The sequence below is a fragment of the Tasmannia lanceolata genome, unplaced genomic scaffold (genome assembly GCF_043159265.1).
Source record: "Tasmannia lanceolata isolate RefF3 unplaced genomic scaffold, GAP_Taslan_0.1 ptg000002l, whole genome shotgun sequence".
In the NCBI taxonomy this organism is placed as follows: domain Eukaryota; kingdom Viridiplantae; phylum Streptophyta; class Magnoliopsida; order Canellales; family Winteraceae; genus Tasmannia; species Tasmannia lanceolata.
The window spans coordinates 29,473,021-29,588,407 of NW_027518679.1; the positions used below are offsets into that span (position 1 = coordinate 29,473,021).

General features: G+C 38.6%; 5 protein-coding genes across 10 annotated transcripts; 1 reads left to right on the top strand and 4 right to left on the bottom strand.

Moving 5' to 3' along the window:
- Positions 1-13,572: 13,572 nt before the first annotated feature.
- On the bottom strand, positions 13,573-28,815 carry LOC143883780 (Putative methyltransferase family protein). 2 transcript variants are annotated; one of them, XM_077387094.1, is made up of 9 exons: positions 28,674-28,815; positions 28,431-28,562; positions 27,227-27,289; positions 26,976-27,042; positions 26,761-26,861; positions 15,723-15,767; positions 15,320-15,619; positions 15,120-15,222; positions 13,573-13,983 (listed from the first exon to the last, which is right to left on the bottom strand). In XM_077387094.1, exons 1-9 carry the CDS (start codon positions 28,692-28,694, stop codon positions 13,898-13,900), a joined length of 918 nt encoding a protein of 305 aa, XP_077243209.1. In that variant the 5' UTR covers positions 28,695-28,815; the 3' UTR covers positions 13,573-13,897. The 2 variants fall into 2 exon arrangements, with proteins under 2 accessions (XP_077243209.1, XP_077243213.1); XM_077387098.1 differs by lacking the exon at positions 28,431-28,562 and having other exon boundaries at positions 28,674-28,754.
- Positions 28,816-31,479: 2,664 nt separating this feature from the next.
- LOC143890413 (large ribosomal subunit protein uL13c-like) lies at positions 31,480-39,687 on the bottom strand. The gene is made up of 4 exons (XM_077395078.1): positions 39,445-39,687; positions 38,605-38,790; positions 34,990-35,151; positions 31,480-31,784 (listed from the first exon to the last, which is right to left on the bottom strand). The coding sequence occupies exons 1-4, from the start codon at positions 39,673-39,675 to the stop codon at positions 31,668-31,670; spliced, it is 696 nt and encodes a 231-aa protein (XP_077251193.1). The 5' UTR covers positions 39,676-39,687; the 3' UTR covers positions 31,480-31,667.
- A 7,460-nt stretch (positions 39,688-47,147) lies between these two features.
- Positions 47,148-68,069, bottom strand: LD (Homeodomain-like superfamily protein). 2 transcript variants are annotated; one of them, XM_077368617.1, is made up of 13 exons: positions 67,595-68,069; positions 64,144-64,171; positions 61,640-61,770; positions 61,100-61,476; positions 60,915-61,008; positions 60,700-60,793; positions 53,257-53,386; positions 53,120-53,171; positions 52,986-53,029; positions 52,526-52,614; positions 51,510-52,016; positions 48,645-49,306; positions 47,148-48,558 (listed from the first exon to the last, which is right to left on the bottom strand). In XM_077368617.1, exons 1-13 carry the CDS (start codon positions 67,778-67,780, stop codon positions 47,572-47,574), a joined length of 3,381 nt encoding a protein of 1,126 aa, XP_077224732.1. In that variant the 5' UTR covers positions 67,781-68,069; the 3' UTR covers positions 47,148-47,571. The 2 variants fall into 2 exon arrangements, with proteins under 2 accessions (XP_077224732.1, XP_077224665.1); XM_077368550.1 differs by having other exon boundaries at positions 61,640-61,773.
- Positions 68,070-69,416: 1,347 nt separating this feature from the next.
- Positions 69,417-73,768, top strand: LOC143858086 (uncharacterized). 3 transcript variants are annotated; one of them, XM_077368732.1, is made up of 5 exons: positions 69,417-69,575; positions 72,336-72,398; positions 72,855-72,959; positions 73,057-73,181; positions 73,286-73,768. In XM_077368732.1, exons 3-5 carry the CDS (start codon positions 72,881-72,883, stop codon positions 73,511-73,513), a joined length of 432 nt encoding a protein of 143 aa, XP_077224847.1. In that variant the 5' UTR covers positions 69,417-69,575; positions 72,336-72,398; positions 72,855-72,880; the 3' UTR covers positions 73,514-73,768. The 3 variants fall into 3 exon arrangements, with proteins under 3 accessions (XP_077224847.1, XP_077224985.1, XP_077224920.1); XM_077368805.1 differs by having other exon boundaries at positions 69,425-69,575; positions 72,329-72,398; XM_077368870.1 differs by lacking the exon at positions 72,336-72,398 and having other exon boundaries at positions 69,419-69,575.
- A 2,862-nt stretch (positions 73,769-76,630) lies between these two features.
- LOC143858261 (mitochondrial thiamine diphosphate carrier 2-like) lies at positions 76,631-94,072 on the bottom strand. Of its 2 annotated transcripts, none has more exons than XM_077368992.1 (8): positions 93,898-94,072; positions 93,454-93,602; positions 89,982-90,098; positions 88,728-88,839; positions 86,455-86,582; positions 84,726-84,878; positions 79,889-80,038; positions 76,631-77,119 (listed from the first exon to the last, which is right to left on the bottom strand). In XM_077368992.1, exons 2-8 carry the CDS (start codon positions 93,574-93,576, stop codon positions 76,901-76,903), a joined length of 1,002 nt encoding a protein of 333 aa, XP_077225107.1. In that variant the 5' UTR covers positions 93,577-93,602; positions 93,898-94,072; the 3' UTR covers positions 76,631-76,900. The 2 variants fall into 2 exon arrangements, with proteins under 2 accessions (XP_077225107.1, XP_077225057.1); XM_077368942.1 differs by having other exon boundaries at positions 93,454-93,605; positions 93,898-94,071.
- Between the last annotated feature and the right edge of the window lie 21,315 nt (positions 94,073-115,387).

Genomic DNA, 115,387 nt, shown 5'->3' on the forward strand with positions numbered 1-115,387 from the left:
TTTTTTATATATATACAATGGCTCGCCCTCAAATTAGGAGTTTTATTCTATATATTTTCTCCAAGGAGAATTTAACAGGAAAGATGGAATAAGGATATCTAACTTTTGTCCCACTTGTAAGAGTCAAAAGTGACACCATGTGCATCATTTAAAATCAAGCCCCCCTTAAAACTATCCATTCTTTCTTGAGTAAGTATAGAAAGGTAGCCACCTTTTGATTGATCATTGTGCATAGTAAGTAGTTAATTATTTGGCTTCTCCTTAGAATTTTTTTTATTGTGAGAGCCGTTCTAATTGGATATTGGGATAGAACCCTTGTGATCGGGCCCACCCACTTAAGATTAGCTACTGTGATTTGGACTGTTTATTTGGTTTGATTGACTATATAACCCAATAACACCATCTTAGCCCTTTGATTAGAAAAGAGACCGACGGTCAGGATTCAATGCTAATGATGACATGAATGTTTGGATGAGAGGAATTGCTAGGGTCCATCACAAAAGGCATTTCGCGGCTGGTCCGTCGAATGTCAGACCAACCACCTCGTGAATGGAGACAAACAACGGACCCTAGCAAATCCCTTGAATGAGACCCATGATCATGAGGCAACCAACTCATGCAAAGATCCGAGATTTAGCGGAACCCCAACGAGGCATGAAGGATTCAACTGCTAGGATCATCCCACCGAGGTGGGGTCAACAAGTATGGGTGGATTTGTGGTCAGTTGTTGAATTCCAAGATAAGAAATTTTCATCGCTTTCAAGGGAAATTGCAAACCATCTAGATCCTAGAATTTTATATCATACGGAATATATTTTTTTTCAAGAAACTCTGTTTTAATTCTTTCTTTTTCTTTTGATAAAAACACTTCAAATATTTTAACTCAACCCAAAACATTTTGAAAATTTCCAACAGGATTTATGAACAAAAGTATGAGGAATTATGGAAATCATTAAAGTCTGCTTGGCCAAAACCCACATATAATCCCGGCTTACTTCCAACCCCATCAACCCCTCCACTTAAAGCTCTTCCTGCTCCTACTGCAAAACAATTACCAGTTCGCACTCGGGTACTCACAAAAGAGGAAATGAAAAAGGCATTTGCTATTTTTGTGAGGAAAAATACTCTCCAGGCCATGATTGCCGGCTGCGATTATATCATTTAGCGTCTATGGGCGATGACCCAGATGTCCCGACGGACGATTGCCCTCTTGATCCTGAACCACCACCGTCCATTGACCAATCTTCAGAACCACCAGCCGAAATAAGTTTTCATGCCATGGTTGGTCAGCAAAATCCTAGTACAATTAGGTTAACAGGGATCAGTTCCAACACCTCCATTCATGTCCTGATTGACAGTGGATCAACTCATAATTTTGTAAAAGAAAAAGTTGTTTCATCCCTTCAGTGGCCTATTTCTCCTACCCAACCCTTTAAAGTCCTTATCGGCAATGGTGACTACCTTTTGTGCAATAAGAAATGTCTCTCTGTTCCTCTAACATTACAATCTCAGCCCTTTTTCATTGATTTATTCCTTCTTCCAATTAAGGGTACTGATGTTGTATTGGGGGTTCAATGGTTGGCGGAATTGGGACCCATTCTAACGGATTACAAGTTATCTACAATGGAGTTCAACTGGCAAGGTAAACCTATTAAGCTAATGGGGGAAGCTGATCTGAATCCTTGTCCCTTAAAACCAGCACAATTAAAATGCCTAACCAAATCAATTCCATTGCTACCTGTTTTCAGTTGATATGTCTTGATGAGTTGATGCAAATTCTCCTGTTCTACCTCAAGAAGAACCTGGCCAGCTATCATTTCCGACTGGATTGCCACTGGAAATCTCTGCCCTCCTGCACCAATTTAAACAGGTTTTCCTATCCCCTACTGGCCTCCCTCGCCCTCGACCAATGGATCATCAAATTCATTTAATACTGGGGTCACAACCTGTGAACGTTAGACCATACAGATACCCTCATTTCCAGAAATCTGAAATCGAACGATTGATTAAGGAGATGTTACATGAAGGACTTATTATCCCCAGTCACAGCCCCTACTCATCCCCTGTCCTTCTTGTGAATAAAAAAGGCCAAACCTGGCGCTTCTGTGTGGATTATAGAGCTTTGAATGCCATTACGATCAAGGATCGATTTCCAATCCCCACTATAGATGAACTGATGGATGAATTACATGGGGCAGTGCTCTTCTCCAAACTGGACCTCCGTTCCGGTTATCACCAAATTAGAATGAAAACAGAGGATTGTGCCAAGACAGCATTTCGCACCCATGAAGGACACTACGAATTTTAGTCATGCCGTTTGGATTATCAAACGCACCCTCCACCTTCCAGAGCACCATGAACCGGGTCTTTAAACCATTTTTACGAAGGTTTGTCATCGTTTTCTTCGATGATATTTTGGTTTATAGTCAAACTCTACAGGATCATATTCAACATCTAACATCTGTTTTGGAATGTTTATTATCTGATCATCTTTTTGCTAAGCCAAGCAAATGTCAATTCTGCAAATCTACAATTGATTACCTGGGCCACATTGTTTCAAACAAAGGGGTGCAACCAGATCCGGAGAAAATCAAAGTAATGCATCAATGGCCAACACCTACGACACTGAGGCAGCTGAGAGGTTTCTTGGGTCTTACAGGGTATTACAGACGCTTTATCCAACATTATGCCACCATTGCCTCTCCCCTTACCAACTTATTAAAAAAGGATGCATTCCTGTGGTCGAACGAGGCAGATCAATCTTTTCAACAACTCAAGAAATTGATGACTCAGCTTCCTGTTCTTGCACTTCCGGATTTTTCACAACCATTCACACTGGAGACCGAAGCCTCCAGCATTGCCATCGGAGCAGTGCTTATGCAGAATAAACGTCCAATCGCTTATTTTAGCAAGAAGATGGCCCCCACTATGGCACTGGCATCAGCTTATGTTAAGGAACTGTTTGCAATAACAGAGGCAGTGAAGAAATGGCATCAATACTTACTTGGGCGAGAATTCACCATTCATACTGATCATCGAAGCTTGAAAAACTTAATGGCCCAAGTAATCCAAACACCTCAGCAGCAACAATATCTTTGTAAATTGTTAGGATACAATTACACCATTGTTTATAAGGCAGGCAAGGACAACCAGGCTGCTGATGCATTGTTGCGACTCGATGATACAACTTTGGTCCCAAACAGTTTCCACATGGCAGTTTCTGATCCCATATTCAATATCTCCAGTGACATCAAATGGGAAAACACTACAAACCCTGAATTGATAGCCTTGCACTAGCAATTACACCAAGGTATTGCTGCTCCTGAATTCACAACCCGGAATGGCCTTCTATTCCACAAGAATCGACTTTTCCTCAGTTCAGATTCACCATTGAGAAACATTGTGCTCCATGAATTTCACAGCACGCCACAAGCAGGTCATCCTCGTATTCTTCGTACCATTAAAAAGCTCTCTGGTAGTTTCTATTGGCCTAAGATGCGCGATGATGTTCATCAATTTGTTCGCAACTGCCTAGTTTGTCAACAATCAAAATATTCTACTTCACCACCTCTGGGTTTGTTACATCCACTGCCAGTACCTGATCGCATTTGGGACGATATTACCATTGATTTCATTACAGGGCTTCCACTCTCAAATGGATTCACAACGATAATGGTAGTAATTGATCGATTATCAAAATATGCACACCTGGGCGCACTACCAACAAGCTTCAATGCTACTAAAGTTGCCAAATTATTCACTGAGATTGTCGTCAAACTCCATGGTTTACCCAAGTCAATCGTCTCAGACAGAGACCCTATTTTTACCAGTAGATTCTGGTCTGAACTGTTCAAAATGAGTGGAACCTCGTTGAACCTTTCTTCAGCTTATCATCCTCAATCCGATGGCCAATCTGAAGTTCTCAACCGTTGTATCGAGCAATACTTACGAGCATTCTCCCAAGACAATCCGAAGATTTGGCATTCCTTACTTGTTTGGGCAGAATATTCCTATACTACATCTTTTCAAAGTGCCATACAAATGACACCCTTTGAAGCCGTCTATGGTAGACATCCACCCTCACTACCGGCATACATTCCAGGTTCTTCATCAATTGAAGCAGTAGATACCGAGTTAAGCTAAAGAGACGCTATTCTAGCTCGCCTCAAATCCCATTTGACTAGCAAAATCGCGGATGAAATCCATGGCCGATCAAAAGCGTGCAGATAAACAGTTCGACATGGGGACATGGGTGTTACTCAAACTTCAACCCTATAGGCAGCAATCGATCGGTCACCGCACCTCTCAGAAACTCAGTAAGCGTTTTTATGGTCCTTACCAAATATTAGCAAGAGTGGGTCAAGTTGCATACAAGTTGAAATTGCCAGCAGAAAGCAAAATTCATCCCGTCTTCCATATCTCTCAGCTTAAACCATTCCATGGAACTATTCCAGAATCGGTTTGTGTCCTACCAACTCATAGTGTCAATAATCAACCGCTCATTTCACCACTAGCAATATTCGGCCAACGAACAGTAATTCAACAAGGCAAACCTGTCACTCAGGTCTTGGTTCAATGGCAGGGTCTGTTGCCAGAAGACACTTCATGGGAAGATCTACTTCGTATAAAGTCAGACTTTCCCCACTTATGCCTTGAGGACAAGGCAAGTTTTCCAGGGGTGGGCAATGATAGCAACCAGGTAATTCAGGTACCACTATCAGAACAGAGTGAGGACATGGAATAGATGCACGGATCACGCGATGAAACAGAGGAGGGCAACAATAGGCAAAGGCAGAGGAACAAACCACGTTGGTTCGAGGATTACATATCAAAATAGTGCCAAACAGGGAATAACACTTAGATTGGATGGGTCGTAGCGACCAACCACAGTTTGTCAGGGTCTTCGAATCATGTGAAGGTTTTAGTTTAGTTCTTGGGTTTTTAGGTGCACTCTCGGCTTGTAGGCTAATTGTATGCTTGGGCTATAGTGGGATACTTGCATTGTAAAATATTGTTGTTTAGATTGGATGCATCTGATCTCATTGTCTCTATTTTCATTATTTTCCCATAGACAACTGGCTGCGGCTACCCAGCCCATAAATCTTGCAAACCGGCAGGCATATCTTGTGCCGCCTTTATTTTTTGGTCGCGCCGATATCAGCTACATAAACTAGATCTGATTGCTCCAGCTATAAGAGTAGCAATCCAAATTCTCCATTACATAATACTTCTAAAAGGCAAAGTGTTGAACTCCAAACCTTCTATTTTGATTTCTTTGCAATTAGACCTTTTTCTAAACTTCTAGTCCTAAAAAATAACTTATCAATCCCCGGAAACTATATTATTGATTTTAGAAAGAGGTTCTAAAATGGAATCATACAAAATTAGCAACTTGTGAGCTAGGGATCACGCCCCGCCGCGCCCCCCCCCTGCGACACCCACCACACACGCTCGCCTGATGGTATCGATGAGAGGAACACAATAACCTTCAGAAATGACTGAAGGTTATTGGGCGTATGTAGTACCAAAGATTTATTTTAACAGCTAGACCTGATTACTTGTATAAAAGTTAGGGAATAGTCTTCTTAACAATTAAAACCTTTGGATTGGTATTGAAAGGTGGGAGAGACATCTCTCATATTCAGTTGAAGGGACACTTCAATGATGGATTAGCATGTTTTGTTTTAAACAATGTGTTCCATACAAAACAGCATTCGCAATGGTCATATGTTAGCTACATTGCTCTTCTGGGTCCGTTAGAGTATTTTTTAAAGGTTTTATTACATGTTAAATTCATGCAGGGGTTTCCTGAGATTTTACAGGGGATTTCCTTGAACCCATACACAACAAAGTACAAGCCGCCATTCGATGAGTTTGAAGTTGACTATTGCTGTCTCCCCTCAGGAGCATCCATGGTGTTCTCTGCAATCCCAGGGCCATCTATTTTCATTGTTATATCTGGAGAAGGTTCTATTTTAACAGGCACAATGGAAGACGAAAAGATTATGGAGGGTAATGTTTTTTTCGTCCCTGCCAAGACCGAGATTAGCCTTACTGCTTCCTCTAGAGGTGATAAGAGTTCTGCTACTGCTGGAGCAGTGCTACTCTACAGAGCTGGGGTAAACAGTAAGTACTTTGAGTAAGTATTAAATGGAGAGATGCCATCTTAGCATTTTTCATATCTAAATCTTGGGATTTGCTAGGGACCATAATCGAAGTAGGTATTTTATGGACCGGGTGTTGCACTAGAGAGCAGCCACATAGACTCACTTACATGAACTATGAACTATGACGAAGAGTTGCAAGTCCACAGAAGTTAGGAAGTCACCTTTGATGATCATTGATAGAAGGAAATCATATATTTCCCTGGCGCCCCCCCCCCCCCCCCCCCCCCCTTGTCGTGTAAACAGAATGATCAGAAATACACTAAAAGGGGGTGGCAAAGGAAGAAAAATGGGTCTTAGTCTCAAGAATGGACTGAGAAAATTTAACTGTTTATTGTTTTTTAGGCAAAACCCTAATTTGTATGGACTTAGGATCATCCAAGTAAGGTGTTCTCAACATTATTCCGCTGCATTATTGTTTATTTAACCCGAAAATTGTAGAAGCCGGATCTGACATGGTAAGAAAATCTATGCCTAATCAAAACATCAAAGTTGCACCAAGATCCATGCAAAGGCAACAATTCTAGAGGAGGGGCAACGATCGCCACTTGCTTGAGAAGCCTTTGGTGTGCCATCCTCACAAGCCAAAATGTAGAAGAGAACATAGAAAGAGCCTTTAGTGTTAGGGGTCCAGACACGATTTTCGTTTTTGTTCAACAATAATAGGAGCCGAAGAGACTTAGGAGTTGGGAAAGGTTAACGATTTCGCATCTTCGAGGTTTCTCCTAAGTTTTATAGACCAAACCACGCCCATCCCCGCCTCTATCCATATAGTCACAGACTCTAACTGGCAATTGGTCGCTAGACAGAATGGGACTTGGAATGCATGCACACCGCTCCCTTCCCACCTTAAATCTAATTAATGGTTCATATAAGGGTTCTAGAGGCACATATAGACTTCCATGCACTCAAACCTTTTGCATATAACTCGGTTGCTACTCTCCCAATCCTCCCATCCTCGCCCACAACTATCATAATGTTGATTGCTATAATTGTTATCTATATAGTTATCAAACTCGTTTGACTTGTACGAGTCCACTCACTAGTTGAGTCGAGTTGGATGTTTTTCGAGTCGACTCGGAAGTGTGACTCGTTGGTGTTGGAACCTATTGTTTTCTAGCAATTTCTGATTTTTTTTTCATATTAACTATTAAAAAAAATTTCCCACGTCGGAGCAGAACGAAAAGTTTCAAATGAAATCCAACCGAAATGAGGTGTCTGCTCTCTCATGCAACATATTGTGTCTTATTCATGATGTGTCTGCTCTCTCATGCAACAGATTTTGTCTAATTCATGATGGTCCATAGTAAATCCCTTTTATAAACTACGAGTTTAAGCTTGTAAAATCCAGAATTTTACAAAAGAAAATGATATCAGTACAACAGGGGCATCCCAGTGCACGAGGCTCTCGCCACTGCGAGGTCTGGGGAGGGCTAAATGATATTAGCACAACCATGGATCAATAATTGCACAGACCCAGCTTCTCTTTTCTGTTTTAATTATCTCACGAGAACTTTGTAGTAACTTTTTGATACCTCTTTAAAAGCTAAAAGACAAGCTGTCTCAGTGAAAATCCATCCAATTAATGTTAAAACTAGTTTCCTTAGTTGAGAATTAGAAAATGAAATTTATATAGAACAACCTAAGGATTGTAGTCTCAAGTCAAGAAGATAAAGTTGAATTTATTCACTTGTATTGTTTTCTACTATTTATATTCTTATTTATTGAATTTAAATGTAATTGAAACTCCTCACCAAGAAGCAGTGAAAGCCCTATAATCTTTGCAATAGCAAAACTTCCTTCCATGTGGTAACTTGTGCTTAGATTTGAAGTCCCATTTAAGTTCCTTCCTTAACATCCAAGGAGAAATTGTTGAATTTTGAATTCTCTTTCAACCCAAGGATGATCACCTCCTTGATGACCAACCTATGATTTGAGGCAAAACTCCTATTCACCACTTGTGATGCAATCCTCATCTTATCCCTTTCGACACCTCCAAAAAAACCTAACCAAGCTCCAATTTCCTCCCTCCCTTCCCATCTCAACTTCTACTCCATCATCCAAAAAAATTTCACCCATAGCTTTTCCTTCGTAGTCGAGCACCACTAAGAGATGAAATCCGCTCTTCCTCACTGCTTCTGTCGTCATCGCTTCTTCTTGCATTGGAAGAATAATCCCTCCTTGAACATGCACATTTATGGTATCTGCTGGTGCAATGAGAGTTGCAATGAGAGTTACATATTTCCCTGAAGATACATTGATCGACTCTGAGTAATTGTAGAGATTGAACCAATTCCCTGCTGGAAAATATGCTCACACTGAAACTGCTCCTTGCGTCAAGACTGGTGATACTATTACCCCTTTTCCAATCAAAAATTGAGTGTCGATTCCATATGTCCCGATATCTTTGGGAAATGAGAAGAACAAGGTCTTGCAATAGGGGTTCCATTGATGTGCGCCTCATACATTAAGGTGTAGAAATAGGGGAGCAAGCGGTAACGGAGACCAAGCGTCTTTCTTGCCGTAGTGGCAACAGAATCCCATTGATAGAGCTCTTGTCGAACAGTGCCCGTGTCGGAGTGATCCCGAGCAAATGGATAAAATGCACCTAACTGCATAGCAACAAGCTCGAGTTTTAGTTTTGTTCATAATATCGATAATTGGATTGTTCAGCATGGGGCTAGAAATCCTTGCAGATGCTGTTCATGGGAGTTTTAATACGTTTATCTTGAAATTAGCTTGTCCATTATTCACCAATTAATTTTGTTCTTGAAATATTTTATCCAAGACTAAACTTCGATGTGAATAGAGGATAGTAATGTAACCTTCTTTTTTGAAGGTAGACAACTCTTCTCTTCAAGAAATTAAATAACCCTCTTTTTTGAATCGTTTCTTTTGATCGTTTTACAATCTTTGTGTTTAGAATAACAATATGAAGGTTAACATTACAATATTTTAATAGTCGCTTGGGCAGTTTAGGCCATTAGGGAAAAAAGGGAGAGAGTAGGAGAAGAGGGTTTAGCGTATTATTCTCTCTCCCGCCGGAACTTTCTGGCGACTCTCTCCCGGGTCCAAGCCCTTCTCATTCCGTCAAAGGTTAGGGCCCAAGCCCTTCTCGTTCCTTCTCATTTAGGGGGATCCATGGCGGAGAGAGATACCCGGCGAAAGGATTGAGGTTGTTTGAGATGCCACTACCAGAACTTTAAATGGAGAAAAATTTGTAGGATTTGCTTTAGTGGCAGAAATGGTAGGCCAGCAGTGATCCCTCTCCCTCAACCCCAGCGACAGCCAAATGAAGAAGTGAAGATCTGGCAGGATTCCGGCACTACCCATATCATCAAGTCGAATGAAATACCAACTATCCTAATCTCTGGACACGAGATTGACAAAAGACAGCAAATCTTAAAATCCTGCCTTATCGGTCGTCTCAAAAACCCTGGAGTTGGGGCTGGATGAATTATGGGCACGGGCGAAAGAGTCCTGGAATCTTCCTAGGTTACCAAAACCCTCTGCTCTCGCACCTCAAGAGCTTCTTTTCATGTTTCAAGAGGAGCATATGGTAGCCACCCTACGCAGCAAGGGGGACAGGGCGCTAGGTGAATATCTATCTACTCTCACGGAATGGCACCTAAGCTACGAACAAGGCGCCGAAGCCACGTGGGTTAGATTCACATGCATCCCCTTACATGTCTGGGCCACCCCAACAGTACAAGCCTTGGGCTCGCTGTTTGGATCGGTCCTGGAGATAAATATGAAGGGATACCATGAAGACTGTATGAGATTCGCATCAGCAAGAATCATCGTTCCAGCCTGGAAAATACAGAAATCATTGGTAGTCCTTCGGATAAATGGTATATCTTTCCAAATAGGGGTTGACATGGTTACAAAAGATAAGGTTGAAGCTGGGAGAGAAGGGGAAACAATTTCAATTGCAAGGCTTGCGAAGAGAAATCGAACTGTGGAAAATGGAAGGGGGGTGAAATTTCAATGCAAGCAGCCACCGGAATAATTTAGGAGCGGGCCTCAGCGTCAATCTCGAATTGCACCGGCAACCGGATTGACAACAAAGGGAAGGCCGTTGTAATGGATTCCACGTGGCAGCAATTGGGTCCCACGTGCCACCCATAACCATGCGCTGGACGTCTCTAGTGAACCCTCAGAAGTATAGAGATCGATTTCAAAATTCAAATTCCACCTACCCCTGACAGAACATGCTGGAAAAGTGACTAGATCGGGCCTCATGGAAGCGACGCACCCTGGTCCTAGAAAGCAAAAGACTTATCTGCCCTCGGTTAACCCAAGATTAGCACAAAAAGTTAATCGGGCTTTGGGTATCTTGAGGCAAGCCCTCAAACTTAAGAAAAGGAATAGATATACACCAAAACGATGGGCTGAAAAAGGACGAAAAAAGTGATTGGGTTGTGCACAAGCAGAGACCAAATCTCAATTCCAATTTCACTTTCGAAACCGCCTCTCAAGATGTGCTGGAAGACTCGAGAAATCTGCTGTGCCGTGGAGAAAAGGATCCCGTGTGGGTCCTAGGCTAGCGAGGGATCTCTTCTTAAAGAAGCTTGAAGCCTTGGGAGCACGTCCCTGCTCTCAATGAAAATAGGCTTCTGGGATATAAGGGGACTTCGAGAAGATAGAAAATTCAGGGCAGCAAAGGCCTTTATTATTCAAAATCATTAGACTTGGTAGCACTAATTGAATCAAAACTAATGGGGGCTACTGATGTTACAATAAATAGATCTTGGGGTAGAAATCAACGAGAATTCACAGAAAACAGAAGAACGGATTATGCAGTTGTAAACAGAGTCAAGGAACCACCACAATTATAGCGTAGAAACTAGAAAGAAGGTACGAGAGTGTACCCACACTACTCATGCAAGAAAGTCTCTTCTAATAGTTGTTTTACGGAACTTAAAAGGAAATTTCTTGATGTTTAAAAGCGATTTTAGCTTAGTATCTTCATAGATTTATGATCACTGGATGCTTTCCCAGAGCTTCACCTAACCCTAAAAATCAAGATGTAAGGAAAGGAACGAGATGAGAGAGGATAATGGGGGAATAATGCTGCTCATTTTATATTGATTTGGGCTGATCACCACAGCAGATATTCTAAAGAATGGTCATTGGTCTTCTCTTAGCCTTGGACAAGGCAGATGGAAGGGGGGATAAAGCTAAGAGGTGTACATATCACGTGATTAAGGGAGTAAATGTTGTTAATCAGGGGCGGAACTACGTATAGCATGAGGGGGGCCACGCCCCCCTCCCCAAAGATTTGCAAACCATTAATTAATTGCTATAAAATAGGGATTTTATTAAAGGGAAGTGATATTCCCTTTAAAATAGGGATAAAATCTCCCTTAACGTTTCTGTGAGAATGGTCAACTGCTCGAGGATATATTCACCCCCTTTAACGTATTTTTTTGCCTTTAAAACTTAACAAATAATTTTAAAGGCAATTTTATCCGTGATATTCCCTTTAAAATAGGGATAGAATCCCCCCTAACGTTTCTGTTAGAATGGTTAACTGCTTGAGGATAAATTCCCCCGTTTAACCTTTTTTGTGCCTTTAAAAATGAACTAATAATGTTAAAGGCGATTTTATCCGTCAGATGGGGGGAAATATCATAGCCCTTTATTAATTCTTTTGCTAATTGAATTTTTGTTTTTAGGGTTTCTCGGTATAATTTTTTTTGGGAAATCTTCACCACCCCTTTTCCTTGAGAGTTGAAGAAGGGTTTCTTCTTCGAAAAATTGCTTAAGCTGCTTCAATCTCCGTCACGGAAGAAGGAGGATTCTTTTTGTACTTTTTATTTCATTTTTTTCTATGGTTTATTAGTTTATGCTTCTGTTTTATCTAGAGTTCTTTCCTCTTCTGATTTTTTTTAAAGAGAGAGTAGAGATTTGAGACTTGAGAGAGCCAATTGAGATGAGGGTCGAAGATATGGTGATTGAAGTTAGAGGGGTCTGGACTCTGGACCATTAACACCATATTTGGCAGCATGAAATTTTTTCCATGGGAAAATAGTTTATAATGTAGTGAGAAAGGGCCAGAGGGGTAAGGAGGGTGAGAGAAGGAGAGACTTGAGGGGAATGTGCCATGTGGGCAAATTGCCTTTTTTTCCTGGGGCGATGATATATTCGAATCCCGGATAATTCGCACCCTTTTCGACGTAAATTGAAGCGACTTTAATGCCTTTTAACGTCAGTTCACATTAAAGGAGTGCGAAAAATCCTATAGGGGGTGCGAATTTATCATTGCCCTTTTCCTAAACCAAATAACTGGTTGTACGTCACTTGTGATATGGCGGCAACGTCACTTGTGATATGGTGGCAACAACCAATTTGTTTACACAATTACACTAACCCACCTTGTCTTTTCCATTAACTTTCTTTGAATTGTTAATACACATACATGAATGTTTATAATTATTCCAATATCTATATTTCCATTTCTACGAGTTTTTGCCATTTGGGTGTGAACTGAAATTAAAGGCAATTGGGTTATCATTATTAAGTTTCCATGGAATCTGGCTTTTTGGCATTGATGACTAAAAATATACTCCCTCCAAGAACTCTGGTCATACATATACTCTCCATAGTAGCACTCATCAAAAGAGAACCAATACTATTACTATAGTGAAGCTTGCTTAGTTCTTGGAGGAAGTAGAACTCTAGTCTTTATCCCTTTCATATTTGATTACTTGAAAATTTAATTTTGGGTTTGTTTTGAACTGCGAAAATTCTACTTTTTTAAGTAATGCATTTGCTATTTTTGAAAGGAAATATCATGCATTTTTTTTACAACTAGTCCGGCCCCTCCAGGTGTAAATTCCTGGTTCCGCCCCTGTTGTTAATGTTGTTCTTGTGTTCATTGCAAAATTTTCTAAGAATATTTGCATAAAGTTTGGGCAATGAGACTGAGACCTTTGATAAGTGGAAGATGACACGATATTTATAGGTGATAGAGGGATTTAGGGGGTTAATATTCAAAGAAATGAGGTGGTATCACTTGATTAGCCAAATATAATGGTACTTAGGTATTTAACTTGGGTGAATTCTAGCCCTTAGATCAAGTTCTAAGAGGAAGGCTGGGATTTATGCTCCCTCTGACATGATTGGGCTCGGTTAGGTTTAGGGTTAGGATGACAAGTGATGTGAGGTAGATGGGAGAGAGTGATGATGATGAGAGGCGCATCACTAATTATAACATGTTAACCTCACTACATTCTAATTATTTGTGGGGGCCATTGATTGCTTGGAATGTGTCCACTGCTTTCGACATGACTGCAAATATATATTACTCATACATTATAAGCATATAGCAAAAAAGCAATGTTACGGTGGCATAAAATAATGCCTATGAATTCAAAATAAACATCTTGGTGGCTGACCTAAAATAAGTATAAATAGTGGCTGTAGACTTCGAAAGAAAAAAATAAGTATTTGAAGTTTTATGAATAACCCAATCAGTTACAACAGGCAATGTCATTTGCTGCACTGAACCTAAAATTAAAAATATAATGGCTGTAGACTTCGAAACAAAAACAGTTCTCTGTGCAACAGGAGACAAACAGTATAAATACTAAGAATTCTACCCAAAGTTAGACGGGTCTATATTTGGTGTAAATCTACGAGTTACTAGCCATTGTGTTTACCCTATTACGCTCAAACCATTGTGTCCATGTTATTTGCTGTTAGCCTGGAACACTTCATTGAATCAATGTTTACTTCTTGAATGAGAACTTGCATACCTCCCGGACATTCGATGAACCATCTGCAACTTCGGTAATCACGCAAGCCTCCATAACACCTGAACACAAATGGGCCAAATAATTAATACCTCTATATAAATATCACATAAACTGTAGCAGGACAGAAAAGTGGAAGAAACCAGTGTGCTCTATTCCTGCAGGCATTTATGCATAAATATATGTAAAATATGAATTTTAGATATAATACTTCTCTGTACATGAATATGCATGTATGAGTATTGGGTATCTGTATGTGTACCACGCATTCATGCACACAAAGAATAGAATGAATATATATTGCATCGATACGTTAATGTCAGATATACTAATATATGTTTTGCATGCACTGTACAATTGTAGATACAGATGGACGGGCACACACAGAGAATTGAAATTTTCACCTCCATTTGGTTGTATTTCCACTTTCATATTTATACTATATAATATGTTCTCTTTATTTGGAGGTAGGGGTACAATTAGGTCGGGTCGGGTTGGGCTTTTGCTGAAAAATGTATTGAAATCAACTCAGACCCGACCTGGTTTTATGGTAAAAGCTCAACCCGAATTCCCAAAAATCGACCTAAGTTGCACCCCTATTTGGAGGAATATAGTATAGTACAAGTGTTTGTGTATGTATTTCTTAGTCACATATAAAGATGCATGTGCATCAGAGTTATCAATGCATAGATGCTTTATGTGCATCTAACATTATGTATGCACTTATTATGTTTGCTTACATCCCATTGTTCAAAAACCCATACCCTTGTCTTCTCACCTAGAAGCCTGGGTGAGTCGACCTTGCCAAGGTTTTGAAGACTTTCACTGAGCGTATAAGTCATGGCAACAGCTTAAAAGACTGACAAAACTTGGACCCACCCTTTCACCGATGGACGGATCGATGAAAAGCTTGCCAAATATTCTTTGCTCAGAAAGGTTGATGATCATCAATCAATGAGATTTTGACAGCTCAGCATGTAGATACTTGTGGGTGATTCGTTTTGTACAGGACTTGCCAAGTTCGAAGCAGACTCGGTGAGATTCAAGCACTGGTGTGTGTAGTGTGTACAACATATGCATGCATGTAATGTGCACCCACATGTACCATGCATGCATTTCTATACTCATGTCGGATATACTTATGTATGGATGCAACGTAAACATGAGTATGCATACAAGATAGTGGAACACAACTCACCATCTTCTTCTACAACAGATTGGAACTGTCTCGTCCCGCCTCCTACTCCAAAATAATGTTTCTTTGCTGCCAAATAAACAACTCCATCGGGGTGGCGCAGGCACTGTAAATAAATTATATAGAGCTTTAAGACTCAAAACATCCATGAATTTGTAAAAAATGATAAAATCAAGCAACTGCTGACAAAAATAATGCTTTACCTTTTTTATTAACCCATACAGATTCTGAAGAGAAGAGGGTGAATAGACGGTTTCTGCCATTAAAATGACATCATAGCCATCGGAATGATCTTGCATTGAGCTAGAACCTGAAGGTTGTTGGTACACAGGAAAGATCATACGATGAATTTCACTCCAATCACCAGCAAAGAAGCGAACTTCTGCTGGCACACTCTTTTCTGTCTCATCTGAGCTTTTTGAGAGGTTTGCTTTTACATTTGGTATGGTAAGACATTTAAGGACTTCAGCATTGAAGTCCTGGAAATGAACCACAGCTGCACCCTGATTGAACAAATTATGGGAGATATCACAGTCAACAACGTAAAGAACTTTCATATTTAAATATTTGGCAGATGGAAAAGCCAACATGTATAAGATGTCTCACCTCTATGCAAGTAAAGATCCCAGGAAGACCATGACCACATCCAAGCTGCACGAAGTGAGAGAAAGTCAGTGGCAGACACATAAAAAAAGGCTAGCACGTGGCAAACATCTGCTTTGGTTTGATTTCACAGTATTGGAAAATTGAATTTAGAAACTACTGCCAGAAACCTCATAAAATAATTTTTTTATGACGAAAACATAAAGAAATTACTAGCATCATTCTCTCTCTCGAAAAAAGAAAAGAGGGCAGATATAAGCATCATTGATAAAATTTATGGAATCTCATCATAGAGCATCAGTTGCCAATTGGTTCTTCAAAAGGGTTTGGCCTAATTAACTGCATAACCTAGACATGGACAAGGATCTGACTGAATAGAAGCCTAAATACTAGAGGAATACCTTTGTATCATCACAAAAGTAGACAACATATCGAGTATCTTCTGTTCAGAAGCCACCATTCATGCAAGTCCACTTGCAAACTGCTTAACTGGAGGTCCCCAATGACTATAAAAAAATTACAGATGCCCCATAAGAAGAGCAAATATAAAATCCCGAACGATGTTTCCAACTATCCGAGAATGAAAGGGAATCAATTTGTATACCAAAGCACTAGGCCCATCCATGAATTTCTAGGGTGGGTAGTAGCCAGTAATATAGGCACATGCACCATAGAAGCGCAACTCTATAGCCAGAGACGGAGCCGGGGGATGGGGATTGCCCCCATCTGACTTTTTTAGGTAGGATTTTTGCTTACTATATGAAATTCCAAAAATGCCGATTGCCCCTCTTCAATTTTAATATTTATCTGGCAGAGGGGCAATGCATTTATCTCAAACCCTATGCCTTTTCAAAAAACCTTAATCCCTAGTTTTTAGCCCAGAATATTTTTTTAGTGAAAACCGCTCTGGGCCCTTGTTTCTCCCCGGTCTCCTCTATCCCATCGATTTCCCTTCCAGCTAGAGTTCTATGTATGTGCTGAAATGTGGGAAAATCACTCACTCTCTCTCTCTCTCTAAATCTGTATAAATCACTATCTTTCTCATCTCATTCTCTCTCTAACTCATACCAAAGATTTTATATGGTGGATGGCAAATAATTGTGGGTGATTTATTTGGAGGAACCCAATATCTCATTGATAATACAATCCTTCTGATAAGTGAACTTTTCCCATTAAAAAACTGCTTCTCATATTCTATTTTGGCCATCCAATTTCGGGTCACCAATCAAATGGCCAACATGATCCAGTCAGTGGGACATTAAGGATGTGACCAATTCATAGTGGGATTGGACAATTACGCCTTAAATTGATGTTTGCCTAATTGCAGACTCAGCTTGAACTTTGATAGCTCTTTAAATTGTAAATGATAAGATTATATAGTTTGTGAAATTATATAATAGTTCTTGAAAATGGCAACATTTCCACCCACTCTTATTTCCTTTTCATTGAAAATAAAGTTATTTTTAGGAAATGACAAACAAAGAGGGGTGGAAATAGCATTTCCCTTAATCATCAATTGATAGCAAATTTAAATTTGCAGAATCAACCCATTAAAAGCAATTTGAATGTAAGTAATTTTTTAATTAAAAACAATTTGAATTGAAATTTGTATCATTTTTTGAATTTTGGGCTTTGTAATAATTTATTGCTTACTATATCAACTATTCTCTGCCCCCCCCCCCCCCCCCCCCGAGGCCAATGCCTGGACGGAACTGGTTCCGTCCCTATTTGTACCAATCCCACTCAAGCATTTCACAACGGTATGATCGCATAAGAATATTATTTTATTTCATTACATTTATTTTGTTGAAACACTAGGTACGAAACTACTTATACTAAGAACACTAGGAAACTAGTACTACTGCAAAAAAAAAAAAACAGAGAAAGGAAAACAAATTTAGGTGTTGTTCGTCGTGAGGCCTTATTAGTTGGTTTTTCTTCAGTCCACCACTTCCCAGTAAGAGGACTGAGGCTCCCCATTTTCATCATGGCGCTGGCAAAATCCGAGAAGAAAGTCGAAGAGCAGGTATTGTAGCTGCTCACCTGAGAATCAGTAACACCTCTATTATAAAGATGTTGACCGGTATGCAGAAGCCCCTTATTACCGACCAAATTCTTATAGTAATTGTTGTCGAACACCGTTGACATCAAGGTATCAAGAGGAAAAAAGGTTGTCGCCCTCAGTGCTCAAGAGTTGGACTTCAACGAGGTAGCTAAAGACGAATCGATGTTGGCCTTATTGTAGATTTGAGCTCGGAATAATATGCATCCTACCTGGCCTATGGTATGTGTTAGAAATGAGGCGAGGGTTAGAGAGAGGAAGAAGAAGAGGAATGGAGATGATGGAGAGTCTCTCACTAAGGAGCTCCTCATGTAAATGACGTATATATAGGCCTCAAATAGGACATCCAATGAGGCAAAGGTTTCCCCATCACTGGTCGGCTCTTTTACAGGAGACTGTTTTATTTTTCCCCGTTGACCTCTATTTCCGGGCGATGCTTTCCCCATTGTTGGTCGGCTCTTTTACAGGCGACAATTTCATTTTTTCTGTCAACCTCTCTTTCTGGGCGATGGTTTCCCCAACATTAGTCGGCTCTTTTACCGGTGGCGGTTTCCCCGTCGACCTTCTTTCCGGGCGATGGTTTCCCCATCGTTGGTCGGCTCTATTACAGGCGACGATTTTCCCGTTGACCTCTCTTTCTGAGCGATGGTATCCCCATCGTTGGTTAGCTCTCTTCAGGCGACGATGTTCATGTTGTCGACCTTGTCTTCTCCCTACTTTTCTTCCTATCTTTTGGCGACGATGTTCATTCCGTCGACCTTGTCACCAAACGATGGTTTCCCTATCGGGTGTTAGTTATCTTCTCATTTTCTTATCTCCAGGCGATGGTTTCCCTATTGACCTTGTCTCCAAGGGTTTCTCCTTCGATTGCTATTCTTCTATTAGCGTGGTGCTGTTTAGCAGGTGTTTCCGCTTGTGGTGCTTCGTCGTTGCTCATGTGCGCACCTTTGGTGTGTCCCTCTTTGCTCGATGGATCGTTGCTATTTCTCTACCGAGGTGCCTTCGTTCGATCCTTCGTGGTTTACAGACTTATTTGTTGGGCTCTCATTCAGGGGAGGCCTGTTTTGATCGCTCTCACCTAGTGCTCCTTCCAGGGGAGCTATTCCTTTTTTGGTGGCCGCTAATCTCGATGAGTGTACTCTCATGATGGCCGTTATCTTTTACTATGCTTTCATTATGTAGTCACCACACCAGCTTGAGGAGGAGTGTTATATCAAGCTAGATGTGTGTATGGGATTATGTACTTTTTGTTATTTGTAGTTGTTGTAATTTTCTTTGTACTAAGCTGGAGTTCCATAGCATATACGCTCCAGCTTGAGGGGGAGTGTTAAATAACGTGTATTTAGGGTAGTTTAGTCATTGCTTGTAGATTAGGGGTATTGCAGTCATTATACATTGGATGCCCTATTTGGGGCCTATATATACATCATTTACATGAGGAGCTCCCTAGTGGAGACTCCATCCTCTCCATTCCTCTTCTTCTTCTTCCTCTCTCTAACCATAATCTCATTTCTAACACATACCATAGGCCAAGCAAGATACACATTATTCCAAGCTCAAATCTACAATAAGACTAACATCGATCCGTCTTTCGCTACCTCGTTGAAGTCCAACTGTCCGAGCACGGGCGGCGACAACAATCTTTCTCCTCTTGATACCTTGACATCAATGGTGTTCGACAACAATTACTATAAGAATTTGGTCGGTAATAAGAGGCTTCTGCATTCAGATCAACAACTTTACAACGGAGGTTCTACTGATTCTCAGATGAGCAGCTACAGCACAAGCTCTTCGACTTTCTTCTTAGATTTTGCCACCCTCGTGGTGAAGATGGAGAGCATCAGTCTTCTTACTGGAAGTAGTGGAGAGATAAGGACCAACGGCAGGAAAACCAACTCATTAGGCCTCACGACAGGCAACACCTAAACGTGTTTTCCTTTCTCTATTTTTTTTGCAGGGGTAGTAGTTTCCTAGTGTTTGTTGTATAAGCAGTTTCCTACCTAGTGTTTCAACAAAATAAATATAAAGAAATAAAGTAATATTCTTGTGCGATCATACTGCTGTGAAATGCTTGAATGAGAGTGGTACAAACAGGGACGGAGCCAAGAATTGGGTCCAAGAGGATAGAGAATAATTGATATAATGAGCAATAAATTATTATACTCAACTCAATTCAACTAAGCCTTTGTCCCAAAGTAGTTGGGGTCGGCTAATGAATCCTTTAGAAAATTTTCATGAAAGGATCATTTTCTTCAATTCTATAATATCCAAGGTCATGTTCTCTGTTATGTTCCGAGCCCTCAAGTCTTTCCTCACTGTTTCGACCCAAGTTGTTTTCGGTCTACCCCTACCTCTTTTTACTCCATCAACTTGGCACGAGTCACTTCTTCTCACTAGAGCATCCAAAGGCCTACATTGTATATGCCCAAACCATCTTAAGTGGTGCTTTCTCATCTTCTCCTCAATTGGTGCCACCCCACCTTTTTACGGATGTCTTCATTTTTTAATTCGATCTAACCTTGTGTGGCCGCACATCCATCAAAGCATTCGCAACTACGCTACACTCATCTTATGCACATGCTGCTTCTTGGTGGCCCAACATTCAGAGCCGTACAGCATGGCTGGCCTAACAGTTGTCTTATAAAACTTTCCCTTCAACTTGGTAGGTATTTTACGGTCGCACAGAACTCTTGAATCATGCTTCCATTATGTCGTTAACATCCTCTTCAATCTCTCCTTCCTTATGTAGGATTGAACCAAGCTAGCAAAAGATATCCCTCTTAGGTACCTCTTGTCCAGTCATATTTACTACATCCTCACCCCGCCTCCTTACATTACTAAAGTTGCACTCCATATACTCTGTCTTAGTCCTACTCAGTCTAAAACCTTTGGATTCCAAAATAGTTCTCCATAACTCTAACTTAGCATTAACTTCTGCATTGGTTTCATCAATTAATACTATGTCATCTGTAAATAACATACACCACGGCACCTCGTCCTGGATACCCTCCGTAAGTTCATCCATAACTAGTGCAAAATGATAAGGGCTTATAACCGATCCTTGGTGCAGTCCTATTGCAATTGGAAACTCACTAGACGTGCCATCCGTAGTTATGACACTAGTTACTGCTCCATCGTACATATCCTTAATCATATCAACATATTTAGTAGGCACTTTTTTCCTTTCATGGACCCACCACATAACACTCCTGGGAACCCTATCATACACTTTCTCCAAATCAATGAAAACCATATGAAGTTCCTTTTTATTTTCTCTAAATCTCTCCATTAACCTCCTAATCAAGAAGGTAACTTCCATAGTCGATAGTCCGGTCATGAAGCCAAACTGATTCTCTGAGACCTTAGTCTCTTTTCTTAGTATATGCTCAAGCAATAAATTATTATAAAGTCCAAAAATTCAAATAATGATACAAATTTCAATTCAAATTGTTTTTAATTAATAAATCACTTACATTCAAATTGCTTTCTATGGGTTGATTCTGCAATTTAAATTGGCTATCAATCCGTGATTAAGAGAAATGTTATTTCCACCCCTTTTTGTTTGTCATTTCCTAAAAATAACTTTATTTTCAATAAAAATGAAATAAGAGGGTGGAATGTTGTCATTGTCAAAAAGGTTACTGATGATAATTTCACAAACTATATAATCTTATCTTTTACAATTTAAAGAGTTGTCACAGTTCAAGCTGAGTCTGAGTCTATGCAATTAGGCAAACATCAATTTAACCTCCAAATCAATGAAAACCATATGAAGTTCCTTTTTATTTTCTCTAAATCTCTCCATTAACCTCTTAATCAAGAAGATAACTTCCATAGTCGATAGTCCGATCATGAAGCCAAACTGATTCTCTGAGACCTTAGTCTCTTTTCTTAGTATATGCTCAAGCAATAAATTATTATAAAGTCCAAAAATTCAAATAATGATACAAATTTCAATTCAAATTGTTTTTAATTAATAAATCACTTACATTCAAATTGCTTTCTATGGGTTGATTCTGCAAATTTAAATTGGCTATCAATCCGTGATTAAGAGAAATGTTATTTCCACCCCTCTTTGTTTGTCATTTCCTAAAAATAACTTTATTTTCAATAAAAAGGAAATAAGAGGGTGGAAATGTTGTCATTTTCAAGAAGGTTACTGATGATAATTTCACAAACTATATAATTTTATCTTTTACAATTTAAAGAGTTGTCACAGTTCAAGCTGAGTCTGAGTCTATGCAATTAGGCAAACATCAATTTAAGGCGTAATTGTCCAGTCCCACTATGAATTGGTCACATCCTTAATGTCCCACTAATTGGATCAGTCTGGCCATTTGATTGGTGACCTGAAATTGGATGGCCAAAATAGAATATGAGAAGTAGTTTTTGAATAGGAAAAGTTCACTTATCAAAAGGCTAGGATTGTATGATCAATGGGATATTGGGTTCCTCCAAATAAATCAACCATAACTATTTGTCGTCCACCATATAAAATATCTGATATGAGGTACTAAAAGAATGAGATGAGAAAGATTAGTGATTTATAAAAAAATTTAGAGAGATAGTGATTTTAGCACATTTTCCCATATTTTAGCACATACATAGAACTCTAGCTAGAAGGGAAATTGATGGGATACAGGACAGAGCCAGGAATTGGCTCCAAGGGGGTAGAGAATAACTGATATATAGTAAGCAATAAATTATTATAAAGTCAGAAAATTCAAAAAATGATACAAATTTCAATTTAAATTGCTTTTTAATTAAAAAAACACTTACATTCAAATTGCTTTCTATGGGTTGATTATGCAAATTTAAATTGGTTCTCAATTGATGATTAAGGGCAATGCTATTTCCAGCCCTCTTTGTTTGTCATTTCCTAAAAATAACTTTATTTTCAATAAAAGTAAAACAAGAGAGGGTGGAAATGTTGCCATTTTTAGGAAGGCTACTGATAATAATTTCACAAACTATATGATCTTATCTTTTACAATTTAAACATCTGTCAAAGTTCAAGCTAAGTTTGTGCAATTATGCAAACATCAGTAGCCTTTCGGGAATTTAAGCGTAATTGTCCGGTCCCGCTATGAATTGGTCACATCCTTAATGTCCCTCTGATCGGATCATGCTGGCCATTTGATTGGTGACCCGAAATTGGAAGGCCAAAATAGAATATGAGAAGCAGTTTTTGAATAGGAAACATTCATTGATAAGAAGGCTAGGATTGTATGATCAATGGGATATTGGGATCCTCCAAATAAATCATCCAAAACTATATTCCGTCCACGATATAAAATCTCTTATATGAGATAGTGAGAGAATAAGATGAGAAAAGTTATATATATATATATATATATATATATATATATATATATATATATAGAGAGAGAGAGAGAGAGAGAGAGATTTTAACATATTTTTCTAGATTTTAGCATATACATGGAACTCTAGCTGGAAGGGAAATCGATGAGATAGAGGAGACCGGAGAGAAACAAGGGCCAAGAGCGGTTTTCACGAAAAAAATATTCTAGGCTGAAAACTAGGGATTAAGGTTTTTTTGAAATGGCATAGGGTTTGAGATAAAGGCATAGCCCCTCTACAAGATAAATAGTAAAATTGAAGAGGGGCAAAGGGCATTTTTTGAATTTAATATAGTAAGGAAAAATCCTACCTAAAAAAATCAGAGGGGGCAATTGCCCCTCCCCCACCCCGGGGGGGGGGGGGGGGGGGGGGGGGGGGGGCTGCTCTTTCTCTGTCATAACAATCCACAACAACCATACATAACAAATAATGCATGTTACCTATGCATATTTAGGAACTGTTCGTTTAAGATTACGCCAACCGATTGTGAGTTCAAAACAAATTATTGGACTCAAATTACGTTTAATTTTGAGTCCAATAATTGGTTTTGAACTCAAAAATCGGTTGGCGTAATCTTAAACGAACAAGGCCTTATTTGTGAATGTGCACTTCTCAATGTAACTTGAACATGTAGGGTATGCTAGATGGTTCCTGCTGACCCATGATAATGCAGAACCCACTGTCAAACCCTCTAGAGGTTATCCAAAGCACCAAAGGAGGACTTGTCAAGTCGCCGAAGGCGGTTCTGGTGTGCAAAGGTCAGATCTATTACTTTGGAGGGAGAGCACTTACTATGTTCAAAGGAGTGTAGGTAGATCCTCATCCGCCATGGCAGCTTATTGGACAAACAGAATGGATAAAATACTGACTCAAATCACTTACATGGGAAGCAGAGGTTCCCATCTACGTGTATCATGTGGAATCAGTGCATAAGATTTTCATACACTCAACAGCGGCAAGGAGATGGGGAACAATTTCTCAAATCCCTGTTCACACCAAGGAGGTTGAAGTACTTCAGGATGGCGCATCAGATGGGCATTATGTAGAGCATTTGAAAAAAAAAATCAATGGAATCTTAGGAGATGTTTGGAGATCTGGCTACGAAAGAAGAAAGATCAAGGATTTCATTGACCAATGGGGCTTAGTGAGAGGAGTTCTGAAGAATCAGAACAAAAGATTTTTTAAGAGATTAGATGGTGGTGGCAAGTAATGAAGAGACTCAGAAAAAACGATAAATGAGCTATTTTGAGAATTGCGAAAAGCATTTTCCCATCCTTGTTGGACAACCTTATTGCATCGGGCGAGACTCTCTCATGGACATGAGACTTGGAGAATATCCTTAATAATTGACAAGATTCAATATACGGCCGCAACTCAAGATGCTTTTTTCCGTGTGCTTAGAAGGCAAAAATATTGATAATGCCCTAGCCACAGATGGGATTTTGAAAATACTGACTTGTATGTGGATCACTACCTCTTACTTGATGTGAATCCATTCATACGTCTCTTTTCCTTTGTTAATAAAGTTTGTGGAAAAGAAAAGAAAGAGATCCATTAGGTTGTCCGTTTAATGCATATTTAATGTTATTTTCATGAGCTCATTGATGCCTAGATTTATTTCCTCACAACATTTATTGGAAACCTTAGATATATGAATGTTGGGATATATGAATGTTGGGCAGAATCAAATTATTATAATCCAAGAAAGTATTCGTGTAAATACATGGAATAGTCAATGTTGGAGCAGCAATAGTGTGCTGGCATGCCAAGTTGGCATATCAGTGATCTTGGCCAATGAATCAAGGTTATAGAGTATCCTAACCAATGGAGTTTCGAAATAACCAACCCAAAACATAAACGGACCTTATGACCTCAAAAATAAGGAGCAAATCATAAACAAGCCACCACAACATGCTAAAATGCTACTGCGCAATCGGGTAACCAGATCTTCCTACGTTAAAGGGAAATAGTTACTTGTAGATTGCTGGTGAGTGTTCAAAACAGGGAAGATATTTTGCATTGAATCAATGGATAAAGATTGCCATTGGCCGTAGCATTTAATGTACGTAAAATTTATGGGAAGTGCCTAATTTGTTGAATAATTCCTAGAGTTTCAGATATAAGTTCACAGATTTTCCAGGTTTAGGAACCAATAAACCAAATGTATCCACGTAAATAAAATGGAATACAGTACACATAGAAGCACAACAAAAATAAGATGATGTCAATAAATAGTATGAAAGAACGTGATATAGAACCGGGAAGAGAAATAGAAGAAAGGGGATGAAGAGTAGAAGAAGAGAAGAAGAAGAATAGGAGAAGAAGTGAAGAATTAGAAGTAGAAGAGAAGAGATAGGGGAGAAGTAGAAGAGGAAGAATCGAGGAGAAAGAGGAAGAAGAAGAAAACCTATAGAGGGGAGAAGCCAATCAATTTTTATTAATCATCCAAAACTTGAAATCTCTAATACATGAGGCCTATTTATAGGCAATTGAAATAAAATTCCATGGAAAATAAAAGTCCTAAACTAGAAACATGGAAATAAAATCCTAGAAACTAAAAACATGGAAATAAATCCTAATGGGAAAATATGCCACTTATTTGGCCTACTATCTGCATCAGAACGGTAACAAAAATATTTGAATGGATGATTCTCCACGAACCACAATGGCTCTTATTGGAACAGGTGCAAGAGAAGTAGCCTCAATTGTAAAAAGCATGTTTCGAAAAACCAAAGCCTCCATGTGCATGGAAAGGGAAACTATGATTACAAAGTACTCAAGTCTCTTGAACTACAAAACAGTCTAGCTGGGTTTCTGGAGATGTAAAATTTAAAAGGATGAATAGCAATAAGAAATAGAGAAACAACAAAACAAAAATTGAGAAGGACGGGCGAGTTGGAAAAGGGAGAACAAGAAGTCTACAAGAGTCTCCTACCCAATTTGGAAGATCTGATTCTATGGTTGATTGAGAAATTTTCCAGCAACACACACACACACACACACACACACACACACACACACACACACACACACACACACACACACACACACACACACACACTCCCCTCGATCCCAAAGAGAAGGAAGAGATCTTCGTAAAGGGGGTTCTTACGATCTGATAAAGAAACAAACTTATTCAAACGTTCTTACTATTCTATATCCCGGGGGCTTGTTTAAGAATAAGCAAGAGGAATCTCATGGAAATACCATGGAATAAGGTTTGATCCAATTCAATATTCATGGGGATTTCGTAAATATCCCATTCCAAAAATCAAAAGTTCTTTGAACCGTGAACTGCTAAGTACATTTATTCTTCCAAGAAAACCCGAAAACCTTCACTTAGAACCCAACTAACAAGTCAACATACTTGCTTATTTTATAACATTCAAAATAGAAATAAAAAATACACTCACCTCACTTATTTTGTGCTGCTAAACATAAAGACAACCTCAAAAACAAGGGGTCACAGAAGTATCTGTCATGACTAAATGACAGCACAAGACGAAGAGGGTGTGAACATTAGATATTAAAGGGAATCATATGCAATTAAGGAGTTGGCATATTAGAAGGTCACAGATCATGAGAAAGTAAACTATCACCTGAGTACAAGCAGCGCACCTCTAATACTCGCTTTCCTTCAAGAGATAATTTTCCATCTTGAATTTCAGAATAAAGTGTCTTAACCAGATCAAGTGAACCTTCCCATAGCTTCAGCCCCCCTAATTCCACAAACAACAATTTTCTTTTCAGAAGTGCTCATGTTCATACTGTCGAGTTCCTTGAAAATAAAAGAGTTTCAGCAATATCTATCGAAAAATAGATAGAATATGCACCTTCATATTTCCCAGGGACCAAATCTGAGTTGGATACACCAAAAACATCGTAAGTACTCACACGGCCCTAAAAGAAATTTAGTATTGCATTCTTTCATCATTATCTAACTCAATCATTTCATCAAGTAAATAGCTTACCTTAAGCAAAGTAAGCTTTCAATTCAAATTAACACGGTGTAGTATTGGATCCATTCATAATTATCTAACTCAGTCTCAGGCATCACTTCCATTTCGTCAAGTAAATACCTTACCTTAAGCAAAGTAAGCTTTCCATTCAAATTAACACAATCCATAGTAGACTTCACAGAAGAAACCTGTTCCTCAGACACATAAAAAAAATATTATTTCACAAGTTGCAGGGAAACTTGGTAAGGTATAAATGATTAAATAACACCAACTCTAACAGCTTAAGCTTTTGGAGCAATTGGTTCTTTCACATGGTATGAGAGCTATTGTCTCACAGCAGGTCTTGGGTTCAAAACCCAACAACCTCTTGATAAATATCCATGCGTACGGCCAACCCAGAAAAAGAGGGGCCAAACGTGAGGGGAAGTGTTGAATTATAAATGATTAAATAAAACCAACTCTAACAGCTTAAGCTTTTGCAGTAATTAGTTGTTTCACAACAATAGTTATGCATTAACATTACCAAAACCTATGCTACATGGATTCTTATGAATGGGCGAAGAATCTGTGTGGGACACGTCTCGGATTCCAATACTTTAAGATTCACAGAGACACTTCTAGGTCTCTTTTAATTGTTCTTTTTTTTTGGTTTGAATAAAGCTACCACAACATTACAATTACTGCATGTTTTAAGTTTTATCCATCCTAATAGTAAGTTTTTATACTTTTATATGAAAATAAAACATTATACACTCAACCTACTAATATTTAGTACAATTACTCAACTCAACTCAACTAAGCCTTTGTCCCAAACTAGTTGGGGTCGGCTAATGAATCCTTTAGAAAATTTTCACGAAGAAGTAATATTTGGTATAATTAAAATTACATAATTAATTTTTAAAAAATGGCGAAATCCACAAATCTTACACTCGTACCCCACTGATGCAACATAGACTAAAACAGAAAACAGATGAAATGGTATTAGCAATGATACATTGCCTCAAACATGAGGTGATTAAAGCACAATCACACTACGTTTCAATGTTGAGTAGAATCTAAAATTCAATTCCTTTTCTTTTGGTAATGTATGTTAATGGTCGGAATCGTTCCCGATCCAAACCCTAACAGACGATTTGAATACAAGGGAATTATAATCGAGGATTGTAGAGTAAAATCCTGGATTTTACAAACTAAAACCTGGATTTTACAAGCTAAATCCTGAATTTTATAAACTAAAACCTTGATTGTACATTTTCAGGATTGTAAAATCTTGGTTTTAGCTTATCAAATCCAGGATTTAGCTTGTAAAATCCTGGAAATGAGAATTACCTCTGAGAAAGGGATCTCAATGCAAGGAGGAGGAGGTGGTGGAGTAGAATTCTTCGAAGAACCGAAAAACCCTAAATCCATCTGGTTTTGATTTGAGAGAGAGAAGAAAGGGAACATTTGCTGATCTGATTTCTACAGATTTTTTTTTTTTCCAAAGATATTAGAAAGGAGTAATCTTTCAGTATAAGAACAAGAAGATCAAAAGATTTCAAGAGAAGAAAAAGGAAAATGATTTGCGATTACCTTGTTAGGGTTTTCTGCCATTGCTGCTGCTTCTTTTTTTCTTCCGTTGCTTAGCCTGAGCAGACTCTGCTATTTTAAGTTTTAAGTTTTTAACCCAAGTAATCTTTCAAGAAACAAACATTTGATTTACCTAGAATTTTGGGCGATGATAAATTCGCACCTCCTTTAGGATAATTCGCTCTGCTCTAACGTGAATTGACGTCAAAAAAGCTGCCACATAACCTCTTTTAATGGGGTGCGAATTTATCATAGAATAGTGATAAGTACTAGTAGTGTCTGGTAGTCTTCAAGGATTTGGATGCTATATTGGCAACCAAACAAGAGATTTTGCTGACATGGCACCCAAATACAAAGCAAAACCCCTAAACTATCTTAGCTTTAGTGCAACCAAGGACAAAAAACATACGAGCTTCCAAAAGCTAAATCTAATGTGTTGTCTACGTACTCAAACTCTTCTAAGTAGTCAAGAGGGAGTTGACAAGCCAAGTAGTCTCCTCGTACTAACCTCGTTGAGTAGTGGCAAGTAGTGTTTGGTTATCAACCTGGTAAAGTAGTGGTAAGTAGTAGTGTTTGGTTTTCAACCTCGTAGCGTAAGGATAGGGGCGTCATTACTAATGTATCGAGAGAAGCGAGAAAGAGAATGCATGGATCCCAAGATTGGACTAGCAAAAAAAAAAAATTACCTCTTAAGTGGGTTTTTACTTGGATATTGCTAGTATTTTGTTGGTATGCCAAGTTGGCATACCAACATATGGAGGAGACAAGGAGATAAACTAAGTAGTCTTCTGGTAGACTACCATTTAATTCATTTCACACAATTACATCATTATTTTCTCACCCTCCATAGTGGCCACAAATTGTTGGGTTAGAATCGTCCAATGGTACTGAATTTTTCTCCATGCACCATCTATAGCAAGACCAAGTAAGGGTGTCAATTTTGGCTCGGGCTCGGAAGCTTGCTCGAGCTCGGCTCGAATCCTTAACGAGCCGACGAGCCGAGCCCAAGATAGGCCAGGCTCGGCTCGGCTCGTTAAGCATTTAATATATTTAAATATATATGTTATATATTAATATATACACTAAAAGAGTTGTCCAGAGAGTGAAAGGGAAAGGCAAAATATGTCACTTCTTTTTTGGAATCCCATTTGTTACTTGGACCACCCCCCGTAGTGTAAAGAGAGTAGTCGGATTACACTAGATAGGGCTGTCCAGGGAAGATGAGGGGTGTGAACTTAATATAACAAAAGCTCGTTAAGGCTCGCGAACCTGGCCGAGCCGAGCCGAGCTTGGCTAGGCTCGCTCGTTTACACCCTAAGACCAAGGACATATAGGAGCTGTTTGGATATAGGGACAGTTTTTAATAGAAAATTTTTCAGGAAAAATGAATTTTCCAACAATTGGGTAAAGTCATTTTTCGTAGAATTTTTTTTTTCCGAAAAATTCCCCCCCCGGCCGTGGAATTTCATTTTATTGTGAATATTTATTTTCAATGAAAAGTTTTATTTTTTCTGTGAATCCATGATATAAGAGTCACCCGAATATATTCCAAATGAACCGTTAATGAAGAAACATAGATAAAAGAAGAAAAGTCAAAATCTAGATTAAATTTGGGAACCTTTTGTTGTCGTGTGTGTGTGTGTGTGTGTGTGAGAGAGAGAGAGAGAGAGAGAGAGAGAGGAAAACATTTTCCAGGAAGTGATTTTTCAAGAGCTTGGCTAACTTGTTTTCCACCAAAATCTGTTTTCCAGAATCCAAAAATTTCCTTGCTTTCTGGGAAAATTTCATTCTAGATGAACCCAGAAATTTGTATTTCCATGGAATATTTATTTTTAATGGAAAGAAAATTTTCAAAAATAAAAATAAAATTAAAAAAAAATTCAATCTGCCCATTAACTTCTTTGCACTATCCCATGGCCCCTTGATTTTTTTTCATACATCAAACCATTATCTTCTGGTCGTTCGTCATTATATATTAAAAGATGGGCTGCGTTATTGCCTCAATGGAGTCGGTAACAAAGGTGGCAATGAAGGATTAGTAAGGGGTTTGGTTACTTGCCCAAAATTCAAATTTTCAGGCCTCTGCGTCGGAGCCTGTTGTTGTGACAGAGAGCTGTTGATTGTAACGTTTAGAAAGGAGGGCTAGTTACTGAAAAATGCTTCACTTGATGGTTCTGCTCTTGACCGTAATGCTATGTAAATGCAAGTTGGGACCCCTGGTCCCAATGTAATTTTCATAGTATAAATATACTTAGTCAACTTTAGAAGAAAAAAAAAAAGTTACTGAAAAATGCTTTGTGGGGAAGTTGGGTTCTGTAACTGAAATTGGTTTTGATGACGAGAAAGAGGCCGGAAGTTGATGGGGAGGTGGATAATTGGGTTGGATTTGAATATGGGGAGTTACCATTTTTTGAGCAATATTTTCTTAACTGTGTTAAGAAAATACAACATCTTATACAACATCTTAAACCTGTGTTAACTTACCAACTTCTCCAATAGCTTAAGCTGTTGGAGAAAGGCATAATTTATCTTTTATACTTTAACACCTCCCCCGCACGTGTGGCCCACTTGGCAAACACGTGGCACATGTGGTCCCACTTTGGGCCGACCATTGCATGTGGGTTTTTGCTATCGGGAGGTTTGAACTCGAGACCTTTGGCTCTGATACCATGTTAACTTACCAACTTCTCCAATAGCTTAAGCTGTTGGAGAAAGGCGTTATTTATCTTTTATACTTTAACAACCTGCACTGATTAATCAAACCAAAGTGGCGACACAAAGCCAAAAAAAAATAAAAATTGAATAAATTTCCATGCACAATTGAACTCCATGCCCAGCATAACTAAAAGAGAATTTGAAGAACAAGATGGGATGCCAATCTTAATCTGGGAACACAAAAAGAATCAAGAAAAGAAATCCCCGCAGAGTCCATACAACAACAAAATATGGAAGCACGAAGAAGGGGCATTGCATGATACCTGAAAATCAGCCTCTCATCTATTTCTCTACTTGTATTCTCTTATCCCTTTTAGGCAGGTCAATGGGCTGTTGGGCCTCGTGTGGGTGGTTTGGCCCTCTGTATACCTTGAGGTGTGTGAAAAGCGCCCTACCCAGCTGCACAATGCAATACAAATGTAAAACTTCTTTGGTAGGGAAGCACATCATTTTTCTTTGTTGCTCAATACTAATCATAAAAAAGCAATAACATATGCAGAGACCCTCAAACTTTGGATACATCAGAGGTTTCAATGCTCCCATATATAAATTCGTTAACACACACACGCGCTCACATCAATTACAATCTTGCCAATTCAATCATTGACTCGCCTGAGTCAACCCGATTTTGGCGGTAATGAGGCCATCAAAACTCATTTGACTCGCCAAGTCATTTTCCTATTTTTCCTTGGGCGAATTCGTAACTGATTGCATGTTTGACATATGATAGATAATATTAATAACATGTGATACAGAAAATTGTATCAGATAATACACAATGTTCTATGTAATCAAATGCTACTACTACTAGCCCCTATGAAAGTATGAAACTTGAATCCTTCAAAATGGGTAGAGTACTCGACTAAAGGAGATATAGTAAGGATATGGGTGTGCGATACGTGACAGATATAAATGATCCATATCCTCATTTTTGGATTTTCTTCAGTGTTGCCTCAATTGGTAGGTGACTAGTCTTTCATATGACCTTTTAAGCACAATTCTTCTTGGTCCTGTTTACATTTGTCAATCATAAAAAAACAAGAATCCTACAAATCTTGTTGTAAATTTATCTTTATTTTTTATGTTAAAGTATAAAAGATAAATAACGCCTTTCTCCAACAGCTAAAGCTTTTGGAGAAGTTGGTAAGTTAACATGGTATCAGAGCCAAAGGTCTCGAGTTCAAATCTCCCGGATAGCAAAGATCCACATGCGATGGTCGGCCCAAAGTGGGACCACATGTGCCACGTGCTTGCCAAGTGGGCCACACATGTGGAGGAGTGTTAAAGTATAAAAGATAAATAACGCCTTTCTCCAACAGCTTAAGCTTTTGGAGAAGTTGGTAAGTTAACATTTTATATTTCTCATCATAAAGCAAATGAGAATCCTATGCTAAAGAGGTTGGTCTCTGAGAAAGAATGTGTTGATATGTACTGTTGTACAAGAGAGATGTGTACTTTTCAAAATTTAAACCATGTCTGGTTTAAACTATTTAAACACTTTCTTAAAGGATCCTTACCCATATTCGACACTCACATAACAAATCAAGGGTTTTAAATTTTGGTTTCGGTTTCGGTTTCGATCATCAGCGAAACATAAACATTTAGGTTTGGGTATGAAATTTCGGCCGAGATCTTGTAAAATCACAGAAAATTTTCGGTAAAAAATCACGGCTGAAATTCAGGTAAGATTCTCCACAACTAGTGTCAGGGTTAGACTTAGTCAATTTGAGCCGGGTAAATTCTTTCACCAAAGGATTCATTAGCCGACCCCAACTAGTTTGGGACAAAGGCTTAGTTGAGTTGAGTTGAGTATTCTCCACAACTGGTTTTTCTTTTTATTTTTTGTCGTTTCTTAGAAATAACTTAAAGGAATCTCGTTGTTCTTCTCTTTTCTGTGGGTGGAGTTGATTTTTGTTAGGGTTTCTATTGAAATGTTGACTTTTTAACAGAAATCTTGCTTTTTTATCTGAAACAATTACATGTTTCGGACAAAATTTCAGACGAAATCTTTTATTTTTCCAAAACGAAGTGGATTTCGTTTCGGTAGCAACCGGAATCGAAATATTTCGGCCGAAACGCCAAAACTTAAAACCATGAACAGATCCTTGTGGTATTTGTATCTAAAGATTTTGGAATTTGGAGGATCCTTGTCCCATATCCTCACATTATCAAGCACTTGCCACAATATCCAGATAATATAGACTAGCGCAAACAATAGGAAAAACACTAGCATGGAAATTGGTCCGTGACTCCATGCATTCCTCACCAACCCAGGTAAGATATTAAACCTTGTCACATCACTGATTACATTACCATTTGTTTCAGATGAAGGTCACCTCATCATTGATTACCCTAGAAGTGAATGTGCATGGAAAGGGAAATGCATCCCCACCCAGACCCTTCTACAAGCATGTTGCCTTGACTCTTGTCATTGTTCATCATGAACCCAAGTATAGATCATTTTTTCGTTCAAACCAATCGATCATCGAAATCCTCCTAGGAAAGAGGACCACAATAGAGCGAAACTCAAAACGTAACTACACAAAGCAAGAGCAAAAGCACAAAGGACTCCAGTCCAAAAAAGTTCCTCATGGGCAGGCATAAGAAAGAAGGATCTAATCTATTATGATTTATGACCTTTTAGAGGGAGCTTATCTTGATTCAAAAAAAGTATCCAGAATGCTAAGAGTAGGATCCCACTAGCTGTTTGACCGTCTCAACCAGAAGTCAGAAGTGCCTGAACCTGAATTTGATTGGATTTCGGCTGCAATCAGTTAGTTTACTTATCTTGACCCTTGGGTCTGTTTGGTTGCCACATGACTGGCATCCTCAAGGATGTCCCAAGTAGAAAAATGCTGTTTTGGTAACTTTTATGGTGTTTGGTAGCCAATTTAGCACCATAATCCCTAGAGACTACTAGACAAGATTCAAAGCTAATTATTGCTTGTCTGGTGACGTGGCACACATGTTCCCTACTTATACTTTGCATGTTATCCTCCTCAAAAAAGGAAGAATTTGTCTGAGTAGAATTTTGCTTTTTCTCTTTTTCTCTCCTCTGTCTATATATTGGTAATGACACCCCTCCCATTACTGTTACAAGATTAACAACCAAACACTACTTATCACTATTCTACCAGGAAAATCCTACGTAGATCAAACATTAGAAATGTTTGTCTCCTCCCTATTGACTACTTACACCAATAATCTAAAAGGTAACTATTTGCATCCAAACTGGCCCTCAAGGTAACAAATCTTTTTTTTCTACCAGATTAATCACCTATGACATGGCAGATAGCATGTCAACATTTTATATAAAATATCCAGGAAGTATTGATACTTATATTTTGTAAAATTAAGGATTTACTCGGCCAACAGCCCTATTTTCCATTCATTACTTTGTCAAAAGTAGTAGGAGTATAATGGTGTTATATAAACATGTATATCTCCTAGCTTATGAGATTTTTCCAGTTAAATAGAAATTGTAATTCAACATCATAGTTTGGTAGCAATGCCGCAGCTTCATCTTCATGCCATTTTAATGAATTTATCAACATATAAAAGAAAATAAATGAACAATAAAAAATGATAAGAGCTTTGGCCTTACCCTTCCTTTACAAAGCATGCCACGAACAGCATGTTCAATTATTTGCTCTGGAATTCTCTGCTGTAACTGATCAAATGTTTCGACCTTCATGTCACCAGGTCTTCCTGAATGCCTCCTATAGAGCTTTTGGGTCCTCTTTTTACCTGATACTACAACTTTTTTCTGCATTCACCTTTTTTTTAGGAATGCACACCAAGGACATGGTAAAAAGGAGTCAACTTGGACGGTTCAATGACTGACAGGTTCAATTGTTCATTAAATCAGGAGAGCCAATGGAGTTTTTGATTGATTTGATAGTGAAAAACTAGGAATCGGAAAGGAACTCAGCCAAGGCAAGTAGGAGGGTGAGTTGCTGATTGATATGGATTTTTTTTTAAAAGTAGTCCTACCACCTTGATATGTAGAGATTCCTAATGTAGCAGATCCCATGAAGTTATATACAACTTGATTGTTTCCTTCACTCCAGTTGCAAATGAAATTCATTTCTAAGGATCCCATGGTTTATAAACCACATTCGAACCATAGACCCTAAAAGGATAGTCGCATGTGTCCCTGCATGTGCCTCCTCTATTTTATCTTTTAATGAGACCCTTAATCGGGCAGTAAGCCTATAAAATAAACTGATCATTTTTTTTGGAAAGGTATAAAATAAGCTGATCATGACATTACAAACCGAGAGTGTGTACTGACCACCTTCAAGGAAAAGGTGACACAAAGAGGAGGATCTTTCTTTATTCTCACGACGTAAATAGGGGTCTGACATCCACATTAACATGTTTTGATAATGGGGCAAACTCAACTTGTTTTACATTCTTTAACCAGCAGTCAAAGGCTATTACAATTCCCCAAAAGCTCTAAGCATCCAATCATAGAGGTGTAAAATAAACTGACTCATCCCATTATAAAACATAGGTGTGCGGATATCAGTCGCCTCTAAAAATTGCCTTGTTTATTCGATGAAAAAAAAAATGTGCCTCTTCCATTTCTAAATATGAAAATACTACTCTACCAATTTATCTTTAAGCAAGGCAAAGTAAGAAAGTCCCTTGTGATTCTTCAAGTGCATTAAGGTGAGTGTAGTGAAGTGATTCTAGGCTTAAAAAGCTGCCAGCGAGAATCTATCTATTCCATGTTATTGTGCCCTACCTGAAAAAGCCAGCCGACCCAAGGAAAGGGAGAGACAACAATGCTACTAGTCTATTTGCACCTCCTTACGTAATAGGGCTCCCTAACACCACTAGGGGAATCAACAAAACGTTGAACTCGAGCTCCTAACTCGGCATTCTATGTTGCCTGACCTTAATCAACTTACGAGCAGGATCCACTTTTTTGGGGAATGTATCAAAGCAATAACAAGAATACTTCTAGTGGAACATCTTTTTACAATCTTTGGAAAGAGAATTCACTAAGACAGAGGGACAAGTAATTCGACTCATTCACATACAAACATAAATGTTTGGAATCCATATTATGCAACATGACATTGTTTTTACTAAATCTATCAAATCAATCTATTTTAAGCGTAAGATACATAGTTAAGAAATTCGTCATAGTTAGAAGCTATGTATCAATGTCATGATCAATATCTTCAGTAGCATCAATATGATGACCTTTAGGCTTGCATTCAGGAACTTGTTCAAAACTATGCCACCTTATCTTACTAGCTTCTGCCCCTTCTTGAGTGGGACAAATAGTAGAACCACAAGAAGACATTCCTCTCTCTTTGGGAGGAGATACTAGAGGAGATCAGAATCATTATAAACATAGGATATGGGAAAAGACACAAGAAGCCATATCTGAAAATATGACCTTTATAGTGATCCGAGGATTGATAGGGAGGATGAAGACTTCTTAAAAGAATTCAGAGAGGGAGGGCGGGGGTAAAAGAATTAGCGCAAGAGTTTGGGGAATTGAATTGGGAAAGGGCGGGAAGGATGGATGTTGCAACCGCTTTCCCATCATCTCTCCCAAGAGAACCGTATTGGTTCTACTCGAGTAATGACATAACCCATTAAGTTCTTTTGTGGTTGGGTAGAGCCTGTGTAGTTGCCCTACAGCAGGGGATCCTCGTTCCCTCCAAAACCCTTCCCAGCACCCATTTGAATGTGCTGCCAAGGTGATGCAAGGTATCTTAGCATCTTTCCTCTAGATTTCATGATGGTGAGCCTGCCTAGATGAATAAAGGTGGTTTTCTGAGCTTGATCTACCAGCTTCTCTCTGTTTTCATCAAGATATTCCTTGTTTGCAAGGAACTGACCAGTTGTACTCGAGCCTTGCATCTCTATGCTTGGCTTTCAAGATCTCCATCAAGAAACTCTAGGTAAAGCGCTGACTGTATTTTCTTAAGTTTTTTTCATGGAAGTAGAACATGCCTCTGTGTGTATGTAAGCAATTATGATCCTGGTGCTGAATTCTCATGGATCTCAAAAACTGGTTTACATTTTAAGAAACATTGAAGATTTTGGTGGAACAGCCATGGCAAGGGCAAATTAAGAAAGAAGCAATCTGTCCTCTATTGACAGAACCGAATCTTGTGATAGCTATAATCAAGGTCTGGAGTTGTGATTTGGAGCAATAGATCTGAGCCTAGACGTTTTTAAGGTTGAGTTCTAATTTCATTTTCAAAATCTGATCACCAATTGCATGATCCGGATGCATTTTTGTCTAATTGAATAGAGCTACACACAAATTGAACTGAGGCAACGAAAACCGTCCAAGGAAGGCAATTTAGTGCTTGAATCAATGAATGTTGGGCATTGGATCTAAGCAATTGAGTTTTAATTTTGAGAAATGCTCAAATCTGGTGCCTAAGTGAGTGATTCTGCCATTTTAGAAAGAAATTGAGATGTCTGGCTTTGCTTTCATTTTAAATGGTTTTATTAGCATAGGATGGGCATCCTTCTCTCTCGATCATGCGTTGGAATTGGATCTTTTCATTGCTGATGGTTTTCTAAGGAGCAACAGTGGGAGTTAATCCATGTTAGACCAAAGCTCACAGTAACTATGCTCTTCCTTATGCCTATTTGTTGCTTGTGTAAATGGTTTTTGAATCAGTCACATGAGAATGCCTTAACCTAGAGTTTTAACTTTACTTGAAAAAGAGTTAAGGATCTACATCATAAATAGTATAATCCATTGGTTTCATACGAGTTGCATTTAGCTAGGTACATGCTAATGTGGAAAGTATAAGCTTGAGTGGGATTTACTTTTTACAGCAAAGGTCAATACTTGCAACAGAGAAGGCAACTGATAGTAAGTTCAGGAATTGTGAACTTTGTGAGCTAAGTGGCAAGCTTCTTGGTCCGTTCAGTTACTTCATTGGCTGAGACTTCACCTCCATCCTCTCTTCTCTAACGTCTGCTAATACCACTGCATCACAAGGCTCTTAAAAAGAGTCTGGTATTCAAGTTTTTGCTTCTTGTGAGGACCGATACTAAGTTTGGCCGGGGAAGCCTTTTTCGGGTTAGTACGCATCAACTACGTGTTATGAAAGAATACAAAACAATTCATTCTCTTGAAACCCATCAACAACATTCATTCGTATGTAATTTTTCTATAGGCTATCTGTAAGTATGAACATCAGATGATGAAGAGAAAGGGGTGCATAATACATACCACGATAACATATGCTCCCATGTTCACACTAGGCGTATATGTTGCTAGATTCTTTCCACAGATATGTATTGAAATTGTTGATGCTAGTCTTTCCAAAATTTTGTCAGTTGCATCAACTATATACCATGTTTTCTCTGTGTTGACATGGTCTGAAGCCTTAGGATACCAAGTTGTATTCCAGATATCCTGAAAGAAAGCACATAGATTGTTCAAAGAGACCCCTAAGAACCAAGACAAAAGGCAAAACAGTAGCAAAAGAAATTTCAAAGATAAACTGAAACCCCGAAACAATAAATAAAAAATGGGTATGCTGGGGGGTTTGAAAATTTTGACGATTACAATATGATGAGTTGTAACATCCATGGTTTCATTGCAAAAAAGAAAAGAAAAGAAAAAGGATCCCTACTTCAATTTTTTGAGTTATTTTGAACTGTGAGAAATTAAAGAATGCCCAATAAAAACCCATGAACATTTTAGCAGTATTGCAGTCTAATTGATGAAAGATTAGAACGAATGTAACAATATATCTACAAATGTCTCCTATGAACTCGCTTTTATATATTGATTACAACTGTAAATCTGTTGTCAAAACCCTAAATGTCTCCTCAAAACCCATGACCATTTTGGCAGTATTTCAGTCTAATTGATGAAAGATTTGAATCAATGTACCAACACATTTTCAAATGTCTCCTAGCTTATAAATTAATTACAAATGTAAAAAATTTGTTTTCAAAACCCTTAATGCACTCAAATTCCATTGAATAATCATACCCATGTCCGAATTCATATCATTTTCCACAATCATTCAGAGATATTCACATTTAATCACAGATATATTACGGGTCCATTGATCTCAGAATCTTCGAACATCCAACGATGTTCTAGAGGGACAGTGGGTACTTCTTGGCAACATATTTGAAGCTTCATCGTAACAAGACCTAAAAGAGAAGGTTTCTTTGCAACAGGGAAATTTGAAAATCCCAACAACGAAGATCTCAAACTGGTTTTCTTAGAAAAGGGTTTTGAGGAGGGAGTTGAGAGAATGGTTGAACACCCACACGACATAGCCATTTCAGATTTCCCTCCCAAAAGGTTTCTGCACTTGAACGTTATAAGAGACTTTAGATGAGGTGTTCAGGTAAAGGGTATTTTTGTCGTTAGAGAAAGGTTGAGTGTGTAATTTTTTTAATAAAAAAACTCCCCCCAAAATACAAAAATTTGAAATAACTTTCAAATTTTGTTTACCAATTCTTCCCTCAGATAAAGTTTACCTATGGGTAGAAGATTAAGGCTAGAATAGGATTGGGCTTGTAGCTCAATGGTCGAGGCTTGGATTAGGTCACAACCTATGCACCAAAAAAAGAACAATAAGGCTAGGAATAGAGAAAGGGTTCTAAAATCTCTCCCCCATACGCGGATTTTAGAATCTTGGGTTTCCTCAAGATCTTGGATGAGAGACTAGAGAAGAACGAGACCGTCTTTCGTTTTCTGATTTCTCACCCTTGTTTCCGTCAAGCAAGAGGGTAGGAGATCGTCCCGTATTTCCAGGTTTTGGAAATCTTAAGATGGGGGAGAGATTTGTGAAACCTAGTCTGCAGCCTACTTCCAATGCTTTCAAACTAAAAACCTGGATTCTCCGTATCCAAACAGCCCCTATTAGAAACACTAAGCTGATTGAGTCCTCGTGCATTTAAAGATGGTGGGCCCCATCCCATAAAGAGTGTAAAATGGTGAGCGCCTCTCATGCAAGAGGTGCAAAAAAATTCCATGGAAAAAGTATCGAAGGTAAAGTTGGTTTAAAATTTTATTTCGAATGGGAATTTTTTTTTTTTCTTGCAAAATAATTTCTATGTATAAAATTTCCAATAAAATGTTTTAGGGAAAGAAAGCCAATGACAATGGAAAAAACACATCTAGTAAGGGATTTGCTAGGCAATTTTGTGGAAAGCCAAAAGTGAGCCTTGAAGTTGCCTAGCAAATCCCTTATCCGAAATATAACATGGTAGACATTGAGGAAGAAAGACTCGAATAGTCAAATATAACTTTCACAATCTAATATTTGTCTTATTAGATCCATCTCCTGAAATTGATTCGGTAAGATTGGATTAAACTGATATGGTAAGCTGGAATTAAGCCTTGACAATTGAGTTAGAGTCTCAAGAGATAAACTTGAAAGGACTGCAGTAAGGCCCCGTTTGGATTGCAAGAGGAAATTTTTTTCTTTCCACAATTTAGAGGAAAATGATATGATTATGGTTAATTTAGAGGGATATTATCATAAATTTAAGTTACCTCTAAGTTAAAATTGAATAGGTTGGTTCAAGTTATCTTTATTCCTGTGTAAAAAAGTAAGAAATTTTAGAAATATTTTTTCTTTCCAAAATTTTCTCAAAAATTCTTGGAATCCAAACAAGCCCTTAACATAATGTTAAATTTTATTAAGAGAAATGTCTGTGACAGGAAAGAGTCTTCTCGCATTACACGTGATGGATTCTGTTGGGAAAATTGCCTTATTTCCCACCCACCGAGTGTTGCTTGGGTGGGAAGGTAATAAGGCAAAAATAGAAATAATGTTTAGGTTTTTTTGGGAGAAAAAACTAATACCAAAAGAGAGTGGGTTTTCTCTAGGTGAAGGAAAGCAAGAGAGGACGAGCGAGAGGCTTGGGGTGTGACGGCAACACTAAGGGAGAGAAAAGAATAAGGAAGAAAATGGTTTTTTCCTGGGTTTCTTCTCGGGTTCCTCTTGGGTTTTCTTTCAGGTTTTATCAGGTTCCTCGTGTACAATCTTGAGTTTAAGAAGTAAAGAAAGGGTTGCGGGTTTGAAGGTTTGTTATTAATCCGTTGTAATCTTTGTATTTTGTTTTTCTCATAGTGAAAGATCGTGTTTCTTGTCCGAGGAGTAGGCTTGGCCGAACCACGTAAGATCTTGGTGTTCATCTTGTGGCTTGATTTATTACTTTCACTTTTCCATTTTATTTGTGCACGATCGGATTGATTAGCCTGGCAAATTTTCTCAACAGATTCAATAAGTATTTTATTCGAAATAACGAGACAGTTACTTTTTATCTAAAAATTTATTTTCAAGTCTAAATATTAGCATGGTCATTAGCCAAATTCCGCATTAAATTAACAAGAGATCAGTCATTCGGGAACACAGAGCTCTTCCCCTTTTTCTCCCTTTTTCTGCCCAACTCTTTGGTCTTAAGAATGTTGGTTTTAAGAATGAGTGATTGTTTCTGCCACCCTGACTGCCCAACAAGAGAGAAGACAACTAATGCGTTCTACTTATTAAAAAGGATCTATGGTCAGTCCCTCACCTTGATCGTTACAGACAGACTATACCACTTCTAAGATTGAAATTGCTATAAGCCATAAATCCAACCGATACCTCCACCACTTCCATCTACAAATACAACTCTGGGATAAATTTAATAAAATTGAAGTAAAGCTCTTGAATTTACTAGTAGTGGTGATGATTAAATATGGATTTCGTTAATGGACAGCATAAGAGAGTAAAGTATCATCCATTATCTACATTCCCTTTTTTGCACCAAAACACATTCCATTTCAAGATCAATCTATTGTTCATATACATTCAGCTAACAACATGGTTTTTCAGTACCCAACCATGCCATGAAAGACCAAATATCAACTTTCATCATACTCTACCCAGCCTATCTGTTGATGAAAGGTTAAAAGCCTAATAAAGCTAAGAAGTAGAGGTAGAGATTGACAAAATTGCTACGACATTTTGGGTAGAAAGATCCACCTACGTCTTTACCTCCTTACGACTGCCTTCTGCTTTTGGCGATAGGCGGATTCAGAGATGGGCTAATAGGGGCGCGCGATGCCCAATGAATAAAGGTTTTGAAGCAAGCCTTACTAATATCCATGTGAATAACTTAATAAGGGCGTTTATGGCGCTAGCTATCTCCATCTCTCGAGCGACTTCCAACACTTTCGTCTCTTGGGTGATTTGCTATCATAAGGAGGTCGACATCGTCCTTCTTCAGTTCTTCTAGTTTACGTGGATGACATTGCTTTCTCTAGTAATGACTAACGTTCGACAAATGTGCTTAAGAGAACATTAAGAACCCAGTTTGATATGATCACCTCGTGATCTTCATTGCAAAATTGATTTTGATATACTCTTTTCCTCTGTCCAATCTAATGGTCTTGATCTTTAGGTATATGCAATTCTGCACCAGAGCTTTAAGAGCCTCATCCCTATTTCTCATAGGCCCGGAGGCTCTGGGTGGAGATGGGATCTCTCCTACTGGACGTTGGGTATCTGGCCCAAGCATTCATAGATATCCAGATCTTCATTAGCGGCCTCTCGATAAATGGAGACCACTCAGAATTTCCAATTTTGGTGCTATCAGCCTGACAAAGTCACTGTAGAAGGAAAAGAAAATTAGAGAAAACATAAGACAATTCCTTCAAAAAAGAACTTGGAAAAGCCAGGTATCAATTTATAATCACGCACACTTTACCCACCTAGGATTAACACTTTAGATATTGGATTATGGAAAATGATATCAGCACAACCATGTTTTGATATTTTCACCAACGCATCTTGTCTTTTAGTATTTGAAGATCTATCAAAAGGTGATTACAGTTCCTAAAAAGAAAACACATGCTGGGTCTGTGTAGTTATTAAAACATCGTTGTGCTGATATCATTTCCCAAGATTATAATGAAAACTTCCACAAACAGGAGTCTAGACTATACCCTCTCCCAATAAATTTGATATTCTAGTCTATAGATCAAAAGTTTATGAGATGAAAGGATGCTCAAAAGCAAAACAACATAATCACAGCCCACAATCTGCCTTTTATAATGCATCATAAAGAAAAGAACCATTCTTTTGAAACCCCAAGCATGGTTTGCTTCAGTCAAGAAGTAAAGCAGCTTAAGAATAGCTACTCTAGAAGATAAAAAACTATGCTCTTGTTAAACAACCAGTTACTCCAAAAGCTCTGGTTGTTTAACATGGTATCAGAGCCAAAGGTCTCAAGTTCAAACCTCCCGGATAGCAAAAATCCACATGGAAGGTCGGCCCACTTTTCTCTTCTGGACCTGGCAGGGCAAGCCTTGCACTGCATGCAATGTCTCTTAGCCATTCCAGGTCAAGGCTTCCATGTTCTCTTTCCAGACAGTTGAGGAAATCCTGCAAACAATTATTCCACAACAATAAGGTGTTTTGATATTTCAAAAAAAAAAATAAAGAAGAAAAAGGGAAAAGTTGTTCTAAATTTCTAATGATCATCATTTGCTTCTAGCGATGATATGCTGTTTGAACTTGGAAGGAACTAGGTGAGGTTACAAATTAAGTTAGATTTTTTCACCGGGTGAGGCTACGAAACTAGAAATCATTGACAGTGCCCATTTCAGACTAGAGGAGTTAGTTCAGAAGACTGACCGTGTAGTTTAGCGGACGGGTGCTGAACTCTATGTTATCCTACAATAGACATATGCCGATCCAGATACAAGATTTGTGCAAGAATATCTACAGCATATAAACATGGAAATCTAAACAAGCAAACATGAATGAGATTCACAATGTCAAGGTCAAGTGTTCTAATCCATTTTAGCTAATATTGCAAAAGAAAAATATGTACAGGGTTTCTTTTAGTACCTGGTACAAGATGCATGCAGCAATGAATGATTGCTCGTCCACGAAAAACTCGCCTTTCTTCTTCCCAATATTTTTCTTTGGTAGCATCCATTCCTTTTGTATCCTCACTGTCTTCCTTCCAAATCAGAAGCTTTCATACCCTGTTTGTTTCTGGATCCAGGTCCACTTTGGGTCGAGGGTGCCGTTTCTTAGTAGGATCAAATGGACCCTCATAAATACCCATGTTGCCATCTCCTCTATAAGGAGCTATAGTGTTCTGTGTTTGAGCCGTGATAAATTTGCTACTTTCGCTCCTGTTTAAAAATTCCCACGGCTGAACAATTTCATCTACAGGACCTGAGCATGTTGTAATTGCTTGTGATTGGAAGGCTGCATCCAATATTTGTTTAAAACTGACTGTTAGTAAACGAATTGGCTGGAAGATTGTGTTCCCTTCTCACTTGGTATTTTTTGAACAAAGATGTGGCAAGTCCTATAGATTTCTGGCCAAGAGGAGTATCTGTTGATTTTGCCAAAGATTGGTGATAGGCATATACAGCTCTCTCATGTTCTTGTAAGCACACTTGATTTGCACTGGAGCAGGACACGGAAATCTCCTCTAAATTTAATTTGTTTTTCTTTTTAATAAAATAGTTCAAATGCGTAGGCTAAGATAAAGGTAAGGGTATTGTGTTTAGAAGAGGGAAATTAAAGGGTTCCAAGAAAGTATGGTGTAAGGCTATCATGTGTCTAGAGTATGGACAAGGAAAAAGGAGGGGTTGCCTAAAATATAGGGAATTCAATGTGGATTCGGTTAACTAATGGATGGGTAGACAGACAATGAAACGCAAGGAAGCTGCTGTTTGTTAGGAAAAATAAGGAGGGCAAGCTATTTTTATGGAAACTCTTGTGCACCTTTTTTTATAGGAGCTTGAGGTGTTTTGGAGTGAAACAGAAAACAGGAAAGTGGGCTTGGGGTAGCTATTCTTAGGTTGGATGGGTAAAAGGTTTCAAGGAGTGTAATTAAGGGAATTGGGTTCTATCAAATATGGGTGGCTGAGAGGAGGTTTTGTAAAACAATGGATTAAAGTGGGCGGAACACAGAGAGTAGAGGGTTGCTTGGTTGAAGGGTGGCTGCTGAATGGAGATAGTGAAGGACTGATCTGCAACAGCGTAGCCCGCGGTAAACTTTCAGGGGACTTCGGCGGCAAAGTGGCAAGCAACAGATGGCTTGCACGGAAGGCAACAACAAGCAGTGACGATTCCGGCGGCGGGACAAATCTGAGGGACTAAGAAAACTGAATTTTTTATTGCTTAAAAGCTTCTTTAAAAAATGTATTACAAGGTTCTATTTGTAGACTCTGCTTAGACTTTTACTAATCCTACTAAAATTGAAATTCCCATCTGCTTTGGACGTACAACTCAAAAACAATTCCTATAATTTCTCTATATTTTCCCATAAAAGCTAGAACCATCAAAGTTTAGCTTGAAGTATCCAAACAACGGAGGTTCACAATCTTGAATTATTACTCCCAAGCACAGTTACGACAAATCTCCTTCCATCCAAACCAAAGATCGTAAGCTGATACAAATCTAAAGCAAGCAACCTTCCTCACCCAAGATATTGTGGAGGCAATAACCTTATTATAAAGAAATAACGGACTTTTGGAATATCCATTAAAAACCCCAGCATTGCGTGACCCCTTTCGACGTAAAAATGGACGTACAATTTGTTTTATGTTGTAAAATGAACATAAAAAAATTTATATTCATTTTTTACGTCGAAAGAAATGGAGCTATTGTAAAATCATCAGAAAGATTGAGAAAGAAAATAATTTTTTTCTAGCAAAACACAAAGAAAATTACTAAAATTAGGAAGAGGAAACTGTTGGTGAGCTTAACCAAACTTATGGTGAGCTAGCTTGCCCAATCACATGGGGCCCCACTTTGTTAGGATGATCCAAACCATTCATTTGAAAGTCCCTTACATAGATGGGGAGTGTACCAAAAATCAACTCCATAGGATCATCCTACCCCTCCATTTGTGGAGGACAAAAATGGACAGACTGCCCCATTTTGTCCTCCACAAATATGGAGGGGTTAGGATGATCCTATGGAGCTGATTTTTGGTACACCCCCCATCTATGTAAGGGACTTTCAAATGAATAGTTTGGATCATCCTAACAAAGTGGGCCCCATGTGATTGGGCAAGCTAGCTCACCATAAGTTTGGTGAGCTTAAGTTTCCTCAATTAGGAATATGGCAACATGTCAAGGAACACATCATGTACTTTATTTCACAAGCAATGCGCACATAAGGTATACTCACAATCTATTTCATTTCACAGGTGTTTTTAAATGAATACACACAATTACATCATCATTTTCTCTCTCCATTTAGTGGCCATTGAGGGTTAGAAACTTAGAATCATCCAATGGCAGTGAATTTTGCTCCATAGACCATCCATAGCAAGGCCAAGGAAATGTAGGAGCTGTTTGGATTATATTTTTTTTTTCCTTTTAAAATGAATTATCCAATATTTGGGTAAAGTCTTCATAGAATTTTGTTTCCAAAAAAAATCCACTCTTTCAATGAAAATTGCAACTCCCTTGCAACCCGGTGGGATTTTAATTTCCATGGAATACTTATTTTCAATGAAAAACTTTTGTCTTCATTCACGAGGTGGCTGGTCTGACATGCAACAGACTAGCGAAGAAATGCCTTCTGCAATGGACCCCAGCAAAAAACCTTTATTCAATATGGGAATCTTTTGTTGATAGAGAGAGTTTGGCTAACTCGTTTTCCACTTTTACCATAATCCAAAAATATCCTTTTTTTCTTGGAAAAATTCATTTTTGATGAACATTGGAATGTGTCTTTCCATGGAATATTTATTTTTAATGGAAAGAAGAATTTCAGGAGATTTTTTCTATATCGAAATTGCCCTTGATAACTTCTTTATATTATCGGATTATTCAATGGGCCTCAGTATGGGTGGGCCATACCCCAACAATAAACAGGCCTCTGCACAACAAAGTGAACCGTTGATTATTTTCTCATAGATCCACCTACGGTCGCCTCTTGTGTGTCCAAGCCCATAGGGTTCATTCATCATTACTTGTTAAAAGATGTACGAATGTGAAATTAAGATTAGGAAATGATATCTTCAAACTCCCTTGCTTTTGGTAATGGCACTCCTCACTCTACCAAAAAAACTTTGGCCATATCTGCTTCTATTAAGGTGCTCTAACTGCCACCCAAAATAAGGGACCCTATTCACATCTCTTTTAAACGGATTGTAACCATATTCATGACCTACACAGGCAATTCTCACCGGCCGGAAAATAGACTCAATACCTCCGGTCCCGGCTCCGGTCACGGTCGCGCCATCTTCTATTATCTTGCCTATGGTCACGACGGCCGCCGGAAGTCCGATGCCTTGGCCATTCCGGTCTACTACTTCGGCCAAAGTCCCTTCTTGGCTCAGGGAAGTTCCGGTTAGGCCGAAACTCAGGAGACCTTGTAGGACTCCTTTCCGGGCTCCACGATTCGAGCTCCGGCTCGCCTGTGAACTGGGTTCGTCCTCCAAACAATCCAATGGGACCTCCGGCGAGAGAATTATAATTATTTTGGTTTGTCATTTGGCCTACTGAGAAACGAGTTGTGGACGAATTTTGGGGCCATTGAAAAGACTGTGGCTGTGCTTGTTGCTGTTGCCTCAATGGGATTGGTAACAAAGGTGCCAACGAAGGATGAGTAAGGGGTCTTTCCTTTGAAGGATTTGAAAGAATTGGTGTGGGTGAGGGCCTTTGGTTGGTTATTTGTCCAAAATTCAAACCTTCCGGCCCCTGGGCCTGAGCCTGTTGTGATAGAGAACTGTTGATTGTAATGCTTAGAAGGGGAGGGCTAGTTAATGGGAAATTCTTTGTGCGTAAGTTGGGTTCTGTAACTGAAATAGGTATTGATGAAGAGAAAGTGGCCTGAAGTTGATGTTGGGATGGATAATTAGGTTGGAATCGACTTTCTGGTGGCGTTGGGGTTAGATTTTGGGATGGAAAGCTGTTGGACATTGGAATGGGATTTAGATGTGACAGTGTTGGATTGAGGGGGGCAAGCTTTTCCAGCGAAGGATTGATTACTGGAGTCCGTTGCAATGGATCAATGGTAATTGGTAATTGCAACATTGATGAGGAGCTACTACTCGGAGTCTGAAGCTTTTCCGGCAATGGTATTGCCGAAGAAACACCACCCTCTCTGTTACTTGCCAAAAGAAACTGTGCGATTGTTGGTTTCCCATGGATTTCCGGCATTGATACTGGTGGTTCCAGCTTCCACCTCTGCAAATTAAAAAGCCTTTGTTAGAACGAAACAGGAAAAAAAAACTAAGGCATATCCCAACAAACTGTCCAAATCAGAGGCGCACCATAACAGGATCAGAGGGAGGAGTTGGGGATGGAAGAGACATCGGTTCTGGCTTGTCTGAGGGAAATCCTGGCTTTTCTGCCGACCCAGTTAAAATTCCTGACAAGCCAACACCACCTGGCCTTTCGGTTGCATTTCCCGCCAGCCCATTTAAAATTCCAGTTAAACCCCCAACACCACCTGACTTTTCTGTGGGATTTCCCGCCAACCCAACACCACCAGACTTAAGCATATCCAGCAGAGCCACCGTCTCTGCACTCGAAAAGCTATTGCCTTGGCCAGAAGTCAGAGCCAGGACCAGTTCTGGGTTCTTGAGTAGCACCGCAAGCAATTCAAAATCGGGCTCTGAATTTCCATCACTGAATGGAATTGGTGTAGTTGTAGATGTCCCTGGGGTGCTATCTCTGTCAATACGAGGAGAAGATTCGGAAACATGAACATCCGATGAAACTTCAACATCTGGTGGCTGCTCAGTCGGTATTTCAGGCGTTAAACTGTCATCAAAATCCATCTCCACATCCCATGGTTCCTTTGGATCAGATGGGATGTCTTGGGTTTTCCAGTAGATAATTTCCCTCTCCCTTTGGATTCTCTTGGTCTGAATTTCAACTTCTTTGCTATTGTCTCCGGCAGCGAATCTCCATGAAGGGTTGATCATCAGCTCTGCAAATAAGAATTCGTGGAGAAATGGAGAAATTCCTCAGACGACGAAACTTGAAAAGTTGGCTATGCTTCACAAGATTAAAATTTTCTTGTAACAGAGAAATTTGCCCGAGAGAAGAAAAAAATCCATCTCCATTGTTTTGTGGAAGCAAGAAAAATAAAAATAAAACAAAGAAAATACTCTTTCTGGGAAATTATTGTATATTTGACATTGCTCTTAACCAGAAGTAATTTTTCCTATTTTAGTTCAAATAATGGAGGTTTACTGAATGTTACCAGGGATTTTCTTAATCAGTAAAACTCCAATCATACTGCTGTAATTAGGACACAACCAAACTAAATTTCTAACCGAGCATGAATTGGGCTCTTCTGAAGCAGCCCCATCCCCACCATTCCTTGATTTCATTTCATTTTTTTTTCTTTTCGCGGATAAAAGGTTAAAGGCACCAAAACCTTCACAATGCATCTGGTCAGTGACTAGATTCCGGGACGGAATCACTTAGAAAAAAAAGCCACCATCAAACAAGCATAAAATCCACATAGATGCGAAAAAATTGAACTTTTTAGCTTGAAGAACAGTTACAGATTGCACAGGTCAGCACTTGTGGGGTCGCTGTCTACGCCACATGGAATGTGGCCATGTTTGACAGCCATTCCTTTTCCCTTCCCCAACTTGCCCAGAGAAAAGCAAAAAGGAGAGAGAAACCAAGTATGTTTGCCACCTTAGAAAGCCCAACTAATAATTTACCACTCTTTACAGGGAAGATATTAGGGAAGATATTTTGAATCTAATTTCATGGTTAATGAGTTTATGATCTGTCTCATCATTTTCAAAAGGTGCAGTTTTGCATATTTCCTGATTAAGTGAAAATGTTGCAGTGGTCTAAAGTTCACCCCTCTTTAAAAGTGCTTAGGTGCCCTTGAACAGCCATCCTACCACAAGCATTGCACAAGCAAGAAACCAATTGCAGGGTCAAACTGTTGATGGGCAATTGCCCAAAAACTTCACCAACCAGACGACTCCATGCGTCAGATCAGTGGCTTGCAAATAAAAACTCAAGGAAAAATTGGCAATCGTCCAAATTCAACAGGTAAAAACCCAATTATCTGAGGATTAGGATATCTGATCTGTGCAATATTTGGAACAATCCATTCTGAAAGCAATAATCTGAATGGTACTTAATATTTTGCATTGCAGGCTGGGACTCCTGGTCCCGAATGCTTTCTGAATATTAATGAAATATGTCAACTTTCAAAAAAAAAATCTGAATGGTAATGATCAACCGGCACGTCCCCACATGTACAGTTGGCTTCTCGTGAGCACCCTACGGTTGGTGCACTCGAGAACACTACACTACATTCCCATTAAATGAGTTAATCAAAATTACAATTTTGTCATATTATTGTCCGCTGAAATGTATATCTTGCATTTCAATTGACCTTCGAAATTTCTTACGCAGAAGCAACAAGGGATCAGACCCAGCTTCCCACGGCAAAAGGCGAAGTGAACAACAAAAGCTTTGAAAAAAGTCTATCGGCCTATGGTGTCGGGATCACCAATACTGAATGCTTAAATAGCATAAAGTATTGGCATTTTTTTTTATTTTTTTTGAAAATTTATGTAGTATTGGCATATGAAACAACAATAACTGAAAACGCCATAGAGGATAAAATATGATTATTATTATTTTGAAAGGTACAGCAATACAGTATATATCCATTGAATCTGTGAAACAACCAATTACTCCAAAAGCTTAAGCTGTTGGAGATGGCGTTATGTAATCTTTTATACTTAACTCCCCCTCACGTGTGGCCCCTCTTTAAGGTTGGCCTACACGTGGCACAGTTGGCCTCTTTTTCGGATTGGCTGTTACATGTGGATTTTTAATATCAAGGAGTTTTGAACCCAGTTTTTTTGCTCTTGTACCATGTGAAAACGACCAATTACTCCAGAAGCTTAAGCTGTTTGAGATGACACTATTCAATCTTTTATACCTTAACAGATTCAATGCTCCACAGATACACTACACGTATCACCCCGATGTTAGTTAAGCAAGTGATGTTTATGGCAAGTTCATAAAGTGAATTATTTTTCTTAAAAGATCGTTAATTCTGCAGCGAAAAATAATTTGAAATGGAAAAAGGGACAGATGAAAAAAGAAAAAGAAAAAGAAAAATAAAAACAATAACAAAACAAATGTACCTGGTGGCATCTGCCATGGAATTGCATGCCTCTTCAACTTCTCCCACAAAGGTTCCTGAAGGACTGACTTCGACTTTGAATCAATGGAAGTTTCCAGCAGGTTTTGCAAAGTTGTCAAGCCGAACTCTAAAGGTTCTTTATCTACCTCTTTTACCGGTTCAAATGTTTTAGAAACCGGCAGTGCACTGCTTGTTTCAGAAGCATTAGATATACCTTCCTCTTTTTTCGGTTGTAATGATTTAGACACCAGCTGTGCATCACTGGTCTGAGAAGTAGACGATAATTTAAAACCTTCAGTTCTTTGTGGGCGACCTCCATCGGAAGATTTAGTGACTTTCCCATACTTGCTCTGCATGAAAATTGCACGCATTTTTGCCTTCTGGATATCATCAGATGACATTGGACGGCCTTGATTTGCAGCTGCTGTTCTAGCAACCGGCACAGTTCTGCCTGCAGTTTTACGGCCACTCTGTTCCACCAATAAAACTTTTCTGCGTTCTTTGGTTTCTGTACCTCATTAAGGAATGAAACTCAATGCAGCCAAAAAAAAAAAAAAAAAAAACTTCCTAAACAACAAGAAAACCTTTAGGCCATGTCGGGCAGCCAGGATTTTTTTTTTTTTTTTTCATTATAAATTAGTGCCTGTAAGTGGTGAGAGAGGGGTAGGGGAGGTGGGAGAAGGAAAGAGACTTGAGAGGGCACGTATGAGTTGGGCCTTGAGGGTGAGAAGTGGATAAGGAAAAAGTCGATCGTATTTTGAGCAAAGTTTTTGGTATCCTGGTTTTTCAGGCTTTTCTTGCCCTCTCCTCATTCAGTCCCTCTGGTATCTATGCCTCTCCCACCATCCCTCACCATTGGGTATATTCCAAGAAAAAGAATTCACAATAGCCAAATGTGCCCTTAGAGTTTGCAAAGTAATGGGAACATTTCATGAAGACAAATCAACGGCGTCAAATTCCATCCTGTGCCTAATGGTATTACAACTCAAGTCTGAACACGTCGCGGCAGAAGGATACGTGGGGAAGAAATAATTCGAACTTGCTTCTTATTTGAATCATCAGAGGGTGCTAGACGCAGCTTTATTGCCTGTGCGGACTCCAATTTCCTGAACAAAATGAATTGTTGTTGTCTTTCACTAGAATGGAAAAGAGAATATCTTTAAGACTTAAATTGTAATGATTAGTTTCAACCGGTGCTAACCATAGTTAGCAAAACGTGATTCGGCAATAAAACGGGACGGCAAAAATTCGAGTTTAATACGGTTTTGGTTCAAAAAAACGTAGTAAAAAAATACAGAAACGCAAAATAATGCATTTAAAATTTTGTAATTTAAAAGGTGCTTTAAATGTGTTTAAAATGTTCTCCTTTTTTTACTGTAAAAATTTAAAACAGAGTTTTCAACTGCAAACCATTAAAATGAGTTTAAAATGAAAAAACAGTGTTTTTGCTAACTGTGGTGCTAACTCAATAGAATACCTGGAGCTTTCGGAAGTATCGGTACTAATAGCAAGGATATCCTCCTGTAAAGCAAGAAAGAAGTTCACAAAATCGAAAGGTTAGCACGGGACCCATTGGTTACATTTAGAAATTAATAAACAAAAGGAATTTACAGGAAAATCAATTTTTGATTGCCATGACTCGTCACTGAGAATTTCATTGATCCTGTACATGAAAAAAAAAACCTTATTAGAAATGGATCCGAAAAATGAAGAAAATTTTAAGGAAAAGCAGTGAAGATTTCACATGCCTCTTCTTCCGTATTATCTCTTTCTGAAGATCAACAGGGGAATTTGAAAAAGATGGTTTCTTCAGAGGCTGGCTTCTATCAAACAGTTTGCTCCATCTTGATAACAGAACTTTTGCCCTGTTTGATATGTCTGATCTTCAAATCAGATAAATGAGTTTTCGAAAGGCTACAGTGAGAGTTGCAAGAGAATTAAAAGTAAAACATAAATGAACTTTGTTTGCATATACAAGGCCATTTCAAGAGTACATATCCAACTGGAAACCTCAAATTTGATCAATGGTAAGACTAAATGTCATTTTAGAGACATAATTAAAAGACTTTCAAGTAATTTCAACATCACAATAGAACAAACTAGTCAATGTTCCTCCATAAATTCCTATAACAGTGTAAGTCGAAGTTGTTTTTTTTCCTCAGGTAAACATGTTGGTGGCCTGTTATGTACTTTGTGTGGCTACGGAATTGCTTTGCATGCTCTGTTTAACTAAAGTCAAAGAGGTCAAGAAAAAGTTCAAACCAAGGAACTACATTCCCAAAACTAACTGTATTGATTTTCTATTGGTAAATACTGTATGACATGTCAGTTTTTAAGGTGTCGACTACATATAAGGTTTCAGATTCTTAAAACGTTAGGCTCAGATACTGAAGATGGGTTGTGTCAAAGTGAAGTTGACCATTTGGTGTTTGTTCGACATACTAAAGATGGTCATAATGTCATATAATCCTTATTGTTTGTGTGGATGAAATCGTGGTCACAGGGAGTGCCAAAGTTAGAATTTACAGGTAGCTGTAATAAAGCTGTATACCATTTTCATAGGGAGTGACACATTTAGAATTGAGAGGTTGAAGGATTTCAAACAGTAAAGCTCCTTTATCAAGGATTTGAGACACCTTCGCTATTTTCTTAACATTGAAGTTGCATAGTCTACAGCTGCAATAAATTTGTCTCAAAGGAAGTGTGCCCGAGATCTTCTATCTGAGAAGGACCTATTGTTCACCAACCCAGTTGACTTACCAATAAATCCCAACAAGAAAATAGATGAACAAGGCAAAGTTTTAACCCATAAAGGTCAGACCACTAGTTGGTAAACTCATATACCTCGCCATTACGAGGCCCGACATTTTCCATACCATTGGTGTTGTCAGTCAATTCATACAAACTCCTCGAGTCCCACATATGAAAGTTGTACCTGTATCCTGAAGTATGTAACAGGCCCCAAGGAAGAGGTATCTTGTATAAAGCAAATGGTCATCTCAGTGACGAAGCTTATTCCAACGCGGATTGAGCAAGGTGTTCCCTAGATAGAAACTCTATGGGGGAATATTGTACCTATGTTGGGGGAAACATTGTCACCTGGAAGAGTAAGGAGCAAAGAGTTGTTGTCAGATCAGCTGTTGAAGCTGAATACTAGAAAACGACCCTTACCACAAGTGAATTAATGTGGCTTCAGAACCTAATGGGTAAATTAGGATCTCGTGTTAAAGAACTGAAGCAGTTATTTTGTGCTAACCAAGCCACAACACACATTACCAACAACCCAGTTGTTCATGAAATAGCTAAACATATTGAAATAGTTGTCATTTCATTATAGAGAAGGTTGCTTCCAAGATCACATCTCTCATCTCTACTCCGTTCATAAGATCCTCCAGTCAATTAGCTAATATGTTCACCAGGGCCCCAATAGAGTTCAACTCAAGAAGATTTAGTCCATGTTAAGCATGCCGGATATACACAACTTGCGGGAGAGTGTAGAAGATATGTTGAATAGTATTTGTGCTTGAGAATGGCCAACATCTTTGTTGGTTTAATTTATGTTTTATGTCTTTTGTCATTAAAAACTCCGCATGTGTTTTTCAAAGCCTATCCCAAGCCAAGATAAAGGAGGGTTGGCGTCAGGTTGGCAGCCGGCCGTAAACTTGGCGTAAGGGTCTTCTCTTTCTTTGTTTCAATATTTCTCACAGGTAGTTTGGGTATTATAAAATGTATAAAAGTTATTTTAAGTGGATTTTGTAAACCCTATCCATGTAACATAGAATTAGTGTTGTGCGGCAAAACCTTGAAATTTACGCCACCTTTTAAAGCCTTTTTTTTTTTTTGTGAAAAGTTTTATAGTGATGGACTTTTCTTGGTTTTAGCTCTTGTTATTAAAATCTTACGATTTACGATTTGAATCTTACGATTCAAATCGATACGTGGATTGAACGATTCAAATCGAACGAAGAATCTTTTTTTCGTAAAAATCTTACGATTCAAGTACGATTTGATTTTGAATCATGCGATTTTTACGAATTTTACGATTCTTTTTATGAATTTTACGATTCTATCTATTTTGGATTTTGAGAACTGATAGTGATTCCAAAATGAAAATCATTTCAAAATGCTTTGTTTATTGCTGACATTTCTTTGCAAGATGATTATTATAGATTTGAGTATGTGCTTGTGCTTTGTTTAGTAATTTTTAGTGTGATGAATATGGTTTGTGATTCGGATTACTAATCATGGAATTTTATATTTAATTTAATAGTTTCAAATGGAAAATAGATAATTACTCATTTTATTCTTATTTTTTACCTTTTTATATTTTTTCTCATTTTTATATATAAACCTTACCGTTGCGAGCCTTGGTGCAACGGTAAGGTTGCTCCATTGTGACCTGGTGGACACAGGTTCGAGTCACGGAAACAGCCTCTCTTCAAAAAAGGGGTAATGCTGCATACATCTAGCCCTCCCCGGACCCAGCAATGGCGGGAGCCTCATGCACTTGGATGCCCTTTTTTTTATATATATAAATCTGAAAAAATCTTATGATTTAGGATCTGATTTACGAATAGATACGATTCAAACCCTATTACGATTTATGATTCGATTCTGGTTTTCATAACCTCTTTTTTTTTCCATAATCTTGGCTTTAGCGTTTTACAAGGTTGGGAAGTTATGTAAGTTCCTTTTGCTGTAAATTTTTTATAGCTTTTAATATCAGAATAAATTTTGTTTTCGCTTTGAGTGTGAAGCCAGATATTCGTGTAGAAAAATTCTACAACGATCATGATGTGTAATGCTACACTATTGATAGTCCGATGCTACCAAATCAACGAGTTATCCTTGATTTAGGTGTGATGCTTTTGGAATAGGTAGAATGGCGATCTGATTAAAAAAAATTATTATTAAAAATATTAAGATCATTCTAGTTTCAATCTGATTATTATTTCTTGCTAGAAAAGCTTTCCTGCAACAATTTGGGTAGTCAAGTTATGTTATTTGTTGAAATTTTTGTGACTTTCATTTGAATTTTCTGCCAAATTTTTCTAGGGTGCTAGAGTGGTAAAAAATTGGGAGAAAAAGAAAAGGTTGATTGTGGGTTAAAGATATAATGATCAAAACTAAATTTTCTAGCATTAGTTAGTTTCGAAACAAATATAAAGGAGGAAAGAGATAGTACAAAGCACAGAGACGAAGATTCCTTCTAGAACCATGGGTTATTGCTTTTACAATAGGTTTAAGTAAAGAGATTTGAAACCCCAACAAAATATAAACAATGGCAAGTGCTAGTTTGGCTTGCGACATGGCCTGCCATCAACATAAGCATTATATAAGTTGGGCTGTGTTGCATCGATTCTTTGCCCCTTTATGCCGAATTCATGTCAACAAGTATTTCGGACATGGATTTGCATGGGACACAGCTGGATTCTTCTTGAAGCAGTGTCCCGCACAAATCCAGACTTTCGAACGAATCCGACAAATCATTGTCTCTTTTAAAATGCAAATATTGTATATTGTCCCTTTAAACACGTTTTCTTCCTCTTAGCTCTTCGTCGATTATTTCTCGTATTTCGTGGCGAAGGCTGTGGTGAGAGATAGGGGGTCGCCTCTCTGGGTAAACCTGGTCGTTTTGTTGCTGGGAGCCAAGTGATTGCGGGTTCCGTTTTTCTTCTTAACTCTTTTTTTAATAAGAGCAGAGTCCATCCATCCCTAGAGATTTGATGCCATGGTGGACGAGATTTAGGAGCAGGTTGCAGACTTCAAAGTTCAGTTTCAACCTATGATTTGTGGACACAGACACGAGTGTCGCGTGTAGACACGGACACGAAGCGTAGGACACGGCAAACTCCCAAAATTTAGAAATGGGGACACGGCCAAAATAGAAAATACATATGACCATAATTTGTGGACACGGATTCATGTGCTAAGTTTTGACACGGATACAAGGTATCTAACATGGCAACCCCTAAGAATCTAGAAATAGTGTCACACTCGTACACATACAAACATACAAACATACAAAGTTACTCACACTTAAAGCAATACATTCCAAAGAGTCTAAAGGAGTGTCGACACGCGTGGACACGGGTGTCGTGTCGGACACGACACTTCCGAAACGACACGGGTGTTGGCAATAAATTCAAAGAGTTGGCCAAATCATAGGTTTCAACACATCAAGAGATCGGTGAATAACAATGTGAATGGACCTGCCAGATCGGGAGTTAGTAGAGCGGTCTTAGAGAACTTTGACTTCCCCCTTCTTCCTTCTTCTTCAACTCTCTTAATAAAAACCCTAATGCCTCGACCCTCCGGCCTCAAATTTTTCATGATATATACATTTTTAATTTAATTTTATAAAAAATCGCCGAACCGATCCCACTTTTTGGAGTTTGCCGAATCTGACATCTTGAATCCATGTTGGGTCCTGACACGTGAATCTGAATCCATGCAACACAGATGTGGGGCACTGGGGTGACCACGAGCATGGATGGTGAACCATCATGTGGATTTGGACATAGTCCAAGGATGCAGAATCGAACAATCCTAATAACACGATCAGTGCAAAGTCTCCCCATTGAGGCCCTGTTCGTTTGAGATTATATGAACCGATTGTGAGCCCAGACCTAAGGCAGGAATCGAGGAAAATGCATCATGAAGTGTTGAGCTCTTTCGGTTAAAAAAGGCAGGAAGCGAATGGTCAGGCAAAGGTTATTAAAGCCTTTGCATGATTCGATCCCACAATTTGGAGTGCCGAATCTAACATATCGAATCCATGTCAGATCCTGACATGTAAATTTGAATCCATGCAACACAGATGTGGGGTACTGGGGTGACCACGAGCATGGATGGTGAACCATTATGTGGATTTGGCCATAGTCCAAGGATACAGAATTGAACAATCCTAATAACACAATCAGTGCAAAGTCTTCCCATCGAGGCCTTGTTCATTTGACATTATGACAACCGATTGTGAGCCCCAAAGCTATTATTGGGCTCAAATTACGTTTAAATTTGAGTCCAATAATAGGTTTAGGACTGACAATCGGTCGTCATAATCTGAAACGAACAGGGCCTGAGTGTATATGGTTGGCCATTCTAGTATTAGCAGCCCATATCTAGGCTACTGTTTTGAAGGCCGGGTTCATCCAAATGTTGTATTTTTGGTCTATGCTCGATCCACGATGTGGCGCATCAGATCGACAGTCTCGACCATCCTTCTCAGCACACTTGTCTATGCATAGAGTGCAGATATTGGAATTGCAAAAGACAATGGTGAAACCATGCTGCAAACCCAATAATTACACAATTATCAAAACATGATAAAATTCTCTATTTCTGTTAAATATATGAAGACGATAAGAAAAAATTGAAAAAAATAAAAGTAAAGTTGCGCGACTTTAAGTCCTGTTTGGATTGCAAGAAAAACATTTCTAATGGAAAAATCCTTCTTGGAATTTCTTTTCTTTTCACGATTTAGAGAATTGATTAATTTAGAGGGATATTATCATAAATCGAAGGTCCCTCTAAAAAGAGAATAGTTTTGGTTCAAGTCATCCTTTTATGTGTAAAAAAAAGTAAGAAATTTATAAATATTTTTCCTTCCAAACAATTTCTGCAATCCAAACAGGGCTTTAGGGATGGAATCATATTAACCGTTGCCCCAGTCCCACTGGGAACCTCAGAACTGTCACTTCCTCACGGTTCCAGCTACCCCTTCCCTTCGTGCAACAAACTGTTTGGCTGGGTATCTCAACATAGGTCTTTCAGATAGTTCCACACCAAACCTGAACGAGCAACTCAGCATAGATATTCATTGTATTTTGGATTTTTTGGGCACAAGCTGCACTAGATATATTCCTCACTACCAAATATTGTAAATTTAGATTGGCCAATATCAATTCCAAATTATTGAGATTATTGGCGTCCCAGTTAATGGTCATGACATTTCCCTCTTTTTTGACAGTAAAGGAAAAAAAAAGGCCGGCCCAGTGCAGAAGGCTCCCTCCATTGCGGGGTCTGGGGAGGGCTAGATGTACGCAGCCTTGCCCCTGCTTTGCAGAGAGGCTGTTTCCATGACCACCAAATCACAAGGGAGCAATCTTACCGTTGCGCCAAGTAAAGAAAACATTACTGAAAAATAAGCAGTGAAAAATGATAGAAAGCTGGAATGGTCCTGACATTCCAAACTGCCAGGCCTTATCCATATTACGAAGTCATTGCCAGATATAAATGGAGGTGACAGTCCTTCGGTAGCTGGGAGGAAAGCACTTTTCATGACCCAAACTTACGCAGTCCAGTGGAGTGGGACTAATACAATACTGTTTTCTCTATATTTCTACTTTTTTTTATGAAGATAACAATTTTATTTAATACTTATGGATTACATGTGCACTTCAAGGGGTAAGGATTGCCCCATATAAAATGATTCGCTAGAAGCTCCTAATTTGGCTAAGCCATCAGCCAAATCCTTGGCATATACAGTACTGTTTTCTCTATATTTGTACTCATGTTTACATTTCCATTATTTATAGGGACATTTTATACCGAGCGAACTTCAAGTTTGTTGAATAGATTGGATGGGAACCACTCTTAGTTAACTTTAAGCAATTGATATTTGTTATTAATAATGATGTAGCCAGAGCTTTCAAATCAATTAAATATGCATCAAAAGAGTAAAAATATCCTTCAAGCTTCACTAATGTTTTTTTTTTTTTGAATGATTCCTGCTTCACTCCTGTAAGCAACTCAAGAGAACCTTTTTTAAGGCTGAGAAATGGAAATGGGATTACGGACAAATAATAATAAAATGGGCTGATCCTAGACTAATAATATGCACCAAAATATTTTAGTTAGGGATTTGCACGGCAATTTTGCACAAAGCCATGTCGCAGATCACTTTTGCAGGAGAAAATCGCCACACGGTCGCACATTTGAGCAGATTTTGTTTTATTCATTTAATTCCCCTGGGGTGGTTGTTCTCTCTTGCAGAAGTGGGCCGCGAAATGGGTTTCCGCAAAATTGCCTTGCAAAACCCTAATATTGACTTCGATAACAAAACAAATGCATTAAACAGTTACCAAGAGAACTTCAAACAACAACAAAAATAGATGATAATCGTTTAAAAGGGAAAAACAAAAATAAAAGAAAACCAAAAACCCCAAGATAAAGATATTAAAAAACCACACCTGATGACCGGTAAAATCGCAACCTGTTAACAGTTTGCAGTATAGCTGACATCTGTACTGGCAATGCTTTACGCAATGGTAGGTGAGAAAGGACCTGTGTAATCATTACAACCTAGTGTAAGTTTTATATTAGATGAAGCATATGATGAACCAACCATGCAATAAAAAAAATTTGAATATTTTTTTTTAATATTAACCATTCAATAAAAATACACCTTAAAAATGACCAGTAGGACTGTTGTTTGTTCTTCAAGAGCTGCTTGGCTCAACCATGTCGCCAAAATCATTATACCACCTTTAGTTAAAAACCTGGAAAATATTGGAGGGTGTCTGTCATCAAGTTATAGAAGCGACATTTTAACATTATCAGCCCAAACTCAGAAATGAGGCATTGAAGTACCAATATAGGACTGCAGAATTGTGTGTTTGCAGAATCCACTCCATCAGCTTCACCTGCCCTGTGAATGTCTCCTCTTTCCTCATTAAAATGAAAATGTTTTCATGAAAATTTTTATCAGCGGAGTCAAGGCCGGGGATAATTTCTTCCTGTGATGAGCATTTCGGGGCTTCTTCAACATTCTTAGGGTCCACAGAGTTCACATTCTTAGGGTCCACAGAGTTCACAGGGACCTGATCACTAACAGGCACGGCATGAGTGAACTCAATGGAGCAACCATCAGGAGAAGCTTTAGATGCATTAAATCTAATTGCTTTCTCCCGTGACAAGCGGACAAGCCGCCTCACTCTTGAACGCTGACCTGCAAAGAACTCCCTAACCTGCATAGCAATGACAGACCAGTCAAGTTATTTGCTTATCTAGAAAGATATGGCCAACGCAATTCCAGGAAAAAAAATTAAAAAGTCGACATTTACTTTTCAAGCTAGACATCAAACACAAACTTAGGCTGTAGATAACTGAATATATTGGAAAAGTAACAACCTGTGTAACTGTAACACCACAAAGAGCACTGATCTCACGGGTTTCTTTCTTGCTAATTGTGTCTTTAATAGCGAAGACAGACTGCATATATTTTACAGCCTTAGGGTTAAGCAAATCCCTGGGTCTTTTTCCTGCTAAAAGAAACATAGTATTTGCTAGTTGTCAGATTAGCTTAAAACCCAGATCAGTAGTAGTGTTTGTGAGCCAAATAATATCATGCTAATAATGCAAGAGGCAAATGGAAGAGTAGATAAAATAACAGACTAAAAGAGGACGGGTGATAGAAGGTAAATACAATGAAACAAGAAGAGAATGCATCAGAAATAAACTAGATCTATGCTCCAAATGAAAAAAGAGTTTAAATAACTTCATCGAAACCGAGCAGATGCATTTTGCAAAATGATTTAGCAATGATTACAACGGCAGAAGGTCCTTTTGGAAAACACACTCAATTATTATTTAAATTACTAAAAAAAACTTTTTCATATGAAGACTGAGAAGGTGAAAATAAAGTATATATTACTATTCAGAAAGCGAAAAATAAAATGCCTGAAAAATTGCAAACTGCTAAAGAACAAGTTCTATGCTGAACAGAAACATATCCAAACTCCAAAGCATAACTAACAAAGACCACCCATAAACAGAAACATATCCACATCACAAGGACTTTAACTAAAATAATTTTCATTGTTTAAAGGCCAGGCTGAGGTAGGAATTTGAAATTTTGAACCAAGAACATTTGATTTCTGTGATTTCTGGTAATTTATAAATAAAAAATGGAGGCAATTACAGTATTTAAAAGAAATCAGTGAAAAGTTAACAGGGTGTCAGCAATTCAAAAACTAGAAGTAAAAAATAATCCAGGAAGAAATGGTACAGGGTTTATACATGATGGTAGGGCGCTTAACATGCCAGATGTGATAGGGGCTGCCCATTAGCCCTATTAGTAAGTGATGCTTGCTGCTTGCTGGGTTTTGTTGTTAAAGGGAATGTGCCTGCTGCAGTTTATTTATTCCAAAAAAGGCAATGACTCGGTGGCTCCAAAGGGTGGGATGGGAGCTGATGCCATTCGATGGCTTGAAATATAAGCCAATATGTATCATTTTTCAAGGGGTCCGATAAGAGGTGGACCACCAGGCATCGGTATCTACTGAAATCAGACCCATAGCAGGTGTATAGCAGACATATCAGTCTCAAAACCAGTGAGTTCTCAGATACATACAAAAGCAACCCTAAGTCTTTTTTTTCATTTATTGTATTACTTTTTACTATTAGCTTATTTTCTCTGTAGATAAGGTTGTACAAACATTCTCTATTAACCTTTACACAAATATCATTAACACAAATCAAAGTGGGATCAACAAATAGTAAATTTGGGGATTTTCTCCACAGAGGTAAATATTTTCTCCGCTTCCTTTTTAAGATTAGTTGTAAATCATGGAAAAAGTCCATGATATGATGATACATTGAATATGCATTGTTTTGGAGTGATCTAGAGAGATTTTGTGTCGTTTATCAATATTTTCTATTTTCTGCTTTTGATTTTTTTTTATTTTTCCTATTTATCAATCTTCAACATATGTTTTGTTTTTGTTTTTTAAAGGTAACATATGTTTTGTTTTTTCTTCATTGTTTGATGCTTCTAGGTGTTTTTTAGGCTAGATCCATGAATTTATGCATCTATGTGTTTCTTTTTTTAAAATGTTTCTATATTTTTCATTTTTGTTTTCATAATGATTTTTCTTTTCTTTTTTTTTGCATTCTTAATTAATTTGTTAAGGCTTAACTTCCATTGAGCTAGATGTACATATCTTCGACCTAAATCCATATATCTACAAGTCCAAGTTCCCATTTTTCATCGGTATTTTTTTCAATTCATTCCCATTTTTGAAAAAAAAAATCTCAAGTTTTATATACGACATTCTTTGGCCTAGATCTATGTGTGATTTTTCTTTTCTTTTCTTTATTTGTGTTCTCATTGTTCTTTATCATATTTTTCTTACTGTTCCCACTTGCTTTCATGCATTTGTTATTTCCTCAATTGGAAATATATTTCATCCTCTTCCGTCAATTTTTATTTTGTCAATTCTTTTAGTAGTTCACTTGGTTTGACTTATTAGTTCAATAGTAGACAGAAAATTAGTAGACAAGTAGAAATGACAGGGATTGCCAACACACTAGAAACAATATAAATTACATAAAAATATGCAAAAATATTAAACATGAAAGTAGTTTGTAGTGGAAACCATATTTATCAATCTATTTTTGCACCATTTGATAGAAAATAACAAAATTTAGGCATATCAATCGATCTATGTATCAGATTGTTTTGGCAACTGATACATCTACCGAAACCAATAATTCGAACCTTGTTCTAATTGCAATAAAGAGGCCTTCCAATTTTTTTTTATTTTTTTTTTTTTGAAAATTAAAAGGCTTCCAAATTAAACCGTTCAAATTGCACAAAGCTAAGCAATGCCATTCAAATATGCCTTATGACTCACCAATTTTTATTGATAATGCCCCCGCTGCCTGCAATTAACAACAATTATCAATTCAATGAGTTTCCAACATTAAAAACTCAAAATTTGATCATATAAGAAATTAAGAATTGCATTTAACTGAAAGATTATTTGTATAGTTTGAGTAAAGAAAAGGAACATGCTATATAATGTTTGTGTTGATTCATTATTTCCACAACAAGAACTGCAATAACATGAAATTGAAAAAAGAAAGCTGCTAGAAACAGACGCTCGTCTCACTGATGTCCCTGACACCCCTCCCCATTGTGCCACGTTTCCAAGTATGCATTATTAATAGCTTTTATGACAAAATTACACTTATATTTTTTTTATAAAATTATAAATGAAATTCTTTGAAAAGAAAAGTAAAATATTGAAAAAGGGACAGGCAATTCATGAATATATTAGGCTACGCACGTACTTTAAAATATATATACTAATAACAAGAAAATCAATTATGATTCTTTAACAGACTATGAGATTAAGAACTACAAAAACACACACCGAGATTAAAAACTACAATGATGCAACCCACAAGGCCTCATTAGCATTTAGAATGGAAATGGGCTGAATACTAAATGAAAGTCAAAATTAAGACCGTTTGATCTTCTCAATGAGGCCCCACCATGGAAACCAGTGGAAAACTGTAGTTCTAGGTTCAAATGAAGCATGGTTCAAAAACTGATGCATCAACTCACGCTTGATGACCTAGTCTCTTGAGTTGACGCGGCATGCCCTTATTAATTAATCAGGAGGCTGAAAAAGTATATATGGAAGAAAATTTTCAAAATATAACTCAATTCAAATCATGAAGTAATACGTGACAAGTGAAACGACAAAATGGGATATTGGTCTAACACGAGCGAACATGAGATAATGTTCATGTACCTTACCACACACAACGGTGAGGGATATTGGTCTAACACATGACATTGATATTAGTCTAACACCTAACTGAACTAACAAACCGACTGCACATGCATGCACAGGCAGTGTTTGAAAATTCGAATCAAACCGTAAATTGGGTCGGATCATAATTGTTTCGTAAACCATAAGATCCACACACACACACACACACACACACACACACACACATATATATATATATATATATAAAAGAAAAGGGTTAATGCGCTCGAGCACAGAAACAGGGGTGGGCCACATTTGGGGGGCGGGGCGGGGGTGGTGGGGGAGTGGGTGGGATCCAAAGCATTCATTTGATGGGCCCTTTCATGGATAGGGTGTCCACCAAAGATCAGCTCCATTGGATCACCATAGGGTGTCCATTTGTGGGGTGGAAATGGGCAGATTTGTGGACAAACAGTATCTGTCCATTTTCTCCCCCACAAATGGACACCCTAAGATGGTCCAATGGAACTGATTTTTGGTACACCCCCCATCCATGATGGGGCCTGTCAAATGAATGCTTAGGATCAACCACCCCCCCCCCCCCCCACACACACACACACACAATGTGGCCCCACCCCTGTTTCCAGCACTCGAGCGCAGATGAGCTATCTGCGCTCGAGCGCAGGAACCCTTTTCTCATATATATATATATATATCATAAAAAATATCTATTACAGTAGAAACAAATCTTAGACAAGAATAAATAACAAACTATCCATTTCTCATCTAAATCCATACGATTTGATTTGAATCGTAAATCATATGATTTTCAAAACAATGTGCACTGGTGCACCTAAGCAGACCAGAAACAGCCAAATAAACATTGATAAGATGAATTATGAAAATAAGATCATAAACCAAGCCATCCAACATATTAATGTGACATAGACAAAATATATACATATTAATGTAACATATTATCGTGTAGGAACACCTCTCTCTCTCTCTCTCTCTCTCTCTCTCTCTCTCTATATATATATATATATATATATATAAGAGAAGAGAAAAGAAGAGAATTTTTTGAATTTTTGGAAAATTCTATGAGAATTACACATCACTTTTTTTGACTTTTTTTAACAAATGCACCCATTCAACTCATATATTTTCAATCCTACCCCCTCCTTTATGCTTTTTAACAAATGCACACATTAAAGCCACATAATTTCAATCTTACCCCCTCCTTTATGGTTTTTTAATAAAAAATCTACAGGGTGATCTTAATCGTCTGATTTAAGAGGAATTATGGAAACCTCTATAGATTGGACGGCTAGGATCAGCCTATGGAAATGATTTTTGGGGCACAACCTATTTATGTTGTGTTCCATCACATGGACGGTTTGGATCAACCTATGACATGGTCCGTACAGTTCTTTGTCGGCCCGTGCATCGTTTTTACTAGTGTATATATATATATATATATATATAAAGAGAGAGAGAGAGAGAGAGAGAACTCATTTTTTTGGTGCGCTTAAGTTGTTATAACGCCTCCCATTCGTTTAAATGTTTGGGTCCCGCTAAAGCGCACCAATGGGAGGCGTTATAACAACTTAAGCGCACCATAAAAAATGGTGCGCCAACACTTTTCTCATATATATATATATATAATCGGCAATACTGTGGGATATGACAAGTAAAAAGAAGGTATACATACAGCCTAGCAATATCATAATGACCGGGGTCATGGTCTGCAAGGTAAATTGAGCCAACACAAGTACACATAAACAACCAATGACATCATTGCAATCATGCCACCATCAAAACTTAACTCAATGTTATCACAGGTAACCGACATTACCACAAGCATCGCTGTCACCATAATGTTTAAGTACAATAAACCCATACCATCATTGCAATCAAGCCACAATCACAATTCACAAGGCATCACATACAAGAGATTTGCTAGGCAATTTCACAAAAACCCATTTCATGGCTCACTTTTTCAAGAGAACAGCCAACTGGCAGCAGATTTTGTCTTATTCATTTACAGTGGCTGTTCTCACTTGAAAAGTGAGCCATGAATATTTTTTAATTTTCCAAAATTGCCTAGCAAATCCCCACAAACAAATATGTCAAACTCACAAACCAAAAACTTGCCAAAATGCCATATACATACAAAGTACAAACGCAGCTGAGGGTTTAAATTAAATCACCAGGAATGTGTCCGAACTAAACACCTCCTAAAGTAACATATTTGTTCACAAGGGCGCCATAAACAGTTTATTTATTAATCTAAACTCAAATCTGCAAAACTATTTGCAATTAAAAACAATGAAATCCACAAAAGCACAGGAGAATTAGCCCTAGTTTTTCTTGGTGAAAGACCCTTCTAGGTTACACAGACACACAGATGATCAAACCTAATCCAATATTCAAATCATTTTGATAATTGTTCATTCCAAACCCTAGTCTAACATTCCAAGGACAAAACCTACCTCACCATCTAAGAAAGGATCCAATCTCCCAATTTTTAATTCAAAACCCTAAAACTACAAAAAAGAGAGTCCTCGCCAAGAAAACAACGTACCATTTCCTGAGAGAGAGGATTCACGCCCGTGAGCTTGCATTGTGTAATGACGATCTTTTGAAGCTGATCGATTTGGCTGTGAAATACCTCCTTTTGCGAATCCAAAAATCGTTGAAAAGACTCAGAAGAGGTACCGATATCGAGTTCCATAAAAGAACTCGTCAAATTCAACTTCGTAATATCCATTCTCAGTGAAAAAGATGAGATCTTTGTAGTCTGGTGTCTCGGATCGTGAAGAAGGAGATGAGAATCCAAGCATTAGGACTCGCGGATGGGAAGAGAAAACCCTAGATCGGAGATATAAACCCTAGTTCGGGAAAAGATGATGAGAATTAGGGTTAGGGCAAGGTAGAGGGTTAGGGTTAGGGTTTCTAAGAATTAGGGTTAGGGTCTCTATCCTTCTCGAGAGAAAAGACGAAGAGAGAGAGAGAGAGAGAGAGAGAGCAAAAGCCTCCAATGAACGGTAACAGCAGCCGCGAACTACAGAAATCTGTGAATTTATTAGGTACGGAATTTTAGGGAGATGATATTTTCACCCCCGTGCGGTACGCATGTGCCCCCTGATATCGTGATTTGACGTGAACAGTGGGCAACTATAACGCTTTTTGACGTGAAATAAAGGGGAGCGCATGCATAATGCAGAGGGGGTGAAAATATCATCGCTCGAATACTATCGTTCAGCCTTGGTTGGCTTTTAGTAAATTGTTGATTGGCATTATTTGCCGCTGTGTGGAGTGGGAGATTGTAAAGTTCGTTGCTTCTTCGCAAATCTGCAAATTGTTGAAAACCCTAATAGAACCCTAATCAAATCATCTTCTTTGATTTTTCTTTTTTTGGGTTGTGAAAACCATATAGTTCGGATTATTAGGGTTCCAACCATCTTCTATGATTTTTTTCTTTTTTGGGTTGTGAAAACCATATGGTTCAGATTATTAGGGTTCCATATGATTTTTTGGGTGCCACTCCCATTTTAGAATCTTGTGATTACCATGTGCTTCAGGTTATCAAATACCTTATTTTTGACTTTGTGTTGCCGTTCCCACTCTCACTTCCCACTGCTTCAGGTAGCTAGGAGCTGAAAACTAGTAAACCAAGTATTACACCATTCACACAGCAACTAGATCCAGCTCATTATGTAAGTCATCAAAGAACTCTTTGGTTGTAGTATTTATGATGATATTGATGCAAGTAAAAAAGATGCAGTTCAATGGTTCAAGTCAGCCAAGTAAGCTGGTACAATGCATGGACTAAACTGTTTCCATGCACTGAAAGGCACTCCTTCGTTATATATATATATATATAACGAACATAATCCTAGCTTTACGGCTCGACTTTATGAACCGAGCCTAAAATGTTCACGAGCTTGTCCAAGCCGAACTATACAAAGCTCGAAATCGACTTGTTTATTAGATGAGCCTAATTTTCGGGCTCGGGTTCGGCTCGCTTTGTAAACGAACGAGCCCGAGCCGAGCTTTTAAAGAGCCGAACCCAAACATGTTCGTGATCCAACTTGGTTTATTTGCAGCCCTAACCATAACCCGACCCCGACTTTTCTTCGGGTTGAACCCTACCTGAGTTGCACCCATACTCGTGCAATGGTCCCCTACAAATAGGGGTGCAACTCAGCCTATCCAAACTCGACCCGAGGAACCCTTTTTTCCCAACCTCAACCCATCCCAACCCAAGTTTTTAAGCTTACTAAAAAAATGATAAAAAATGTCGGGTTTCACTACGGTCAGGTTGCCCAATCCCTCAACCTGAACCCGAACTCAACCCAACCCGAGTTGCACCCATACCTGGAAATCCCTATTAAGAATAATCACGGGGCTAGTATTACACCTGTACACGCGGGCCAGTGGTTTTTGTTTCAGTGTAAAATCAAGTGTCCCTTTGTGCTGTGTTCTGTTGTTTTCTTTCCCATTGGGTTTCCGGCCGATCTCGCCTCATCTCTGACCTCGGGTCATCTCCAACCTCGCTCACGGTACATCCTCTCACTCTCTCTTCTTTGTTTCTTGTTTCTCTTCCCCATTCTTTCATTTTATTTTTTTTGAAACCCTTGTGCTCATCTTCTCCAATCTGAAATAGGGTTTCTATAAACCTGATTTAGTAAATCTGAAATAGGGTTTCTATAAATAGCTCTGTAAAATTGATTTGAGAAATCCTATTACGTGTTTTTGAGAAACCCTATTTGAGAATATTTACTGAAACGCTATTTCGGATTAGAGAAGACGAGAAGTTCTCGTCTCGGCCCGTGGACGAGAAAAGGAATCTCAATCTCAGTTGAATAGATTTTAGGTTTCAAACTCGAAGGTATCCTTTAACCATTGCTATTTCTTGATTCATGCAAATTTTGAATACAAGCTTTGTATGATCTATTATTTTAGGGAATACACCATCAATCTTCAGAAATGCCTGCATGTGTGGCACTGTTCCTTTTTTAAAGTTTTTATTGAATATGTTTTCTTTATAACTTTTGAACCATTTCCATAGTGTTCGAATTTACTTTTCAGTTCATTTGTTTTTTCTGTTTGTGGCTTAATGTGGATTTCTATTTAGAAGAAAATATTGACTGGGTTTTGATCTGAAAAAAAAAAAAAAAACCTGAACCCTAGACCCTAATATTTTTGGCTTTAGGGGTCTGTTAGGTTATTAATGATGCAGAATTTGCCTTATGGATGTTGAAATTTAAAGGGTGATGAAGTGGAATTTATGGGTAGCATAATACCGTGAAATTTAAGGTTAGTACATTGAGATTTCGAGACTCCTTCCATTCTAATGTTTAGATGTCTTGGATCAATGTTTTGGATTAGTTGACCATGAGGTTCACCTTCATGGTTTGTTGGGTCAAGAAAGAAAAGATTTGGGAGAAACAAAGATTAGGTAGAGAAGTTTTTCTTTCTTTCTTTCTTTCAGGAAAGGGGACTCAGATTTCTGATTTATTCGTCAAATCTTTCGACTCTAGGGTTTCAATAGTAAATAGATTATCGGAATAATCTTTCTGTCTTGGTCATCATCTTTTTCTTCGTTTTTGGTTGGAATTTAGTTTTTTAAGAATTCTTAGTGGAAAGGATCATGAGTTCCTTTTTATGTGTTTTTTGTTTATGGATTTTATCATTTCAATCATAGTTTCAAAAATCCTTTACGTCACCGTTAACTCGCCCGAGTAAATTCCCTTTTACCTTGCACGTTTTCTTGTCCGTGTTCACGTGTTGCCTACAAAATCAGTCAATACTCCTTTGAATCTCCCAAGGTAAGATCATTCCAACTGATTGCTTAGCTGTGCCAAGCGAGCAACCGGCCATGCAATGCCGATTCAGTGAGGATTTTTGGCTTCATCCGTCCTTTGAAACATTGATTTCAATGGTCTCCTGACAGGATAATGATTCATTTTAGTTTCTGGGTATATTGGAAAAAAGGTAAAAAAAATGCTTCACTCGATATTGTTGATATTCCATTTTTCTTTTCCAATACGATCGGTTGGGTTCTGTCTAACCATGTTGTTCTTGATTTCTATGAATAATGAGGTTTTTGTCTGAGACTCGCGAGTGTTGGTACCCTTTCCTTCTTCTTCTTCTCTCCTTTTTTTAAGTTCCTCCTCATTATTTTGTCCTCCCTTCGGCTCCATTTGGTTGCACAAACGCCAGGGGCATGTAGGGGTTTTGCTGGGTTTTCAAATGTCACCTCAACAAAAGCCATCATTTGGTTGCCTATAGAGTTTTGAAATCCAGGAAGACTCCCTGGGATATCTCCTTCCTGTCACCTTATCTGGCGATGTGACATGCTTGTCTCATCTTAGCGAAATCCAAGCAAAAAGATGTTTTTCTCTCTCTTCTCCCTCTAATCTGTCTCTACATTGGTAATGACACCCACCACCACTACTCTGTGAGGTTGAAAACCAAACACTACTTACCACCACTTTATGAGGGAACTGCGAGGTTTTAATTCACCACTTTCACCACTACTCTCTGAGGCAGCTACATGCAACCAAACAGACTCATGAAAAGTTTCAGCCTTGTCTTTGAAAAACAATTAGAAGATAGACTAGCATCTGTTAGTCACTATTGATGTACACTACAAGCTTATTTGGGTAGAAATGTGATTATCTACTGATTTGGTCAATATTCCGACATGCGACACTAACCCCTTACTATTAGTGGTCTTACTGGTTACCATTAGAGGTTCTACTGGGACAATCATGATTATCCATATGGTTTTATCACCAATCAACACTATATACTATGCTATACGGTTGGATGATTAGACAGTCAATCTGGTGGGACCTGCCATGGATGCTCCATTATACAAAGTCATAATAATCAGTCGATCGTAGCCATCAAGAATGGAGGTTGGTTCATTGAATATGGACAATTTCATATAGAGGTCATCTATATATCAGCTAGGATTGTCCAATGGGCACGACTTTGTCCATAGGGGTTCTCCATATGGGCGGCCTGGGTTATCCGACCTTACCAATCACATGTATATCAATGGATTATATTAAGAGAATGCATGAAAAACACTTCCATCACTATGTCCTGGAGTGCCTTTCAGTGCATGGAAACAGTTTAGTCCATGCATTGCACCAGCTTACTTGGCTGACTTGAACTATTGAACTGCATCTTTTTTACTTGCATCAATATCATCATAAATACTACAACCAAAGAGTTCTTTGATGACTTACATAATGAGCTGGATCTAGCTGCTGTGTGAATGGTGTAATACTTGGTTTACTAGTTTTCAGCTCCTAGCTACCTGAAGCAGTGGGAAGTGAGAGTGGGAACGGCAACACAAAGTCAAAAATAAGGTATTTGATAACCTGAAGCACATGGTAATCACAAGATTCTGAAATGGGAGTGGCACCCAAAAGCAAATATTTGTGCTAACTGTAGTTCATATTGAGGTGTATCTGTGATAAAAAGGCCGATTGCGCAAGGCAGCTTCTTCCATTGCACTTTGGAGGAGAGCTGTCTTATTACCATTTTCCCAAGTGGGAGAGTGGACGTCATAATTTGTGTTACAGAGGGTACGCGTACGTGCACCCCTCGCTTATACTATGTACTTAAATTGATTTATTAAAAGGGGTTGAGGCTCTAGCTCAATTGGTAGAGGCTATGTTCTTCGACCCTAAGGTCAGAGGTTCAATCCCAGATTACCTACCCCCAAAAAAAAAGGTGTAAATATTTTTGTATCAAGAAAGGCAATGTCTGTTTTTGTATCATTTTCCTAACTTGCTCCAATGTTCTATGTGAAATGGTACCAGGTGTGCCTTCCTCCAGAACGAATACAATGAATCTGGCAACACTATGCAGGCGAGTGAATCTCAAGGAGCTAGTTACGAATGTTCCGATATACGGTGCTCTTAGTGGTAAACCCATTAATTCTATTTGAAATTGTATTATGGGATTTCTTTATGGTGTTGGGCGCAGTTGGCCTAATGACCACTTATGCCTACTGAATTTCAGATGCATCCGAAGGAGGACTGAGCTTGATGTTTAGGCGTTGGGCTACTAAAAAGTCAGCCGGGTCCACAAAGAACGGCCGAGACTCCAAACCAAAGAACTTAGGTGTAAAGAAATTTGGTGGTGAGGTGAGTTTGCCCCCTAAATCAAAGCAAATAAATATCATCTCTCTCGATTAATGAGTGTTGAGATTAACGATTTTCTTTTGTGAATTGATTGTTTGTTGTTGCAGAGAGTGATACCTGGGAACATAATTGTTCGCCAGCGAGGAACTCGTTTCCATCCCGGGGATTATGTTGGGATTGGGAAGGATCATACCCTATATGCGTTGAAAGAAGGGTGTGTGAGATTCGAACGCCACAAGCTGAGTGGCCGCAAGTGGGTGCATGTTGACCCCAAGGAAGGCCATGTTCTTCATCCCATCTACACAAACAAAACTCTTGAAGCCCACAACAGTTAGCTAAGGATTTGACATGCAACTGAGTAAATATGTTTCTTTCTTCTCTCGCAATCATAGCTTATGTTTAAACTTAAATTACTTGATTTGGATTCACTTAAAGAACAACTAAGCTCCTGTGATGGCAATGGTTGGGCGCTAACTTCTATGCCTTCTTTTAAAGAAAACAACTTACTGCAGGTGATATGGGTATTTAAAGGGGGGCCATTAGAGCTCATTATCTATCAATGCAAGGGCTTTATCAGTTGATTTGTGACTTGTTTGGCCTACTAAAACCTTCTGTGCCACGAAAACAAAGTGGTGTGCTAACTGCTAAGTCATGGCACTATATGACGACAATAGATGTTGCAGAAACAATGTTTCAGCATGATCTGTTAGTATCCTTTCATTGGTCTGATTAGGGCAATTATACCAAATACATTTAAGGATATCCCAAATACATGTCTTGCAGGTGAACATGCAAGTACAGTTATTGCAGTGGGTCTACACATGCGATCCTTGTTTTTACAGCATATTATATAGATGCCATGAGAACCCTTTTGTTCTGCTCTCATTGGTATCACACCTAGAACCTCATTATTATCAAGACCCTTTATTTTTACCTACATGATAAAACTTCCATCGGAAACAAACTTTTTTCCATCCATTGATAACATGATAGGTTTTATCTGCATGTACAGATTGTGTAGTATGTTGAAATGTCGCCGAATTACAAGTGTAGTATAGTCTGAGAAGCTGGATCCCCTGATTAGTAAGTCTGAGCTATAGGAGAGGGACTGTCTGATTTGGAAGTCGCTCTTGACATGGTGCTAAAAGGATTGGGTACAAAAATATAAAGAAATTCTATAGTCGACTACAGATTAAGAAGTGCTATAGGCATGGTGCTAGATGGAAATGGACATGGTGCGAAAAGGATTGGCAAACAGTATTACTGTTTGCCATTGGGGCATAGATGAATCTAGTGTTTCAATGTATTTATAGGGTCTAAAAGTTCTATGGTACAAGTGTACAACTACAGATTAAGGGCCATTCCGGTCTAAAATTCAACTTGATCAAAGTGCCATTTGGGCATAGATGAATCTAGTGTTTCACATGTATTAAAAGGGTCTAAAAGTTCTATAGTACAAGTGTACAACTACAGATTAAGGGCCATTCCGGTCTAAAATTCAACTTGATCAAAGTGCATTTTGCATGCATGTTTCAGAACCCCATCATTCTAGAATTGGGTACTGTTAACTTACCAACTTCTCCAAAAGCTTAAGCTATTGGAGAAAGGCGTTATTTATCTTTTATACTTTAACACTCCCTTGCACGTGTGGCCCACTTGGCAAACACGTGGCACATGTGGTCCCACTTTAAGCTGATCATTGCATGTGGATTTTCGCTATCCGGGAGGTTTGAACTCGAGATCTTTGGCTCTGATAGCATGTTAACTTACCAACTTCTCCAAAAGCTTAAGCTGTTGTAGAAAGGCATTATTTATCTTTTATACTTTAACAGGTACAAAAAGTATAAAGTAGCCATTTTAGTCTACTTTACAATCAGACTTAATGTAGGTGGACTTGTCTTATGTTTGGCTAGTACAAAGGATATTATGCCCAACTGACTACATTGAACGTCTTAAGTATCTCAATAATGCATCTTAAACACAATCATCAGATGGTTCAAGAGAAGCACATTAAAGCTCTCAAATTGAGTAGTTTGGCATTGAAAAAACACAATAAACACAGTAATGAAACACGGACATCAAAACAGACATGGACCTAAGACCGAGATCACAAGAGTTGATATATGGAACTGAAGGTTTTTAAAAGCTCAGCGTGTGATTCTGTCTTTTTCTCTTTTCTTCATCTTGTTGCAAGCAAGAACTAGTGGCCATTAATCCCATTGAATTGCTGGAATTGTAGTAGTCATCCCTTTGCTACACAGCCTTCTTGGCTGAGGATGCGAAGAGACCAGATGAGGGTGTGCCTAGTGTGCTTTTTTTCAGCCTTCCTGTTAGGGGATGTTCTTGATTATTTTTTTGAAAGATGACATATTTTATTGATACTATAATAATTACAAAGGGGACCAGAGGTCCCACTTACATTACATAGTATCGGAAAAGGCTGACAAGGTTATTATACCCTTATACCCTGAATCAGACCAGAGAAGATTTACCCCTCAATCGAACAGTTACTTTTCGCCGACCTCCACAAACAAAAAGCCTTGTAGTAAATTACTTCAACCCTCATTTTCCATCACCAGGAAAATTCAGAAAACCAAATTCCTGATTTCTGAAGAAATCCCAAGTTCATTGGGGATGTTCTTGATTATGTCGTCATGGAACACTAGAAATTGAATACCCCCTTAGTTTACCCAGTACATTGAAACAAGGAAAATTAAATCAAGGGTAAACCAATACAGGGTATGTAGATTACTATGAAATGGATTGCTCCCTCATATTTATCCTCACTGGAAGAGACCCGAAATGACTTTTTTTCATCTGTTTTTTAGCGTTGTAATTGAGAAGGTCACATTCTTGATGTTTATTACGTGAGTTACATTTGGTCCCACATACACATCTGTGTGCAATTTGGACCATTGATCTGTTGGATCATCATGAAGCGGAACCGTAGCCAAGGCCCTCCGATTTTGAGTCCGAAACTGATTTTTGGACTCAAAGTCTGTTCTCAAAATCCAAAACGAACGGAACCTTAATGTAAATTTGAGTCCAATAATCAGTTTTTTGGCTCACAATCAATTCTCAAAATCCAAAACAAACCAGGCCCAAATAAACATCCCATTCTTAAGAGGAAGGCGTACAAGAATCAAGGGACTAGGACCATCTCATCAAAACGGGCTAAAGGCAATGGACAATACCATCTCATCAAAATGGGCTAAAGGCAATGGGCCATGGTCGATTGAACGGGCCTGATCAAGTTCATGTTGCCCTTGGGACCCAGAAAAATGATTATTTTGAGGGAGAAGATATGTTCGCCTCCTTTTCTTCCCAGAGTAGACATGGATACACTTGAGCAGGTAGCCAAGAATAGGGGGCAAATGTAACACTCAACTTATTTTCGCCACCCATTTTAGCATTTTTCCTGTTTCACTCATTTCAATTCTGCTAAATAGATATCATAGATACATCACACTTTTTTTAAGGGAGCAGAAGTTTGAGAAATGTCATTGAGATAATTTTATAATCGTCACAAATGCCCAAAAAAGGGCGTATCAGCACTTACAAAGAATGATTAAACCTTTAGATTGCCTCTGATCAAGTCACTCAAAGCCAGAGTTCGATTTGAATGGAATGGAAAATGAAATTATTCTCTTTGTTTTTATGGGCTTGGATTGCAATAGAAAAGAATGGAGTTGCAGTAAGAAAGAATGAGGATGTATGTTTCTTCAAGTCAATGCAGACTCTAACCAGTCTGAAGTGTATTCGTAAGCCACAAATGTGACGGCGCCTGCTGGGGCAGCTTTGATTATGGAGGGTACAATGCCCTTGTAAAGGCCATGCCAGCCCTCCATCTGTAAGATCCTACGGAGTGCGTCATGCATGTTTTTGTAGGCCAGGTGCTCTACTCGTGCCCCGTACTTTGGGTGCCTTTGTAGTCCTTCAATCTGCAATTGTGTTGAAAAAAAATCAGATCCATGTATTTAAAGAAGCGCGTTGGTTTAAGACAAATGGATAGTCAAAAATAAATGCCGATTTCATATATGATCAAATTATCATTGATGGTATATGAGATTCGAAGAGAAAGTACGACACCCAATGAGCGAGAACAATGAAATGGTTAAAAAATGGGTACATATTAGTCATCCAAAAGCAAAACAGAAAGTAACTGCAGGTATCTTGATCATTTCAGATTCAAACAGATAATAACCATAGGGTGCACAACTTGGTTCAATTTTTGGGAATTTGGGTTGAGCTTTTACCATAAAATCAGGCCGGGTCCTGGTTTATTCCAATTCATTTTTTAGCAAAAGCTCGACCCAACCTGACCCAAGTTGCATACACCAAGATAGCATGGATCAAGTACTTGGATAATGAGCAGTTAAAGCAACTCAACAGTACATCTATTCAATTTGAAGGTGATATAGAACTGCCACTCCCACCATTTAAGAGTAGTGTATCTAATCAGCTACATATACTATGGTTGCTCATAAGAGCATTATGATAAGGAGCTGACAACTGCACGACCTTGTATTGAGATGGACACCACTCTCTTTATTCTTACACTTTTCCTCATTGGCTGGTATGATTCTCAACAAACAATCAACATCTAATCAGAGAAATTTAAAATGATGAGAATAGTGCCAATATCAAAACAATGTACCACAGATATCATCTCCCTTATGATGAATGAAAGCCAGATTTTTGAAAATTTTCAGGGGACTAGTAATATTTACATCAATCCTTGTTAAGAAAGAATGTGGATTGTTTACTAGATGGCAGAATCTGGGTTAGTTGAGGACCATCAGTCCTTTCAGCAGATAATTGGAGCTGGCCAATCTACTTATTATTAGGCAAGTAATGAGCATGTGAAGAAAAACCCTATATTTGGGATACAATTCAAAAGACCAGAATGAAAAGGCAGCCAAGGTCTCAGATGGTCTGGCTCCAGGTTCTGCTACATGTGCCTGTCATCAGAAAAGTAGTTGTTTTTGGAGAATGGAGATAACCCAGAATTCTTGCAAATGGGTTGGGTGAAAGTGGAGATGATCCAGAATCAACACTTGCGATCGACTCCAAAAAAGAAAGATCCATTTGGCCAGTAGATGTGTCTTGTGCTTGGAAGCTGAAGAGACATCAAATTACTTAATGTTGCATTGCCCTTTCTCCTCACAATTATGGATCAAGGCTATGCGAGCATTTGGAATGTCCTGGGTTTGCCCACGTACTATCATAAATGTATTACTACATTGGAGCAATGGCTCCTTTGGGGATGTTGGCAGATTGGTATTGTCTGGAACATTTGGAAAGAAAGGAATAGGCGCATTTTTGAGGAGCAAAATAGGAGTTTGAGTCGGGTGGCATCGGACATCAAAGTGGAAATTATCTCCTGGGCAAAATCAAAAAAGAAAATCCCTTTTGCCATTGGCGACATCCTGCAAAATTGGTGGACAATAATATGGGATAGAGCGATCAGGGCTAAGCCCCAGCCTAAATGGAAACCACCACCTCCGGGTTGGTATAAATTAAATTTCGATGGGAGCTTGATAGGCAATCCAGGAAGGGCTGGGATTGGGGGGCTCATCAGGGATGATAAAGGAAAAACAATCTTGTCCTGCTCCGGACCGGCAGGGGAATGTGATGCAAATGAGGCCAAAGTTGAAGCTCTCATCTTTGGCCTTCGATGGGCCCATGAGCACGTTATGAGTGAGGTGATAGTGGAAGGTGATTCAACCAATGCAGTAAGCTGGGCATCAAGCAAATCCAAGGATCCTTGGAGGATCCCAGGTTTGATTGTGGAAATATTAGACCTTATGACTATTGAAGCCGAAGATAGAGCATCGAAGGAGATCTGCAAATGAGGCGGCATACTCTTTGGCTACGGAGTGGGTTCTGCGGGAATCTACACTGATTGTATTATTATCTATTCCCCCTATTTAAAAGTATCTTGTAAGAGTATGTAATGTAAGTCATGGGACAACTTATCCTAGACTAATCCTATTGAAATTAATGAAATGTCAATTTTCAAAAAAAAAGAAGTGGAGATGACCCAGGATTCTTGCAAATGAGTTTGGTTGTGTTTGGATGTACGTGTAAATAGAAAATTAAGGTTCACTTTTAAACCCACATTTGATAGGAAAGGGTTTCTGATTAGCACATGCAGATGCCATGGATCAACCAACCACAATGGTGGTCATATATCAAGCAGTTGTAGTTACTACATCTGGAAAAATTCTCAGTCCCCTAGTTTGCAGCTTTTTTCTATCTGAGGAATTCCTTCTTTACATATTATGGTAGTAGATTGCTAAGAGCAAGATATTTGTCTTGGAAAAATGGGAAATGAAGGGAACAAAAGAACTGGGTAGACACTGGATATGGAAGCGATATTTTCAGGCTCTGAAAAACTACTAGATAACAGCAGAAGAAAGGTAAGTATTTCATATGAAAATGATGACAGAATGTAATTTCTATGTACGACTACACTTTAAATAATAAAACAACCAGTTCATGGCATTTAAGCAACTCATTAACAATCAGAACCGCTTGGAAAACCAACAAAAACATATGCTTGACCGGGCACGGAAATTGCAAAATCTGGATTATGTAAAATAATCGAGCATTTTTCATATTTCCCAATATGATGGTTTCAGATAAGCTGCATTACTAACATCCAGCACCAGATTTTTCACTTTTTAGATGATGGGAAGGAAATTTACCTGGAACCTCTTCTTGACCACGTCAAGAGGATGACAGACAGCTTTGGCACATGTTCCAGCTGCTAAACCACAGAGAAAAAGCTGGAAGCTCGAGAGGCTGTCAACTGGCTGTGTTGAACTTAGACTAGAAGATCTGTATCTGTTCCATCCCTACAAGTGATCAAAATGTTTGTATCAGGATGATAGTAGAAACCCAAATAGCCGCTTTATTTGAGTACAAAATTGAAACATCCACGGAATAATAATATTTGCAAGTCACCACCAATTGCATTTAGTCAAGATTAAACCATTAAAGCCCTAATCATTTTCATATTGTTTCCTCCAATTCCAATGCTAAAAATTAGGCATGATGATAATAGACGCCATGTAAGGCATAAGTCACAAATATCGTTCTCGGGAATTTCTCGGAAAGGGAAAATCTCGGGATATACGGGATATATTATTTTTTTGCTTTATTTTTTGGGGTTTATATAAATTGAGAAAAAAAATATAAATATAAAATTTCGTTAAAATACCGTAAAAATATCGTGATATTATCACGATATTATCTTGGCAAATGAAAATATCGCTATATTTTTAAAATTCTCAGTATTATTTCGTGATTTTGTCATTTTAAAAAAATGTTGTGATAAAAGCACTATATTTTGAAAATAGCGGAGATATTTGAGACATAGTGTAAGGCCCAAATGACGTGACTTAACAAGCAGATTAGCAATACTCATCTTGGACAAGTGGAGAAGGCATCACAAGACTGATGATAAGAGATGATTCTTTTTTTTAAAATCAATGACAAGAGATGATTATTTCACTATTATACTTCCTTTGCAAAGCTATAAGTCTGTTGTTGCTGTTAATGTTCTTCCTTTTATACACCCTCAAGTTGTAAGTTGGGTTCATCTTTGTTTAAGGTTATACATGTATATTATCAGAGCTACCAAACAGGTGTTCTTTCTATATTATTAAGAAAAAGAAAAAAAAGAAAGAACCAACCAAGTTCCCTGACTGCAAATTGCTTGGCAATTGGGCTGCCCTGAACATCAAACTTTGATCACCTTCAAAGCTGACGTTGTATGCCTGTCCATACATCGACCTACCATTAAGCATTTCTTGGCTGTGAAGCTGATCTTAAGATATGTTGACGGCAATCCTTCTTTGAACAATAAAAAATGAAAAAAAAAGAAAAAAAAAGAAGGGAAAAGTTGGGAGTACAAGTAACGGCCCATGGAAGCTCATCTTGGACCTCTAATAATTGAAGAAGATTCAGCCAACGTAATATCTTGGGCAACCAACAAGAAGAAAGGCCCATGGAAGCTAGCTACCATCATTGTCGAAATTAGAGATCTTATTCAGATGGTTAATCCTCAAATTCATCACATGAGGAGATCGGCAAATGAAAGAGCGGATAAGTTGCCAAAAGAGGGGGTGGACAAGTTGTGAGTACAAGTACTGGTAAATGGAATGGAAGACGGAGAGATCATCATGAATCTTGGGATTTGGTTTTTCTTATTAGCTCCAGTTGAGTGCTGTCCAGTAAGCACAAGTCAGAATTAAAGCATTCTTGGTGTTCCCTTCCGAGGTCGTAATTCAGAATCTTCTTTTTGTTTTGTTACATTTGGCTGATGTTTGAGCAGCGAGGTTTGGAGGTCACGCAGCATGAGTGCACGTGTAAGAGATTGGCAAGGGTCTTGTAAATTCATGGTGGGATGACTCGTCCCCATGGATGTAATTCCGAAGTTGTTTCTTAATTAAAATTTGTTTTTTTTAATGGTCTTAATTAAAATTTGTTATCTTTAAAAAAAGGAAAGGAAAAAATTACAAAAGGGGAAGAGAAAGCACCCCTCTCAAAAGAGCTTTACACCCTCTCTAGCCAAGGAATCAGCCACCTCATTAGCCTCTCTAAAATAGAGGCAAAAGAGATATCAGCGTATACATGTCTAAATTCTCATCCACAATGTCAACAAGTCTCCATGTGAAAGCCCGGGCAGTTGCATTGGAGGAGTCACCTTGAAGCTTGAACACAACTTTCTCGTAAATCACAAAGCGAGATGCAAAGAACACAAGAAGAGCTGATGGTGTGGTGTGGCATCATTAGAATCTTTCATGCCTAACAGAACAAAAAAGGCTTTCAATATCTCTCTTTGGTCATTTCTAGAACACTACCCACCCTTGCGAGACCTGGGTTACCGAAAAAACTACCTCTAAAGTTTCAGTTCTGTTTCCCTTTAATCTTTTGAAAGAGAAAGAACATAAAGATTATTAAAAGGAAAGACAAATACGGGGCAGATATTGCGCCAGGACAAAAACATTTCTACATATACCCTCTTTAGCCAAGGAGTTCACTTTCACTACATCATTGGTCTCTCTAAAAAAATGAACTAAAGGAGATATCATTTCCTCTATACACGTCAAGAATATTTTCCACTACATGGGCTATTTGCCAAGGCCCTATGCTACAACAATATACCCAAGAAATGACATTGGACCTATGTTGCATAGATTCTTTGCCCCGATATGCCAGATACGTGTCGACACGCCTCCGCACCCAAATCAAACTTGGATTCACTTGAGGCACATCCGGATTCTTGTCGTAGCCGTGTCCCGTACGAATCCTCTTTTTTCAGGCGAATCCGACTCATTGTTGTCTCTTTTAAAATGTGAATCCTATATATTTTCCCTAAGTGTGTTTTCTTCTTAACTTTTTTATATGAAAGCACAAGTCACACTCTTTTAATAAAAAGTTAAAAACCCTAGCGCCTCGAACATCAACCCCCTTTCTCCTCCTTCTTTGGCTCTTAATAAAAACTCTAATGCCTTGACCCTCCACCCTAAAAAATTTTATGAATTTTTATGCGCGCGCGCACCCATAGGAAATGGTATCTGCGCTCGAGCACAGAAACAGGGTGGGGCCACATTTTTTATGGGATCCAAAGCATTCATTTGATGTCCACCAAAAATCAGTTCCATTGGATCACTTTAGGGTGTCAATTTGTGGGGCCAAAAATGGACAGATTTGTGGACAAACAGTATCTGTCCATTATTGGCCCCACAAATGGACACCCTACGGTGGTGATCCAATGGAGCTGATTTTTGGTAGGGCCCCCCATCCATGATGGGGCCTTCCAAATGAATGGTTTGGATCAACACCCCCCCCCCCCCCCCCCCCCTCCCCCCCCCAAAAAAATAAAATAAAAATGCCCCCTCCTGCTGTTTCCAGCACTCGAGCACAGATAAGCTATCTGCGCTCGAGCGCAGGCAAGGTTTTAAATTTCGGTTTCAGTACCGATTTCGGACCTCACCGAAATCCGAAATTTGGTATTTTGGCTCGAAATTTCGGCCAAAATTTTGTAACAATTTTTTAAAATAAAAAATGGCATTTAATCGAAATTTCGAACCGAAATTACTGAAATCGGCGAAATGGCATTCCGCGAAATTTCGGTCCCCACCAAAATCGTAATTTTGGATTTCGGTCGAAATTTAAAACCATGAGCGCAGGAACCCTTCTCTCTCTCTCTCTCTCTCTCTCTCTCTCTCTATATATATATATATATATATATATATATATATAGAGGAAACTGTTGGTGCGCTTAAGCTCACCATTTTTTTGGTGCGCTTAAGTTGTTATAACGCCTCCCATTCGTTTAAATGTTTGGGTCCCGCTTAAGCGCACCAATGGGAGGCGTTATAACAACTTAAGCGCACCAAAAAAATGGTGCGCTTAAGCTCACCAACAGTTTTCTCATATATATATATATATTATTTTTCTTTTTTAAAATTTTATTGTATTAAGAAATTACAGAATCCACGAATCCTACTTTTTAGGGTTTGCCGAATCCGACACCTCGAATTCATGTCGGATCCCGACACACAAATCTGAATCCATGCAACACAACATTGGACGAGTCTCCTTGTAACCACAACCTCTCTCTAATTCTTATTGAAACAATTGAAGACCTCTAAGGAGAGTGCACACTTGGCTTCCTTTGAGTACTCATATCCACCTGGCACGAAGAAGCATTTACCATCAGCATTATCATTTCTAAACACATCACAAATCCCACATGCATTGGATTTCCCAACGAACACCCATCAAAATTCAACTTAATGAAATAGATATTGGGTGGATACACCTTAAACATTTATTCTCCTTCGACCGCCTCCCTCAATGGTCTCATTACATTTCCTAAAGAGATCTTTCAGCCATGGTCCCCAAAAAACTTTACTTGTAAGCAACCAACTAAAGATTAAAATCTTAATATCAAATATGCTTCTTCCAATAGATGAAGCTTTGTCCTTGAAGACAATTATTCCTCCCTCTCCAAAAGACATTCCACTGTGAATGGTGTCATAGCCCAAAGGACCTGGCCCCCTTTACAAGATGATAACTCCTCAATTACTTCAAAAAAAAAAAGGTGAAGAAAGAATTCGACAAAAACCCAATGCACTCAAAACCACTTGAGGACCAGTCTAAATCTTTTTTGCCATCTTGGCTAGTCTTCATAGTCGAGAAAATTGTAGAGCTTTTCATTAATTATGTGTTATGCGAGGCCAATGAAATTGCAGATTCATTCACTAATAAGGTGTAAATAAACTAGACTTGTGCATTGGGAAATTTCCGCCTCATGCAAATTGAACCTGTTCTGCTGATTCACTTATAAAATAGTAAATTATCAAATATGAAAAAGTGTCCGTCAAAAAACGGTTATGTTTGAACTGAAAGGATCATATTGATGTTTTCTTGTCAGTGCCTAGAAGATCCTCATATGTACTATATAGGAAAAAGGAAAATTCACAAATATATGAAAAAATGACCCAAGATGCTGAGGATGTAGAACATTACCATGGCCCATCGCTTGAATGTGTCATAGGTGCCAAACTGCAAGCCGGCATACGGAATAATCTCAACTAGAGTTGGGGACAATCCAGCATACATCCCACGAAAGCCACGGGTGCTGACTATATCAATGAAAGCAGATCTCATGGTCGAATACACCTGCATACAAGGCATCTCAGTTTTGTAGAGGCTTCATACGTTATTTCATATGTCACAAATACCGTTCTCGGGAATTTCTCAGCAAGGGAAAATCTCGGGATATATCAATTTTATTTTATTTTTTCGGGTTTATATCGGGAAAAAACAATAAAAACAATATATATATATATATATATATAATTTAAGAAAAAATATAACATAAATTATCTTTAAAATACCGGGATAATGATATTTTCATTTTAGAGTGTTTTGATTATCTTCCTCCTTGATTTATTGTAATTTTCTTTTCTCTTTGTTTCCTTTTTGGACCATCTCGGTTCTGTTTTTAATAAAAACTGCCTTATTCAAAAAAAATATTGTGATATTATCGTGATAATTTATGATAAAATGAAAATATCACTATATTTTTAAATCTCGGGATTATTTCGGGATTTTATCGATTTATAAAAATGTTGCGATAAAACTGCGATATTTTGAAAATATCTGAGATATTTGTGACAGATTTCAGCTAGTCTGTGTATTTATGAATGTGGCAATGTGCATCTGTGGGAACAAGCCATATAAAGAATCCTAGGGGCAGCAGCAGAACAGACGGCAATTAAAATGACCATTCCTTTGTATAAACAGGTCACCTAATCCGGCAATGTGGCCATTTCAAACTGCAAATGCCCCTGCGACTAGCCCCATTAGTGCTGCTAATTATTCTTTAGTGTTCAAAATTTGTTTCTCGTTTTGAGATTTATGAGCTTCTTCTTTTTCTTTTTCTTTTTTATCATAACTAGTTTTGAAGGACAATTGATATGTGAGTTGTTGGGTACAAGAACCATAAAGCTAGAAGGACAACTAACCCCAAAATGACAAAGTAAAGATAAGATAACATGATTAATCATCAGAGGAAATATACAGATGAAAGTACAACAATTTCAGAAAAGAAAAGTGCTACGGCATCGCCAGAACCTTCTAAACAATTTACATACAATAGGTAGAAAAGAAATAAAGACTAAGGGCACTTGCACATGGATAAGAGAAGCTACCAACAGAAATGAAAAAAAATAGTATAAGCATCTAAAAATAAAAAGGGAAAATGTCCCATTTTTTAACCCATGTTTACCAGATCAATTGTCCGCTTTGGACTTCATCATTCATAATTCGCCATGCATGTGTGTGTGTGTGTGTGTGTGTGTGTGTGTGTGTTTGTGTTTCCTATTGAGTTTACCGATTCAAAAAATAAATGACGTGAGGGTGCAGGAGGCCATAGGTTTAGATTGTGATATAGTTAAGATTTAACATTTGTTAATTATAGAAAAATTATCATTTATAATAGTACTCAGTAGCTTAAGAGAAATTTACATTTCAAAGGTATAAGGTTTTCAATTATATACTGTAAAGATACAATGAATTTAAAAGCTAAGAGAAAATTCAAATTTATAGAGTTTTAAATAGCCTAGTGGACCACCAAACTTTTCCAATTATATGACCGCTTAGAAAGCCACAAAATAAAAACATTAACTATCATAATTGTTTTGAACCATGCCAATCTAACTTCTTCAAAATCACAATCACTAAAAGGATTTACCTTCGGCTCACCCTGCGATGCTAAGATGGTTCGCACAAGATCAAATGGATATGATCCAACGGTCGCAGCACATCCTGCTAATGCCCCACTTACATAAGACAGGTAAGGACTCAACTGAATATGATCCTCTGCACATTAACAACACAACAGGTAGCTAAAATGAAGAGAATGAGCAAAACAACAAAACCAAATGGATTTTATGAAATTACGGACATCCTACAGTAAGTAATTGAAGAGAATCACAGGTATTTTATTCCGGTGACATATTCAATACATGAGAATGATTTTTACAATTGACAAACAAGTAAACCTTATTAGTTGTAGTGATCTAGTAAAAGTAAGATTTATTTGTATCATTTTTAATTTGTGAATAATTTTTTTATCAATTAAAAAAATTATAGATATAACTTGACCATATTGACCTGGCGCCAAAGTATCTATCAAGTCAGAGTACCCAAAAAGAATTGTCGGAGGTGGGTACCCATTGAATTTGACATTATGGGGGATGAAAGAATCATGACTAAATGGCACCCTGTAGCAGAAGGAAATCAAATATTGAAAGGTGTCAACAACCAATAAAACTGTAAGTCAGATGATTAATTATACCGGGGACAGAAATCTGTATCAATCCTGCAGGTCATTCTTGATAGGACCTAACCAAGTTTTTATAGGTATAAAAAGCTATGCCACATAAACAAGCCATCAACATGACTAAAAGCTTGGGTATCTCAGCTGATAATTTATGTTTTTGCCTACCATCTGCACTGCCTATAAATGAAATTAGGTAGAACTTACAAAGCTCTTAACATTACCATTTCATTGGCATGTGCATATGTGTGTGTGAACTGGTCCATGAGTTCACTGGTTACATAATAATGAGATCCATGTTAATTGGACTTGGTGTCACATGCATGAATATGGCAAGCATGTTTACTGTTGCCTAACACCACTATAGTATGTAGAACTGTTGATAGCAGGATTTGGGCCGTGGGTCCCAAAGGGATCTTCTCGGTATGTTCCTTTTTCTACTAGGTGGTGAAAGGCGGTCAACTTTCATTTAGGTGGATGTTGATTTGGAAATCGTGTGCTCCACCCAAGGTCCAAAGGCTTTTGTTGGAACGTGGCTCACCAAAAGTGCAACACATTAGATATTTGCAACAGGAAAAGTTTTAAGTTGGCGAACATGTGCGTGCTTTGTTGGAAGACCGAGAAATCATCAATATGGTTTTAAATTTCCACCAAAACTGACAAAATGACCGAAATATTTCTATTTCCATAGAGTGATTATATCTTCCCCTTATATGGGCCAATCCGGAGAGCAGATGCAAACGAGGTGGAGGCGAGGGTCCTCTTTAATCGTTTACATCTGTTTTCCAAGAAGCTGGATGGAAACTGGTTGTGGAGGTGAACTCGGCGAATGCTACCTCTTGGTCGAAGCAGATCTCCTCTAGACAGGGGAGAATTGCTGGGATAATTAATAAAGTCTCTGATTTGCGTTGTTCTCTTTCCTTTTCCTTTACTTAAAGCGCAAATGAGATTGCAAATCACCTAGCCAAGGGCAGTGTAAATAAAGGCTACGTTGTGGGGCGATCTCTACCCCTTCTATTACTGTTTTTGCTCTGTTTTTTTGTTTTCTTTTGCTAGTTCAATAAAAAGCCAAGCATGTTCACTGATAATCATGTTATAGTACACAGAGACATGACATGGTGTTTGACAAGATGTTCACTTCTTCCCTTTCCATTTTTTTTTGAATGGTTACTTCTCCCCTTCTTTTACGCCTTTACATTCAGCAATAAGCTCCATGAAAGACAACCATGCAAGGACCTAGTGCATAACAGTCAAAACATGGAAAACAGAGAAAAGTATTGCACAAGAAAGGACAAGATGTACAAATAGCATCAAAGGGACATGACATCATTGCATTGTTTTTGTAACTAATAAATGGATATACAGAAATCACTGCATTTTTTTTAAGAAATAAATGGATACATGCAAATACTATGCCCAAATAAAAACTGCAAAAGTTTTTGAAAAGCATATGCCTTTACAAGATATAAAAGAGCATCAACACCATGAGATGAAATCAAATATTATTTCAAAAAACTATTGTAATGGAACTGAGACAAAAGAAAAAAACAGTGATTTTATTTTTAGGCATAAGCAGAAATTAGCTTTGTATGAAATTTATGTGCACATTAATAAAATTTGCTATCATTTTAAAAAGAAAAAAAGGAAAAAAAAAAAGAATTTATGCGTACATTCAAGGGGCTAACCTGTTTTGGATGAACCTGATGCAAACGTTTTTAACTTGTGTAACACCGTAAATTGTATCGCAGTGTAGGGCATAACCATCAGTAGTGCTGGGACATTACCTCTCCAAAAACCCTGTTGTAAGAAAGTATATTGAATAAAGCCAAGAACAAGTATAAGGTATTCCCAAATTTAAATCAATCCTTCCTTTTCTATTCTTTTGTATTGCATTGTAGGGTATGACTATTAGCCTTTATTGGTATGGCGATAGACAAAACGAACTGATATACAAAATTAAGAATATTAGAAAACAATGTTCTGACAAAAAAACACGAGCTTGGCTGATTTTCAGTGGTCAGGGAATTCAGTCTCAAACCATGGATATGATACATACTAGGAGACTTGATTGGAACATAAAGATCAATCAAAATACTTCAAACCAATACCATTCTAATATATATATATATATATTAACCTAGTTGATCCACCAGGTGACGCTACTGTTGCCCCAATAATTTAATTCTGCTAACCCATTGGGGGCATTCCTTTTTCGTTAACTGAACTTCAAATTTTCATGGGAGTTATGCACATGTCTGCTACAGATTACTTCACTATCGGGAAAAAATACTCTCTCGCAACTTTGTTAGCAAGGAAAAAGCATAAAAATGACTAAAAAGAAGAAAGGAAGGCGAGGAGGAAAAAGGGGGTAAAGAAGGTAGAAGACAGAGTTTCAGGAAAATTTGAACTCGGCGTAGGTTCTCAGAAAAAAAACACGAACTTGGGTAATTTCCAATAGTCATGACATCGAGTCTCACCGTGGATATGATACATCCTAGGTGTCACGATCGAAACATAAAGATCATTCAGAATCTTTCAAAACCAAGTTGATCCAGTTGTTGATGCTACTATTTCCCAATAATTTAATTCCAATAATTTGATTTTTCGCATGAGCAAGAGTTTCAGATTATAATAAGCATGTTCAACGCTCTTCAACAAAACAAGACTGACCATGTTCCAAGTGTAACAAATAGGAAATTCATGCAACAGCCTCACAGTCAACTTTTTTGGCAACTATTCACAATTCACACATGCACATGGATAGAAATTAAAATTATCAAAACAGATCCACCTAATGTCTAATCAACCACGCAACAACAAAATAACAATTTGTAATATTTAAAAGTCAGCCTCATTCAATAACGGGTAGAACACCCAACTAATATCAAGATATCATTTCCAGTCAAGAGTAAGCTTCCATGAGATGGAGTGGCAAATACCAGAAATCCTTCCTCTCTAAAGATGTCTTTAGTTGCTTGGAATATCCCAGTATATTTTGATGTTTGATACAATTGTCTGCGAAGCAAAGCCAATGAAGAAGTGGGCTCCAATTGAACCTGTCAATAGTTACAGAAACAAAATTTCTCAAAATCCAGATATATGGTATGCAAGATACAGATTTCCAATTGAACCTATACATGTAAAGTGGGACATGCCAAACTTTAGGAGTTCTCCTGAACTATAGGCATCACAGCTAAATAAGCATAAAAATAAACAAAGGCTGAAATGAAAGGATACATCCGTGCATAATATTCATTGCCCCTTTATTGGTAACAAAATATATATTTTTAATGGTTTGGTAACAAAATATCTAATAACATGTAATTTCCCAACTGGGATTTAAAAAGCCCTCTAAGAAGATCACAGCTTGCTTGTTTAAGGTTCTGTTTCAACACTTCAGAAAAAGAAAATTAACAAAGATATAATGCAATGAGTAGGCTATGACCTTCACAAGGATAGATTGAACATGAAATGTCATCCCTATAAAAAAAAATATCATAAGTACTGGAACTGTGTGCTAAGGTTCAACCTGTGTCACAAATATCTCTGATATTTTCAAAATATTGTGTTTATCACAACATTTTGATAAAAAGACAAAATCCCGAGATTTTAAATATATATAGCGATATTTTCATTTTTATCATTGTTAAAGTATAAAAGAATAAATAATTACGCCTTCTCCAACAGAATAAGCTTAGCTTTTGGAGTAACTGGTTGTTTCACATGGTATTAGTTCAAAGGTCCTGAGTTCAAACCTCCTTGATGTCAAAAATCCACATGCAATAGTCAACCCAAAAGTGGGGCCACATGTGCCACATGTAGGCCAACCCAAAGAAAGAGGGGCCACACGTGACGGGGAGTGTTAAAGTATAAAAGAATAAAATAATGCCTTTTCCAACAGCTTAAGCTTTTGGAGTAACTTGTTGTTTCACAATCATAAAATATCACGATAATATCACAATATTATCCTGATATTTTTATGATATTTTTATTTTATATTTTTCTTAAAATTTATATATTTATATATTTTTTAAATAAATTTATTTTTATCGTTTTTCCCTGATATAAACTTTAAAAAATAATATTTTTTTATAGATCATGAGATTTTACCTTGCCGAGAAATTCCCCAGGACGATATTTGTAATGTATTCAACCCTTTGCAAAGGGACAACTAATAAAGTCTTCATTTAACAATGCAATGGAATAGGATATGACAAGTCCGAGGATTGGTTAAACATAAAATGTCATCCCTAAAAAAATATCAGATGGAAGTAATAGCAGTGTGTGCTAATTCCAGTGGAACCAACAGTGATAGACAAAGAAGTCAGACTGATACCAACTGTAGCTCACTTCCTCAGCCTCTAAAGGCTTCAAGTTGTCCATACAGAGACAGTGTACTTATGAGAATCACTTAGTCTACTTCTTGGAGTCCTAATTTAAATGAACTCAACAATTTCTTTGAGATCTCCTCATGAACATATATCTATAATATATATTAATCATGTTTCTTTCCATTGTCATTCATCCTTTTTTCCAAGAATTTTTTTTTTTTTTTTTTTGAAAAAGTTTTTTCCCTACAAAATCGCCACAACTAATTCAACGTGTTCAAATGTAAACTGACAAAAATCAAAAGTTCTATGCACCGTGCCTAACAGAATCATTTGGTACCCTCTCTGTCCTTTAATCAAGGCGCCAATAAGGTCGAACAAAATCGATTTGTATTTAGATTTTTTTCTCACATAATCCACCCATTCCTTTCGTAACACATTTCTTTCCTATTCGGCCTTCCTTCAAGCCTTAAATAAATCCTAACAAAAAAGATTTAGTTCTATGGATTTGCTACAGACCATCACCAAAAACATTTCGCAGGCCGGCTGTTGCAAGAGAGAGCAACCACATAGGCTCGCTTTTTAATAGATTCTCAAATCGATTAATTGCAAAGTTTTTAATAGACCCAATTCACTCCCCCTCCAACACCCCCACCAACACCCCCACCAACTTTTTAATGGCATGCCAGTTGACGTAAATCTCGCAGCCCGAAGGAGAGGAAACGAAATAAATCCAGCAAAGGAAATCGTTTTAAATTGTTTTCAAGAGAATCTGTTATGGTAGGATTATTTATAGCACTAAATCTGTTTTGTTATGATTTATTTAAGGCTTGAAGGAAGGACGAATAGGAAAAAGATGTGTTACGAAAGGAATGGGAAGAGATTATGAGAAAAATAAAATCTAAATACGAATCAATTCCATCCGTCCTTATTGGTGTGCAGATTAAAGGATGGAGAGAGATACCAAATGATTCTATTAGGCCGGAGTGCGTAGAACTTTTGATTTTCATCAGTTTCCATTTTCGTTCATGAGGTGAACACGTTGAATTAGTTGTGGCGATTTTGTAGGGGAAAAACTTTTCCAAAAAAAACTTTTCTCGGAAAAAAGACAAAGAAACTTGTTTAGTGTGCATGTGTGTGTGTGTGTGTGTGTATAATATAATATATACTAGTCTTCTAAAAGGATCGAGTTGGATTTTTGGAGTAGAAGCTCCTCTTTGGTTAGTTACCCCCTCGAGTCGTAACCATATTAAGAATGGACTTTTTTACTGAACCATCAACCAGTCTATGGTGATTGAACTGTGATATTTCTGAAGTTTAGAGCTTACAAGAAGGAAAATGTTATTAATAATTAGGTGGCATCAAAAACTAAAATGTATAAGAGCAAACATAATGTTCCTCAAAACAAAGCTATTAGAAAGGAGGATTGTAGGAGATGATGTCCCCTTTCATAATTTGAGAGAGCCATTCCCCACGAATCATTCTTGAGCATGATGGATAATTATTGAGTAAGAAATTGATGCATAAGCCATGGAACAAACTCCCACACTCCTAAGGAAAAAAATTACAGAGAACAGTCCATATTTTTCTGGGGTTCACACTTCACAATAATGCAATGATCACGGCATTGATAAAATATACTGTCCCAAGCTCATCCATTTGTGTGGGGTGTAAGACTTGATAGACCTACCATTCTACAAACTTCATAAGCTTCTAATCTGTATGTACTTCTATGTGTACAAATTCTTTCTAAAAAGCATCTCTATACTTAAATCCACACAGCACTTTGGATCCGCGACAAGCATAATCAAGTTTATACAATCCAATAAGAACTGAATTAACAAGTAGCATCCTTTTTTTTCAAGAAACAAGAAAAAAATAGCATCTTCCAATTAAAAAGAAATACCACCTTACAAGTATCTATCTAAAGAGAGAATAGAGATGATTCTATTAACAAGTAGCATTAGAGAGTTTTTTTTTTTTTTTTTTTTTAATTAACAAGTAGCATCTTCCAAATAAAAACAAATTACCAACTTATAAGTATCTATCTAAAGAGGGAATAAGAAGATAATAAAAAACCCACCTGAAATCTGATCTTGATAACATCGAGAGGCGATGTCACTGTTCGAGAAATCCCACCCGAAATCGCCCCAGCCGTAGTATCTATCAATGCACGCCTCAACTGCCCTGGCTTTTCCATCACCATAAATCCACACCCAATAATGCTAAACCCTACTGTATGAATTTAAACAAAAACCCAACAAAATAAACACTCCAAATCAGGCAAACAAAAGCAACACATACCCAACAACAAATAAAAAACAGAGATCATGGGTTTTCATTCATTAAAATTTCTGTTTTAATTTTTTGCTTTTCCCCCTTTCTTTTATTTTACTGAATAGCTTAAAATATCAAACCCAATAGAAAAAAATTACATGAAAACGTTTAAGATAACCCAAATTACATGAAAAGATTTGCAGGTACAGAGCAAGAAAACAAACCCAAGAATAGGTTTATTGGAGAATACCTGAAACTTGTAAAAGGCAGAGACAGAGCCCACATTAAATAGAGAGAGAGGGAGAGAGGGATGAAATATTCCTTTATTGACGAAATATCCCTTTTAAGACGATTGTTTAGGGTTATGTCGGCTTAGAGTAGAGAGATTTTGTAGAGATTTTGTGACTGCGCGTGTGTGAGCAAGCGTTGAAGACCATTGTTTGACCAGCGTTTCTATTTTTTATATTTGTGGTCAATAATACTATCGCCCATGAGGTACCACGTGATATTTTAAGTAATTTTAAGCGACTAGATAGGTGGAAAGTTGCCAAAACAAAACAAGAAATTGAGAAATTACTATGGCTCTGTTCACTTGTTTTCCCGATAAAGGTAAAGAAAATGTTTCCGGGGAATCTAACGTGGCATTAGGAAAAAAATTCGGGAATCTGTGGAGGAAAAGATTTCGCTAGACCGTTTCTAGACTGTTCACTTGCGCATGAAAAGGTTTCCAGGGAAATTGCTTGCCCTTCTTTTTGCACTAGTTTTTCAGGGAAACGAAATCCGTGTATTTTTTGTCGGAAATGAAATCCCTAAAGGGGGGGAAATGGGCTTTTCCATGTCATTTTTGACTTATTGCAGAAATTCCACACGTGTAATTCTATTTTCACTGGAAAGCAATTGAACACCATAATTTTGTCCTGTCAAGGAAAAAATATTGTTTTCCAAGGATTTGCTTTCCAGTGAACGCAAGTGAACAAAGTCTATGTTAATTAATGTGTGCGTCAACTAAAGATGGAGGCCATGTGTATCATTTTGGACCGTCCAAGATGTGGTACAATCATAGCTGGTTTTTTAGTCGAAGATTGAAGTTCATGAGATAAAGGGAATGATCTGCTTTTTGGGTCCATTTGGATGGCCATTAAGTAGGGAAAGGAAATTGACATCACTTTCCTTTTTCAAAATATGTTTGGATGATTTTCTCTCGCAATCAAACATTCCATATCACCTGCAGATTTATCGAATAAGTGCCTTTACTCTCTCCTTCTAATTCGAGCGGAAACGACTAGAAACATAAAGGGAAAGTATGTTAAACTATAAAAGATAAATAACGCCTTTCTCCGATAGCTTAAGCTTTTGGAGAAGTTGGTAAGTTAACATGATATCAAAGCCAAAGGTCTCGAGTTCAAATCTCTCGGATAGCAAAAATTCACATGCGATGGTTGGCCAAAAATGGGACCACATGTGCCACATGTTTGCTAAATGGGCCACATGTGCAGGGGAGTGTTAACTATATAAGATAAATAGCGCCTTTCTCCAATAGCTTAAGCTTTTGGAGAAGTTGGTAAGTTGAGGGCATGTTTGGCAACACTTCTCATTCTCGCCTAAAGAGTCGGGCGGAAACGGAGTGATGAGAAATTTTAAAAACGGTTATTTATCGCTTCGAGGAATCCTATTTTTTTAGTAAAAAAAGTAGCAGAAAATTTTGAAACGAACCTTAGCGGGTCACGTAGCCGAACATGATTTTTGAGATTTTTTTGGCTTTCGTCATTCTCCACCGCTAAAAAAAGGGGAAATCCCGTAAAAGAATAGTTGCCGAACACACCCTAACAAAGTACAACTGGTCCCCATCTTTGTCCCCTGCTCCTTTGAGGCTGCGTTCAGTTTCAGCAAATCTTATGCTAAAAAATGCTCTGGGATCGGCTATTTAATCCACCATTATAGTTGTCTTGCATGTCACCGATCTGCAATGAAGATTTGTGCCCGCAATAACTTTCAACTGCTGTGAGTAAATGGGCAGAGAAGATACAGGGAGGAGGTGCACCATACATAGGGTGCATTCACATGTATTATTAGAGTAGATACACCATACTTATGGTGTGTGCATGGTCATTAAGTAATTAATTGAGCATGTGCTTGGTTAATACTTAACTATTGGTTGAGAGTTAATTGAAATCTTATTAGCTGGAGTTATCTGAAATTCTATTGGTTTGAATTATCTTAATTCATATTAATTTGAATGATCTAATTCCCTATTGGTTGAAATTTGAAAAGGGAAGAGAGAATTTGAATTGGAAAAGGTTTCTAGTATTTGGAATTCTAATGAGTTTTGGAAACAATATAATAAGCTAAAAAACGTTGTTGGCTTGTGCTTGTGCAGTTTTGGAAAAAAATAATAGAGTTTTATCATAATCAAATTTCCAAAATTCAACGGGATCCCAGAGGGTAGCGAATTCTAGACACATATGTTAGATGAATTAGGTCAAGCAAGAGGTTGCTTGAAGCATCACACCCAATGTATCTAATTTGGAATACCAATTTGTTGCCTCCAGCCCCTATATATATTAGATACACTAGGGTTTTAATAGGTTAGTGGGCTCTAGCTCAAATAGGCCCACTACACCGGTCCATTATCTTATTGGGCTTATATTAGAACATACACGGGTTATATTATATACCCAACAATCTTCTCCTATGTTCTACATATAGCACAATCCAATAGATAGTTAATGTGATGTCCAAACAAAATTATTGAATCATCCATATCACCATATCAAGAAAGATTTGTAATCCAACTGAAAACAAAATACTTTAAAGAATAACAAAGAGTTTTTATAAATAATCTAAACTCAAACATAAGCAGTTTCATATGTAGGTGAACTATTTAATCAACTGAAAAGAAAATAATAGTTCCCTCTATAAGGATTCACTCATCAAGTAAGTCATCATTATCAAGATCCAAATTGAGGCAATCTCCTCCATTTTTGCCAATTCTTGTAAATTACCAAATATGAATTTCATTAAAAATGAATCCAATCATTTGTGTATTTTACTAAAAGTATCTAGTTCTACCAGAAGAACTTAGTACAATTTCATAATGGCTGAAAAAACAAATATCAATATCAATAAGCATCAATGTCAAGTTTCAATCAAGAACAAGACCTAAACAGTTTCTTTTACAAAGAACCATTCCATGTTTTCATTTGGAATGTTACAGGCATCATATCCAAATTGAGTTAAGCTGTATCATCAAGTTTGGAATGAAACAACCTTTCCTAAGAAGGACAAGTCATCAGATGTAGAATGACATAAAGACAACTGTAAACATCATTGAAACATATCAAGTGCTTATCTTGGCCAAGATAGGGAAATTCAAAAAATTCAAAATAATATGAATGTAGGTTAAGACACGTCTACACAGTCTTTAACCCCATCTCCCTCACAGTTTTGAATATTCGATCTTTGTTCAGTGCCTTCGTAAGAGCATTAGCCATATTATCCTTTGATCTCACATCAACCAAAGTGATAATACCTTGTTCTATAAGATAATTCAGCGTGGCATGTTTCAGTCTGACATGTCTCCTCTTACCATTAAAGAGTGAGTTTTTCACAATCGTAATTGTAGCTTGATTATCACAGAACAAATTTAAAGAGTTAATCTTTAAATGGGTCAATGGAATGTCCAGGATCAGATCTCTTATCCACTCTACTTCATCTCCTATAGAAGCTAAAGCATAGAGTTCTGATTCCATAGATGACAGAGCAATACAAGTCTGTCTCTTTGACTTTCATGCAACAGCAGCTCCACCTAGTGTAAAGATATAACCACTGGTAGATTTACTGTCTCCTAATTCTGAGCCCCATGATGCATTAGAATACCCTTCCAGGATAGGAGGATGGCCATTATAACATAGAGCATATCCTTGAGTACCCTTAAGGTATCTCATCAGCCTCATAAGGGCATCCCAATGCTCATGGCCAGGATTACTAGTGAAACGACTCAGCATGCCAACTGTAAAGGCTATGTCTGGCCTAGTGCAACTCATAGCATACATGAGACTACTAATCAGTTTAGAATAATCTAACTGATTCACACTGTCTCCTTCATTAGAGATCAGGTTCTTGGTATAATTAAATGGTGTCTCAATCGGTTTACACTCACTGTATCCCCATGTAGAAAGTAGTTTTTCAATATAATGGGCTTGGCTAAGAGTAATCCCTTGCCTTTCAAAACTTACTTTCATACCAAGAATGGTGTCAACCACACCAAGATCTTTCATGTCGAATTCTTGAGCCAAAGTGGTTTTCACGTCACTCACTACAGAGATATCGGAACCAAGAATCAACATATCGTCTATATACAAGCAAATAATCGCAACTTTATTCGACACATAACGAAAGTAAAGGCATTTATCTGAGTAACTGGTCTGAAAACCAAAGCTCTTTACTATCTTGTCAAATTTTTGATGCCACAATTTAGGTGCTTGTTTAAGACCATACAAAGATTTGTGTAACTTACAAACTTTGTTCTCGAAACCTTCAATGAGAAACCCTTCAGGTTGGTTTATGTAGATTTTCTCTATGAGGTCTCCATTAAGGAAAGTCATTTTTACATCCATTTGATCACAACATACTTCTCAATAGAAGCCAAAGCAAGAAGAATTTTTATCGTTGCCAAATGACAGACCAGTGAGTAAACATCAAAGTAGTCTATCCCACTGACTTGAGTATAGCCCTTAGGATCCGTCAGGATTAAGTTTATCGTTTATACCGAGCTATGGATCCGTCGGGAGTAAGTTTCTTCTTCAAAAGCTACTTACAGCCCACAGTCTTAGCCCCTTTTGGCAAATCGATTAGCTGTCAAGTTTGACTTTGTAACAGAGAGCTCATTTCATCATCAATGGCTTCTGCCCACAACAAAGAGTCTCTAGATCTCATCGCTTCGTTATAGGTGGATGGATCAGTCTCTACATGGTAGGTCACAAAGTCCTTACCAAAGTTCTTGGGTACTCTATCTCTTGTAGAAACTCTTAAAGGTTCTGATGTAGAAATCAGTGTAGGACAGGTGTCAGAAATATTTTGTTCAAACTCTACATGCGATTCTGTAACCATCTCATATCTCCAGGTAGGTTCAAACCATGATCTCTGAGAAATTTATTCTCAAAAAATACTGCATCTCTAGATTCTATAACCAAATTGGTAGATAGATCAAAAAATCGATCAGCAGCACTATCTTCTGCACCACCTAGATAAACACAAGTGTTGGTTCTAGGTCCTACCTTAGGTCTTCTAGGGTCTTGTATCCTCACATAAGCAATACAGCCCCAAGTCTTAAGAGTGTCATATCTACAAGGATGTTTATGCCATAACTTATAAGGAGTAGAGGGTAACTTAGAGTGTGGTACTCTATTCAGGATGTGATTTGCAGTTAAAGCTGCTTCTCCCCAATAGCTAGTAGGCATGCCAGCTGTCAATAACATAGAGTTTAACATTTCAGTTAACGTCCGGTTCTTACGTTCAGCTATGCCATTAGATTGAGGTGAGTAAGGAGCAGTAGTTTCAAGTATTATGTCCTGAGAGGCACAGAATTCCTTGAACTCTGTCAAAGTGTATTCTCCTCCTCTATCACTCCTAAATCGCTTAATTTTCAAGTTCAATTGATTTTCAACACGATTCTTGAAAATTTTAAATTTATCAAAAGCTTCATCTTTTGATTTTAGGAGATAAATATGACAATATCTAGAAAAATCGTCTATAAAAGTGATTAAATACTTCCGACCACCTCGAGTAGTGAAACTTTTAAAGTCACAGATGTCAGAATGTATTAACTCAAGAAGTTGTGTGCTCCTAGAAATCGAGCGAAAAGGTTTTCTAGTGATCTTGGTTTGTGCATACACTTCACATCTGGCAAATCTAATCGATGTACCTAAAGGTATATTATAAGTTTTAGCAAGTGTGACCATTTTTGTATAGTTCACATGTCCCAATCTAGTGTGTAACAACTTATGATCAATCAAAGTGGAACTAACCTGACTAACAGTTTCATTTGCTAAACTCAATCTATACATACCAGCGATTAAGAAAGAACAGCCAAAATAATAAGAGTTAACAGTTAAAGTTACTCTACCACCCAAAAAGGATGAACATATGCCAGCATTGTCTAAAAGACTAATAGAAATTAAATTCTTTTGAATAGCAGGAACTACTTTAACATTTTTTAAAGTTAGTATTTTACCTAAAGAAAGGACCAGGTTCGCAGTTCTAGTGTGAGTCACCTCTGCCTCAGATCCACTAGCCTGTAACGGTCTCTTTCACGCCAACATCATCCGTAAGAAGTTTCTTCGAGTTGCAAACATGGCAGGTGGCTCCTGTATCTAACCACCAGGCTGAAGAAGTACTGGCCTTACCATTGCCTAACATGGCAATAAAACTCTTAGGCGCAGCACTGCCTACCACCATATGAGCTTCCTTTTGTGGCGTGTCAGATTTAGCCTTCTTAGGTTGTTTACACTCTGCAGCAAAGTGACCCCATTTCCCACAGTTGTGGCACTTGCCCTTCTTTTTCTGAAAGATAGTCTTTTTGGCCTCCAACTTGGGATGTTCACTTTTAGGTGACTTGGATTTCCGAGGAAATTTCTTGGGATATATTACCGCGTTAGCAGCAGACTGTTGCTGTCTAACCATCTCCAAGTTATTCCTAGCTCGATTCTCATCTTCGATTCGAATGAATCGTTTGAGATCATCCAGTCCCACTTGCACTTTTTTCGATACATCTCGGTTTTGAAAGAGTGCCATACAGATGGTAACTTGTATATAATGGTGTAGACACCCACATTTTGCTTTACTTTAACCAACAATAACCTAATATATGTTTTAGGTCATTAATATCTTGATCTGACTTTACGGATCATCAATCGGGACAAAATAAGATAGGGTCACTTCATAGCCCGAACCCTGATTCCATTCCGAGACCCGATTTCCGTAAATCGTTAGATCAATGGCAGATCTTGACCTGGGTCTAACCATCCAAAACCACCTAACCTCTCCTCTCATCCTAACCATCCAAACCTCACCTAACCTCACCTAACCTCTCCTCTCATCCTAACCATCCAAACCTCACCTAACCTCACCTAACCTCACCTAACCACCTAACCTCACCTAACCTTACCTAACCTCACCTAACCTCACCTAACCTCCTATCCCATTCTCCTATAAATACCCTCTCATCCCACCATCCAACAGAAAGAAGAAAAAGAACCCCTCTCTTAGAAAATTCATCCCTCTCCCTCATCTCTTCAAGGGTTCGGCCATCCTTGCCGGATCGGGTGATTTTATACGTTGGGTGATATATATCAAAAGCAGTCATTATCAAGCAAGGAATCATCTTCAAGGAATTACCATCAAAGAAAAATCAAACACAAAGTGGGTTTCCAAAGAGGTAGGCATTTATTTCAATTCTATGTAGGGTCTGTTTTCATGCATATCTTTTACTTTAAAAGAAAAACCATGTTAGGAAGCATGTAGGGTCTGTTTTCCCCCTGGTTAGCCTCTGGTTAGACCCTGGTTGCACCCAGGTTCGCTGCTGGTTGCACCCAGGTTCGATGCTGGTTGCACCCTGGTTCCCTACTGATTCGCACCCTGGTTCCCCTGCTGGTTGCACCCTGGTTCCCTACTGGTTGCACCCTGGTTCCCTGCTGGTTGCACCCTGGTTCCCTACTGGTTCGCACCCAGGTTCCCTCCTGGTTGCACCCTGGTTCCCCTGCTGGTTCGCACCCTGGTTCCCTGCTGGTTCGCACCCAGGTTCGCTGCTGGTTGCACCCAGGTTCCCTGCTGGTTGCACCCTGGTTCCCCTGCTGGTTCGCACCCTGGTTCCCTGCTGGTTCGCACCCTGGTGCACCCTGGTCCGCACCCTGGTTTGTACCCTGCTTCCTCCTGGTTAGACCATGGCTAGTCTCGGGTTTGCTCCTAACTTAGACCCGACTCACTTGACCCTAACCATTAACCCAATCCAACCAAGTCATATCCCAACACAATCCGAGTCGCATGTCTGAATCCATTTGGCCGAATCTCATAAGCCCGCCCACTTTGAATTCCGAAAATTCAAGCCCTTGATGATTCCAATATGCTCAATTCTTTGATGCAAATTCCCAATTCCAAAATCCCATTGCTATATCAATGTTTTTGAATCTCAAGTCCAATGCTCAAATACAAACCCGATTCCTGATCCAAATACCAAACCTGTTTTCCAAAATCCAAGCAACCTCCCCAGCGGAACTACGTGTGGCTTGATCCCCATCGCGGGGTACGTAGGCAATTTGGCACTCCCAAGTTCAGTCGCACCTTTCTCTATCTTTCTCATTCCCTCACACTATTTCATCATCTCTTCCCTCCCTTTTTTCACTAACCTCGAGAATTTAAATCGATTTGTCTTGTGTCTTTCAGAACCGTTGGATCACGGTTTCCGTCGTAAGGACCCTTAGAGCCCAATTTAGGAACACCGGTGTCGTGTCGTGTCCTAAGTTTTAGGGAGTCCTAGAGTTAGGAGTCCAGCCTCATCACGGACGTTTGCTATGTATAGCAACCGTGCCATAGGTCTAGTTACACTAGTCACCCAATCTTTCCCTAGGACAAGCCTAGTAAACTAGGATGTAGGCAAACCTGCATTAGTCTAAGGGACCATTTGCATTTAGATGAGAATCATATAGCATCTTAGATGAAATCCTAAGATAATAAAATCCTCAACTTGAATTAAATAACTTCTCCTAAAACTGTTGAAACAGTCAATCCCGTCTAGGTCGGTGTCCTAGTTGAGTTAGGCATAAGTAGCTTAGCTTAGGTGCACCGAACTACGTCGACTCTGATCCCAGTAAGGCTTGGGTACGTAGGCAGCTTGGATGTCTGATGGCATACCACCCGCGAGTCGGCACCACAAACAAATTGTGGTGTTTTGTATATTAATTTTCTCGTAAATACTTAATCAAATCACTTAGGACTTTCCATGAAATTAGAATTCTAGGAGAACTTTCACTTAGATTGAATCCAGACAAATTAATAAATCAAGATACACATTTAGGATTCTCATTGAAATTAGATCATAGGATGCATGTCACTTAGTTCGCACATTAACATAGAGTTGAATGAGCCATTTAAAATAAATTTAAAAGAGTTAGCTTTTGGAATCGAAGACCGATTATCGGGCAGGAATGGTGCATGTGGCGGATAACTCCCCATACCTTCCATTCTCGTAACCAGGTAGCGAGTCTAGATTTCTGGTTAATTACGGGTCCTAGATCCCACATCTAGGTGGCGACTCTGTCAGTCTCTTTTGTATGGAATTCGGATTGCCTTAGTGATCCCAAGTTCACAGGAAAGATTAATTCAAATCAACATTAAAATGCACACGCCAATCGCGTGGAAACGAGAGACCAAGAGAGAGTGCGAGGCGGCTCGCGCCCCACCCCTCTCGCGGGATCAGGGTACCACAGTCTGGCGACTCTGCTGGGGATCACCTAACTTCATTAAAATTCCAAAAGATAATTCATTTGAATTTAATTTAACTGGCTCATAAGAACTCTATCTCTTGTATACTTGTCAGATTAGTTTGTCTTGTTTTATTTTCTCATCACATTTTACTCAAACTTAATCTAACAAAACCTGAAGGCATCATAGATCGCGCGAACTTATTGCACACACTTACATCACTTGCATCTAAACTCTTGCATCTCACGTGCACACACGTCCTATTTTAGGAACCCGGAGTGTTATCTAGCATGGTTGACTGGGATTTCATCACCTGGTGCCTCTGTGCTAGAGAAGCATTCCACCCTTAGCCTGGTACCTTTATGGTACGTAAACGGATCTCTTGTTCACGTACTGATACGCCGGACACTGGTACAGTATATCGAGCAGGGATTCGCGCTAAGGGAACTCTTGGCCTTACCCCTAGATTAACCTACACATGCATGTAGTATACGAACACATGTGCATCACGTGTGTGAGCCTAGTTTAGGATATCCTACCCATTGGTGTCTAGATTAGGCCGTGGTCCATCTTCCAATGGTCACGATCGGTCCTTATATACACGAACAAAGTCATGAGTCGAGATTCTCTCTCCACTCCGATAGATTAGGATTAAGGTTGATGCCTTCAGGTAACACTGATAAAATGTGAAAAAAAAAAAATTCCCTTTGGGTTAGGATATAAATCCCATCATTTCCAAAGATCTCATAGGATTAGTCATTCATGATCTATCCGTTGAAAGCAATCTTATGCTATCTCATCTAATCTTTTGATCGTGCGCCTTTCGTTCTTCTGTCATACGATTCGATCGTATCTTCATGCCATCCCCTAACTGGCAGATGCAGAATCTCACAATCTTTCGATTATGCGTTCTCATGATCTGATCATGCCTGGTCCAGATAATCCAATCTTGCTTGTACCCCTGGTCTGTTCCTCCTCTAGGGGCTACCTTTTTCAAGATTATTTTGCTAAGTCCTTCAGAGTTCACTCTCAGAATCCTTGAGCTAGGGGCATTTCCCTATGCGAATCAGTCATCATTGTCCAAAATTGAAAGTATCAGCCATGATGATGTTCAGAACGAACCAGCCTTCGCCGAGCCTTCAACGCCAAACAGTTGCAGCAGTTAAAGTTTTAGTCACTTACTATTTTATGTTGAGTCAGTCATCATGGTCAGTATAATTGTTGAGTCCGGTCTTACAGTTAAAGGTCAATGCCTAGTCCAGGCAAGTTATCTTCTGTTTCCCTTTCTTATTTAGAGTTGTGAATCCTGAGCATGTTCAGGATAGGTCGTCTGATGTAATAGCTTTTCTTTAAATAAAATTTCAGTCAGTTCCAAAAAGTTCACTTGTGTCTGTTCTTAAGTGTGCTTCTGATCTTAAAATAAGACTCCCTCTTCAAATGAGGACAAAATTGACGAAACTCCACTTGAGTCACAGCAATTACTTGAACGAGAGGAGGAGCGCCAATCCCAACCTTTCAAAGATGAAATTGAAATGATAAACACTGGCACTGAAACTTTGATTCAGTGAATGCCGATTGAAAATACATTACCCTCTAAAGAGTGTGAAGAATTGATAAAATTATTTCAAGAATAAGAAGATTGTCTAGAAAAGCTACAACCGATACCAGGGGCAAGACATAGATGGAAAGCTCAAAGAAAATGAAGAAAGTGAGAAGATATATGCTATACAAGGGGCATAGAGTGGAAACAACTTTCATATTTCCAATCAATGACCTTGGTTCTCAAATTCATAACATAAAGCCAACAAATTCAAGATGAAAAGTTCAAGAGCAAACAATGAAAAGTGATCATCAGATATCGAGAGTACGAATCCATAGATGGAGGATGTCAAAGAACAAGTTTCACTCTATGAAAATCAAAAGCACGTATTAGAATCTTGGAAGAAGAAGATCCATTATCTCTTACCTGGAAATGCCGTCAAATTCTGTGAAAAAAAAGAAAAGAAAAAATAAATAAATAATCAGTACCAGAGGGACCCTAGTAAACTAGATCGATTCCCAATTTGAACATCGGAAGGCCTCCTTTGGCCGAATAAATCCCAAAATCAGAACCCAACGTCAAAAGAATACCGGTTTGCAAACCCTTCGAGCCTGAATCAAATTTTCTTGAAAACCCATCAAACTAGGGGCATCCGCCCCGAACTACGCGAGACCTGATCCCTACACTGGGGTACGTAGGCAGCTCGGTTAAACCGAGTTCGGTCGATTCAAAAAAAAAGAAAAAGAAAAATCAATCGTTCCAGAAAAAAAAAGAGGGACAAGTTCCAAAAGAAGAGAAGTTAATTGTTCCAGAAAGAAAAGAAAAAAGGAAAAAAATCAATTAACCTTCAAACAATTGATCTTCAAACTAGGGGCATTCGCCTTGACCTACACACGACCTGATTCCTACCTTGGGATATGTAGGCAACCTGTTCACAGGTTCGGTCGAAATCTTTGTTGAACCTTAAGCCATTCTTTGAAAAGCCCTATCCTACCTATAAAGTCCTTCTGGTGTTCAGAACTAATGAGCTAGGTCCCGAGACACAATAAAAAAAAATGATGAATAAGAAAACGAACGGAGTTTGAAGATCTGCTAGACTGAAAACCTGAAAGGGCGGTCTAGGCAAAATTTAAGATCATTCCCCTGCTAAGTTGAAAACCCGAAAGGGCGGCTTAGGCAAAAGCTAAGGGGATAGCCTGCTGGATCGAAAACCTAGAATGGTGGTTCAGGCAAAAGTTAAGGCTAGCGCGGTCCGCCAAGTTAAAAACCCCGAAGAGGTGACTTGGTCACGGTAAGAGAATCATTATAAGAAGGCTACAGCTGGTATCAAGACTGAAGATCAACTGAAGTTCAAGCAAATTCAAGTGATATCCTCAAAACTGGGGGCATTGAAGCTAAGCAATCTTAGGGGGCGTAATTAAATCCTTGAGGCATTACTGTTTTAAGGAAAAAGTCCAGTGTTTACCAATTGAAAAACTATTCCTCGAAAGGATAGACTTACCAAACAAAATATTAACTAAGTCAGAAGCATCACTGTGTTTGTCAGTATAGTCAGTCAATCTTTGTTATTCTAAGTTCACTCCTTCAGGGCTGCTCAATCCTTTGAGTAGTGCCTTTCATCTAAGTTTTCTCTTTAGAAAGAGTCAATCGTCGTTCCTATGTCCAAATGATGTAACTGTCTTGGTGAAGGAGGCCCGGCCTAGGCAGCTCCCTGCAATTATACCTGAAAGGGTTCGAGAATCTAGTCAAACAGCTACATTTCAAAGAAGATCAACTCAGAAGAGTTCAGAAGTAGAAACATCAGAAAGCCCAGCTTCCGTAAAAAGATCATACCCCAGGAAGGCACCTTAAGCTTGGAAGAGCCCCAGATGCAATGGTGGTTGAGCCAATTTCTCAGAAAGATGAACCATTAAAATTCAGAATTTCCTTCCGGTTAGTTAAATACTATCCTGGTCAAGAAATGTTCATCTAAGCACCTGTCAAAAAACAGATCCCGCTTTTCCATGTTAGAGAGCCGTTGTTCTAAATTACCAATTTCAAGTATCTTGTTCAAGGTTTCAGTTATCAAAATCCCCAGAAGACAAGACCAACAGTCTCATTGAGAAAAATCTTGTTGAAGTTTCATAAAAGTGTTCCTAATCCATTCTTGTTACTAATGGTTCTTCGTTCATAAGGTTGGTCGTCTCATCATTCGTCAAAGTCTTGGTTTCCAATATCTTTACTGGGCACGATCTATAATGTCCCCGATTTCATTGAGTTCAAAAAAAAAAAAAAAAAAAAAAAAAAAAAAATCCAAAATTCATCAAATCCAATCCCCGATTCAAACAAATCCAATCTTACGTCAAATTCAAGTTCATGAAAAATCTCATGTCCTCTTTGAGCCCTTTTGTGAAAGGTGCCTCATTTCTCGAGTCCATTTGTGAATGGTCTCGTCTTCTCCTTGAACCCGTTTGTGAACAGGTTTCTCATTCTCTGAGTCCATTTGTGAATGCTCTAATGTCCTCTTTGAGCCCGTTTGTGAACGGTGCCTCTGTTCTCGAGGCCATTTGTGAATGGTCTCATCTTCTCCTTGAGCCCGTTTGCGGACGGTACCTCATTTTCCAAAAATAAAAAAATTTATCAAATCCAAATCCTTAATTAAAAAAAAAAATAAAAAAAATCCAATCCTACGTCAAATTCAAGTTCATAAAAAATCTCTAAATTCTTCGAGCCCGTTTGTGAACGGGGCCTCATTTCTCAAGTCCATTTGTGAATGGTCTCGTCTTCTCCTTGAACCCGTTTGTGAACGGTGTCTCATTCTCTGAGTCCATTTGTGAATGGTCTCATCTTCTCCTTGAGCCCGTTTGTGAACGGTGCCTCATTTTCTGAGTCCATTTGTGAATGGTCTCGTGTCCTCTTTGAGCCCGTTTGTGAACGGTGCCTCATTTCTCGAGTCCATTTGTGAATGGTCTTGTCTTCTCCTTGAGCCCGTTTGTGAACGGTGCCTCATTTCTCGAATCCATTTGTGAATGATCTCGTCTTCTCCTTGAGCCCGTTTGTGAATGGTGCCTCATTTCTCGAGTCCATTTGTGAATGGTCTTGTCTTATCCTTGAGCCCATTTGTGAATGGCGCCTCTTTTCTCGAATCCATTTGTGAATGGTATCGTCCTCCTTGAGCCCGTTTGTGAATGGTGCCTCATTTCTCGAGTCCATTTGTGAATGGTCTTGTCTTCTCCTTGAGCCCGTTTGTGAACGGTGCCTCTTTTCTTCGAGTCCATACAACTATGGTCTCTTATCCTCTTTGAACATCATACATCTATGATGTCTCATTTCCTTGGAATCCGTACAAATACGGTATTTCATTCTCTTCGAGTCCATACAACTATGGTCTCTTATCCCCTTTGAACATCATACAACTATGATGTCTCATTTCCTTGGAATCCTTACAAATACGGTATTTCATTCTCTTCGAGTCCATACAACTATGGTCTCTTATACCCTTTGAACATCATACAACTATGATGTCTCATTTCCTTGGAATCCGTACAACTACGGTATTTCATTCTCTTCGAGTCCATACAACTATGGTCTCTTATCCCCTTTGAACATCATACAACTATGATGTCTCATTTCCTTGGAATCCGTACAAATACGGTATTTCATTCTCTTCAAGTCCATACAACTATGGTCTCTTATCCTCTTTGAACATCATACAACTATGATGTCTCATTTCCTTGGAATCCGTACAAATACGGTATTTCATTCTCTTCGAGTCCATACAACTTTGATCTCTTATCCCCTTTGAACATCATACAACTATGATGTCTCATTTCCTTGGAATCCTTACAAATACGGTATTTCATTCTCTTCGAGTCCATACAACTATGGTCTCTTATACCCTTTGAACATCATACAACTATGATGTCTCATTTCCTTGGAATCCGTACAAATACGGTATTTCATTCTCTTCGAGTCCATACAACTATGGTCTCTTATACCCTTTGAACATCATACAACTATGATGTCTCATTTCCTTGGAATCCGTACAAATACGGTATTTCATTCTCTTCGAGTCCATACAACTATGGTCTCTTATCCCCTTTGAACATCATACAACTATGATGTCTCATTTCCTTGGAATCCGTACAAATACGGTATTTCATTCTCTTCAAGTCCATACAACAATGATCTCTTATACCCTTTGAACATCATACAACTATGATGTCTCATTTCCTTGGAATCCGTATAAATACGGTATTTTATCTTGCCCAAGCCCATTCAAAAATGATGCTGCATTTTCATTAAGAATCTTTCAAAAGTCATCCATTATTCTCTCTGAGACCATTTGAAAATGACGTCTCATTTCCTCTGAAGCTGTTCAAAAGCGATATTCCTTTCCCTCCGAAAATCCATTTGAAAATGGTATCCCATTTCTCTCGTTGCCAGCGGCACCGCAGCGGGTTTGTTTTATTGCATTCCAATTCTAAGATTTCATCTAAGGTCTTGCATTATATTAGGTTGCATTGTGTTTAGGGGGTTCCTTTGTCGATTAAAGTTACGCAAAATGGTTCTGTCATTTTAACTTTGGTATTCGATGACTACGTCGTCTCTACCAAAGAGGGGCATCTGTAGACACCCACATTTTGCTTTACTTTAACCAACAATAACCTAATATATGTTTTAGGTCATTAATATCTTGATCTGACTTTACGGATCATCAATCGGGACAAAATAAGATAGGGTCACTTCATAGCCCGAACCCTGATTCCATTCCGAGACCCGATTTCCGTAAATCGTTAGATCAATGGCAGATCTTGACCTGGGTCTAACCATCCAAAACCACCTAACCTCTCCTCTCATCCTAACCATCCAAACCTCACCTAACCTCACCTAACCTCTCCTCTCATCCTAACCATCCAAACCTCACCTAACCTCACCTAACCTCACCTAACCACCTAACCTCACCTAACCTTACCTAACCTCACCTAACCTCACCTAACCTCCTATCCCATTCTCCTATAAATACCCTCTCATCCCACCATCCAACAGAAAGAAGAAAAAGAACCCCTCTCTTAGAAAATTCATCCCTCTCCCTCATCTCTTCAAGGGTTCGGCCATCCTTGCCGGATCGGGTGATTTTATACGTTGGGTGATATATATCAAAAGCAGTCATTATCAAGCAAGGAATCATCTTCAAGGAATTACCATCAAAGAAAAATCAAACACAAAGTGGGTTTCCAAAGAGGTAGGCATTTATTTCAATTCTATGTAGGGTCTGTTTTCATGCATATCTTTTACTTTAAAAGAAAAACCATGTTAGGAAGCATGTAGGGTCTGTTTTCCCCCTGGTTAGCCTCTGGTTAGACCCTGGTTGCACCCAGGTTCGCTGCTGGTTGCACCCAGGTTCGATGCTGGTTGCACCCTGGTTCCCTACTGATTCGCACCCTGGTTCCCCTGCTGGTTGCACCCTGGTTCCCTACTGGTTGCACCCTGGTTCCCTGCTGGTTGCACCCTGGTTCCCTACTGGTTCGCACCCAGGTTCCCTCCTGGTTGCACCCTGGTTCCCCTGCTGGTTCGCACCCTGGTTCCCTGCTGGTTCGCACCCAGGTTCGCTGCTGGTTGCACCCAGGTTCCCTGCTGGTTGCACCCTGGTTCCCCTGCTGGTTCGCACCCTGGTTCCCTGCTGGTTCGCACCCTGGTGCACCCTGGTCCGCACCCTGGTTTGTACCCTGCTTCCTCCTGGTTAGACCATGGCTAGTCTCGGGTTTGCTCCTAACTTAGACCCGACTCACTTGACCCTAACCATTAACCCAATCCAACCAAGTCATATCCCAACACAATCCGAGTCGCATGTCTGAATCCATTTGGCCGAATCTCATAAGCCCGCCCACTTTGAATTCCGAAAATTCAAGCCCTTGATGATTCCAATATGCTCAATTCTTTGATGCAAATTCCCAATTCCAAAATCCCATTGCTATATCAATGTTTTTGAATCTCAAGTCCAATGCTCAAATACAAACCCGATTCCTGATCCAAATACCAAACCTGTTTTCCAAAATCCAAGCAACCTCCCCAGCGGAACTACGTGTGGCTTGATCCCCATCGCGGGGTACGTAGGCAATTTGGCACTCCCAAGTTCAGTCGCACCTTTCTCTATCTTTCTCATTCCCTCACACTATTTCATCATCTCTTCCCTCCCTTTTTTCACTAACCTCGAGAATTTAAATCGATTTGTCTTGTGTCTTTCAGAACCGTTGGATCACGGTTTCCGTCGTAAGGACCCTTAGAGCCCAATTTAGGAACACCGGTGTCGTGTCGTGTCCTAAGTTTTAGGGAGTCCTAGAGTTAGGAGTCCAGCCTCATCACGGACGTTTGCTATGTATAGCAACCGTGCCATAGGTCTAGTTACACTAGTCACCCAATCTTTCCCTAGGACAAGCCTAGTAAACTAGGATGTAGGCAAACCTGCATTAGTCTAAGGGACCATTTGCATTTAGATGAGAATCATATAGCATCTTAGATGAAATCCTAAGATAATAAAATCCTCAACTTGAATTAAATAACTTCTCCTAAAACTGTTGAAACAGTCAATCCCGTCTAGGTCGGTGTCCTAGTTGAGTTAGGCATAAGTAGCTTAGCTTAGGTGCACCGAACTACGTCGACTCTGATCCCAGTAAGGCTTGGGTACGTAGGCAGCTTGGATGTCTGATGGCATACCACCCGCGAGTCGGCACCACAAACAAATTGTGGTGTTTTGTATATTAATTTTCTCGTAAATACTTAATCAAATCACTTAGGACTTTCCATGAAATTAGAATTCTAGGAGAACTTTCACTTAGATTGAATCCAGACAAATTAATAAATCAAGATACACATTTAGGATTCTCATTGAAATTAGATCATAGGATGCATGTCACTTAGTTCGCACATTAACATAGAGTTGAATGAGCCATTTAAAATAAATTTAAAAGAGTTAGCTTTTGGAATCGAAGACCGATTATCGGGCAGGAATGGTGCATGTGGCGGATAACTCCCCATACCTTCCATTCTCGTAACCAGGTAGCGAGTCTAGATTTCTGGTTAATTACGGGTCCTAGATCCCACATCTAGGTGGCGACTCTGTCAGTCTCTTTTGTATGGAATTCGGATTGCCTTAGTGATCCCAAGTTCACAGGAAAGATTAATTCAAATCAACATTAAAATGCACACGCCAATCGCGTGGAAACGAGAGACCAAGAGAGAGTGCGAGGCGGCTCGCGCCCCACCCCTCTCGCGGGATCAGGGTACCACAAATGGCACCCACAAGAAACGAATCACATACAACTATTTTCTCATTATGCAACTTAGATCTCAAATTCTCTAGATCAGTAACTTGAGGAGTGATTTCTTTGTCTTCTTGAAACTTGAAATCCATGAATTTGTCCACAAGATGGGTCTTGGACAATTCCTCCTCCTTCTTGAATTGAGCATCTAAGTTGTCCCATATTGCTTTAGCAGTGTTAAATTTACTCTAGGTTTCTACAAGACGATATGAAAGACAATTCAACAAGTAGTCTTTGCAGAAATCCTCATCTCTAAGCCATTGAGATTCATCAACTTCTTCATCCGTCTCAGCAAAGGTACTCAAAACGGTGTAAAAACAATTCATATATTTTAGACCGAATTGAGTCTTTCGCTTCCAGGAGTTAAATTCAGACCCACCAAAGGATTGAAGTTTGACTATCTCAAAAGGCACATAATTCTTTTCCATTTGATATTTCAGAGGAAATTAAAAAGTGGAAAGAGTGCACCTGATTGGAGAGAACCGAATCTAAGAACCAAAGCTATGGACCAATCCTCGAAAGAATTTTTAGCTCACTGCTGTGAGATCCCCAACAACCGAAAGAGAGGGAACCCCCAAAGAATAAAAATGAAAGTTCTTCTTCCGTCAAGACGAGAATACCCACTGGTTGTGCAGAGAGATTCCACGCTAATAATCTGAGTTTCTCCACAAGAAAATAGAGCGAATCCCACTTAATTCGGCTTTAGTGGTTGTTAGCCAGAGTTGCCTAAACAAGAAATGGCAGGTTGCCCAAATAAGAGGGTTGCCAAGAATCTGTGTAATAAGAAAATCATGCCCAAAAGTTTCTAATCCGAGTAACAAAACGCGAGAAATAGAAACCCCAAATCGATTGATTTTGTGTCGTTTCAATGTCCGCTCCAGAGTTGAGATTAGGGCACGATTGAAACTTCCAAACGATTCACACAACACAGAGAAGGACAGTAGAAGAGAAATCAACGGTTGAGGAGAAGAGACCCAAACGATTGAATCTGTAGTGGAGGAGAAAAATCCAACGATGGTATAAAACCACCTTGGCTTGAGGCAAGCTACTCCTTTGCAGCTGTGAGATCCAAACAAGGTTAATTCCAACTAGGGTGAGAGTTGGACGTTCCTCCTTTTCTGTGAATAAAACCCCAAACGAAAGTTTTTTTTTTTTTACACAAACCTGGTTTCAAACGAACGATAGAGAAGAAATCAAGAAACGATTTCACTTTAGAAACACCCAAATCGAATTTGTTTTTTTTTGGTTCAATGGCCTATAGATGGGAAAGTTGTAGACAATCCCAACGAATTGAAAAAACAAAACCCAATAAAAAAAAATACGTGAGAGACGGGATTAATGCTTCAAGATTGTTAGAGGAATTAGGTCAAGCAAGAGGTTGCTTGAAGCATTACACCCAAGGTATCTAATTTGGAATACCAAGTTTGTTGTCTCCAGCCCCTATATATATTAGATACACTAGGGTTTTAATAGGTTAGTGGGCTCTAGCCCAAATAGGCCCACTACACCGGTCCATTATCTTATTGGGCTTATATTAGAACATACATGGGTTATATTATATACCCAACAACATCTTTATATAAAGGGATCGAGGGTGGATGGATTTATTGTGTTGCACTCTCTGGAAAAACCCTTGTGCAAAATTCGTCCAACCCCCTCCCTTCTACCAATTTCGTTTGCTCCTTCTCGTTCTCTATCTCTCTTCTACTCCTAGATGAGAGTTCTTTTGGAAGAACAAAAGAAGCCAAAAGGATTTCAAGTGCTGGGATTGGATCTCAGCAAGAATATCTCTTCTTCCTCATTCAACCATGCAATGTGATAAGTCACATCTTAGGCTATATTTCAGTTCATCACCATCATTAATCTAGTACCTAGGATATTGGATCGGTAAGGTGGAATGAAAATGTTTTTGTCTTTAGTGCAATAATTCTTCTGCCGCGCGTATCGATTTCCACCACCAACTTTCACAGGAGTCCTTGACCCTAGCTCTTTATCCAGAAATCCCTAGCTAGAACCTTGGATCAGGCGCGTGCCTTTACCAAGTATTCTCCAAGTAATTTCCAATTTTTTTGGCCAAATCTTGCAAGATTTTTGAGAAATTGTCCTTGTCTTTGTCCCTCATGTTAACACAACTTAAAACTCATCAGTAGGCGTGAAAAGAGGAGAGTTTTCCTCGTCATTTTTTGATGTGGGACTAGAAATATGTGATTTGCAACCAGATATGTACATTGTGATTGCAAGTTAGATAGAGGGTACACCACATATTATCCGACATGTGTGATTTTAATGTTTGCGACTGAATATTCCAGGCACTAGATTTCGGAGTGATTCTGGGGTTTCTTCTGGGATTTTTTCTAAGGTTTTATCTGGGTTAGTTAGTAGTCTTGATAATGCAGGATTTTTCCTACTTTCCACACCTACGAAGAGTTCTCGTTGGCTTACAATGCTCCTTCCTAGAATCTTTACTGTTTGGCAAAATGAGGTGTCTACACCCTTTCTCACCGTCTCCTTGATTGAGTTTCTCATCCCCCTCTTCCCTAACCCTTTGATAAACTTAATTTCCATGAAAAAACTCTGTGGCAGCCAAACATGGCCTAAAAGGAGCTTAAAATCAAATCAATGGATTCGATCATGTTGGCCTTAAAACTTGAAAGAACACACCAATATCCCTTGGGCGATGGTATTTTCACCCCCTGTAGTACGCATGCATCCCCCTTCTAAGTTCTAACGTAGTTTGACATAAAAAAGAATTAAAGTTGCCCACTGTTCACGTCAAATCACGTTATAAGGGGGCGCACGCGTACTGGGGGTGGTGAAAATATCATCTCCCGTTTCCTTTTAGCATCATTTTAGTTAATTAAAAAGAATGGATTTGCTAAGGACCATCTCAAAAGGCATTTCACGCGGCTGGGCTGTTGCATGTGAGAGTAGCCACACAGGTTCAGATTTTGTCTTATTCATTTAATTCACATGAGTTGGCTGCTCTCACATGCAACAACACCGCCGTGAAACACCTTATGTCATGGTCCCTAGTGAATCCCTGCCACGTGTATGATTCTAAACATCTGACAGCGGCCACCTCGTGAACGAAGAAAAAGTCTGCAGAAAAGTGAGCCTCTGGCTGCTGCTGTGAGATGCAACTGACCATCTGCGAAATGCCTTCTGCCATGTACGCTAGCAAATTCCAACTAAAATATCTTTGAGCTGTTGATTTTTGCATATCCCAGTCTCGAGATCTTTCTTCCCATAGGCATGGCCCACCAAATTAACAAAGCCAATCAACTCAGTACACATGCCACGTGTCAATTGGATCATAGTCGGTTTCAATCATCAAAAACAAATCTCCCACTTATAAATAAACGGCACCCGTTGATTCCTTTCCCTTCTATAAGCACTTTTAAAACGGGCTTCCGTGTTGAAAA

What these genes read in the sequence shown, in the direction of transcription:
- LOC143883780 (XM_077387094.1), bottom strand. Translation starts at nt 28,694, where the DNA reads ATGGCAGAAAACCCTAACAAG. An exon ending in GAAAGCTTACTTTGCTTAAG is followed by an intron (nt 27,043 to 27,226) that starts GTAAGGTATTTA and finishes AATTTCTTTTAG; the next exon opens with GGCCGTGTGAGTACTTACGA. An exon ending in AAGGAAAGCGAGTATTAGAG is followed by an intron (nt 15,768 to 26,760) that starts GTGCGCTGCTTG and finishes CACTTCGTGCAG; the next exon opens with CTTGGATGTGGTCATGGTCT.
- LOC143890413 (XM_077395078.1), bottom strand. Translation starts at nt 39,675, where the DNA reads ATGGCTATGTCGTGTGGGTGTTCAACCATTCTCTCAACTCCCTCCTCA. An exon ending in ATTCTGAGATCAATGGACCC is followed by an intron (nt 38,791 to 39,444) that starts GTAATATATCTG and finishes GCTTTCTTTCAG; the next exon opens with GATATCTGGAATACAACTTG. An exon ending in GCATGCTTTGTAAAGGAAGG is followed by an intron (nt 31,785 to 34,989) that starts GTAAGGCCAAAG and finishes TGCATTGTGCAG; the next exon opens with CTGGGTAGGGCGCTTTTCAC.
- LD (XM_077368550.1), bottom strand. Translation starts at nt 67,780, where the DNA reads ATGGATATTACGAAGTTGAATTTGACGAGTTCTTTTATGGAACTCGAT. An exon ending in ATCCTCTCTCTCAGGAAATG is followed by an intron (nt 64,172 to 67,594) that starts GTACGTTGTTTT and finishes TGTTAATTGCAG; the next exon opens with GCAGCGGGGGCATTATCAAT. An exon ending in GTGGTGTTACAGTTACACAG is followed by an intron (nt 61,477 to 61,639) that starts GTTGTTACTTTT and finishes ATTGCTATGCAG; the next exon opens with GTTAGGGAGTTCTTTGCAGG.
- LOC143858086 (XM_077368732.1), top strand. Translation starts at nt 72,881, where the DNA reads ATGAATCTGGCAACACTATGCAGGCGAGTGAATCTCAAGGAGCTAGTT. An exon ending in GATATACGGTGCTCTTAGTG is followed by an intron (nt 72,960 to 73,056) that starts GTAAACCCATTA and finishes ACTGAATTTCAG; the next exon opens with ATGCATCCGAAGGAGGACTG. An exon ending in TAAAGAAATTTGGTGGTGAG is followed by an intron (nt 73,182 to 73,285) that starts GTGAGTTTGCCC and finishes TTGTTGTTGCAG; the next exon opens with AGAGTGATACCTGGGAACAT.
- LOC143858261 (XM_077368992.1), bottom strand. Translation starts at nt 93,576, where the DNA reads ATGGTGATGGAAAAGCCAGGGCAGTTGAGGCGTGCATTGATAGATACT. An exon ending in TTAGAGAGGAAGGATTTCTG is followed by an intron (nt 88,840 to 89,981) that starts GTATTTGCCACT and finishes TTCTTACAACAG; the next exon opens with GGTTTTTGGAGAGGTAATGT. An exon ending in CATCGCAGGGTGAGCCGAAG is followed by an intron (nt 84,879 to 86,454) that starts GTAAATCCTTTT and finishes CCTTGTATGCAG; the next exon opens with GTGTATTCGACCATGAGATC.